General features: G+C 42.0%; 1 protein-coding gene and 1 pseudogene across 1 annotated transcript; both read right to left on the minus strand.

Moving 5' to 3' along the window:
* Positions 1–46187: 46187 nt before the first annotated feature.
* Positions 46188–120671, minus strand: MCCC2 (methylcrotonyl-CoA carboxylase subunit 2). Its single transcript, XM_068990502.1, has 17 exons — positions 120437–120671; positions 118591–118657; positions 111886–111970; positions 110132–110233; positions 106453–106580; positions 104896–105008; positions 82331–82444; positions 70822–70886; positions 66158–66257; positions 65951–66046; positions 62169–62241; positions 58975–59051; positions 56973–57039; positions 54424–54580; positions 53412–53526; positions 51629–51714; positions 46188–48762 (listed from the first exon to the last, which is right to left on the minus strand). Exons 1-17 carry the CDS (start codon positions 120563–120565, stop codon positions 48645–48647), a joined length of 1692 nt encoding a protein of 563 aa, XP_068846603.1. The 5' UTR covers positions 120566–120671; the 3' UTR covers positions 46188–48644.
* LOC138094639 (peptidyl-prolyl cis-trans isomerase FKBP2 pseudogene) lies at positions 116240–116662 on the minus strand (annotated as a pseudogene).
* Positions 120672–121896: the final 1225 nt, after the last annotated feature.

The following is a 121896-nucleotide window of genomic DNA, read 5'->3' on the forward strand; positions in this document are numbered from 1 at the left end:
TCAAATGCACACTGGAAAGCAATTCAAGAAGTAATACCTCAGGGCTTTCCTGGTGGTCCAGTGCTTAAGACTCCGCACACCCAAGGCAGGGGGCCCGAGTTTCATCCCTGGTCAGAGAACTAGATCCCACGTGCAGCAACTAAGCGTTCACATGCCACAACTAAAGATCCTGCATGCCACAACTAAAAAAGTCCCCGCATGCTCCAACCAAGACCTGATACAGCTAAGTAAATGATAAGTTTTTAAAAGTAAGATCTTCCTTAATAAGTAGCACACATATTAACAGCACCAAAATACTTCCCTTTGGGATAAACACAACTTGAAAATTAATCTAAAACCTCTCCTAGCTCTACCTTTCACACATACTTTGCAATTCTACACAATAAAACTTCAGTAGCGCCACATATTGCCGTTCATACCTTACAGACACATATTGACACTCATTGCAAAACCCATCTCCAGGGATAAAGCTATTCTAAGCTTTAGAAGAAAAATAATCCCAAATAAGATTTTAGCCCATCCTTCTGCAAAGATGGGATATTCCCAATGTAGCACTTTCTTACATGAAGAGGATAGCACCAACCCAATATCAGCGGGGCTTGAACTTGTGAGCTATCTTTCCAATAGGAGTGGCACAAAGGAAAAGCTACTGTTCGTGTCTGGATAGAGAGAAAGTACTACATAGGGAATATCCCCATTTTGCAGAGTGATGGGCTAAAATCTTATCTGGGACTATTTTTCCTCTAAAGCTTAGAGTACGTCATTTACATGCTACCTTAAATTCTTAAATATTTGTATTTAAGATTGTTTTTTTTACCTGAGTTTGCTGTGACTCTCCTCCCTCAAGTTAAACATCCCTCTGTTGTTTTCTGGACACATTTATAATCTCTCAGGGGTTTGGGGGCCACACTTGCTTCTCTATATTGTCTGCTGTCCACCCTCCTGCCCCCAGAAAGGAGATTTCTTTCCATTTTCATCTTCTGTTTACTGACTTTCAGTGCACAGCCTTTCTTCCAAAGGAGCTGATGTTCACTCTGTTCTGACTAAACATCTTTATCACTATCTGAAAGAAAATAATCTTTCAGAGAAGGACATTTGGTGTTGATGCCAAACTGGGAGGTGTAGTAAGGAAAAAGATGTGCCTAACAGACAGCCTCCAAAGGGATAAAGCAGAGGAAATGAGACAAAGCTTTCCATTAATTTTTTTATGATTTCAGTTAAAAGGCCTCCAATTTAAAGGTTTCCAATTTTTTAAAATATGAATGCCCAATATGTTCACAGCACTGCTAAGTCCTAGGAGGATAATCAAGATAATCGAGACAAAGTTCTTGCCCTTGATCTTTGGGTCTGGTCATGCCCACTGCTGCTGCTACTGCTAAGGTGCTTCAGTCGTGTCCAACTCTGTGCGACCCCATAGGCGGAAGCCCACTAGGCTCCTTTGTCTCTGGAATTCTCCAGGCAAGAATACTGGAGTGGGGTGCCATTGCCTTCTCCAGTCGTGCCCACAAATACCCATAATACAACATCTCAGTGAAGTCAGGGTCCTAACAGAGAAGGAGAAGCCCAGAGAAGTTGGAGATTAATTCCCTCTAAAGATAGGAAGTTTCGTGAAAAAAATGGCAAATGAACTGCTGGATCCTAGAGGGTGGGTAGAATTTCAGCAATAACAAACATCCCACTCTGAGGCCTTGGACGCAAGAGGACTGTGCAAATGAAGTCACAGAGGCGAGGACATCTTGGGGGACACTGGCCAATCTGCTTTGCTGGTGAGTAGGCTGCACAGAGAATGTGAGAGGTGGCAATGTGTGATGGGAAACAAGACTAAAAAGGAACAGTAGAGCAGAAAAAGAAAATCCAAGGCAGCAACAAACAGTTCCAGATTTGGATCCAGTGAACAGGAAGCAGGAGAATGGGTGGACTCAAATAATTCAAATTTTTAAAATGCTAACGCAAATGCAAGCTTCCTGACCTGAAAGGTCTAGCTTGTTAAGTAGGATACAGGAAGGAATCACTGATGAAGAGATACTTGTCGCAGGACAAACCCATCTTTCTCTGCCTCTTTTGCACAGCACACCTGGAATGCAACAGATGGAATGCCACACCCAGTCCACACTCCCTGGCCCACATCCATCCCAGCTTCTCCTCTAGCTCTTCTGGATCCAGACCTTCTAAGCTTACAGGAAATAGAGTTTGTTGTTGTTTGGTCACTAAGCCATGCCCGACTCTTTGCCACCCAAGGGACTGTATCCTGGCAAGTTCCTCTGTCCCTGGGATTTCCCAGGCAAGAATACTGGAGTGGGCTGCCATTTCCTTCTCCAGGCAATCTTCCTGACTCAGGGATCAAACCCATGTCCCCTGCATTGGCAGGTGGATTCTTTACCCACTGAGCCACCAAAGAAACTCCCAACAGGGAATATAGTGTTAGCACTAAAGCAGCAGACTCGGACTTACTGGAGCAATTTGAATGTAGTTAACTTCCCAGCAATAGTAACAGACTTTCTCATAATTTGGTCCTGCCCATATTTTCAATCTCATTTTCCTCCATTCCCAACAAGTCCATCAGATATCCTGTATTGTATATTTTAGGCACACCATATTTACGTCTTAATTTTGCACTGAATTAGAGAAATAGACTAGGCTATAGTAAGTAACAAGCAATCCAAAATCTCAGTGACTTGAAAAAAGCAGCTATATTTCTCACAACCTGTGTGCATCAAGGGGTGATGGAGTGCTCTGTTCCCCGTGGTCACTGAAGGACCAAGACGGACTGAACAGTCATCATTTCTGATGTTGCCAGTGTGTTCCAGAAGGACAAAAGAGCTTTGGACAGTCTCGAACAAGCTATTAAAAGCTTTGGCCCAGAAGTAATATATTTCACTTTTGTTTCCAACTGACTATCCTAAACTAGTCACGTGGCTCCACCAAAGTAAAAGGGACAAAATAAGATGTGCAATGTTCCCAGGCACCTAGAATGCATCAGTGACTACCGCACACTCTCTGCATGTTTATACCTCTGCCTCTGTCCATACCCTTCCTTATGGACCACACCTTGAGCATCTAAAAAGCTCATGCTTTGAGATATATCCTACCTGAAGCCTTCCTCATCCACTGCTCCATCACACCACCAGACTCGCCTTGCCTTTGTTTCCATGGAGTTCTCTACATATACTTATTAAAGCGCCTATCTTACTTGCTAGACAAGATCTTTGAAGGCAGGGAATTTATCTAATCACCTATGTGTTCTCAGTAATATAGCGTGGTGCCTGACACACAGATGAGGAGAGGAAATGCTATGAAATGAAAGATTTCCTTTAGACACTAACAAGATGACCATCCAATTAAGTATAATACACAATCTATTACAGAATAGGTTCATCCAAGCAGCATAAAAGTACTATCAATTTACTATCCGGGAACACCATTTTTACCCTTGTGTAAGGAGAAAAAAATGTGCCAGAGGAGGTAAAATTGTTTCATAGTAGTCAGTTTCAGAAATAGGATTTCTAAGGTTCAGAGGATGGCCTCTCTCAACATTTCCTCCCTGCAACTAAAGGTATTACAGTTGGAAAATGAAACTTTTTTTCCCAGATGCAAAACTGGCTGTGTCACTAGGGAAAAGGCTATCAACTCCATGCTCTTCTTATGGACTTTATTACTTCCCCCTCACACTCTCCATGGTGCAATACGGAAAGAGAACTGGGATAGGATCAATCCTAAAAAAAATTCTTGAGAAGTTTAAAACCTGCCCCTGATCATCAGTCTACAAATCATGGAGATGTGAATACGCAACTCCTGTGCTGGACAGGGGGTTGGCTTAGATGGCATCTAAGGTCACTTTTAAAACCACTCTTCTGGAACTCTTCTTTGCCTCCTTCAGAACTCATTGAAGTGAAGTCTATTTCTTTTGACATAAACTATAACCTCAGGAGAAATAGGATACCATCTGGCATGATCCAAAGAGGCAGGGCCTGAGGGCAAAAGTATATTTTATAAGAAGAAAGATCTTCAACAAGTCTCTCCTCTCCTTTTTAGAAGTTCTCTGGTCCTGACTTTTCTTTACAGTACATCAACAGAAGTTGGCTCTGCTTTGAAAAGTAGATAGATTCATCACGTTGGCTTGGCTTACCAACTAAGTCAGACCCCACCTCTCCTGCTCTGCAAGCTAGATGTATTGACCATCAGGCCTCTGTTTTTCTCCTCAAACTGCCTCTCTAAAGCCAGTCTGGCAGCCTCTGAGATGGATGGGCTAGCGATCATTCCTTAAGCTCCCCCATCACTTGCAGGATGTCCACGGAGATTGCGCGTATTACTCAGGAAGGGGAGATTAGAGTGGGTTTTGAGAAGACTGATATCCAGAGAACCGTGAGCTTGCCCAAGGTAACATGTCAAAGATTTCCTCTCCTGTTAATGATAGCTGGAAGATAGCTGCTTAAAAATCCAGATGAACAGGATTATAGACAAGGCAGGTTCTTCTATTTCTATACAAAGGAAGCTTAGGGACTTTAGGGAAGGCAATCCAATCAGAAGAGTTGTGCCAGAAGGGCATGTCTTAAAGTTGAACTTGCCAGAGAGTTCACTGTTTAGGAAGATGTTAGACAACAATGAAGATTATGGACTTGCTTTTAAAAATCCTCAATTTTTTTTCAGTGCCCTGTATTCCCCTGATTTTCCAACCTTCTCTGAGAAAGATAGCTGTTTAATAGTACTTTCCTCTCTTAGGCCCTGGGGCCTCTACTCCAGTTCATCCAAGGGTGCGAGCTGTTACTTCCCTTCTTTGTTTATCACAGCAGTCTGCGGCTACCCCTCCCTCCGATGGCGTATTATGCACTGGGCTTCAGTTCACGACTATTTCGCGCCCCACTGCGGGAAAGGGTTATACTTTGGGTCCTCTTGTGGGCCTCATGCATGGCCACATGACTCGCTTTTGGCCAGTAAAACCCTAAGCAGGAGTATGTTGGGTTGTTTTCATGGGAAAGTTTTAAAAGTCAGGGTATACTTGGCCTCATTTTCCTCTTCCACGCTGCTGCTGCTAAGTCGCTTCAGTCGTGTCCAACTCTCTGCGACCCCAGAGATGGCAGCTCACCAGACTCCCCCGTCCCTGGGATTCTCCAGGCAAGAACACTGGAGTGGGGTGCCATTTTCTTCTCCAATGCATGAAAGTGAAAAGTGAAAGTGAAGTCGCTCAGTTGTGTCTGACTCCTAGCAGACTCTCATGGACCGCACCCTACCAGGCCCCTCCATCCGTGAGATTTTCCAGGCAAGAGGACTGGAGTGGGGTGCCCTTGCCTTCTCCTTCCTCTTCCATGGTGATTAGCAATGTTCCAAAATGGAGTGGCTCTGTCAGCCTGGGTTATGGAGGGTTTTGGAAAGAGGGAAATGTTGAGTACAGCTATAATCAACCTTCCACGGACATGTAGTGTGTTTAAGGAAATACTTTTATAGATATGAGCCACTGAACTTTGGAGGTTATTTGTTATTACAGCATAATTTAGCTTAGTCTGATCAGTTCCGATAGACTACCATACCCATCAAAATATCTCATAGACAGTATTAGTTGTCTATCATTATAAGCAAATTATGCCAAAGCTTAGCAGCTTAAAAGAATCCATGTTTATTATGTCACCATGTCCATGGATCAGGAACACAGGTATGGCTTAGCAAGGTCCTTTAGGGTTTGCCACAGGGCCACAATCAAGGGGTCAGCCCAGGGTCTCTCAGAAGGCTGCAATCCCAAGAAGTTGACTGGGGCAGCAGTCATCTCAATGCTCAACTAAAGCAGGATCCACTTCCAAGATAACTCAGTGGATGCTGGCAAGATTCACGTCCTCACAGGCTGTTGCACTGAGATCTCAATTACTTGCTGGCTTTTGACCAGGGGCCACTCTCAATCCTCTCAAGGTAGCCCTCTCCATCAGAATGAGCGTGAGAGAAGAGCCTGGAGAGAGAGTGCCAACAAAAGAACAGGCTCAGTCTGTCCTAACCTAATCACAGATGTGACATGCCATCATTTTTCTGTTCTATCAAGTGTCAAATTCTATTCACTCAGTGCTGTCCACACTCAAGGGCAGGGGTTACATAAATGTGTGACTCTCAAGAGGCAGGGACCACTGGGAACCATGTTATAAACTGTCTACCACAATTATCTGTCCAAAAAAATTAACACAAATTGTGCACCTGGGTTCTGAAGCCCGAGAAGTCTAAATACCTTGTCTAGAATATGCAGTCAGAAGTCAAGCCAGGATTAAAATTCAGGTCGGGGACTTCCCTGGTAGTCCAGTGGTTATGAATCCACATTCTAATGGGATGCGAATTGGGTCTCTGGTTGGGGAAAATAAGATCCCACATGTCTCGGGACAACTAAGCTTGAGCACTGTAACCAGAGAAGCCTCTATATGCTACAACTAGAGAAAAAAACCACTTGCAGCCAAAAAACACACACCAAAAACAAAAACAATTGTTTCAGATTTCTAAAGCTAGTTTGGAAAATTCTATCTGAAATGATCATATTCATTCATGAGTTATAGTATCCTTTCATATCTAATGTTGTATACCAATAATTCCCAGAACATTTTAAAAATTAAAAAAGATTAAATTCAAATCCAGTACTATTTCCACTAGAGATAAGTGAAAAATTAAATAGCAATAAAAGACAAATTGCATTCAACTGAAAGAGAAGCTAGCCATCAATTGCTAATTGAATTGCCAAATAAATCATCTAGACAATGAGTGTCCAAGATGTGCAGAGAAAGCAAGCTCTTTAGGTTGGAGCAATTGGAAAGGTAGGTGATGATATGAGCTAGGCTTTGCAGGGTGTAATATGTGAGAAGAAAAGAAGGGGAAAGTGCTTTTAGGATTGGCCAAACTGAGGCTTCTTTGGGGAATGCTAGTGTCATTGGGGAAAGTTCCCCAAGTGACTCTAATATAACCTGTTATAACCCCCTGGTCTAGAAGCACTGCTCAGGGGATCTTTGCATCATCTAGTGAGGTGTCAGGGAGCATGCTTTGCCCTACGAAGATCTCCAAGGCCAAGGATTTCAGGATTCCAACACGCTTTCCTCATACAAGAATAGCTCAATAGCCATATCGACTCTCCCCAGTATTGATGGATAGAGTCAAGTTACCGCCAGTTCAGCAAAGATGTCCATGGTCCCCTTATCTAAAGAGTCACGGACACACCCAAAGGGCCTCCGAGACCACCTGATGTGCAGAGATAAGCCCCCAAGATATAATGTTATTAAACCTTGAAGAAAGACTTATTTATATTCACCTTGAGCTGATACTGTGTTCCCAATTCTGCAGGCAATATCATTGATAGTTTGAGCAACTGGATCCAAGTCCCCAGTCAAGTGGGAAGGAAGCTGGACCCAAATCATCTGGAAAAGCTAGTGTTTTCTTATTTACGCCTTCCTTCCTCTTGTTTTATCAACTTGATCATTTTTTTTTTAAGGAGATTGGGAAAAAAGAGAGAGCAAAAGAGAAGGAGAAAGTAAAATTTGAATTCTAAAATAATTTTTAAATTTGGTAAAAGATAGTCCCTAATGGTCAAAATCCCCTTTGCTCCATGAGAAACCAAGTCATTTTTCCATTGAAAGCTGCAAAGATAGCCGATTAAGTGTCCAAGGGCAAGCTTTGACTTTCCAAACATGAACTGGGACTGGCAGTGTTATGACAGAGACCTTAACGCTGGGTAGGAGGGAGAGGCCTTTAGGGCCTTTTAGCCGATGGAACAGTAAAGATCTCGGCCTATACAGACACAAACACCCCGCCCCCCTCCCCCCACCCCCCCACCCCCGCCCCACGCCTGACTAAGGAGGGACCCTGTGGAGCCACAGTGACGGGCATTTGAGATGCTTTGTACCCAGATGCAAATGTCATCTTCTGCCATTTGCTCTCTTGGCCCGGGTCGCCCTGGATGAATACATTGCTGATGGACATGGCCTTTGTCCAGCGCCCTGCAGTGGGGTTTGGAATGGACGAAAGCTGTAGCTTTGCCCACAGCAGCCACAAGATACACACAGAAACCTATGTCCTCCAGGGTTTGCTAACGAAATTTCTCCTCCGGGAATTAAAAGGACTTCAATGAAACCTGTCAAGTTTATTGTATTTTTTATTATGTTTTACTTCTGAAGCAAGGCTGAACATAAAAGAGCAAGTAGCTTCAAAATGTTTCCTGTTTCCTAGGAATCTTAATATTTGCCATAAGACAGTCTTGATGTTCAAGCATTTCAAAGGAAGACTGAAATAATTCTCTGTTCTTTCTCATCTCTCTTTCTCCAGAATTCTATAAAATCTAAGCTCTGGAGGTGCAAACATAAAAGTCAAAAGTGCCCAGTAGCCAAGGCTCTGTGGTCCCATCGCAGGGGGCCTGGGTTCGATCCCTGCAGGGGTCAGGCAGATCCCACATGCCGCAACTAAGACCCAGCCACAGACAAATAAATTTAAAAAAAATTTTTTTAAGTCTAAAGAGCCCAATTACACATCAGTACATCAGGATGAGGTGAACAGGGCTAGCCCAGAGGTGCTGGGAGACAGGTAAAAACACCAACTTTGATGCAAGATTTCATGAGCCCATTTGTCTGACATAGAGACCTAAGCCTGGAGTGCTGCTGCTGCTGCTAAGTCGCTTCAGTCATGTCCAACTCTGTGTCACCCCATAGACGGTAGCCCACCAGGCTCCCCCATCCCTGGGATTCTCCAGGCAAGAACACTGGAGTGGGTTGCCATTTCCTTCTCCGACGCATGAAAGTGAGAAGTGAAAGTGAAGTTACTCAGTCGTGTCCAACTCTTAGCAACCCCATGGACTGCAGCCCACCAGGTTCCTCCATCCATGGGATTTTCCAGGCAAGAGTACTGGAGTGGGGTGCCATTGCCTTCTCCGAGCCTGGAGTTGCTACTCACGGGCAAACCCAAAGTGGAGATTTTTAACCTGGCTGGGGATTAGAACCCTCTGGGGAGCTATTCAAGCAATACTTATCTATCCTCAGACTCTGATTCAATCAGCCTGGGATGGTGCCCAGGCAAGGGCCATTTAAAAGCTCCCAAACACCTGTCAATGGATATTTAGGTTGTTTCCGTGTTTTGGCTGTTGTGAAGAGTGCTGCTATGAACAGAGAGGTATATGTATCTTTCTGAATTATAGTTTTGTCTGGGTATGTGCCCAGGAATGAGATTGCTGGATCACATGGTAACTGTATTTTTAGTTTTCTGAGGAAGCTTCATACTGTTTTCCATAGTGGTTGCAAGAAATTACATTCCCACCAACAGTATAGGAGGGTTCCCTTTTCCCCATACCCTCTCCAGCATTTGTTACTTTTAATGGTGGACATCCTGACTGGTGTGAGACGGTACCTCACTGTAGTTCTGATTTGCATTTCTCTAATAAAATTGTAAATCAACTATACTTCAAGATAAATAAATAAATGCAAGCTCCTCAGGCGGAAACCGAACGTATCTCACTCTTCCAATGATCAAGTGGCCTACGCACTAAACCAGACTTGGGGTCAATTTGCTTTGTTCTAGCCTTGGGGTTACAAAGTCAGATATCTAAGATGGCCAGCAAGGTAAGGCATGAAGAGGGCCATATACAAGGCAACAGAGAGGTAGAACTTCTGGGTTTTCAATAGAGATGGAAATTGGATTTTTACAAGAAACTTACTGATTTTAAAGTGCTGACAATTTATTTAACATGAAACTCTTTGAAGGTACACAAGGCAGCAGTCTTGCTTCCCACTCACCATTTCCTACACTGGGTCCTCAGATGACCTGGTTATCTCTTTCTTTCACGGATAAACTAGCAAAATTAAGGAAAGAGCGAACAGGTCAACAGAGCTTGAGTGCATCACCTGGTTAACACAGGCCTGTGTCAATACGGGGAAGGGAGGTGAGTTCTCACGTATACGTTTGGGTCATTCATTCGTTCATTCATTGTGCTGGGTCTTGCTTGCGGCTCGGGCATTTCTCTAGCTGCAGTGAGTGGGAGCTACACTCTAGTTGCAGTACACAGGCTTCTCATCGCGATGGCTTCTCGTGTTGCCCAGGAGGGCACAGGCTCTGTGGCAGGCGGGCCTCAGGAATTGTGGCTCAAGGGCTCCAGAGCACGGGCTCAGTAATTATGGCACACGGGCTTAGTGGCTCTGAGGCACGTGGAATCTCCCCAGACCAGGGATCAAATCCATGTCCCCTGTCTTGGCAGGTGGATTCTTATCCACTGTACCACCAGGAAGTCCCTACCCATGAGTCTTTAATTGCATTTAATAAGACTGTGGTTACAGGGAAGGGTTGATGGGAATATCTCCATCACCAAAATGGGTAACACTGAGCCTGAGGCCAACCCTCGTGTAACTCTGAGCCCAGATCTTAGACAAGGATGTGCTACTGGGTCCAGGACTTCAGAAGAAACCCAACAAAAATAAGAAGGGGAATAACTGAGCCCCCAAAAGATCACTGTTGAGCCTGTTTATTAAGATCACCAATAAGAGCATGTGGTGTATAGGGGAAAGCACAGGAGCTAAAGCCAGACACGTACCTAGTGTCTAGGATGACACTAGACCATCTAGGCTGTCCCCAGACTCCACATCCATAAAATGGACATAAAAGCACCTCCCCTGAGAGTTACATGTACAGAGCACTTGCACAGTGGCTGGTACATACAAGGCACTCCATAAATTCCCAATCAGAAAAGGCAACCATTTGCATTCCTTTGTAACTGAATTAAATAATCTCAGAACACTTACAGCTGGAGAGCTCTTCCAAATATCTAACTTAATTCTACATCCTTTTTGTTTATCTGCAACTGGCAAATACATGTTCTTTCCACATATTGAGCACAGATTTAAAAAAAAACCCTCCTCCCATCATAGCCCTTTCCTCCAGCATTTTCCGAAGCTCCAGTGATTCCTGTTGCCTCTGAATTTGTCTCTCTTCCCACATACCTGAGGTATACCATGAATTACTGAATCTACTTTATCATCTGCCACTCAGCTCATAAGGCTGTGAAAACACCACACCTTAGCAGTCTCCATCGAGTCTCCAGACAGAATTACCCTTAGGGAAGAGACTGTGTGTCATTTATCTTTTCATCCTCTTCAGATACAAAACATCCCCCAAAAGCCCAAAAGTGTCACCCAAGGCACTTTCTCCCAGCCTTTCTCTACACAGCCCTAGCTTGCCTCCAGCACCCGTGGCCAATTCTGAAATTATATTTTCCATCTTGGTGGACTCTGCATTCCACAAAGCAGCCCCAGTCATGGCTCACCATTTTCCAGAACATCTATTTACATGCAGTTTAATTTGCAAACAGGTAGTGACTTCTGCCTCCAGCCACTCTATTTAAGGCCTTGAGGTTAGTGATAGTGTTAGTCGCTCGATCATGTCTGACTCTTTGCAGCCCTATCGACTATAGCCCACCAGGTTCCTCTGTCTATAGAATTCTCCAGGCAAGAATACTGGAGTGGGTTGCCATTCCGTTCTGGACAAGCTAAACAGTGCAGTGTCCTTAATCTGACTTCCCACATTATAGAACAAGTTTTCTTGAGGGAATGACATCCCACCTGTGGTTAGGCAACTTTTTATTAATACTTCTCTACTCTGTATGTCTTTACCAAGACACCCACCTCTGATTCAGATTCCCTGGCCCAGAAGTGGAGGGGTATGACTATTAACTAAGACAACTGATATTTTTGTTAATTTATTTTTATCAGGGTAGTACTGATTTACAACATTATATAAGTTTCATGGGTACAACATTATATTTCTACTTCTGTATACACTACAGCATGTTCACCACCAAAAATTTAGTTTCCATCCACCACTATACAGTTGAAAGCCTTTAGCTCTTTTGCCCTCCCAACCCTCCACCTTTTTCCCGTCTGATAACCACTACTCCATTCTTCATGTCTGCATTTGTTTTTGTTTGGTTTGGTTTCTTCATTTATTTTATTTGTTTGCTTTTATATCCCACATGTGAGTAAAATAATACAGTGTATGTCTTTCTCTGTCTGACTTATTTCACTTTAGCATAACACCCTCAGGGTCCATCCATGTTGTGGCAGATGGAAGATTTCATCTTTTTTATGGCTAAGTAATAGTCTATTTCTGAATATATCACCTCTTCTTTATCCATTCATCCATTGATGGTTATATAGCTTGTTTCCATATCTTGACTATTGTAAATAATGCTGCTATGATCATTGGGGTATATATGTCTTTTTGAGTTAGCTATAACTGTTTAAAATTAAAGCTTTTGTGTGCAAATACACCTGAAAGGAGATCAGAGTATCCTACCCCCAAAATAAGTACTTTAGCCTAAGGTTTATTTCAATAAGAATTTGAGCTGAAGAGAATCAACACACAGAGAAAGAATTCTCTGTCCTTCCCTTATCTGCCTATAAGCAGAAAATAAATTTTTCTGTACTAGAAGAGAAGCGTGACCCTTATCACTGAAGACTGAGAGACAGCACCAAGATGAGTCTGCAGAGACAAACTTACCAAAATGGCCCTCATCTTCTGTAAGTTTTCCCCACGTATTTCCTAGTCACTTTCTTAAAATTTATTGTCCCCTGAAGCCCAAACCCTCTTTCCTCTGTTAAAAAAGGGCATATAAGCTACCACATCTACCTGCTTCTCTGAGTTTCACTTCTTTTCTGTGAACTCCCGTGCATGTAAATATTAATAAAAATGTGTGTTTTAATCGTGTTGATATGTCTAACATCAGTCAGATTTGCAGACACCCAACCACTGAATCTAACAGGTAAAATCTTTTTCTCCCTAACAAGTTCCTTCAAAGCAGACATTCTTGGAGACAGTACGCATCCCCTTCTTGGAAGATTCATTGAAGTTTATTTAATTAGGAAACAATTATTGAGCCCTCATGCATGCAAGGCTGCTGGTGGAGAATTATAAACACTTATTTGCCCTGAAGCCATGGCTAAGCTACTGGAGATAAGAAGAGGATACATGAACAATTTCAGAACAGTGTGAGATGAGCTGTAAGAAAGAAAAGCACAGAATGCTGCAAACTGGACCTTGGTAGCTGCGTTTCTAGCTCAGATCCCATGCTCCAGCAGAGCAGCCATGGTGGTCCTTTTTAAACATAAACTGAGTCTTATTTTGTCCCTGCTCGGATCCCTTGAAGAATTTCTTTGCACTTAGAATGAATTCCTAATTCTTTTCACAGTCTACAAGACATGGAGTGTATAAATGATTTTATTTGCAAAGCAGAAATGGAGACACAGACATAGAGAACAAATATATGGATACCAAGGGGGAAAAGGGAGGAGGGTGGGAAGAACTGGGAGACTGGGATTGACACATACACACTATTATTGATGAAAAAGTGAAAGAGTTAGTCGCTCAGTTGTGTCCGACTCCTTGCAACCCCATGAACTGTAGCCTGCCAGGCTCCTCTGTCCATGGAATTCTCTGGGCAAGAATACTGGAGTGGGTAGGTGAATTCCCTTCTCCAAAGGATCTTTCCAATCCAGGTATCAAACCCAGGTCTCTCGCATTGCAGGAAGATTCTTTACCGCCTGAGCGCCAGAGAAGCTATGAAATAGACTAGCTGTTATAAAATAGACCACTGTTGGGAACATGCCGTACAGCACAGAGAACTCTACCTGATGTACTGTGGTGACCTGAATGGGGAGGAAGTCGGGAAGGGAGGGGATATATGTATATGTTGGAAGAGGAAATGGCAGCCCACTCCAGTATTCTTTCCTGGAGAATCCCAAGGACAGGGGAAACCGGCTGGCTACCGTCCATAGGGTTGCAAAGAGTCAAACATAACTGAGCAACTGAGCACACAGACACCCAAATATATGTGTATGGCTGATTTGTTTTGCCTGACACTAGACACTAACACAACTATACTCCAATAAAATTTCTAAAAAGTAAAATAAGGACAATGAGAAATTCAAATATGGAAGAAAAAAAAAAAAACGCAGAGTGATGGGCTCCTTGCTGCCCTCTCCACGCACATTTACTGGTCCTTTGAGCATCTGCAGGCTGCAGGCCTCCACTCATCTCACTTCAGGCCTCTCCCCTTGACCCTCACCTACTCCTGAGTGGCTTCTTCTCCTCCTCTATGTCTTTCGTTCTAATGTCCCCTCGATGGCCACTTAAAATAGCTGCCCTCTGTTACTCTCGACTACAGAATGCCATTTGCTTCAGAGCACTTATCACTGTCTGAAATCGACTAACTTGTCTCCTTGTCAAAGATCTGTCTTCCTCCTTAGATTGCAGACTCAATGAGGACCGGGTTCCGGTCTGAGTAGAAGAGCACTGCACACAGAGCCTCTCAAGAATCAGTGGTTCTGAATGATGAATGGAGTCAGAAGGTCAGCCTTCAGGACAGCAGCCCTCCTCCGTGCCCTCATCCATCACCCACTCCCCTGACGTCTGGGGCTTGTGCTGTCCGAAGCCAGTCACCCCTCACCGGGCCACAGCCGAGCAGGAGCGGGTTCTCCCATGTGCCTGATATGTCCACCAGCATCTCAGGGCCCCTTTGCAGTTGCATTCCTCTTCCTGAGTTCTTTCCCCACCCAGCCTCCAGGCAAGCCTTTGGAAAATGGACTGAATGCAAAGAGAAACCTGTGCCTTCCTCTCCCTCCTCATCGCACCTCCCTTTCAGGCACGTGCGCGCACACACACACACACACACACATGCATATCAGGGAAGCATGGCTGGGCTTCCACAAATGGAGACACAAACCACCCAACAGGTACAATTCTGGCTTTATTCTGAGATCTTCAACACCTGGTCCCTCACTCCCAAGCTGTTTCCCACGAGAGTCTGTGCTGGGCCCTTGCTCTGGAGCTCCTGCCAAAACTCTTCTGAGTCAGCCTCAGGGAAGGCCGGGCCACTGCCGCCCAGAACATCTGGTGTGACCAGAGCTTTCAGCGATGTCAGTGCGTGACCATGGGCACCGGGTGACATCATGCATGACCTAGCACTGGACTTTCAATGCGGCACAGCATGAACTTCGTCATAAGACCCAGAAAATATAGATTTGACGCCTCCAGAAAGAGACGGCTGATGTCTCGTTTCCTAGGGATCAGACAGATCGCGCTGAAATGGGTGTTGATAATACCCACTGATTGCATCTCAAGGGCCATTCCCCTGAACGAAGCCTGGGTCTTGTCATCAGAGAGCTTATTCCTTTAGAGCTACATCTACTGGGAACATTTTAGCTCTAAAATATACAGCATTAGAGAAATGGGAAAAACCTTTTAGGACTGTATAGTGAAGACAGTTTCATAATAACCTAATTAAATTTTAGGACACCATAGAGCTTATTGAAGGGCAGCTATGAAGAAAAGATGCATTAGTGTCTTAGGGGATATGCTCAATACACTCTGACATCAGAACCTTGCCAGGGACACTAACGGAGCCCTTACTCTGGGCCAGGCACTGAGCAAAGCAACAGACATTTCTCATTTAAACTGAGGGTCAGAAATTATTCCATTTTCACACGAGGAAACTAAGGCTCAGAGAGTTTAAGTAGTCACACAGCTTATAAGTGACTGAACCCTTTGCCACGTGGCTCCACCAGTTCTTCCTGCCATCATCTCTGTTGCTTGTGACCTTGGGAGTCAGCAAGAAAGCCAGGGAGGTAACCAGCTTAAAATCCGCCATCCACTGCCACACCGTCCGCTCCCCATTCCCCATCTAGGTGGTCGCATCACCAGCCGCCCCAGGCAGACAGCTCTCAAGGCTGCTGCTTGGAAATGGGACCTGCGGGAACAGTGAGGAGAACAGAGGACCAGAGGGCAAGACCCTCAAGATCCTCTCCTGCCACTGACTCACACAGCCCCCGGGAACCCACATCCAGGGTCCCCACCACAAAGAACACTGATGACACGGCTTTCAAACATAACAGTACTCAGCGTGAGTCACCACGATTCTACTGAACTTGAAAGCAATGTGCTCTCAATAAGCTGCTCTTTCAAAGCTCTAAGAGCTGAGTCTAATGGGTGCCCTTTAAACACAATCCAGGGTGTATTTCTTTCGTGATACATTTTACTATTATTATTGTATTATCATAGAATTATGTAATAATAGTAATAAATGGCTAGTGTTTACTGAATATCTACTATGTGTCATGAATTACATGGATATTTCTCTTAAATAGCTGTATCATGAATTATGCACACTGTACTAACATTTTAACAGGTATTAATGGCTATTAATAGTATCTTAGTATGAAGATATTATTAAAAGCATTTTGTTTATCTATTTCAAATCATTTGCAAGGTTAGTAATTTCACACTTTCAGATTAACAATTATAGTTTAGAATAGAGCCAGGCCCTATAAAGATGGGAGTAGGAAATGGCAACCCACTGCAGTATTCTTGCCTGGGAAATTCCATGGACAGAGCTCAGAGCTCATGGGACCACAAAGAGTAGGACATGATTGAACACTGGCACTATAAAGATTAATATTTCATTCTTCTTAACAACACATTATTTTTTCATAGTTATAGTCTTTTTTAATATAAATTTATTTACTTTAATTGGAGCCTAGTTACTTTACAATATTGTATTGGTTTTGCCATGCATTGACATGAATCAGCCATGGGTGTACATGTGTCCCCCATTCCGAAACCCCCTCCCACCTCCCTCCCCATCGCATCTCTCTGGGTCATCCCAGTGCACCAGCCCTGAGCACCCTGTCTCATGCGTTGAACCTGGACTGGCGATTCGTTTCACATATGATAATATACATGTTTCAATGCCATTCTCCCAAATCATCCCACCCTCTCCCTCTCCCACAGAGTCCAAAAGACTGTTGCATACATCTGTGTCTCTTTTGCTGTCTCACATATAGTGTTATTGTTACCATCTTTCCAAATTCCATATATATGCATTAATATACTGTATTGGTGTTTTTCTTTCTGGCTTACTTCACTCTGTATAATAGGCTCCAGTTTCATCCACCTCACTAGAACAGATTCAAATGTATTCTTTTTAATGGCTGAGTAATATTCCATTGTGTATATGTACCACAGCTTTCTTAACCATTTGTCTGCTGATGGACATCTAGGTTGCTTCCATGTCTTGGCTATTACAAACAGCGCCAAAAAAAAATAAAATAAAATAAACAGTGCTGTGATGAACATTGGGGTACACGACAACACTATATTATTATCCTTTTTTTTTTTTGCAGATAAGGAAACCAAGGCCCAGAGAAAGTAAGTAATTTGCCCAGGGTCACGCAGCAAATTGATAGCCTAATGGAGATTTGAACCCTACCAGTCTGATTTCAGAGTCCAAGCTTATGGCCTCTTTGCTTTGCTGCTACAAATGATTCCAACAGCTAACATCTTGAGAAGGCAAAGGATAATTACATAAAGCTAATATATATATAAAAAAAGACTAGCAGATTCAGACAAGTCCATCCTGTGACAGAGTCAGAATCACTTACATCTCATAGGAACACTTTTACACACTGAAAGTGAACATGTTAGTCGCTCAGTGTGTCCAACTCTGCAACCCCAAGGACGGTAGCCCACCAGGCTCCTCTGCCTATGGAATTCTCCAGGCAAGAATACTGGAATGGGTAGCCATTTCCTTTTCCAGGGATTGAACCCAGGTCTTCTGCATTGCAGGCGATTCTTTACCATCTGAGCCACCAGGGAAGTCCTTTACACACTAAGTTGAGATTTAAAAAAAAAAACAAAAACTTAGTGTTTAATGTTGCACACTATCGAGAGCCTAATCTTTTAAGATTAAGTAAATAAAGACTTAGAAGTGCTTACAATACTTATCAGCATTTCTAACTGTAATTTGTTAGTGTCTCCATTTATAAATGAACAGGAACCACATGCAATATACTCGCTGGATATTCACGCCCTCAGTGGATACTCAGCTACAACCCACATGCAGATGAATCTTGGAGAAACATACTTAATTAGTTGTGTGTGTTTGTGTGTACAACAGCCAGTAGCCTGCAAGGTTTATTGGTGGGAAATAGGGCACTCAGGTAGAATACATAACGTGTCCACTACTTACTCACTACACTACCTTTCTGAAAAAATGGAATGATAAGAGGTTTCAGCTATGTTTTTCTATAAAACCTTGAACTTATGTTAAAAGTTATTCATCAAGAGGAGATAAACAGACCTATACTCATAAAGTATGATTTATCTGCCATTCTTTGATCTATTTATTTTCTATCTTCTGTAAGTTTTGTATCCCCAAGGTCTTTCATAAGTCATACTGGTTGTCATTAAAAAGATTATCTATTTAATTGATTGTTTTTACTTAAAAATTCTGTGAAGTAGGTTTGCTAAATGCTGGAATTCATGTTTTACAGTATTTCTTTACAGTATTCTTTCTAGTGTACCATAAACTAAAATTGTCCGTTTCTTCCTTTTTCTAAATGACTAATTTTAACCCAAAAAATAGCAATGGAAACCAAAGGATTTTGTGGGAAACAAATCTGTGCATATTGTTATCATTTTGTCCTCTCTCTTGTTACTCATTGAAATCATGAATCCTTATCACAATGACAGACAAGATAATTCCATATAATATATTGTCTACAAAGCAGGTGAGAAAAAAAGGGAGGAAATGAGAAAAATGGTCAGACCTCATCACAGCTGGGTCAGGCGCACAGGACAAAATGCCTGTAAGCTGTTTTTTTCTTTCAACTGCTTCATTAAAAAAACACCATTTGATCTTTTTTCCCTTTAACGTCATCTCTGAGGCATGTTTCTACCCTTCACTTCGCTTCAATTAGCTAGCCAACCCTAAGGTCATGCAAGATGACTTCCTAAATGTCAGGGGCACACAGGAAAGGATCATGGCTGGAGGGTTTAAGACTCAGGCTGCTCCTATCAGAACGGCCTGGTGTGGGGGGGTCCAGCTACCTCAGCCCCGCCACCGACTCAAAGAAGTAAGTGGCCCACTTAAGGCCTGTTGCCTGTGTGTCTCTCAACCACTTGAGAGACTGGGTTAAGGTTCGAGCTGGGGACAGGCGTGAGCCAAAGCAAAGCCCTGAATGTTCACAGGCTGAGGCTCCTCCCCTCTTGCTCGGCAACCACACTGAAGGGCTCTTCCTGGGTCCTGAGCAACCATAAAGGCACAGCGTTTCCCAGACAATGTGCTGAGCCTGACCCCCATACACAGCAGCCCTGCGGAGTGAGTGCTACCATCCTCATCCTTGCCCAGAAGGGGAAAGCGAAGTGCCAGCTGGGACTACAAAACCCAGCAAGCTGGCTCCAGAGCCCACTACCAAGGACCACAACTCTGCCAGTGGGGCACCCCAGCACCCCTGCAGGTGTCTTGGGAAGAGAAGGGTAAGCCCAGAGCAGGCCTTTGAGCACCAGGGGAAAGCCTCACCATCTGCATCATGCCTCCACCCCCTGGACCTGGTGAGAGAGCACAAGCTTCCAGACCCACCTTAGGGCTGCCACCGCGGTCCTCAGAGGCCTGGAGGAGAGGAAATGAGGCAACACATGAACATTCAAAAAAGTTTTTTGACGCTGCAAAAAGCTAAGAGAGGTCTTTTTGAGGGAGACTGTAGAGTCTGTCCCTGAACTTTACAACGGAGGACGGACAGTCCCCTCGGCTGCATGCTGAAAGTCCTTCCACCAGACCAGCACATTTTGCTATTGTCCCACCCCCGCCCCAGTGAAACCCTCTTTTCTCTTCTATCTGCCCTTTTCTTTCTCCCTCTCTGTAAGTCTTCACTAATTTGACAGTCTGAAACACTTTACTTCTCGTCCAAAACTCCGTCACACCATCCAATAATTTCTTGATCTCCTTGATATATAGACAACTAAATAGTTTGGGGCTCAAAAAAGATGTCTTTTTCATCATAGGGGACTGGAATGCAAAAGTAGAAGTCAAGAAACACCTGGAGTAACAGGCAAATTTGGCCTTGGAATGCGGAATGAAGCAGGGCAAAGACTAATAGAGTTTTGCCAAGAAAATGCACTGGTCATAGCAAACACCCTCTTCCAACAACACAAGAGAAGACTCTACACATGGACATCACCAGATGGTCAACACCGAAATCAGATTGATTATATTTTTTGCAGCCAAAGATGGACAAGCTCTATACAGCCAGCAAAAACAAGACCAGGAGCTGACTGTGGCTCAGATCATGAACTTATTACCAAATTCAGACTCAAATTGAAGAAAGTAAGGAAAACTGCTAGACCACTCAGGTATGACCTCAATCAAATCCCTTATGATTATACAGTGGAAGTGAGAAATAGATTTAAGGGACTAGACCTGATAGATAGAGTGCCTGATGAACTATGGATGGAGGTTCATGACATTGTACAGGAGACAGGGATCAAGACCATCCCCATGGAAAAGAAATGCAAAAAAGCAAAATGGCTGTCTGGAGAGGCCTTACAAATAGCTGTGAAAAGAAGAGAGGCGAAAAGCAAAGGAGAAAATGAAAGATATAAGCATCTGAATGCAGAGTTCCAAAGAATAGCAAGAAGAGATAAGAAAGCCTTCCTTGGCAATCAGTGCAAAGAAATAGGGGAAAACAACAGAATGGGAAAGACTAGAGACCGCTTCAAGAAAATTAGAGATACCACGGGAACATTTCATGCAAAGATGGGCACAATAAAGGACAGAAATGGCATGGACCTCACAGAAGCAGAAGATATTAAGAAGAGGTGGCAAGAATACACAGAAGAACTGTACAAAAAAGATCTTCACGACCCGGATAATCACGATGGTGTGATCACTCATCTAGAGCCAGACATCCTGGAACGTGAAGTCAAGTGGGCCTTAGAAAGCATCACTACGAACAAAGCTCGTGGAGGTGATGGAATTCCAGTTGAGCTCTTTCAAATCCTGAAAGATGATGCTGTGAAAGTGCTGCACTCAATATGCCAGCAAATTTGGAAAACTCAGCAGTGGCCACGGGACTGGAAAAGGTCAGTTTTCATTCCAATCCCAAAGAAAGGCAATGCCAAAGAATGCTCAAACTACCGCACAATTGCACTCATCTCACATGCTAGTAAAGTAATGCTCAAAGTTCTCCAAGCCAGGCTTCAGCAATATGTGAACTGTGAACTTCCTGACGTTCAAGCTGGTTTTAGAAAAGGCAGAGGAACCAGAGATCAAATTGCCAACATCTGCTGGATCATGGAAAAAGCAAGAGAGTTCCAGAAAAACATCTACTTCTGCTTTATTGACTATGCCAAAGCTTTTGACTGTGTGGATCACAATACACTGTGGAAAATTCTGAAAGAGATGGGAATAGCAGACCACCTGACCTGCCTCTTGAGAAACCTGTCTGCAGGTCAGGAAGCAACAGTTAGAACTGGACATGGAACAACAGACTGGTTCCAAATAGGAAAAGGAGTACGTCAAGGCTGTATATTGTCACCCTGCTTATTTAACTTCTATGCAGAATACCTCATGAGAAACGCTGACTGGAAGAAACAAGCTGGAATCAAGATTGCGGGAAGAAATATCAATAACCTCAGATATGCAGATGACACCACCCTTATGGCAGAAAGTGAAGAGGAACTAAAAAGCCTCTTGATGAAAGTGAAAGAGGAGAGTGAAAAAGTTGGCTTAAAGCTCAACATTCAGAAAATGAAGATCATGGCATCCGGTCCCATCACTTCATGGGAAATAGATGGGGAAACAGTGGAAACAGTGTCAGACTTTATTTTGGGGGGCTCCAAAATCACTGCAGATGGTGATTGCAGCCATGAAATTAAAAGACGCTTACTCCTTGGAAGAAAAGTTATGAGCAACCTAGATAGCATATTCAAAAGCAGAGACATTACTTTGTTGACTAAGGTCCGTTAAGTCAAGGCTATGGTTTTTCCAGTAGTCATGTATGGATGTGAGAGTTGGACTGTGAAGAAGGCTGAGCGCCGAAGAATTGATGCTTTTGAACTGTGGTGCTGGAGAAACTCTTGAGAGTCCCTTGGACTGCAAGGAGATCCAACCAGTCCATTCTGAAGGAGATCAGCCCTGGGATTTCTTTGGAAGGAATGATGCTAAAGCTGAAACTCCAGTACTTTGGCCACCTCATGGGAAGAGTTGACTCATTGGAAAAAACTTTGATGCTGGGAGGGATTGGGGGCAGGAGGAGAAGGGGACGACAGAGGATGAGATGGCTGGATGGCATCTCTGACGTGATGGACGTGAATCTGAGTGAACTCCTGGAGTTGGTGATGGACAGGGAGGCCTGGCGTGCTGCGATTCATGGGGGTCGCAAAGAGTCAGACACGACTGAGCAACTGAACCAAACTGAACTGAATAAGACTTATTATGTCAGACTGAAAAGGAAAGAATATTTAAAACATCTTGGCCGCACAAGTCACTGTTCTTTCAAGTCTGCAACAGATACCTACAATTATCAAGTGAATAAAAAAAAATTAAAATGCTGTTTTCTAATAAACCCTAATTCTAGAACAATAAAAATGGTTTGTGCGACAATATCTCTGTAAACCTTTTTTTTTTTTCTATTGGTCTCATGTGTTCACATTCAGCTAAAGGCTCAACATGAATTCATTTACAGATCAAGGAGACTTTTAATAGCTCCCTAGCCAAAGGCTCTTCTGGATGACTGCTGCCACTGCCTCTCAGCGACAATGTTCACCTCTGGGGTATTTTTCCATTAGTCATGGGTCATCACCATTCTCAAAATGTAATAAGTTTGTGGCTACACATGACCCTGTAAGTGAGAGAAATGTAACTGAGAGCTTTGGCATTAAACATGCCTGGGTTAAAAGCTAGCCCAGCAATTCTATCCTCCCCTATGTGCATAACGAGTTATGGACGGACATAGGTGAATACTATAGCACTGTGTTTAGCAGAAAAACAAAGAAAGCAACCTAAACGTCCACCCTAAGGAGATGTACTGCTATGCTGGAATACTATGCAAGAGTTAGAAGAAGTGATCTAGATGTTTACAACAGCTTATGTTCATCAAGTGCTTACAGTGGGATAACTGGACAAATTTCTGTTCTAAGACCAATGATTCCAAATCCACCTCCCATGCAGTAATGTTGGTAATGCTTGGTAGTGCTTTGAGGACACAAGAGGGATTCGGAGGAAATCTATATCAGTGATAGAAATAAACAATTCAACAACTTTGCCTTAGTGATGGACAGCCAGGGGCGTCTTTAATAAACAGCAGCAAAAATGAACAGCAATTACTGAGCTCTTCCTGGGTCAGGCACTGCTGTGCACACTTTACATGGTTAAGTCAATTTCTGCTTCAACATCACGGTAAAGACTACAAGAACCTGCATGTCACAGACAAAGAAACTAAGGCAGAGAGAAAATAGGGAGTTTCCCAAGGTCACACACTAGTAATGGCAGGACTGGGATTCCATCCAGACCGTCTGACTTCAGGCCCTGTGGTTCTAACCACATTGCTATCTATATCTCTATTGGAATCAAAATGATAGATGTCAAAATAAAATGTGAATGGGGAAAAAAGGATGCAGAATTTTATATAAGACATAATTCATGGAAACTTTAAGAACACATATATATTATAATAATACCACATGTTAGCTACTAGCATATAAATGTATTATGTAAAAGTATTTCTATGTGGTTCATTAGGGAAAGAGGGGGTAAAAGACATCAGGATGGGGAGATGAGGAAAAAAACTGAACAGAGCTGTATCCCTAATATTTTCTCTCTTTAAAAAGATTTCTTCAGCTTCAATGAGTATGTGAAGTCAACGCATTGCTCTTTTAGTTTTCCCAGTACCCTTACAAAATGTCTCATTTCCCCCTAGCATTTGTGTTTGCAAAGCCCAGAATCCATAAACATGCTTTCAGTTTAATCCTGCCAATCAATATTTGTATTTTTACGAGACAGTTTAAATGACATTTACTTTTATTGAGTTATGCATTTTAGTAGCATGAAAAGATTTGAAAGAAAAACCAAATAGGTTAAACAAACTTTACTTTCTTATGATATAACTGTTGCAGATTCATTTTAGAAACTTAGAAAATTTCAATATGCAAAATGACCCTTCACCGAAATACCACTGTTTACAGTCCCATGTATATTGTCCCAAGGATATTCTGTGTTTCAACATACATACATAATTTTTATATAAAATGACATTATATTGTATATCCATTTCCATAAACTGTTATTGTCCACTAAAGACCCAGGAAATGTCTTTAAATGTATTTCTATATTAAGCAGCTATATATGTGATTATATGGATGTACATGTTTAACAACTGTTATTACCACCCCCCAAAAATAGGAAGGTTAAATAAAGACATTTTTGGAATAATGAAAGCTAAAAGAATTTGTGACTAGCAGATCTATGCTATGAACAAGTGTTAAAAGAAGTTTCTATGACTGAGGGAAAATCATTCCAGACAGAGACTTACACATACGCAAAGGAATATAAGTGCCTCAGATGGTAAATACGTGAGTAAACAACTTTTTGTTGGTTTTTTTACATGTCTATAAAATATAACTTAAAATTTAAAACAAAAAGGAATAATAGTGTATCCCAGGTTTTGTAACAGGAGTAAAATTGAGAGATATGACAATAACAGCAAAAAAGGTGGCAGAAAAAAATGGAAGCAAACTCGAGTAGGTTCTTACATGATTCAGGAAGTGGTATAATATTATTTGAAGTAAAATGTGATAAGATGTGCATTGTAGACCTGTCAGCAACCGTCATATAATTAAAACAAAAGTATGAAATAAGACAGCAATTATATGATTCCAATAACTGATATTTAAAGAGGGAGAGAACTTTCTTGAAATTAAAAGCTTTTACACAGCAAAAAAAAGAAAAGACAGCCTACTGAGTGGAATAAACTACTTGCAAATGACATGACCAATAATGAATTAATAGTCAATATATATAAACAGCTTATACAATTAAACATCAAAAAATCAAACAACCTGATTAAAAAATAGGCAGAAAACCTGAACAGATATTTTTCCAAAGCAGGCATGCAGGTGGCCAACAGGCACGTGAGAAGATGCTCAACATCTCTAATCATCAGGGAAATGCCAATCAAAACCACAATGAAAAAAGAATAAAAATTATAAGACCACATGGTTTATCACTGCACACCTGTGAGAATGGCTTGATAACCAATGAGAATTTGCTGTATGATTCAGGGAACTCAAGCAGGGGCTCTATGACAATCTAGAAGGGTGGAATGGGGATGGAGTTGGGAGGGAGGTTTGGGAGGGAGGGGACATGGGCATACCTAGGGCTGAACTTGATGATGTTTGACAGAAAGCCACAAAAATTCTCTGAAGCAATTATCCTTCAATAAAAAAATAAAGTAGAAAAAAACACACAAATACAAATGTTGACAAGGATATAGAGAAAAGAACCCTTGTACACTTGATGGGAAGGTAAACCGGTGTGGCACTATGGTAAACAGTATGGAGGTTTTTCAGAAAACTAAAAATAGAACTACCATGTGACCCAGCAATTCCACTCCTGGGTATGCATCTGAGAAAAAACAAAAACACTAATTCAAAAAGATATATACTCCCCAATGTTCGCAGCAGCATTATTTATAATTGCCAAGATACAGAAGCAACCTAAGTGGCCATCAGCAGATGAATGGACAAAGAAGATGCGGCGTGCACACACACGATGGAATCCTACTCAGTCATAAAAAGGAACAAAGTCTTGCCTTTTGCAGCAGTGTGGTTGGACTTAGAGGGCATTATACTTAGTGAAATAAGTCAGACATAGTAAGACACGTACTATATGTAATCGCTTACATGGGGAATCTTAAAAATACAACAAACTAGCGAATATAACAAAAAAAAAAGCAGCAGGCTCATAGAGGACAAATAGTAGTTACCAGTGTGGAGAAGGGGAAGAAGGGCATACAGGGGCTGGGAAGCAGAGGTACAAACTATTGAGAGTAAGATTAATCAGAGAAGGTGGGTCCTGAAGCTCTGACATTAATCACCTTTCTTTCTATTTTAACAGTTTATCACCACTGAAGACCTTTTAGATTCACTTTTTAATACAGTTTCATGTATGACAACCAAAGTGGAAGTCTGCTGGCATTTTTCAATATCCAGGGATCAATTTTTCTAAGATTCAGTTCCTTTTGGCATCCACAAAAGCATACAGAGACAAAACACAGCAACTTGGCCTTGAATGAGCCCTCCGGGAAAGCCAGCTGTTGTTGACAAATACATCGGAACTCAGGTGGTGGAAATCAAACAGACCTTTCTGAATCATCCCATTTGTTGCCTGGAACCAGGCACAGCTCTGCACGTCTCTGACAAGTCCTCTTGTTCAGTGAGGTGCAGCCGGTGCCTGCAGGCCTCTGGCAGCTGGGAATTTTTTCAATGGTTCATCAATCTCAAAATATAGTTATCACTCTAGACCCATCCCAGACTTCCTTTGTGGCTATGGGCAAAACACCTGACCTCCTAGAATCTTGCATTTGTCACTGGTAATTATCATATTAATTAAACTGAGCACTTGGGCCTTAATATATGCCCTGAATGGGCACTAAGTGACTATATTATACACATGTATAATATATGATACATATGTATAATTTAATAAATAATATATTATAAGTAAATAATATATATTCACTTAATCCTCACAATAGATGATGAAACTGGGACAGAGGAACCTTGAGTAACTTGCCCTCAAACTAAAAACCAAACAGTGGCAGAGCTGAGGCTTCAAAGCCAAGACTTGGCTCCAGCTCTTCACCTCCGTCCCACACAGCCTCTGGTCAAGGAAGGTGAAAAACTGAGTCAATACAAAATCAACTCATTTTTAGCCCCAGTTTCCAGGTGACAGTAGCCAAACACTGGGACAGAACGCAGTAACCTCGCTTCTTATCCATGTCCCTGCCACTAACTTGCTGCCCCCACAGCCTCCCCTTGACTGCACCAAACGTCCGTCATGTAAGCACCTCCCCCGGGAGTGAGAGCCAGCCCCCTGTTGTCACTGCAGAGGGTCCATCTATGTGCGGGTCTCTTCTAGTGCTGGCACCTCAAGCCAAGTTGGCTTTTTTACCCGTAAGGAATGCATTCATCTGTTCATCCCCCCAATATTTATCAAGCACCTATTATGTGGCAGCCTGGGCACTGTGCCAGGACCTGGGAATACAGAGCTAGATAAACAGGAATAACCCGTGCCTGTGAAGAATATACAACCGAGTAAAGAAGACAGATAGTGAACTCATAATTAACAGTTTGAAGAGGGAGAGAAAATAGGGAAATGTAAGAGAAGAGCTGACATTTGAGCAGAAATTGGAGGGTTTAGTGGGAGTTTGTCAGTCAAACAAGCAGAATAAAATTCCAAGTTGAGGGCAAGCACATGCAAAGGCATGAAAATACACTGTTGGTGGGAATGAAACTGGTAGAGCCACGGTGCACTTTGGAGAACAGTAGAGAGGTTCCTTAAAACCCCAAATTAGAGTTGCCATATGATCTAGCAGTTCCATCCCTGGGCATACACCCAGACAAAACTATAATTCAAAAAGATACATGCAGCCCACTGTCCACAGCAGCAGTATTTACAACAGCCAAGACATGGAAGCAACCTAAAAGTCTATCAACAGCTGAATGGATAAAGAAGATAATGTGATCCATATATATATGGAATATATATAATAAAATATTACACAGCCATTCAAAAGAATGAAATAATGCCATTTGCTGCAATATGGATGGACCAAGAGATTATCATAATAAGTGAAGTAAATCAGACAAACACCATGTGACATCACTTATATATGGAATCAAAAATATGACACAAATACATTGAATGAAGTCAGATAGAGAAGGAGAAATACCATATGACATCCGTATAGGAGGAACTACAAGGAAATGATATAAATGTTACAAGACAGACTCACAGACTTCAAGAAGGAGCTTATGGTTGCCAGGTGGTGGGGGGAAAGATGAGAGGAAGGAATAGTTAGGGAGTTTGGGATGGGCATGTACACATGGCTATATTTAAAATGGATAATCTTCTGTAGAGCACATGGAACTCTGCTCAATGTTATGTGGCAGACTGGATGGGAGGAGGGTTTCAGGGAGAATAGATATATGAATATGTATGACTGGGTCCCTTCTTGGTTCACCTGAAACTATCACAACATTGTTTATTAATTGGTTATACCCCAATTGATGCTTTTGAACTGTGGTGTTGCAGAAGACTCTTGTGAGTCCCTTGGACTGCAAGGAGGTCCAACCAGTCCATCCTAAAGGAGACAAGTCCTGGGTGTTCATTGGAAGGACTGATGCTAAAGCTGAAACTCCAATACTTTCACCACCTCATGAGAAGAGTTGACTCATTGGAAAAGATCCTGATGCTGGGAGGGATTGGGGGCAGGAGGAGAAGGGGATGACAGAGGATGAGATGGTTCGATGGCATCACCAACTCAATGGACATGAGTTTGAGTGAACTCTGGGAGTTGGTGATGGACAGGGAGGCCTGGCATGCTGCAATTCATGGGGTCGCAAAGAGCTGGACACGACTGAGCAACTGAACTGAACTGAATACCCCAATTCAAACTAAAATTTTAAAAAATATGACACAAAAGAACTAATCCACAAACAGAAACGGATTCACAGACTTGTGATTGCCAATGGAGTAGGGGGACAGGGAGGGATGGATTGGGAATTTGGGACTAGTAGAGACAAATTATTATATATAGGATGGATAAACAATAAGGCCCTACTGTGTAGCACAGGAAACTACATTCAATATCCCGTGATAAATCAAAATGGAAAAAAATATGAAAAAGAATATATATATGTATAACTGAGTCACTTAGCTGTACAACAGAAATTAACACAACATTGTAAATCAACAGTACCTCAATAAAATTTTTTAAAAGAGAAGGAAAGAGATTGGAAGCTTCCATGACTGTGGGATTATGGGCAAACGATGGCAGGACAGGAAGTCAGGTGAAAGAGATTAGGCAGCCTTTGACTGAAGAAGGTAAACTAAGCAATGATGTGGGTCTCCTCACCCCCTTTACACACCAGGAAAAATGACAGGAAGCAGCACAAGAGGGATAAGCTGACAACAACAAAGATATAGGAAGGGGCTCATCAGTGGATGTATCAAGGTGGAAAGCACAAGAAATGGTGATTCATAAAGCAGAGTAGATGACAGACATCCAAATCTGAGGTTTCCCAAAAGCAGATCCTGAGACAAAGACTTGTGTACAGTTAGTTTATTTGGGAGGTGATCCCTAAAAAGCGTAAGGAGGCAAACTGCAAAGAAAGGGTGAAAAATTCAATAAAGTGCATGTTAATTTGCAGGTTTGGTATGTGTCTGAACACTCAGTTGTGTTCCACTCTTTGCAACCCCGTGGCCTGCGGCCCGCCAGGCTCCTCTGTCCATGGAATTATGCAGGCAAGAATACTGGAGTGGGGTGCCATTTCCTTCTCCAGGGGATCGTCCCAACCCAGGGATCAAACCTGGGTCTTCTGCATTGCAGGCAGATTTTTTACCATCTGAACCACCAGAGAAGCCCAGTTTGAAGGTTATTAGTAGTCCATTCTGGTGGGGATGTAATGAACCTCAGAATTGGAGTATTTATCCAACAAATTCCATCCCTCACTGGTTAAAGTTTGCCCCTGGAGGCTTAAAACTCCAGCACTTCCAGATTGCCCTGTATGCTGAGGCAAGCACTCCTGGCCTAGGAGAAAGCTTCCATGCAGGGAGAGGCAGGTACCTGAAGTAGGAAGTTGGTGGTATCTACAGTGACAGACTTTATTTTCTTGAGCTCCAAAATCACTGCAGATGGTGATTACAGCCACAAAATTAAAAGACACTTGCTCCTTGGAAGAAAAGCTATGACAAACCTAGACAGCATATTAAAAAGCAAAGACATTACTTTGCTGACAAAGGTCTGTCTGGGCAAAGCTATGGTTTTTCCAGTAGTCATGTATGGATGTGAGAGTTGGACTGTAAAGAAAGCTGAGCACCGAAGAACTGATGCTTTTGAACTGTGGTGTTGGAGAAGACTCTTGAGAGTCCCTTGGACTGCAAGGAGAACAGATCAGTCAATCCTAAAGGAAATCAACCCTGAATAGGCATTGGAAGGACTGATGCTGAAGCTGACACTCCAATACTTTGGCCACCTGATGTGAAGAGCCAACTCACTGGAAAAGACCCAGATGCTGGGAAAGATTGAAGGCAGGAGAAGGGGATGACAGAGGACAAGATGGTTGGATGACATCACCGACTCAATGGAGATGAGTTTGAGCAAGCTCCGGAAGATGGTGAGGAATAGGGAAGCCTGGCATGCTGCAGTCCATGGGGTTGCAAAGAGTTGGGCACGACTGGACGACTGAAGAACAACAGGGACTAGGACTGCATGTAAATTCAGAGGTGATCTGCAGGGATGTAGTGTCAGGTGTCAGCAGCTTCCTCTAGGTACAATGGGCTCCAGACTCAGAATGAGTGAAGGACAGCAGGAATGGGGCAGGTATTAGCTGGAAACTAGCTGAAATTCAGCTCACCAAGCAAATGTTCTCTCACAACACCATGCGTGGCGGCTCTGCAGTCAGATCATTACCCTTCTCCTGCTCTATTAATCATCCAAAACTGAAAGGTAATGAAGAGTGGTGATACCAGACTCAAGTATGCTTCCTCCAAAATCCAAAAAGGCTTGCCAAGCTGTGGACCTCATCTTACTGTTGGACAATGAAAGAGCAACTTGCCTCTCCCCCGGCAGGCGCTATTTCAACTGGAGCCCAAGAAACTTCACTAGGGAGACAGACCCCTAAATGTTCACAGGCTTTATCTCCCACCCCAGGTTCACATATGTCTCATGAAGACATCTTAAGTGTCTGCTTCTTCCTGCTCACCAAATCTAATTAACTTGACATCAAAATAGTGGTGAATTATAATGCTGTGCGGAAAGTCAAAATAACCAAGGCTTTGGTGGACTGTGTTACAACAGAGGGCAGCACAGGTCGTGTAGACCTGCCTGAGGCAAGACTGGGGAAACACACCATTGGTTCTTTCCGGTAAAAGCAAAATTGCTTCTGGTGATACTCAGAAATTGGTAAGGATAAAAGGGCATTTTCTGGGTCAAAATCTGAATACCAGATGCCTGTGTGCTAAGTCATTTCAGTTCCATCTGACTCTGTGCGACCCTACACACTGTAACTTTCCAGGCTCCTCTCTCCATGGGATTCTTCAGGCAAGAATACTGGAGTGGGTTGCTATTTCCTTCTCCAGGGGATATTCCTGACCCAGGGATCGAACCTGGGTCTCCTGCATTGCAGGCAGACTCTTTACCATCTGAGCCACCAGAGAAGCCCCAAAAGGCAAAATAGGAAGGTTAAACGAGGATGCAGTGAGTGTCAGCAGCTCACATCTTTCCCGTATTTGACAGCAGCTCTGTAATCCTTCTGCATGCCAGCTATTTCCTCCCACATCAGACTTTGTGCTTGTTTCCCTAGTTATGGATCTCGTGACAACAAGGAGAGGCTGGGGTGGGTCTTGATGACAACAGGCATCCTCTTGTAAGGCAACTTCCTTAAGTAAAATTATTACAATCTTCAAGCTAGAGAATGCTTGTCTTCTCAGATGCAGGGTAGCCTGTTTTCTCCAACGAGAGAAGTTTGGGGATTTCAGATTCTCAACTCTAAGTCCATAAGATATCCCCGTTCCAAGTCTTTTTTTTTTTTTTTTTTTTTGGCTGTGCTGGGTCTTAATTGCAGCATTCAGGTTTTCCTTATTGCTGAGCATGGGCTCTAGAGTACACGGGCTCAGCCGTTGCAGTGCGTGGGGCTCTCGAGTACACGGGCTCAGCCGTTGTAGTGCGTGGGCTTTCCACTTGTGTTGCAGGCGCTTAGTTGTCCTGCGGCGTGTGGAATCTTAGTTCCCAGACCATGGATTGAACCCACATCCCCTGCATTGGAAGGTGGATTCTTAACCACTGGCCCACCAGGGATGTTCCCCATTCCAAGTCTAAATATTTCATTCCTTCTCAATGGTTTCACTCTCACAAGAAAGACAACTTTGTCGTGCAAAGCGGTGAATTCAATTAAATTTTGTATTTCACTTTCAACAAGATTGGCTCTGTGGCTATAAGAAACAAGAGATTATTTTAGGGCTGCTCTAGAAGCTCTCTGGTTCTCTATAACTAGAACTGAGAATTTAAACATCTAAGCTGGTCACTTTCTTTCTCCGAGTTCCCAGGAGACTCCATCCCAGGCTATGGTCCTCCGTAGCCATCATTGCTGCCACACTGGTCAAGGGCAACAGCCACTTGTTCCCACCGACATTTACTTCCATAGGTGCTTCATCACAATTAACCACACATGAGACAGTTCAGAGGTTGAATTTGCCAGCAAATGGGTTTCAACACCAAGATTTACCAAAAATATATATATATTTTCAATTTCATAGATTTTTGAGTTTTAAAACTGTAGACAAAAGATGACGAATCTGTGATAATATAACTATACTGGGAGGAGAAAAAAGAGATGGGGATGGCTGTGTAGGTGAGCTAAAAGTTTATTTTAGCGAGAATTAAACAGATTATTTCTAAAGCTAAAAAGCAAAGAAACTATTAATATAATCTTTTAAATAGGAATATCACCTAAAGAACAAAATAGAAATGTTTTAAAGTGATTACTCCTATGGATAAAGGATGGATGAGAAAGGTGGATCCAGGGGACTGTTAGTACCTGCTTGTTCTATTTATTTCAACTGTTTATATTGTTTGATTTTTTTTTTTTTAAGTTTAAAGAATTTAAGCCAAGCCCAGATCAGTCAGGGATGCCAAGGAAAGTCATGTTAAGTTTTATCCCTAAGTGATAGGGAATCAACAAAAGGATTTAAGCAAGAGAACAGCATGATGAAAAAATGTTTTAAGAAAGGGCAGGGGGTCTGCAGTGTAAGGAGTGTACCATATGAACTCACTTACATATGGACTCTAAGAAAGTCAAACTCGAAAAACCAGAAAGGATCAATAGAACAGTGGTGACCAGGGGCCGAATGGGGAAACGGGGAGGTGTTAGTGAAAGGGCCCACAATTTCACTAGCAATAACTACATTCTGGAGACCAAGTGTATGGCCTGTGACGACTGTTAATAATAATGTGCTGTATTCTTGAAATTTCCTAGGAGACTAGATCTTAAGTGTTCTCAACACGCACACACAGACACATGGACACATTTGCACAAACACAAATGGTAACTATGTGAGGTGATGGGTATGTTAGCTCCATTGTTGCAACTATTTCAACAATGTATATGTGTGTAGGAACATCATACTGTACAATGTAAATATATATAGTAGCAGCAGTGTCAGTTGCTCGCTTGTGTCTGACTCTGTGAGACCCCACGAACTGTAGCCCTCCAGGCTCCTCCATCCATGGGATTCTCCAGGCAAGAATACTGGAGAGGGTTGCCATTCCCTTCTCCAGAGGCTCTTCCTCACCCAGGGATCAAACCCAGGTCTCCTGCACTGCAGGCAGATTCTTTACCATTTGAGTATGGGGAAGCTCTTTAAATATATATAACTTTTGTCAGTTGTACACAATAAAACTAAAAATATATATATATTTAATGTAAGAAAAAAGATCATATCAGAGGCTTAAAGGAAGGTGGGGCACAGGAGTGTATCAAGACTAGTCAGAGGGGAACTTTCCGCACCCATAGTTCTCATAGCTGAATAGTTCAGAACCTATTTCACTTGTGATTCCTAGTTCCAGCAGTGAGAATATATAAACTCACCCCTCATACAGCTCTCACATGGTCAGACAGCACACCAATGAAGGCTGTTTTTTAATCTATTCTATTAGTTATCATTATTACGTTGGGGTATATTATTACTTTAGGGTATAAATAGTTAATCAACCCTGAATATTCATTGGAAGGACTCATGCTGAAGCTGAAGCTTCAATACTTTGGCCACCTGATGCAAAGAGCTGACTCATTAGAAAAGACCATGACGTTGGGAAAGATTGAGGGCAGGAGGAGAAGGGGATGACAGAGGATGAGACAGTTGGAAGGCATCACCGACTCGATGGAAATGAGTTTGAGCAAGCTCCAGGAGTTGGTGATGGACAGGGAGGCCTGGCTTGCTGGAGTCCATGGGGTCACAAAGAGTCGGACACGACTGAGCAACTGAATAACAACATGAAGAGCTATATACGGCCCCGTATTATACTGAGGCCCAATCTAGAGGACTAGCAGAAAAAGTCTTCCACTAAGAATCAAAGAGGCAAGGTGGATGCCTGGTATTTAATGGCCATGGGATAAAGGTGTGGACAGAACAAGGATCTGAATGGCATGCTTCAGATGCCCCATGTACTCCCATGCCCACTCAATTCCCTGCTGGCATGTGTGAGTGAGACTTGGAGAGGGAGATAACCAAGAGTTAATGTACTCAGTCTTTAAACTGATCCTGAATTTGCAAATATTTGAAAATACTACCCATCAAATTTTAACCCAAATATATATATATAGAATATTCTATATCCAAGACATAGAATATTCTATATATATAGAATATATATATATATAGTATGGAAGGATGAAGAGAGGAGGGAAGAGCTTCAGAATGGTGATTCTGTGGCTCAATGATGAGACCAAGGATCCTTTCAACCTGCTCTGCCACACTCAACATTAGCTTCATTCTCTGACGGGAAGCAAACAGTCTCCAATGCCAGAGCCACGTCCCCACAAGACAAGATCCAGAAGAAAGAGATCAAATTTCTGGCTTTTCTCTGGAGCAGAGAAACATTTCCTAGAACCACCCCTCTACAGACTTCCTCCCATACCAATTCCTGGGCCAATCACTGAGAAAGAGACTGGGAAACCTTTAAACCAGACAAGCCCACCTGGAGCCAAGGGTTGACAGGGCTTACCTGAGGCATGTGGATGCATTCATCGGTATGAATAATTGAAGAAAAAACAAATAGAGGAGGGAAGAGAGAAGCCTGGAGAGAAGAGAGTGGCCTGGACACTGGGCAGACATCCACTAGCATCCATTACAACATCTACATGGGAAAACTGGCTCATGGGGTCAGGAAATCAAACTATACTAACTGGTAATTTTGTTCAAAATCAGTAGAGAAAATATCCTGATTTCTGAAAGTTAAGCAAAGAAAATGCTAACAGTAAGGACATAAGACCCACAACAAAGTATTTCTAATAATCTCACAGAAGTCTGGGAGAACACTTGACCTCCGCAACCTCAGCTCTCAAGAAGCCTCCAAGAATACAGGCGGCACAGGAAGGTACCGATGCAGAACCCACGAATGTCTGAATGAAAATTACATGCCATATCATAGCATGTATCAAGCACTTGCTCTACGTTAAGCACTTTACGTGCATTAACACACAAAATGCTCATAAAAACTCAATTATGGAGTTCTCAAAGATGAAGAAAATGCAGCTCAGGTAGGTTGTTACTTGCTCAGCTTCATAATCCTAGTAATGAGAAAGACAAGAAACAGACTCAAATTTATTTGATTCTGAAGCTCGTGCTCTTAGTCATTCACCTACAATAGTTTCTAGAAAAATGGAGGAATTAAACTAGACAAGTTAAACCATGGTCTATACCAAAGGTTCTGAAGAATTCTAATGTGGTTTTGGCAGCATGCTTTATCTATTTGGAGAAGGAAATGGCAACCCACTCCAGTACTCTTGCCCGGAAAATCCCATGAATGGAGGATGGTGGTAGGCTACAGTCCATGGGATCACAAAGAGTCGGACACGACCGAGTCACTTTTTTTTTTAATCCATTTTCACTTCAGTAACCTTTCCTAAATACCCACTCTGCTCTTATACATCACCTAGGTCACCCAGCCAACCAGCACGAGCATTCCCTACTGTCTTCTACTAAAGTGTGGTCCACAAATCAGAAGTCTTGGCATCAGTAAAAGCTCGATAGAAACGCAGAGTCACAGACCCTACCCCTAACTTAGTAGACTAGAACTGTATTTTAATAAGATCCTCGGGCAATTCATGTGGGAGACCTGGGTTCCATCCCTGGGTTGGGAAGATCCCCTGGAGAAGGGAACAGCTACTCACTCTGGTATTCTGGCCTGGAGAATTCCATAGACTGTAGCCCATGGGGTCACAAAGAGTCGCACACGACTGAGCAACTTTCACTCACTCGGACAATTTACATGCACATTAAAGTTTGAATTACTGCTCTATAGCATCCCTGACATCTGGGCTCCTCTAATTTTTCCTGGGGACAGCTAATTCCATAACAACACAGCTCCCATTGTTATTAAATTCTTACTAAAGTTTCTCTGATCATTCTACTCCTTCCCCCAATCTGCCATCTCAACTTACACATGAGAACTCTTCAAATTTTAGAAATACATATTATATCCCACCATGGTCCTCCCTCTCTAAGTGCCTTCAATGTTTTCCAGGTCACACTGTTCATTTCCTTCATATCAGTGGTCCCTGATCTGATACATGTATTGAATCACCTGAAAATACCCAGAGGTAGATCCTAGGCATCTGTGCTTTTTACATACTCCCCAAGTTCAGCCAATAACTGCCTTGCATGCCCTCCAGTATCTTATTGATAATATTCTCCTTAGAATACAGCTTACAGAGCTGAAGACAATGACTTGTCTTAAATATAGGCATAATTATGTCCATAATGAGAGCAGCCTAAAATGTGACCAGCCTGAAGTGTGACTAGCTCTTGTAAGGGGTCTCATCACACTATTAACCCTTATCAAGTCTGTAAATAACCAAAACCTCCAGGCCTTTTTTCCTCCTATGAACTGCTACAAAGTCAGATTTCCCCAGTTCTACACATCAGCTTTTTATTCTCCTTTAGAATTAGATGTAGGGCTACGTACTTTTTACTCTTAGGAGTCCTAAATCTTTAGTCCACCCTTTATTGGATGGCAATGAATGGACTGTGAAGAGTTGGACTCTAGCATTAGACATGTTTGGATACAATCAGATTTATTTTATTGAGACAAATGACTCAAATAGCTCAGCACAAGTCCTGACAAGAAATGTTTGTGCGCTGTATTTGTTGAATGAATTAATGAGGTAATGACTGATGGCGGTGATAACCAGGGAGACTGGTTAGGAGGCTCTTGTGCTGATTTAAATATGAATGGATGGTCTGAATTGAGATTGGTGCAGTGATAAACAAGGAAGATTTAGGGAGCTATGGAGAGGTGTAATCAATAATATTTATTGGACAAGAATAAGAATGTCAGGGTAAGCGAGAGGGAAGAATCTCAACGACACCCATGCGTCTAAACTGAGCAACTAGGAAGAAGCTGGTGCCTGGCCCAAGACCAACCCATGTCCTGCCTTTGCCCATCCCACATGATTGCCTAAAGGCTCCAGGGAAACAGAAATGTTCTCTATCACCTGTGCGTGTGTTTAATTGAAATGGGGCTGATGACTTTATGGACCTAACTCAATTGTGACACAGACAGAATTGATTAAAAATAATCTCCGGATAACCTTGAAGACTTTATGCTAAGTGAAATAAACCAGACACAAAAGAACAGACACTGTGTGACTCCACTTACATAAGATACCTAAAACAGGCAAGTTCATAGAGACAGAAAATAGAAGGGCCTGGGGGAAAGGGAAGAATGGCAATTATTTTTTAATGAATACAGAGCCTCAGTTTGGGGTGATGAAAAAGTTCTGGCAATGCACAGTGGTGGTGGCGGCAGCACAACAATGTAAATTAACTAATTCCACTGAATTGGACACCTAAGAATAGTGACAATGGGAAATTTTTTGATGTATATTTTGCTGCAATGAAAAATGTTTTAAATGTACCTCAAGTTATCAACCACTGATGTTGATGAACATTCCACTTTTGTTCTAGTTACGGTTGGTTGGGAGTGAGGAACTGACAAAGTCCTGAGAGACTTAAACCTTCTGTTTAATTTACTGTGAAGTTACAGCAAAGGCACTAAGGCATAAAGGACCAACTCAGAAAACACTTCCGTGGAAGCAAACTGTCAGCTGCTGTGATGGCCCATGATGTAGAATACTTCTGTTCTTACTGGGTTTTGCTCTGATCTCACTTCTTTCCATCCCCTTGAATAAATCTCATAGCAACTTTTACCTACTGATAAACACTTTCAGCAAATAGCCTGAAATGAGGTACATATAGAAGCCAAGTAGGCCTCCTGAAGCATCACCATGAACAAAGACAGTGGAGGTGATGGGATTCCAGTTGAGCTATTTCAAATCCTGAAAGATGATGCTGTGAAAGCACTACACTCAATATGCCAGCGAATTTAGAAAACTCAACAGTGGCCACAGAACTGGAAAAGGTCAGTTTTCATTCCAATCTCAAAGAAAGGCAATGCCAAAGAATGCTCAAACTACCAATCCCAGGGACGGGGGAGCCTAGTGGACTGCCGTCTATGGGGTCGCACAGAGTCGGACACGAGTGAAGTGACTTAGCAGCAGCAGCAGCAGCACATATTAGCAAAGTAATGCTCAAAATTCTCCAGGCCAAGCCCCAACAGTACATGAACCATGAACTTCCAAAAGTTCAAGCTGGATTTAGAAAAGGCAGAGGAACCAGAGATCAAACTGCCAATATCCGTTGAATCATCAAAAAAGCGAGAGAGTTCCAAAAAAACATCTACTTCTGCTTCATTGACTATGCCAAAGCCTTTGACTGTGGGGATCACAACACACTGTGGAAAATTCTGAGAGAGATGGGAATACCAGACCACCTGACCTGCCTCCTGAGAAACCTGTATGCAGGTCAAGAAGCAACAGTTAGAAATGGATATGGAACACAGACTGGTTCCAAATAGGAAAAGGAATACGTCAAGGCTGTATATTGTCACCCCTGCTTATTTAAGTTATATGCAGAGTACATTATGAGAAACGCTGGGCTGGAAGAAGCACAAGCTGGAATCAAGATTGCCAGGAGAAATATCAACAACCTCAGATATGCAGATAACACCACCCTTATGGCAGAAAGTGAAGAAGAACTAAAGAGCCTCTTGAAAGTGAAAGAGGAGAGTGAAAAAATTGGCTTAAAACTCAACATTCAAAATACCAAGATGATGGGATCTGATCCCATCACTTCATGGGAAATAGATGGGGAAACAGTGGAAATAGTGAGAGACTTTATTTTGCAGGGCTCCAAAATCACTGCAGATGGTGACTGCAGCCATGAAATTAAAAGACGCTTGCTCCTTGGAAGAAAAGTTATGACCAACCTAGACAGCATATCAGAGCTGTTACTTTTCCAACAAAGGTCCATCTAGTCAAAGCTTTGGTTTTTCCAGTAGTCATGTATGGATGTGAGAGTTGGACTATAAAGAAAGCTGAGTGCCGAAGAATTGATGCTTTTGAACTATGGTGTTGGAGAAGACTCTTGAGAGTCCCCGGGACTGCAAGAAGATCCAACCAGTCAGTCCTAAAGGAAATCAGTCCTGAATACTCACTGGAAGGAGTGATGCTGAAGCTGAAACTCCAATATTTGGCCACCTGATATAAAGAACTGACTCATTTGAAAAGACCCTGATGCTGGGAATGATTGAGGGTGGGAGGAGAAGGGGACGACAGAGGATGAGATGGCTGGATGGCATCACCGACTCAATGGACATGAGTTTGGGTGGACTCCAGGATTTGGTAATGGACAGGGAGGCCTGGCGTGCTGCAGTCCAGCAGGTCCCAAAGAGTTGGACACGACTGAGTGACTGAACTGAACTGAAACACTTTCAGCAAATAGCCTGAAATGAGGTACATATGGAAGTCAAAATAAGGCAAGGTTTTATCTGGGTTGTAAGCAAATACCTAACAAAAAATGTATATACAATCTTAAATTTCAGGTTTTAAATTTATGAAAATGTCTTGAGATGAACAGTGGCTCATTTTGAAATCTCCTGATCTAGCCCTGTGAAGTGACTCTCAGCCTAGGTTACACACTGGAATCACTTGAGGGAGTTTTACAAATTGCCAATACCTGCATCTGAGCCTGAAAGATTTAGTTATCTGGAGTCCAGCCTGTGCATCAGAATTTTTATAACCTGAGCTCCTTGGGTGATTACGTTCAGCCACTGGCTTAGAAAGTAAGACAAATTCCCTGCATCCTGAAAATGAGAAATGTATCTAACTAAAAACCTGCGAGAGTGATCATATCATCAAAGCAGAAATTGATATAAGAATCCTAAAACTGTAGAAGGAACATCAAGATAGTCTTGGAGTAGGTAAAGGCAACATACTCCAGTATTCTTGCCTGGAGAATCCCATGGACAGAGGAGCCTGGCAAGCTACAGTCCATAGGGTCCCAAGGAGTCAGACACGACTGAGCGTGCATGCACTCAGGATAGTCTAGGTGGTCAGTGGGTCTCAAAACGGGACACCCAGACCAGCAACATCTGAAGCCACAGGAAATGTGTTAGAAAAAGCATATTACAGGGCCCACTCCAGACCTGTGGAATAAAAATCTAAGGTGGAGCCCAGCTACCTGAGTTTTAAGAGGCCCTCAAAGCCATTCCGGAGAGGGCAATGGCACCCCTCTCCAGTCCTCTTGCCTGGAAAATCCCAAGGACGGAGGAGCCTGGTAGGCTGCAGTCCATGAGGTCGCCAAGAGTTGGACACGACTGAGTGACTTCACTTTGACTTTTCACTTTCATGCATTGGAGAAGGAAACGGCAACCCACTCCAGTGTTCTTGCCTGGAGAATCCCAGGGATGGGGGAGCCTGGTGGGCTGCCGTCTGTGGGGTTGCACAGAGTCGGACACGACTGAAGCGACTTAGCAGCAGCGGCAGCAGCAAGGCCATTCAGCTATCAGCTGAAATTGAGAACCATTGTTCAAGAGCAGTTACCGGGAGTTTTAAACAATATCCCATCACACTTCAAAGATTCTGATACAGGGGTTTTTCTTTTTGAACCTCAACTGATTTCACTGTGAAAATGGGATGGAAAACCATTTATTTAGCCCCGCCCCTGAATTAAGAGATAAGGAAAAAATAACCCAAGCTCAGACTGCTAGTTAGTACCACCAGCCGGAAAAGAACACAAATCTTTTGATTCCAAATTGAGCTGTCTAGCAGCCAATTTATGTTCTTCTACTCAGGATGCTAGATTCAGTCTGGTATAGATTTAAACTGTGACTCAGTTTGAAGACTTCATTATCCCTCACAGGGCTCAGTTCTAGGAAACTATCTTCTGGTTACTGTTCCTATATCCCTCATGATGGAAAATGAAAGTTAGGCCATGTTAAAATCAACACAAAGTAGGGGAAAAATAAAATTTAAATACCAATGAGTGCGTGCATGTGTGCTAAGTTGCTTCAGTCCTGTCTGAGTCTTTGCGACCCTATGGACTGAAGGCTGCCAGGCTCCTCTGTCCATGGGATTCCCCAGGCAAGAATACTGGAGCGGGTTGCCATTTCCTGCTCCAGGGGATCTTCCTGACTCAGGGATTGACCAAAGGTCAAACCTTACATCTCCTGCATTGGCAGGTGAGTTCTTTATGAGCACTCCAAAATAAAAACAGGAACCTTACAAATACTTGCAAACAAGCATATAATAAATGAAAAGTGTTTACATTTCAAAATGGATTGTGGAAAATCTATTTACCATTCATATAAGACCAGCACTTTGATCTTCAGGCTACCAAAAGTCCACTGAAGCCTACCTAAGAAGTTTGTCTCTATGTGAAGTCAAAGTGTTACTCAGGCAGTCCTGCCAACTCTTTGCAACCCCAGGGAATGTAGCCTGGAGTTTCTGGCAAAAATTTCTAGCAAAAGTAAGTACAGCAAGGCCCCATTCTTGTGCAGCAGTGAGACTGTGACATGGGAGGGTCTTTCCACCTGCTCAGTACCCCTCCAGCTCCTCCTGCACCTTCCCAGACCTTCCCTCCCAGACCTTGCCTCCTCGGCCCACTTGCCCTAGTACTGGCAGAGATATGGGGCACCTGGGGAGGGGAAAAGAAAACGGGCCTCTGGAAAAGGAAGGAAAACAACTAGGACTAGGCCAGAGAGGCTGATTTTGGTCCCCTGTGATCTTCCCCAAGTTCCCACCATGTTTTAGTAGCAGAACCAGGACTGAACTGGTCTTCTCCCAGTCCTTTTCAGCCCAGCGTTCTTTCCACGAGCATGACACCTCCCATGCATTTATGCTGTCTTCACAACCTGTTGCTGATGTGACTCTGTCATCTACACACAACTTTTAAGAATTAAAGGAAACATTTGTTTTGTAAACTATTTGATTCTACTGGAAGCTATTTCAGCATCTGAAAGTCCCAGAGTCATCCTTATATCCAGCAATGCTTGTACCATAAATGTACATTTATAGAGCACAGTTTACTAACATGCCTTAAAAAGCTTGATCTAACGTATACCTTGATCTACAATTCCACTACTAGGAGTTTGCACTAATAATCATAGCCTTATAAAGAAACTACAAGATATTTGTTGCAGCATCGTCTATAATAGAGGGCATTCAGAAACAACCTAAGTGCCAACAGTACAGCAGTGGTTAAATCAAACAGGGCGTCTACACAAAGCAGTACCAGGAACCATCAAGATTATTGTAGCGGGGATAGTAAATGACATAAAAACATGTCAACAGGGTCACATTCCATTAAGTGAAAATGCAGATTGCAGAATACGTTTTTCTGTGAAAATAATTCCCACAGATAGAAAAAAAGACAACAGTATATGGGAAATTATGAATAGCAGTTATCTCTGGGTGGTGAAGTTACAGAGAACTTTCACTTCTTTTCTTCACTTGTCTTGAAGTTTTCTACAAATAACATTGTTCGGTTTTTAATTATAAATCATTTTACAAGAAAAGTTGTTTTTAATTATCATAGGAATGTGATGAGTAGAGATATGGCTGAAAATCTTATCTTCTATAGAAATCTCTATATTGGTCCAAGTTCTCCAAAATTCTACTTGTTCACATCTTATAGTTAATATCTACTCAATAACACATTTAAAAGAATTCATTTCCTCCAGTGTACTTCTGACAAGCAGTTCTGTTCACGTTTTCTCTTCAGCAAGTTTTCCACTAAATCCCCACCTTCTAAGACCTTGTTCTCCCTCAGACACTTCTCTCCCTTAACATAAGGAGCAGCTCAAACCTGTGATGTGGGTCACCTTTGTGAAAGAAAAAGCTTCCAGACATGCTGAAATGCTGGCTGCCACAGAAAACCAAATTGCCCTTCAGTTCAGTTGCTCAGTCGTGTCCGACTCTGCGATCCCATGAATTGCAGCACGCCTGGCCTCCCTGTCCATCACCAACTCCCAGAGTTCACTCAGATTCATGTCCATTGAGTTGGTGATGCCATCCAGCCATCTCCTCTGTTGTCCCCTTCTCCTCCTGCTCCCAATCCCTCCCAGCATCAGAGTCTTTTCCAGTGAGTCAACTCTTCGCATGAGGTGGCCAAAGTATTGGAGTTTCAGCTTCAGCATAATGATCTCTGTTTGTTTCCAAGGCAAACCATTCAATTTCACAGTAATCCAAGTCTATGCCCCAACCAGTAATGCTGAAGAAGCTGAAGTTGAATGGTTCTATGAAGACCTACAAGACCTTTTAGAACTAACACCCAAAAAAGATGTCCTTTTCATTATAGGGGACTGGAATGCAAAAGTAGGAAGTCAAGAAACACCTCGGGTAACAGGCAAATTTGGCCTTGGAATACGGAATGAAGCAGGGCAAAGGCTAATAGAGTTTTGCCAAGAGAACACACTGGTCATAGCAAACACCCTCTTCCAACAACACAAGAGAAGACTCTACATATGGACATCACCAGATGGTCAACACCAAAATCAGACTGATTATATTCTTTGCAGACAAAGATGGACAAGCTCTATACAGTCAGCAAAAACAAGACCAGGAGCTGACTGTGGCTCAGATCATGAACTCCTTATTGCCAAATTCAGACTTAAATTGAACAAAGTAGGGGAAACCACTAGACCATTCAGGTATGACCTAAATCAAATCCCTTATGATTATATAGTAGAAGTGAGAAATAGATTTAAGGGCCTAGATCTGATAGATAGAGTGCCTGATGAACTATGGACTGAGGTTTGTGACATTGTACAGGAGACAGGGATCAAGACCATCCCCATGGAAAAGAAAAGCAAAAAAAAAAAAATTGCCCTTGCCCTATGGTAAATTCTCCTCCTGAGTCAATTACACAGCTCTCTAGAATACTAACACGTCATGTGTTTGCTATCATACCTAAGTCTACATTAAAATTTACAGATTGGGCAGATGGCCTCTAGAAGCTGAAATCAGCAAGGAATTGGATTTCCCCTCAAAGCCTTAGAAGGAATACAGCCCTGCCATTTTGATTAGACTTCTGACCTCTAGAACTTTAAGAGAATAAGTCTGTGTTTTGTCAAGCCACTACAAAGCTACAAAGCAGCTATCTGGAATACTCGTTTGCAAGAACTATCAACACCTGACATGTAATACCAGCACTCAGTCCACGACAGTGAGTTAGAGAGAGAGAGCAACCACATGCCAAAGTCTGCCTGGTCGATCCTGTTTCTCATGGAATTATTAGCAGTAGGGCTCAGAGTGGCTGACCAATTATACAGTCACCTTGATTATAAGCCTCCTCACCTGGAACGCACCCTTGTTTACAAAGGTCAAAGGCAGACAGAAATTTCATTTAGCTCCAAAAATAACTTAATCCTTAGCATCCTGACTCCAGATACAAGAGAATTCAAGGCACATTAAATAAAAAGTTATTTTAGTATTTTGTGAAAATGATGAAAACCAACATCATCATTAAATATTAGTTGTATTTAGTTGTACCATTTACACAGAAATGTTATAAGTGACAGGAGATCGTAAGTATAAATAGTTCATTTCTTTCATTTCTAAATACTGAATTTCAGAGCCAATCATTAAAAGATCCAGCTGTGGCCAGAGCACTCAACAATCATCCTTCCGGAACACCATCATCAATACACTTTACAACTAATAAGAACTATGTGACCCTCTCTCACCATCCTAAAAGTCTTATTAATGGTATCATTCAAACACCTGTTCTTGCCCCTGCAAAGGTTACACGCTCTCTCTAGTCATGCCTTGCCTGCAGCCATGCACGTTTGGTAAATGATCAATTTTTCACGTGCACATTCACCACTGCCTTCCGCTAGCATGACAAATCCTCACTTGAAAACATTTCCCTTGAAAACTGAAAAAGTAATTTTGTTTCTTTCTCATTCTAGAAGTGCCCAGAAAGCCAACTTGAGAGCTGTGTATTTAAGATTCGAAGAAACACTCAAAATTCTAAGACACTCATATTATCCTAGCTGAAATTCATATTTGAATTACCAAAATGTTTAAATTCTCATTACAAAAAAGTAGTCTTTATGTATGTTGATGGATGTGCTAAGTAACCACATTGTGGTAACCATTTCACAATATGCAAGTGCATCAAACCATCACATTGTATACCTTACATTTACATAATGTATATCAATTATACCTAAATAATTGAAGGGCAGGCAAAAACCGCTGCTATTTTGGCAAAGCATTATAAATGCTTTATCTGATAAAATGAACAAAATAATTAAATGTGGTGTTAGTGGGGACCAAGATCGTCCTAAAGAAAGGTAAAAACACTTCTAAAATAGCATGAATCTTTCTTTGCCTTATTGATGGGTCCTACAATGAAATACCAACTAGTCTTGATTAAAAAAAAAAAAAAATCACTGTTTTCTCATAAGGATGTAAATTTCAACCAAAAATTTAATATAATTTACTATTTAAAAACACTCACTGTGTTCCTTTGCTGGTTTCCTTTCCTTTAGAGGGCAAGGAGAGAGGAGGAGACGCAGCCACTCCAGCCTGGGAAGAGGCAGGTTTATTAAGGCAGGGAACTCACAGACCAGCGTGGTGGCGGGGCCGTACCAGGAGAGTCTCCCACCGGCTCTCTCACCAGAATCTTAGAAGTTACTATATAGAGTGCTTATCTGAGTTCAGTTCATGTATTTAGGCCAGATGGCCTCGGCAACACCTTACTTTCTCCACGCTGCTTTCGGCAAACTATGGGAATGGTGGGCAGTCGGGGGAGTGGGAAGGAGCCAATGATTGTCCCGTTTGAGGTCAGGGGTCAGCTGGCGGTCTCCTCCTTCACAGGACCTCCTCAAAACATTCATCTGAAAATGCAACTTACCTCTGAATTGTGATCTTCTATCTGTACACATCTCAAAGAACTAAACTGACTTCAGATACCCAATGCAGCCTAAACTGAACATCACGTACAAATGTTTGAAATATTAACTTTATTAGGAAAGCATTTCATAGTAGTATCAGATCATATAATCAGTCACTTCATTTTAAATACAATTAAAATACGAACTTTTCATCCATTTGACACATATCTGGGCACCTACTAGTGCCAGGCATTGGGGACACAGGTCAAGCAGGAAGATCCCTGCTCTCACAGAGCTTACATTCTAACGGGAGGGCAATATATTTTTTTCTAATGCTTATATTTCTTATAAACACGTAAGTCAGAGGAAGAAAATGGTGTTCTACAAGACCACATAACAGGTGTCTAACCCAGCCCAGGGAAACCACAGAGATAAAAAGATAAGTGTTTAAGTAGAAGGGAGAAGAGTTCAGGCAGAGAGAACCTCATAGACTCTAAGAGGGGAAGGACTTTTTAGGTTCAAGGAATTAGAAGAAGTCTAGAATGGGAGGCGTACCCAATGTGAAAAGAGGAGTCCAGGAGATGAGCCTTAAGAAGTGATGATCAAGACCCACGGAGGGCCTTAGGGGTTTGGCACGTCTAAGGGAACCAGTGAAAGATGTGAAGCAACGGGACAGATGTGCGCCTTAGCATGGCCATTCTAATTCCAGAGTGAGGCAGAGACAGGTAAGACTGGGTGCAGGTAGACTCCTTTTAAGCTCTGCACTAAAGGACAAAAGTAGTGGAAGAATTCAAGAGATGGCCAGGAGGCAAAATCAATTGAACACGAGGATCGAGTTCTGAGGCTCCCTAAACCTGTCTGACACAGAGGTCTGGAGCTCAGGGGAGAGCTGTGTTAAGAACTGTCAACATAGGAATCATCCCCATTTAGACAGTAACTAAAGCCATAAGAAGGGCTGAAATGGCCAGACAGCATAAATGAAGCCATGAAAAGCACACACATTTAAGAATGAGGAAGAATAATATTCAGCCATAAAAAGAATAAAATCTTGCCATCTGCAACAAGATGAGTGGACTCTGAGGTCCACTATGCTAAGTGAAATAAATCAGAGAAAGAGGAACCATATCTAACTGATATGTGGAATCTAAACAACAAAACAAGCTTATACAGAACTGATCAGTGTTTATGAGAAGGGAGAGGGGTGAGGGTGGACAAAATGACTGAAGAGGGTCAAAAGGCAGCACAGGTCCAGCTAGAAAATACATAAGTCCTGGGGATGCAATGTACAGCATGGGGACTACCGTTAATAATGCTGTACTGCATATTTGAAATTTGCTAAACAAGTAAATCTTAAAAGTCCTCATCACAAGAAAAAAAACAGAAAAAATTTTGTAACCATTCATGATGATGGATGATGATTAGACTTATTTTGGTGATCATTTTGTAGTGTACAGAAATATCCCATCATTATGTTGTACACCTGAAATTAATATAATGTTCCATTCAATTATATCTCAGTTTAAAAAAAGAAAAAGGAAATGTGCCAGAGGCAGGGAGAAGAGGGAATGGGAGTTATTATTTAATAACAGAGCTTCAATTTGGGATGATGAAAAGTACTGGAGATGGATGGTGGTGATGATTACCAACAATGCGATATGCTTAACATCACAGAACTGCACACTTAAAAATGGTTAAAAAGGTAAACTTTATGTTAGGTATATTTCGCCACAATTAAAAGAAAAAAAGAGACACTTTTGTGCTATTTGTATCTTTTAGAGTAAGAATGTATTCACATATTGCTAATGAAAAATCAAGACAAACGGTGAAGGGAAGGAGGAAGGAGCAGAGCGGGGCCTGCAAAGGAAACTGAACGAGGACCGGCAAGGAGGCTGGTAGGTTACAGCGTGGAAGCTCGGAACAGCGCTGCTGGAAGGAAGTGTCTGACCGATGTGAATGCCCCAGGGAACTGAATCAGGTAAAGCTGGAAAAAGACCCACTGGTTTCGGGAACATGGCAGTCAGTGGTGACCTTGGAGAGGAGGGCTGCTGACAGCAGAAACCAGAAAGTGAGAGGGTGAGGCGAGAATGGGTGGGAAAACAGAACCTAGGGTGCAGACGACGAGAAGTCCGATGCTGTGGAGAGGAGGAGGACGGTGGCTGGAGGGGAAAGTAATAGATGCTTTTTTAAAAAAAGTACATTAACATATCACCATGCATAATTGGCAAAGCAATCACTTCAGTGGAAATACAATTTTCTGTTTAAAATATCTCAATAATACCTGGAATTTACAGGTAACAGAACTTCTCATACTTCTTAGGGCTTAGAAAGGATAACGCTAAATTATTTCCTTCCTTCTAAGCATGGCAGAGTTGAGCCATAGAAAGCTTTTTCTAAGAGAATTTACAAGGAATGGCATTTCATCAGATAAATATCTTCACTGATTTTTTTTAAAGGTAGAAAAGTACAATGCACTGTGTTAAGAAAACACTTTTACTATTAATAGCGACATGTTGAAAAAGTCTAAAATTTTAAGGCTACAAATATATTAAATTTCAGTACACGTCCAATAGAAGATGCTTTATATTCCAATCACATCCTCAAGATGCCGAAGTTAGTTTTCTGGATGGGTGCGTTGAGGGCAGCACTAAGGCTGAGACCCAGGACCAGCCTGGTGTCCACTGGATCGATAATCCCATCATCCCACAGCCTGAAAAAAGACCAAAAAATGAATGATTGTGAATCCTGCACCAAACACCCAGTTATACTCACAATGCCTAAAAGTGCCAAGGAGGTCTTTCTGCAGGTAATATATGGATCCCCTGATGAGCTTCTGTGTATTATAATCTCACAATAGAAACCATGATCAAGAACAGGAGAGAGGAAGGAAAGAAAAATGACTTGTCTCAGTCCCCATAGAATGTCAAGCTGAACTTGAGGCTTTAGGAGCAGCTTACTACAAGGAACCTCAGAATAAACCCTGGTTTTAAAATACTTTATTTCATGAAAAGCTTTCTCATCCCTCCTCTGCCCACACAAGCATGCAAACCAAAATGATATATTACTGCTATTATTATGGAGATCCATATAAACCAAGGTAAGAGTCTCCAACCAAAGTCCCCACTGAAAAAGGTATAGTCCCCCAAACTCCTAAGAAACTATGAAAATTATTAATAGACTTCAGTCCATTTTATTAATAAAGTAAATATCTTTGTATGTAGTTCTTTATTTTTTGCTACAATAGGAAAAGCAAGTAATGGTTTTAAATTGATTTCAGAAAAAATTTACAAGTAGATATCCTAGTTTGCTATTCATGGACAACCAACCTCATATTTATACAGAAAAATGAATAAGAAATAATATTTTTTAAAGGTCATTAGTGGGTGTCAGTTTTGCTTTTTGTAAACAAACTGCCTTCAGTATCTAGACATAGCATCAACTATTAAACCATGCTTACATTGACAGACCATGAGTCAAATCTTTGCTCATAAAACATTCATAAATACCCTAAAGTATCAACAAGCAATAAGAAAATTATTTTTGTAACCTGTTCAATTGACTATACACTCCCTCTGAAGCCTGCATGCCTGTGTGCCCAGTCATGTCCAACTCTTAGCAACAACATGGAATGTAGCCCCTCACCGGGCTCCTCTGTCCATGGAATTCTCCAGGCAAGAATACTGGAGTGGGTTGCCATTTCCTTCTCCAGGGGATCTTCCCGAACCAGGGATTGAACCTGCATCTCCTGCATCAGCAGGCGGATTCTTTACCACTCCACCACCTGGGAAGCCGCTTTTGGAACCTACAGCTGAGTAATATAGCAAGCACAATGCCTGGATAAGTTTGGATATAAAAACAACTGAGAAGAAGAAAATTGGCATGCTGTACAGGTAACATGTAAGGATAAGAAAAACACAGGAGGTTACAGCGCAGATGATGACAGAGCTCTCTGAAAAGACACACCTAGCCACATTAAAGCCTAAACAGACGAGGAAATTTATTAGTAAACTGAGATTTATCCAACTGAAGGAAGGTGCCATAAACTGGCTTGAAAATCCTTTCATCTTTGAAACAAAGGTGGTATATCCATGCCACCAACTATTTTAACAGATCAAACATCTATAAATTAACAGAAAAACTTGTCTTCAATATTAAATCCCAGAGATAAGTCTAACTGGGCCATATGCTCTCCTGTCTTGAATATAATCCATTAATAATAATAATAATGTTAAGTATGAAAATAATAAGGGATTCAGCCTAGCTAGGGCTGGAAAACAAATTAATGGCTCACACAAAATATGCTATTTTTCAAAATTTAATATTCCAACTGTCCTTGTAAATTTCAAAGTCTTATGTAAAAACAAAGTTATAGGTGAGCTTATAATGTATATTTTCTCTTTAACTTTTTATATGATTTTCTTTTTCCTCTTTGTTTCTACTGGCTACTACGTAAGCCTGTTTCAGTGAGGGTAAAAAAGAACATACAATTTCTCAAACCAAAGACTATATAAAATATCCTGTTCTTAATTAAGTGAGTCAATGACCTGCCATAACAAAACACACTTGGACATTTCCTTTCAGAAATACATATTAACAAGGAGAGAAAAAGGTTTTTCAAAAATCCCAAATGGTATTAATTTAAAATTTGAAACTAATGATGCTCTGGGAGATAAGTATGTTCAGCCTTTGCAGCCCTCCAACATCAGGAGCAGAGTCTGCCACAAAAGATGCATTCAAGTGACTGACATGGATTCTACCTTTCGATTTTCCTTTCTCCAGTAAATGACACAAATCACAGCATAATCTAATTTTAAAAGACACAAATAGTTATTTTCTTTTTCCCATATGCCCAAAGGATAAAAGGAAGACATGAAGCTTAAATTATTGTTCAGAATGCAGAACATTAAAGTTGTTGAAAAAGAGGTCTGAAAGCACACACGTATCTCCAATGGGGACAGCTGGGATAATTTATTACCTCATTTAGTGGTGTAAGAAACAAACAGAATAAGAACCACAGTGGTATGTGAGGTAATTGCTTAATGTCAACACGTGGACCCTGGCTGTGAATAATCACCTTCTGATGCAGCAGGCTCACTTGTTAAGAAGTGTCACTAAGTGTCTGACCATTTTCATGTTTAAATGGGGTAAAAGCAAAATAATCGGAGAGGGGAATGACTGGGATTCATGTGTCTAAGCTAAAATTATTGCAGAACTAATTCCTGAAAGTGACACAGCCAAGATTTTAACTCAACTTCCTAGCCCCAGTGTGGTCCACTTCTGGCCCCAGTGTGGTCCAGGCCTCGGACTACTCAATTAGGAGTGGACTAAGGGAAGAGGCGGGGGGGAGTGGCAGGGTCAGACCAATAGGGATGGATCCAAAGTCCATCCTGGAAGAAGAGCCAGCATTTCAGCACCAGGCATTCCCATTAGAGAAACAACAGTACAAAATTGTGTCCAAAAATTATTTTTTGCTTCCCATGAGGGCTGGATGATGCCAACTGCTCAGATCTTGTAAAGCTATTGCTCTGACTGTCAAGATCTGTCCATCAAAGAGTTAGTTATTCTCTGGCTCCCACCTTGCACTGGAATAGTAAGGGTTTCCTTCCTCTTCAAACCTCTTAATGATGGGCTCTTTTAAAGCTGCTTCATCAGCACTGGAGAACTGAAAGAAAAGGGACCATGAGTAAGTCCTCCTGCAGGGGAACACGGATCCACTCAAGAGCATCTCAAGGGAAAATGGGGCAACAGATTTCATGAATGACAATGTTACAACCAACATCTGAACAGTGAGGTGTAGATTACATGTGATACTTTAACGTATATGATCTCACCTGAGATGTGAGTATCTAATAAATTAGTGCACTGTTACATCTCCTTCATCAGAGCCAACATCCTGAAGTTGCTTAACATAAGGTCAACACCAAGGCTATCACATATTTCAGCAGGGTAGAGCAACTGGATGTGAATTATACAACGTAACAAAAGGGCTATATTACATTTAACAGCTACATTTAAACCACATTTTAAATAACCTCTGCAACTTCCCAGATAGCTGAGATTTTTCTCTAACACTTACGGGATGGCCCATCCATATTGCCAGAAACAAGTGATAATTGACTGCAAACTCTATGCAAATTCATTTTGAAATCCTGAAAAGTATTTTCAACTTAAAGATTATTTTTTCAAATAAATCCAAGCTTTCTTATGTACTTTCATTGGCTAATGTCATTTATAACTCAAGAATTGAAAGGGAAAACCACTAAAATCCTACACTTTCCTTTAACACATAAAAATAGATGAATTCATATATCTGTATACCAAATTAATCAAATAACTATTTAATAAGGTATCACTGTGCTGGGCTAGCATTTAAGACATGTCTTCAAAACATCAGGTAGAATTTCATAGACCCCACTGCACACACATGCCCCTCTGCACACACAAACATGAGTCTTTCCTTTTGCTTGGATACTAGTCAGCACTAAAGTGAATCTGAAACTTCAGTTTCACAGAATTCCTGTCACTTGGGATGAGAGGCATGGATGAGATGCATTCAGGGAGACAGAAACCACCTCTGGCTTTATACTATCCTCACGCTACATACTAGGCAGTTGACCAGATGATCAATCTCTAAATGACAGAAATGAGAGCTTAAAAAGGCAGGGCCTCCTCTATCCTATGCATAGTAATGCATATGCTATGCTTACTATGACGAAACAGTGCATCCAAGCAACTTCAGGAGCATTCACCAATCATGAAATAGTTGTAAGTAATAAATTACAATGTAAAATTTCAGATGAATCTCTAACAGACACAAACAGAAGACTCCATCTCAAACAGTCATTTGCTGATCTGCCTTTTGTTAAGCTTCCGGGGCCCTTTCCAGCCTTCTTTGATACTTTCACAGTGTAATAACGGTATTCAATTCTCATTATATGACAGGGCCTCCCACTCAAGGTATCCTTAACAACAATCTACAAGTAAAATAGGAAACAAAATTCTGCGGCTTTAGATCATAAAACCAAAGACGTAAGTCAGGTTTATTTAAATCTCTTTCACTGCAAATAACTAAGAATCAAACATCTTTATGCCTCAGGCACTCACAGACAAGAGTTTCTGAAGTGTTTTCTTAGACATTCTTAAAAATGTATAAATTACTACAAGAAGTTACTTCAAATGAAAGGGCTTTAAAAAGAGAGATGGAGAATGTGGAGGTCTCAGCTGCTAAAGCAACTTCCAGGCCAGCGTCTTCTAGATAGAGCCAGGCCCTGCATGTTGGAACCGTGCCCGTGAACCTGGAGGGTTCTGGGTGTGCTGCTCCCGGCTCCAGTGCCTGGTGAGCCTCAGGCCGCACTTTACCTGCTTCCCTTCCCGGGCTCTTTGGTCCTTTGCTACGGTCGCCAACACGTTAGCTGCCTGCTCTCCTCCCATCACTGAGATGCGAGCATTTGGCCACAAGTAGAGAAATCTTGGGCTATGCAAGGAGAAATGAAAGAATGATCAAATGAACTCACTGTACGACACAGAGATTTTCAGAGGCTCACGTTCACCTTTTAAATTAGCGGTTCTTCATTCTGGTTGCATGCTATGATTATCTGAAGATTAAGAAAAACAAAAATAATGCCCAGAACCTACCGCAGATTAATCTCCAGCAGTGGGGCTTCAGCATGGTAGAACTTCTAAGTTCTCCAGGTGATTCTAATGTCTGTTTTGATGAATTATATTTTTCCATTTTATCCAAATTTACTGGGCAAAAATGTATTCAAAAGATCTTCTTATTATGTATGGTTATATGCTATTCTCCATTCCTAAAATTGGCGATACATCGCCTTCTCCCTTTATTTTTTAGTTTTAACTGGGGACTCTCAAGTTTGTAACCCTTTTAAACATAGCAACTTGGGGCTTTCCTGATTCTTCTATCTTTACAATGTTTGTGCTTTATTATGTTCTGTCTCTATTTTTCTTGTTTTAATATCCTGCTCTTCTTTGAACTTCTTGGGCTAGCTGCTTGGCTCAGTGATTTTCAGCCTGACCTCTTTTCCAGTATATATATATATATATATATATAAAGTCTACACACCTTCTTCAAAACAAGCCTTTAGCTGCATCACACAGGTTATGATACGATATATAGTATTTTCATTATCAGCCATCTCAAAATATTTCCTAATTCCCTTTTGGCTTTCTTTAAAGCGGTACTTTTAGCATTAAGCTTCATTTCACCCCTCCAGAGGATGCAAATTATGGCCTAATTGAATGGGATTTGTGAATACCATTCTATGTTTCAAATAAACTTGAAATAAACCTACCATTCATAATTATACCTGAAGTATGACTCATTCCTTCAGAGGAAGTCATGGCAACCACCTACCTATAGGCCCTGCCACACATGCCGTAGTTTCCAGCCCCGTAAGATCCCCCAATGATGACAGTTATCTTCGGCACACTGGCACAGGCTACGGCAGTCACCATCTTGGCACCATCCTTGGCAATTCCTTCAGCTTCATAGTCTCGACCAACCATAAATCCTACAGGAAAGAACAGAAAGAGAGCCTCAGGGTGATGAGATTAATGTGCAGTCATCTTCACCAAGGTACTGGAAGGACATCTTGTCAAGCTATATATATTTTACCAGAGGTCTCTCACCCTAATAAAATATTTATATGTGAAATACGCCCCCCAAAAATTTACTTTTAAGGGTAAAATAAAATTTTCTCTAATCATTTTAAAAATTACTGACATGTTTCATCTGGATACACACAGAGATCTTCAGACAAGATAACAATGCCACATATCTTCAAGAAATTAATCTCAAAACTACAGCTTGGTGAGGAAAGAACAGGATGAGGCAAGTTAAGGGAAAAGTACTGGGGCAAGTCCAGCTGTGAAACTGTGGGTTTCAGGGCTCACGGAGCTGGTTCACAATATAGATTATTCCTTCTGAACTTTGAGGAAATAAAATTAATGTTTCAGAGAGATGCTCAGAGTCCCTGTCAGTGACTCAATAGCAAGATAAAAGAATTCTCATCATTACGGGATCCTTCTACTTCTCCAAGCTCCCAGCTCTGTTGAACTGATCTGCAGCCTCACTGGGCCTTCCAGGCCTTGGGATCCTTTTCCTCTTCACCTTACAGACACCAAGTCAGGCTTCATCTGTCTCCCTCCCCATAAAGCAGATTCACATGCCTGCTTGATAGTTGCTGTTCTTGCTTTGCACATCTGCACTGGATAATTCAATTCAACCACTTTTTCTGGATCACCTGTACTTGCTGTGGCTACAATAACCCTTGCCCTCACCAGGCACCATCTGCTTCCTCTGGTTACCCACCCCACCCCTCTGAACTGGGCCCTCAGAACAGCTCAGAAACTCCTTTATCCATTTTATCTTGACTCCCTGTAACATTTCCAGAATAGCTATCTCAAATACCAACTCTTTAAAAGTTCTTACCCCCTACCCACCACTCCACTGCCCTGCTAGTCCCTGTGAATGATTTTACCTTGAAAAAGAAGACAAGCCATTTCACCTGGCTTTCTCTGACCCTTCTTTCTTTCACCATAAAGAACAGCATAATCATGCTGCCTTCTTTACTCTTATCTCTTGGAAGACTCAAAGACTGTCCCTTTCTCTTCTCCCTGGGTGTTTTCTATTCCCACAGCTTTAAGTCCCATCTCCATGGACGTCTCCATGTTCCCCTCCAGCTAATACAGCTTCTGTGCTCAAGACCGTTCAACTGCCCACCACGTATCTCCAGATGGATGTCCCACAGGCCCCTCAAATACAGTGTTGTAAACCAAACTCCACTCTCTGTCCCCAACACACCTAAAAATAAAATACAACAAAAATGTAGGAATCTTCCAAGCACACAGTTTAACTTACTGGTGGTTAATAAACCATGAATCTTTATTAGAAACAAGGTCTCTGGCCTAGCAAAGCTTCAGAAGACTTTTACATGAGCTCTTAGAAGGTCTGCCACACAAGATCCTCTCCGGCCGCAGCTGGATACAACTTCTCTCAAGAGTCATCTAACCAAGAATCTTCAACAAGAACAGCACCAGATGAAGATGTTTTAGTACCAGTACTGTGTAAAGCCCTGCTAACTGTCAAAGGCCAAACTCCTTCTCACAAAGGCATGCCTGATCCCAGCAACTAATTCAGGGGCCTCTCCTTCCTTTGAACCTGAGATAACCATGCATGACTTAGAGGTAGAAAAAGTTGTCAGCTCAGCTGCATATTAGAGTGCTTCCTATATGTCAAACACCAGGCAACACACAAAAAGTATAAATAGGAAAGTCAGAAAATTCCAGGAAAAAGAACTCTAGAATCATAAGAGCCCTTAAAAAATCATTTTATCCATCACCTTAGGATGATCCATGGATCATGAAATTGGACAGGGGACATCGGTCATGTTGTTCTTTGGAGTCAAAACTCCAATTCCAGACTTTGGTTCAGGATGTACGTGTCCATTTAAAGAAGATGTTGCTTCAGGGAGAATAACACAATGAAAGATGCGGAAAAGGAGGACCAGAGCATTGCTTGAAATCTTTTAAGGGCAACAAAGTACGGGAAAGGGACCAGGGGTCAGACAACATCCTCTGCCACTGATGACAGTGGAACTGGCCCAGAATACTGCTGCTTTCTGGGTGGGTGGGTGGGTGCAGATACGCAGGAGTAAAAGGAGGTCACTCGAACGTGGTGCATGAAACTCAAAAACTGCCTGGCTAGAAAATATGCATTAACTCCTCCAAATCTTTAAGATTCATGAAACAGTAACCTTTGAAGATAATCTAGAGAGCGCAAGTCCAATCAAGTTTTCTGTTATGATGGAAGCGTTCTATGTTGGCACTGCCCAATACATGAGACATATTGGACAGTGCAGCTCTGAAATAAATGCAACCAAACTGGTGAAACTATTTTCTTACCAGTAATATTTTGAAGGAAGAGCAGAGGAATATTCCTTTGGCAGCATAACTGGATAAAATGAGCCCCCTATAACCAAATAAAAAAATCTTTTCAGAGGAGGTTAACAAATCTGTAATCACCATGCGTCCTGCAAACACCACACTGGGGTCAAAGCAAGAGTACCCTCTGCTTGGCTAGCCTGACCTTACGGTAACAGTAACGGTAATACCACAGTGCAGACCCACTGTCAATGGAACACTTGACTGTGGTTTGCACGGAACCTGTGCTGCCCAGGCACCTGTCTGATCACTGGCATACGGCCATAGCACAACTCCTGTGTCAAAGATGACACCAATCACTAACATGCCAACAACAAGGAAAATTTAAGGAACAGGGAAGAAAGAACTGCTTGTCAATGAGAATTTCTGAGTCTCACCATAAGGCATTCTCTGGTTCTCCACTTTTAAAAGGATAGAATATAAATCCTTCTGGGATATCTATGTTTTGATGATCATCTGAAATTCTTCATGGACCAAGATTATAGTAAAATATATCTTTCCTACCAACGTGTTTCAAATAAATGGGATTTTAGATAAGTGTTAGAGACCCTTTAACCTTAAGCTATGGAAATTAGTTAATGACACAAAAATATTCCTTTCCCTATTTTTATAAAGATTATATGAGTAAAAGAACAATTAAACCATTTGTTTCATATTTTACTCTCTATTCACAGATGCCCTTAACTTAGCTGAAAATGCCTTGGCAAGTACAAGATGGCAAAGCAATTGCTCAACCTCAAATACGAGGATGAAGAAATCACCAGACTTGTGTGGCTTAACTTCAACAAATGAAATGTCAGACTGGGGCCAAACACAGCTCTTCTCCTGGGCTTATCTGTGACAAGCCAGCAAATAAAACGAGGTGGAGTTTGCTGACCCTGGTCTGACATATCCTCTATTGAAATATGCATATTATACAGTCATTTAAAGTCAGTGTATTAGGAATATTTAGTATTTTAGGAAATACTCACTATACGTATTATTAAGTGAAAGCAAGCAAAATCTCTCTATACATGGCAGTACCCATTCTGGGTTTTGTTTTTTGTTTTTTAAAGAGAGGGAATTAAAAAAACTAAGGAATATAATCACATGCTACCCAAGGTTGTTTCTGGTAAAGAGTGTAGCTGACTTTTCTGTTCTTTATTTTTACTTTACTTTCATCTTATAATCACAGTGGGGAAATGACAATGAATACAGAATCCAGAAACCAACTTTACTGGTAAAACATTCCACCAAAGACAAACTCTTCCTAACTGAGGTATGAAAGTGCTTAACTGCCTACTACCTGCCTCAGTAAGAGATGCTTCACCTTATTATTCACCTACCTTATGAAGAGGAAAAACAAAACACGAAACATTTTTATTTTCTTAAGAAAACATTTTATCAAGTAAGTACATGAATTACACTTATCCAAGCTTAGGTAAATCCGAAACAATGACATATGAAAATGAATACTAAATCAAAAAGGTATTCATTAATTTCCTCTCTTAAAACCAGGGCTTCAGTAACACTTCTCACTATCTTCCTGTTTCCAAAAAGTGAAAATATAGTCAGGTTAAAATGATGACAGGATAGAATAAAGCAGATGATGTCTCAGAACTATAAGAATAGTATTAATATCGTTGAATCCCTCAAGTGCATGAAATACTATCAAGAGAAGTATTTCCATATTCTTCAAATAAATACACATAGCATTTATAATTCAAGTATTAGAACTTTCCTAAAACAATCATTTGTATCTTAATAGTGCTCAAGACAGTTCATCATGTTTATGTAAGCCTCCATTAAGCTGTTTCAAACCAACACGCATGCACACACATGGTCACACGCTCACACACAGTGTTCTGTTTGCTAAGGCATCTGGTTAAATATTTGAAAGCTTTCATGCAGGAAATTTTCACTCATTACTTGATATGTCTAAATTAAAATAGGAAAACCTTGGAACAGTTTTAACAGTACTTGCCTTTTTTGCTGATTCAGAAAAGAGAACTCCATTGTTTCCAATGATACCTACTGGATATCCAAATATTCTAGCAAATCCTCAAAAGAAAATTGAAAAAAGAAAAAAAAGATGTATGTATTTGAGAGGGCTTTTAATTGACCACAAGCAGACATATTTATACATTGTTTAATTTCAAATCAATGTTTAAAATGTAGAGATTTCATCTATGGTACAAAACAGCTCAGGGCGCGATTTATTTCTAAAGCACTAAAGTCTGGGATTTATGCTTTCTTGAAAGGGGTGTGTCACATGTAAAGGACATTATCCACTTGTCTGATCGACTGGTTTGGTTAGATGATCAGGTCAGTGTGTCATCCATTCACTCACGTAACACGTACGTAAGAGCATCTATGTCCCACACACAGAGAGTATTCTGCACTAGACAAGTCAGAGACATGGACCCCTTAAAAGGTCAGTGTCCAGAGTCATCAGCCAGTTTCAAGTGACCAGCTTGCCTGAAACTGCCTGTGTTAATGATATCCCCTTTGAAATAAAGGGGATAAACTCAGCAAAGACAAATCTTTTTAAAAAGCAGGAATGATCAAGCCTGGTGGTAACCGAGCTGAAGGTAAGAAATACAGGTAAACTTAGAAGAATGTATCACCCCACCTTCCTTTTCTCTGTGCTTGCATCTTTTTCTTCCTCCCTTTCCCATTTGGGTTTTGTCTCACCACGACTTCCACTACCACTCCAAACACCCACTACACACACATGCGCACACACACACACACCAGAAGTAAGGGAGAAGGAAAATGGTGAAGAGAACCCTGTTATTTTGTGAAGTAGATACTTTGGGTGATTCTAGGATGCTATTTTGTAAATATGAAGGAGGTGACTAGAGACATTTCCAAACCTACTGGATTATAAACAGGTGTCAAGTACTTGAAAGCCAAGTATCAACAAACTGCTTGTTAGAGTGAGTTACAGGAAGCATGCTACCAGTTCCTGGACCAGGCTCCATCTCCAAGCTCAAGCTGGACAGGCTCCCGCTAAGACCCCCAGTGCAGGGGGGGCCAACAAAAATCAGGTGTTCAAAAAGTGAATGGATAAGAGAGAACATCAACCTTAAGACTTATTTTTGTTCTTTTCTCTGGCTTTGTCTTGATTTATTTTAAAAATTCTAATGGTTATTTAAGAATAACCAACAGAGAATAAGATAGTTGGATGGCATCACCTGCTCAATGGACATGAGTTTGAGCAAGCTCCAGGAGTTGGTGATGGACAGGGAGGCCTGGCATGCTGCAGTCCATGGGGCTGCAAAGAGCCGGACACAACAGAGTGACTGAAGCGAACAGATAGGTCTTTAATGTGATAAAATGAAACACTGATTTGATGGTCACCTATATTGCTTCTGGTCTTTCAGACCTAAAATCTCAGCCAAAACCCTATGCTGCACACCCTAAAAGGCACTGCCTCTTACAGAGGCAGTTCAGGGAGGGGCAAACTTGCCCAGAGCTCTGGCAATCCACTCTGAGTCCTTGCCTGTCCCACAAAAAGAGCTGGGAATCTGGCCCCTGTCTCAGCAGTAAGGTGCTAATCCTGAAGGTGTTCTGCCCTGTTAACTATTTAGACTTTCCATCCATCCTTAGTTCTGCAGAGTAGGGTGCATCTCTCACGACACTAGGGTCACCCACCCATGAAGGGAACATCTTCCCCAACTTCCTGTGGGTCAAACAAAACAGTGAAATGTCTACAAAACCCCTATGGTTAAGTGCAGGGGCAAGAGGAAAGCTATAAGAACCGCCAACAGCACCAGCTCCTCGGAGAAGTCTGTCCTCGTCCCTCCTTGCTCCCACTCAGGGCCCCGACCCTCTCACACCCCCGACCATCACCCTCCCTCCTGCCCCTCTCATTTCCCCTCCCCATCTCGTCCTGCCCCACTTCCTCTCAAGCCACCCTCCCCTCAGGCCCCCTGCCTCCCATTCCCTGCCTCATCCTCTCTCCCTCCTCCCTCGCTCGCTCCCTCCCTCCTCCCCCCACCTCTCTTTCCTCTCTTCTTCCTCACTCCCCTCCCCTCCCCTCAACCTTATCTGAATTCCAATACAGACTAAAAGAAATGGAGGAAAGTGGATAGAACCCTGGTATTTTAGGAGGCAAAGGAACCGTAAGTCTTTTAGCAAGTCCAGGGCAAATACATAAAAAAAGATGACAAAGACAGCCCATCCATCTTCAAGAAAGAAGCTGAAACAGTTCTGACTTGTTTTAAATTGCTGCACAATGCGGGTTACATGCTGAACTATTTGGTGACAAATCCTGTCTATATATCAAACAAAAGGCTCTTAATCACTTAAACACCTACATACAAACACATAAATTCCACTCCCAGTATGAACCTCTCTCTTGCTCATAAATCAGACCAGAAGAAAGTGCTGTGACTTATCCTTAAACCTCAATGTATATTTGCAATTTGGATTTTTGCAGCTAGTTGTTTTCTCTACTCTGGTATGTTACCTTCAGATTAACAACTACATTTTGGAGTTTCTGCAAGACCAAATAAAATGCCCAAATTTGTTTTGCTGTTTGTCCAAGACAGATTGTTATGGATCTGGTATCTATGTTTCAAATATTTTTTTTTCAAAGGCCTACAAACAACACTTTAGGTAAATGAATTAACTTTTATAAGTATTCTTATTTTGCTTTTTCAGACTTGATATTCTGTCCTGTATTCTCAGTCTAGTATTTGTGTGGGTCAACATAAGATCTACACAGAGACAGTGAGGTTTAACTCAGTCTACAGTTTTCTGGGAAACTAAAACATCACATGAAACTTCACAGTTGAATTGAAGACTAAAGAGTGAAGAAGACCGTGCTGAAATTTTCAAAACAATTATAGCTATCCAGAGAAATAAAAAGAACTACAAATATTTCTGTTAATTTTATGATGATAAGAATCTTTTTATACAGCTAAAGCCACACAGTCACAGAATAAGGGCCTGGACCATAGCATTTTGCCCTCGTGATTTTAAACTCTGGATCCATAAAGCCATTCAGCTACAAATGATCCTTACAAAACACTTCCTCTTGAAAACTGACTCACATTTGTACTGCTCTAAATAACAAAGCTCATGCCAAGCACATCAGAGGCGTGAGACAAGAGATCATTTGTTTTCAAAGCATCATAAAATGTTCATATTTTCAATTCTTCATCTTTATACCTGTAACTAATGTGTCTCCATACAAGGCTTTGAACTCATTGAATCTGCTTCCATCCACAATTCTAGCAATGACCTAAGAGGAAAAAATAGCAATGTCCCTGAGAAATTATATTACAAAAGGCTTTGTGCATTCAAGTTATTCATAAGGAAAACAAATTCTTAATGAAGCTGTCACTTTTGCAAAATTTCACCCTGTTCAGAAAATCTCAGTAAAATTTCACTCAACTTGTATGGTTAATGCCCTGAAGTCATTCTGAGTCCTGATATTACACTTCACTATAAAAGCAACAGTACCACATGGCCAACCTAGACCAACCTAGACAGCATATTAAAAAGCAGAGACATTGCTTTGCTGATAAAGGTCCATCTAGTCAAAGTTATGGTTTTTCCAGTAGTCATGTATGGATGTGAGAGTTGGACTATAAGGAAAGCTAAGTGCCGAAGAACTGATGCTTTTGAACTGTGGTGTTGGAGAAGACTGTTGAGAGTCCCTTGGACTGCAAGGAGATCCAATCAGTCAATCCTAAAGGAAGTCAGTCCTCAATATTCATTGGAAGGACTGATGCTGAGGCTGAAACTCAATACTTTGGCCATCTGATGGGAAGAACTGACTCACTGGAAAAGACCCTGATGCTGGGAAAGATTGAAGGCAGGAGAAGGGGACGACAGAGGATGTGATGGTTGGATGGCATCACCAGACCCGAGCTCACGGATGTGAGCTTGAAGAAGCTCCAGGAGCTGGTGATGGACAGGGAAGGCTGGCACGCTGCAGTCCATGGGGTCACAAAGAGTCAGACACAAATGAGCGACTGAACTGAACTGAACCACATGGCATCCTACAAGGGCTAAGAAGCAGAGAAGCAGAGACTACAAGGGCTGGTTACTGGACTCAGAGCTTCAAGGGCTGTCAAATGTATTAGCTGAGGGTCAGGGATTCAATCAGAAAGCAGGGACCCACTGTATAGAACAGGGAAGCATACTCAATATTTTGTAATAACCTAAAGGGCACAACAGAGGATGAGATGGCTGGATGGCATCACTGACTCGATGGACGTGAGTCTGAGTGAACTCCGGGAGTTGGTGATGGACAGGGAGGCCTGGTGTGCTACAATTCATGGGGTCGCAAAGAGTCGGACACGACTGAGCGACTGAAGTGAACTGAACTGAAAGGGCAAAGAATCTGAAAAAGAATATATGTGTGTGCATATATATATATATATATACATACACACACATATATATGTATATTTTATATATATGTAAAACTGAATCACTGTACTGTACACCTGAAACTAACACAACATTGTAAATCAACTATACTTCAATTAAGAGAATATATTAAAACAAGAAAAAGAAGAAAGAAAGAAAGGTCTAGCCTTAGAGTCAGAAGACTTAGGCTCCAACCTAAGGTATCACATATAATTTGTGGGCCATTTGTGGGTCCTTTAGTAAGTCAATTAGCCCCTCTGAGTCTCAGTTCTCACTTCTGCAAAAACGGAACAAAGTTGTGAAGATGTGATGAACTAGTAACAAAGGAACCTAAGAAAATAATGCTGAGATGAAGAACCAGCTCTGACTCCCAGCTCCACCACTGAGAAACTGGAGTCATAGGCTGGTTACCTAAAATCCTCAAAACCTCAGTTTCCTCATCTGTTTAATAATAATAATACTTAAGTGCTAATAACAAAGCACACTGCCTGGCACTCACTGAAAGGCAGCTGTTATTAAGTCTTCAATAAAGGTTCACTGATTCTGAATCTGACAGATGTTTCTACATACACACATGTATATATACATGTCATTAATCTATAAGAGATCAAAGTTACCAGATAATCCTCAGTGCTCAGCATTAAACATCAGGACTATTTCAAAGTGTTCTAAACATGAAGCATATTCCAAATTTTTTCAGAAACCATTTTAGATGCTATGCATCATTTTTTCAGTCCAGTTCAAACTTCCTTTTCCCTGCTTACCATGTCAATCAAAGACGTATTTTACAAGATGCAAAGGCTGAAAAACGAGTGAATAACTTACTTTGACCATTCTTTCATACAAAAATAAAATCACTCAAGGTCAGAGAAACCTGGGGCCACTTAACATGAAACTCCCTTCTATTTGCTTTATGATGAAGCTCATTTAACCACATAAAATATACTAACTCATCTTCCCAAAGAAGTAAACTTTAGGAAGCACACATATCACATGATATTATTCCTATTTGTAGGAGTGGAAATCAATGCTCAGAGGTTCAATCCCAATACCACTGACTAGGGAAGCAAGGACCAGAACTGGGTTTTTCAGTTAATATCCTAATGCTGTCCCACAGCTCCATATACTAATATCTCCAAACAAGGCTTATTTGCTATTACAGAAAAATATAATAAATTATCATCACAGTGATGAACATGAAGAAGCTAGGATACAATTTAAGAAGACAGAGGTCTATTTATAAAGATACCAATTAAGATGAAATTGAAATACTGTTTAAAAAAAAAAAGATGAACTACCATGAAGGCATGGATTTGCATCTGTTTTGCTTATTTCTCTACCCCTGGTTCCTGAAATAATATCTTCACAGATAAAGCATGCAATAAATACTGTCAAATATATGAAAAAAGTGATTATGCTTGAAAGAATGAATCCTTAACCATCTAGAAAACTTGACTGTTAGAACAACTCATTTTTCAGGGACAGCATCCCTATAAGTACCATTTTTTTCTCTATGCCTGTAATTAACTGAGAAATCAAACCAAAAACCTAATTTTAAAATGTATAGTTAACTAAGTTACCTTGCCAAAGTGAAGTACCATAAAATCCAGGATTTAAGACTCTCTAACAATAATAGGGTATTTCCTAAATAAATAATTACTCACGTCCATAAGTTGGATGTTACACTCATCAATTCTTCCAAAAAGATATTTACTGAGTGCCTGTCATGTCACCAAGTACTAGTATAAGAATGAGGACCTAGCTACAAAAAAATGTTTCATGAAGAACTTTTAAATAATGGGGAAATGTTTATAATTTAAGCATTGATTTCCACTCCTAGTATATATGTATATACTATCTGAACGACATAAAAATGTATACACACACATTAAGCCAAAATACCAAAATATTGGCTGCTTTCTCTAGATGGTGGAATTACAAGCAATTTTTGTTTTTCTGTATTTTCTATATTTTTCACAATTAGTACATAATAGTTTTACAGTCAAGGGGAAACAACAAAATATTAAAGGCACAGAATCTGATATTAGGACAATTTCCTAATTTAAAAAGTATTCTGCCAGAAAAGATTACATGCTGTATGCAAGCACTAAAAACTGTTGACCTAGACCATGGAAGACAATCTGTAACCATAGCAACATCCTCAGCTGTAATCAAAAGTCTAATCCTTTGTTCATGTCCTATTGATCTAAAAGGGTATGTTTTTTCTTTCAACAACTTACTGACATTCCATCCATTTCCCGAAATAAGAACCCAAAAAAGAAATAGCTGGAAATTATAACGTTGCCCTACATCTTTCCTCAAGTCCACAGGAACAGAGAACACTAAATATGAACAAAGCAAGCTTAGGCATCGTGCAGGGAAAACTGGCTGAAAATTAAGAGGTGTTCCCCCTTTTTTCTTTTAGAAGAGATCTTTCCCTTTTATGTCCCATATATAAAACAGACTTGGGCTTTGAAAATGGATACATACAGCTTACTAGTTCACACGAAGTTTAAACACATGCCTTGAACTATGACAGCATAGCTTATAGCTCACAGTTCCACTTTACACACCTCTCGGACATCAAAGTTCCTCTTAAGGTTGGCACCAACTATTCCATACAATTCATCAGCAGGAAATAAAGGATCTTCAGAAGGTTCAATGGTAACCTGCAGAAATACAGAACAACAACATTAGCCTGTTTAAAGATATTATTTCAAGGTGACATAAGCCAAAATGCATTGGAAAAATAAAAAAATATAACAACAAATTCAACTCACATCCATTTTCTTCTGATAATTTAGACTCCTCACAATCTTCCTAGCTAAGTGAAGAGCATGCTTATCATCCAAAGCGTAGTAGTCACCTACTCCAGACTTTCTACAGAGTAAAGCACACTAAAACAATCAGAACAGGGGAAAGGAAAATAATTAAATATCTTAAACCCCAAGAAGCTTCTCTCATCTAAGGATGACATCTTTTTGCTTCTAAAACACTTTAATAACTGTCATCTAATTTGATCTTCATAACGTCCATGGCAAACTATATTATTAATCTTGATTTACAAACAGGGAAAACTGAGGTACCCAGAAGTTATATACCTGCTCTAGGACCGCCAGTAGCTGCATAAGAACCCTCACCTTCTATTTCTCAATCCTGACTTTCTTCTAGTGGACCACAGGGCCTTACTGGCAAGAACTTCTATTTAATGCTCATCCCGTACACCACAGATAAAACTGCATATGATATATTTCAACCTCAGCTGGCCCACTTTTGTGATGTAGCTGGTAACAACGACAACTGTTTGTACCTCACTGAGGTACAAACTGTGTACCTTTATCAACTGTAAAGATGATCACAACTCCATTATCTTCATCAACTGTGAAGACACCAACTGTGACTTCTCATTTCTGAGAGACTGCTGAGCCCTCCCTTGTCAAGGTACACCCCCAGAGTAAGCTGTCGCAGGTAGCACACACAAAGGCTTGAAGACACTGTCCCTCGGATCAATGGTGAAAATAACTGATAGCGTGGCACTGTGTTAAGGCATGGAAGTCCTTCTCCACTTCAAGTTCAATGTGAATGAGATATGGACATGCTCTGGTTCTTAGATGGCTTGTTATTGCACTTGTGGATGGATGGCTACAACTTTCTAATGAATTATTTTAGGAAGAACTATAAAGTCAGGCAAAAATATATACCTGAAAAGAATAGAATTTTAGTTTATTTTATGAGCAAAGATTTGGAGAAGGAAACGGCAACCCACTCCAGTATTCTTGCCTGGAGAACTCCATGGACTGAGGGGACTGGTGGGCTACTCCACGGGGTGGCAAAGAGTCAGACACGACCAAGTGGCTAAATAACAAAAATAAGCGAAGACTAAGCTGTCATGGTCTACATTTTGATGTCTTGTCCAAGGAAAACACCAAATCCTTGGGAGATATGTCCAGATGGGACTCTCACGGTGGTTTCACCGTCCACTTTGGGCTTGGGTGTTCCTCAGTAAGAGCAGGGACCATGTGTCCTCCAATACCTTTGCAAATGGTAGATCCTTCAGTTTCTTCAACTTAATAAGGCATTTTACAACTGACCGTATCTTTCGAACACTTCACACATAATACCAACTGCAACTGCTGACTTCTTTCTACACTATAGTAACTCAGTAAGGAAAGAGAAATAGAAGAGATTGCTTCCCAATCAGTAAATATTTAAAATAAAATGTCTTCTTTTAAAAACTGCCTAGTATTTACCAAAATAGTAGGAAAGAGAAACTTTTGATGAGACACTCTACTATGTAAAGCTTTGTGTCAAATTAACTAGAAGGATGACAAATCTGAGATGTACAAGTAAGTATTTATTTATAATAACAGAGAGAACCAAAGCAACTTGTGACTAGTAAATTTTATGACACTGTTCCCAAAAAAGCCATCACCACCTAATCCACATGACTTTAAACAAGCTATTATTAACGATAATAGCTGGCAGTAATAGAGTGCTTAGTATGCCACAGACAGTGTGCTGCGAGGCAGAAGCAATTCACATCTCCATTTCACACATGAGGAAATGAGGCTCCGGGAAGTTTAGTAGTTTGTCTAGTCACAAGGGTAACAAGTGAGGCAAATGGAAGATGAATCCTAGAATCTACACCCCTAACTTTTTCACCTTTTGATTTTATATTGGAGTAGAAGGCAATGGCGCCCCACTCCAGTACCCTTGCCTGGAAAATCCCATGGGCGAAGGAGCCTGGTGGGCTGCAGTCCATGGGGTCGCTAAGAGTCGGACACGACTAAGCGACGTCACTTTCACTTTTCCCTTTCATGCATTGGAGAAGGAAATGGCAACCCACTCCAGTGTTCTTGCCTGGAGACTCCCAGGGACGGGGGAGCCTGGTGGGCTGCCGTCTATGGGGTCGCACAGAGTCAGACACGACTGAAGTGACTTAGCAGTAGCAGCAGCAGCTGATTAACAGGTTGTGTAAGTTTCAGGTATACAACAAAGTGACTCAGTTATACATATGTATGTATCAATTCTTTTTCAAATTCTTTTCCCGTTTAGGTTGTTACATAACACTGAGCTGAGTTCCCTGTGCTACATAGTAGGTCCTCACTGGTTATCTTTTTTAAATATAAAGCAGTGCGTTCACGTCAATCCCAAACTCCCTAACTGGACGCAAGCTAGCATATTCGCTCTGTAATTGTTTTTTAGTTCATTCATTTACCCGCCTAATTAAATTATAAATCCTTAAGGGCAAGGACTAGGCCTGAAATTCTTCTGCATTGCTCATAACACTTAGTATAATCCATCTATCCACAATAAGTGCTCAGTGAGAAAGGAGTGAATGGAAAACTGAGGCAGAAAACTTAGCCAGCTCTTCAAAAGGCATAGCAGTGTTCTTTGATAGGAGAGTGGAAACATTGTGCATATTTCCCTGCTCCCATGACTGTTCCTACAGCCACCTGCTGGTTTGTGATATGGCAGAGCAAAGAAAGGATTACTGCATCTCCCAGGCCACTGAGCTCAATGATTAAATCTACCTGCCATTTATGTCTGGGTTCTTTAAAGTCTAGTCCTGGGCCCTCTTCCTTGTCTACACTCAGCTCGAGATGGACTCATCTAGTCCGGTGGTTTAAATTCCACCTCTGTGCTGATGGTTCTCGAGCACTGATCTGGGCTCCAGACACTTATAGTTAACTGCCTACTCAGCATCTCTACTTGGATGCCTGGAGCATCTCTAACTTGGCAACGCTTGATCCCTCTGTTGCATCCCAAACTCTGCCCCTTCTCCAGTCCTCCCAGACTCAGGGAATAAAACCATTTCACGTCATCATCTTCATTACCTCACTTTTCTGTGCCCCATATATGAAATCCATCAACAAATCCCTCAATTCTACCTCTAAAATAGAGCACAATGTGATTACTCCCTTCCTACCTTCACCACCACCATAACCATCTAAGCCAGCAGCGCCTATGCTATTGCTACAACCATCCAACTGGTCCCTCATACACTCTTGCCAACCTACTAAGTATCTTCCATCTAGGATTTTACTAATGAAAGATTTGATAACAATACATCTCTCCTTAATACTCTTCAATGATTTCCTAATTGCTCATAAGAATACTGAATATTATGATGATCAACATGATAATAATGGCAGTTAACATTTATCGGTACTTAGTTTAAAGTAGGTATTGTTTCAAGCAATTTACACATAATATCTCAGTTAATCCTCATGAAATTCTAGGAGCTAGATGGTGGTATTCTTACTCCTGAACTTTAATCTGTAATGGGCCAACCGGTGATGTAATGGAGCTGGCTCACGCCTGCCTCACAAGAGCCAATTGTATGTATCTCTTCCTGATGCCATGATCAGTGTTGTCCCATTGGTAGCTTAAAATCAGGCCTAGCGGGATAATTTATACCACAAATATGGATTGGCAGATGCCACAAAGCAGGATATTTTCCCTTCTCAGAGAACAAGCTAAGTGTTTACCTCTTACTGAGCATTTAGCCAAGCTATTCCTCAGCATTCCATGCAGCCTGCAGGGACGTTGAATGGACACAGGCTCCTCAAACAAGACCTAGGTAGCAGCTCAGTCACGAGCAAATGTAAGTTCTCAATGACTTCCCCAACAGCCCTTATGGTCAACAGTCTCCACTGCCTCTCACAGCCTGCATGCTTATATACAGTCTCTAAGGAACTTAACACTACCCCCAGTCTTCTGGTTTGATTAACAATCCGGCCCTAGTCAGGGGACCCCAAAGCACTCCAATCATCGACCCTAATAAAAACATGTACCCCAAGTCCTGTCTCATCTCTGGGCACTCTGGCTTGACCACCTCATGTGGTCCCTCAAGGTGTGCTGTGTAATTTCTCCAGGACCTATGACTAATAAACTTCTCTATTTCAGATTCTCTTATGGTCTATTGTTGAATCATGACTCACCATCCAGCACCCTGTCCTCCACTTATCAAGTGTTAATTAAGCAATGTCATAATGCCTGCACACCACTGGGTTAGCTCTACCTTCTATATGCCTTCCCTATACTTCTTTTTTTGTGGCCCTCATCATGTATACACATTTATGTTCTATTTTGAAGGAGGTGAAACAAACTTCCCTGACTAGACTATAAGCCTGAGATCAAAGACAAAGTCTATCTTATTACCTTGAATATCTAAACAGTGCCTGATACATAACAGGTGTTCAATGAGTATTTGTTAAATAAATGATAAATCTGTCTCTCCAGTCTTTCTAGGCTATAATAAAAAGCTGATGTTCTTGCTTAGAAATGGAACACTAAAGAACTGAACCCCAAAACTGCAGATCTAGAATAAGTAAACTGGTTTGATCAGGCAAGTTTAACACTTGGAAAAAATAATTTAAAATTTCTTTTAAACAGATAAACAACAATCAATCCTGGGGAGAAACAACTGCTTCTGTTTCACCTGCAGTGAATATCAGCCCCGCCAAGATCCTCAGCTGACACCTCTTCTCCAGTGGCTGCTTTAACCTACAACAAAGATAAAAGTCAAAGGTGAGTTTTGTCCATCAGAGTTATTAAAATGCCTTCCCATACATTCCCTAACCTGGCTCTATCTACCCTTTTTTCTTTCACAGAACTACATATTTTATTTGTCATTTAACCCACCTGGATAATATTGTCTCTAGTCTACAGACAAGAAATGCGAACCCAGAGTCACTAAGGAACTTGCCCACAGCCCCCAAGCAAGGGACAGAAACTGACTTGGACCCAGACATTCCTGGCTTGAAAGCACGCTCTTTCCCCTGCATTATTCTGCCTCCTTAAAGCCTTTGAATCTGTGCAAACGTTGTTCCTACTACCTGGGCTCCCTTCTTCCTCTCATCCACCCAATGAACCCCCACTTCTCTTTCAAGCCCGACCTGCTCTGTGTGGCTTTCCCTGATCTGCCCAGGCCTTTAAACCATTAACGACACTCCACGGTATTGAGCAGATTCCACTTACACCTCCAGTGGCGCTTGCCGGACTGTATTTCACTAATTTGTGTGTGTCTCTCTCATCTTTTCTATACTGTGAGTTCCTGGATGGCAGAAATTGTGATTTATTCATCACTGGACACCCAATAAATGTACTTGAGTAATGCTATTTTTTTTTCACCTTTGCTGAATAATTCCAGTGACTATCAAAAATAAACTCTCAAAGGCATAGTATGTTTAAGATGGGGGGAAAAAGTCTCCATGATTACCCACATCTAAGATTCATGAGAATATGACCAAAAAGAAAGAAACGTTAAGTAATAAATTAAGAATGTCTTAATTATAGTCTGAGAAGTTTTAACAAGAAAAATGATTTAAGGCTAAACGCCAACCTGGTCCCTTAGGAATCATTTATTGATTCTTCTTTGGGTTAGTTGATTTGTTTCTTTTTCTCCAAGTAATTTTTTTAAAAGCTTTTGTTAGAATAATGAACATTAACCTAAAATACAGCATAGGAATGACTTATTCACTACATCAAAAGCTCTGTCTTAAATATTATACAGGGAGAAGTAATTACATTTTTACCTCCAATTATTCCACCCCCAGAACTAAATTCTTGGTTCTCTTCTTCCCAAAAAATTCAGTGTAAAATAACATTCAGTCCAGACAATAACTAGTTACAAAGGTGTCTGGATATTTAAAATTGTAAAAACTAATAAATAACTGATAAAGGATATTCATTTTCAGGGAACTAATATCAGCTGAAAAAAGAAAATTTGTCATCAGTTAATATTTACTGAAACACTCACACATGTCCGAAACTGACATATAAAAATTTGATAAAAGCTTAAGAGAAAAAGAAAATGGCTCATTCTAGTAAATAACAAGCTTGGACAATAAAAGATAAGACAACAAAACAGCTCCTTCGAAACCTTGCCTTATTACTGTGCATTTTTTTCCAACCACTTTAAGCTATGGAAAGCGATGGCAACTCAACCTCACATTATGTGTGAAACCTGCAAAGCCTTTTCTCAATTTTCGGTAAAACAAGCATCAAAATTTAGAATTCTCCAACAGCTGAGGCTGCTGCTGCTTTTTTTCTACCTATAAACATGGCCTTTTGATTGCAGACTACTGAACAGGGTTCAGTTCTCTAACAGAACTGCAGACTTCAGTGGCCAGGTTGCTTCTTTCTAAGGTATAAGTTAAATCTGAATCCAGTGAACAGACACTATGATGTTGACCTTTATCTTCCTTATCCTGATGCTAACAAAATCCTCTCTCAAAAACAGCATTATATCCATATTATGATAATGCCTTATTCCCAAAAAGATGTTTTAAATTCTAGTTATATCTATACTCATTCTCTAATAAAAAATAAACAAGAACTACCCAGGAAAATTTACTATACATAGTAAATTAACCAACAATCACTATGAATATAGCTAGAGAGATATTAAAGAACAATATTTAGTATTATTCTGCAGGGTTTTGGAATGAAGCCTTGAGACTTTTACTACATCCGAAATGGTAGTTTTTCAGACTTACCTACCTGATCCTCAGTAAAAAAGTTATTGAAAATTAACACAAAGCATAAGATCTTTTAACATTCTCTTTTTAATAAACTTGTGTTAGTATTCCAAAACCAAAGATAAACTTTTGAAACAATAAACTTCCTTTGTAAGATATAATTGATGTACCAGAAAATTTGCCATTTAAAAGAATACAATTCAGTGTTCTTTATTATATTAACAAGGTTGTGTAATCATCACCACCACCTAATCCCAGAACATTCCATCACTCTCAAAAGAAGCATCCCTACCCGTACACTCCCACCCTAGACCTGGGCAACCACTAACCTACCTTCTATCTCTATGAATCTGCCTATTCTCCATATTTCATAGAAGTGGAACCAGGCAGTATTTGTCCTTTTGTGTCTGGCTCAGTGTTTTCAAGGTTTATCCATGTTGTAGGATGTGTCAGAACTTCATTCCTTTTTATGGCTGAATAATACTCCACTTTAGGTTTACTGTACCTGTAGAATTTCCTTGGCATTATTCTGTTTACCTCTTTAATATTCTTGGATTATACATACACAGTGGGATGTTTCCTTGTAATCTGTACTAACTACCTGTGTCTTTACCCACCCTCTGTTTATCCCTCTGAAATCTAGGATCAAGTTGTGGCATAAACTGCAGGGTGACCGCTGCTTTCCTGAAACTCGCTGTTGCAGCCTGGTTCAGCACAGACCAGAAACTGCCCCATGACTCGAGGGTGCGGCAAACTGTGCCCTCGTGATTGTCCTAGTAAGCATACCAAGTGCACATACTTGGGGCAGGACGTGCTCACTGCTCCACTTCACTGCCTGCCCCTGCGTCCGTCCCCATGGAAACAAAACAAGATGTTCCTGATCAACAGCAGAGCCTCAACTTGACTCCCTCGTTATGGGGCGCTGATCAAACTCCCCAGTATAGCTATTCCCTAATGATCTCATGTGACTTCTACCAATAAAAGTGCGAGCTGAAAGGAGCCATTTTGTCTTCCTGCCACGGAGAGCAGCAGGACCCCCTGATTCCCTGCTTGCCCAAGTATGTGTCTGACTTTTCACTACGCGCCCGCCCCCATTTCAGGCCTTTCTCACCCGCTGTGCTGGACATGGCAGGTGGCGCCCAAACAGGGACCTGAAATTGGGAAGAATTCCGCCGAGGGAAAAAACTGTAAGTGAAGACAGCAAGCGGTAAGTGAGACGCCTGGATCACGACCAGGCCCTCAGGCTCCAAGGGTGGAAAGTCCCTTGTTGTCTTACAAAGTCAGGGTAACAATGGGGAATGATTTGAGTAAAGCTGAGAAACAGCATCTCCAGCTTTTGAGGCACCTCCTCCAGACTGCTAGTGCGCAGGTGAAAGAGGAGCAATAGAGGCAATTGCTCAGTTAAAGTGAAAGCGAAGCCACTCAGTCGTGTCCGACTCTTCGCGACCCCATGGACTGTAGCCCACCAGGCTCCTCCATCCATGGGATTTTCCAGGCAAGAGGACTGGAGTGGGTTGCCATTTCCTTCTCCAGGGGATCTCCCCAACCCAGGGATCGAACCCTGGTCTCCCGCATCGTAGGCAGACGCTTGACCGTCTGAGCCACCAGGGAAATCAGAGGTGGTTAAATATAATCCTTGGTTTCTGGAAGAAGGCACTTTAGATATTGACAGTTGGGATTGAGTGGGAGACAATTTGAAACCAGCACACAGGAGAGGGGATCGCACACTCGTGATGGTATTTGCGACCTGGGGCTAGTGGGATCGGTCCTATACCCTTTACAGACTGAGAAATCACTCCAGAAGGCGGTGTCCCCAGAAGCAGCTCTTGTTTACCCTTCCGCCCCTCTGCCACCTAAACCTGAGGGTGATTTTCCACCACCGCCACCTCTACTGGATCCAGAAATGTCTTGGGAGGATAAGCCGCTGACTCAATTTCAGCCTGCCACGGCCTCCACCCTTCCTCTGTGTGCTTTAAACACTGAGGACCATCTTGCTTTCCCTATTGATTACAGACCCGACGCCAATAATCCCACTCAGGTTATTACAACCCATGAAACTTTTGACATCAATGTTTTAAAGGAACTAAAATCTAGTGTTAGGTTGAAAGGGGCCAATTCCCCTTAACACAGGAACTGTTGGAAATTTGTTTCCGTGGAAGAAGTTCTTCTTACAATGTTAAAATGTTAGCCAAAGCAGCTTTAAGTGGTCCCCAATAGTTACAGTTTTTTGCCTCTTATACTGAGTTGTGCCAAGAGCAAGCCCATACTAATCTGGCCACTGGACATAATCTTACCTTTGAAATGCTCACAGGCACAGGGCAATATACCAGGCCAACAGCCCCACTGACTTATGAAGGTACACTGGTGGGAGCGTACGAACAGGTCACCAAATGTTGCCGAAGGGTGTGGCAGACAGTATCAGACCCTGACAAACCTACCGGTTCATTTGTTAAAATATTACAGAGACCTGGAGAAGACTCACTGGATTTGTAGACTGGCTCTCATCTGCTCTCCACTGTCAAATTAATAGTCCTACAGTGGAGGACATTTTGTTAAAACAATTAGCCTATGAAAATGCCAATGAAGATTGCAAGGCTGCCCTTAACCCTATTCGTCAAAACGGCAGCCCTGCAGATTTTGTTTGAGCATGTCAGAATATCGGTACACAGGCTTACAAACAAACCACGTTAGCTCAAGCAATTTGTGCTGCCTTTAAAAATAATTTTAGCTCTTCCCCGGCCAAATGTTTTCAATGTGAAAAGCCTGGGCATATGAAAAAGGATTGCCATTCTCGATCTAGAACAGGTATTACAATATCTCCACCCACTTGTAACAATAAAACACTAGGACTGTGTCCTCAATGCCAGAAAGGCAATCACTGGGCTAATAATACAGATCAAAATTTCCTAAGAACGGTTCCCCTTTACAGCCAGGAAACTGCCAACGGGGCCAGCCCCAGGCCCCATAAACAATGGGACATAGCTGGTGAGGGTCTCCAGCACACCCTTCAGCCTATCTCCAGCCTCCCAGCCACTACCAGCAGAAGTGCTGCGTTGGACCTCCCAACCAGAGTAACTGTTCAGATTAATGAATTGGACCCCCTGTGGCAATCCCTACTGAGACCCAAGGCCCCATTCCACCGGGGACTATAGGACTCATTCTGGGCAGAAGTGGCCTTACTCTCAAGGACCTCCAAATTCTTCCTGGCCTTATTGACCTAGACTATTCGGGAGAAATTAAAGTAATGGCTCTTTCTCGCTCATCCCATGTCATTCTTCAAGGTCAACGAACTGCTCAGCTCCTTCTCTTGCCTTACCATGCCCCTAACAACTATAATCCTATCACCAGAGGAAAACAAGAATTTGGGAGCACAGGTGATCAAGTAGTGTGCTTTACTCAACAAATACTCTCAGATCGGCCCACTTGTAAGGTTAAAATTCAAGGAAAAACCTTCTCTGGTCTCTTAGATACTAGAGCTGACTTTTCCATCATTACTTCTCATCAATGGCCAGATGACTGGCCCTTGACTGAACCCCAGGAAAAAAATCTCAGGCTTGGAAGAATCCCAACAACTTGCTCAGAGTTCAGCAATTCTTCCTTGCCTCAGTTCAGTTCAGTTCAGTCGCTCAGTCGTGTCCGACTCTTTGCGACCCCATGAATCGCAGCACGCCAGGCCTCCCTGTTCATCACCATCTCCTGGAGTTCATTCAGACTCATGTCCATCAAGTCCGTGATGCCATCCAGCCATCTCATCCTCGGTCGTCCCTTTCTCCTACTGCCCCCAATCCCTCCCAGCATCAGAGTCTTTTCCAATGAGTCAACTCTTCACATCCAGTGGCCAAAGTACTGGAGCTTCAGCTTCAGCATCATTCCTTCCAGAGAAATCCCAGGGTTGATCTCCTTGAGAATGGACTGGTTGGATCTCCTTGCAGTCCAAGGGACTCTCAGGAGTCTTCTCCAACACCACAGTTCAAAAGCATCAATTCTTCGGCGCTCAGTCTTCTTCACAGTCCAACTCTCACATCCATACATGACCACAGGAAAAATCATAGCCTTGACTAGACGGACCTTAGTCGGCAATGTCTCTGCTTTTGAATATGCTATCTAGGTTGGTCATAACTTTTCTTCCAAGGAGTATGCGTCTTTTAATTTCATGGCTGCAGTCACCATCTGCAGTGATTTTGGAGCCCCAAAAAATAAAGTCTGACACTGTTGCCACTGTTTCCCCATCTATTTCCCATGAAGTGATGGGACTGGATGCCATGATCTTCATTTTCTGAATGTTGAGCTTTAAGCCAACTTTTTCACTCTCCTCTTTCACTTTCATCAAGAGGCTTTTTAGCTCCTCTTCACTTTCTGCCATAACGGTGGTGTCATCTGCATCTCTGAGGTTATTGATATTTCTCCCGGCAATCTTGATTCCAGCTTGTGTTTCTTCCAGTCCAGTGCTTCTCATGATGTGCTCTGCGTATAAGTTAAATAAGCAGGGTGACAATATACAGCCTTGACATACACCTTTTCCTATTTGGCCCGACAAACAACTTGCCCACTTCCAACCTTTTATTGCAGACATTCCCTGCAATTTATGGGGCAGAGATCTGCTTACCCAATGGCACCTAGTTCTCTCCAACAAGGGAAAGGCAGATTATATGATGGTGAGAATGGGGTAACAACTGGGGAAAGGGCTAGGAAAAAATTTACAGGGAGATCCTTCTCCTTTACCCAAACTGGAAAGAAAAGAGCTACTACATAAAAATTTCCAATGAAGGTCATTGACATTTCTCCACCACTACACACCACACCTCTAACATGGCTTAAATCTAAACCTGTTTGGGTGGATCAATGGCCTCTAGCAAAGGAGAAACTTACGCATTTACAAGCCTTGGTAGAACAGTTTTAAGCAGGACACAGAAGTACTAGTCCTTGGAATACTCCAGTTTTCACAGTCCCTAAAAACATCAGGCAAATGGAGGCTGCTTCATGATCTTCGAGCTATTAATGCAGTAAGGCAACCCATGGAGGCCTTGCAGCCTGGACTCCCATCCCCTTCGGCCATACCTCAAGACTGGCCAGTTGTAGTTCTGGATCTTAAAGACTGTTTTTATACAATCCCCTTAGCTCCACAAGACAAAGAAAAATTTCCCTTTTCGGTACCCAGTACTAACCAACAGGCCCCCATGAAATGGTACCAATAGAAAATGTTGCCTCAGGGGATGATGATGCTATGGCAACAATACGTGGCTAGCACTCTGGAGGGAGCTCGAGCCCTCTGTCCTCAAGTCTCCATCATTCACTGTGGAGGACATACTCTTAGCTGCCCCAGAAGTCTCTCCTAAACCCACTTTTTCACCAAGTTCAACACGATCTTATACGATGGGGACTACATTTTAGGAGATATTCATTGGTTGTACCCTGCTTTGTGCGTTCCTACCAGTTCACTTACACACCTCTTTGAGACCCTTAAAGGGGACTCAGCCCTTCTCCTCAGACTCTGACGCCACAAGCTAAAAAGGAACTTGATATAGTAAGTATTGCCATTCAAAATGCTCAACTTAATCATATTCATTATGATCATCCTATTCTCTTCATTGTCGTAGCTTCTTCAGAAGCCCCTATGGGAGTTCTATTTCAAGAACAGCCCACCTTTGGCATCATAGAATGGCTGTTGGCACATTCTCAGGAGGGCAAAACTCTGATGACGTACGTTACCCTTGTGTCTAATTTAATTATACAAGAAAGAAGCATACTTGCCAGTTAACTGGCTTTGATCCTCAAACTATTCATGGTCCATTTGACAAAACTCAGCAATAGCATCTTTGACAGATTTGCTTATCATGGCAGGTTGCCCTCACTGCTTTTGTGAGCATTTTAGACAATCACCCTCCTGCACATAAATTATTACAATTTATTTCTCTAACCCCCTTTGTGTGGCCCAGAGTCACCAAGGCGGTGCCTAACCCAGGCGCTCCTACTTATTTTACAGATGGTTCTAACAATGGCAAAGCAGGCATTACTGATCCTGAGGAGTGAGAAACTCTAGTAACTCCCCATGCCTCGGCTCAGCGAGTGGAACTAGTACAGAAATTACAGTACTTGTTTCTAAAGACCTTTATTAATATTGTTAGTGACTCTGCCTATGTTGTTGGAATGACCAAGTCTACTGAGACTGCAAAAATAAAACATGTTGATTCTGACGACTTATTCCTCCTGTTTCTCCAACTTCAAAAAACTGTTTGCTCCCATTCCTTTCTTCATCACACATATTCAAGCTCACTCCCCTCTCCTGGGGCCTCTCACCCTTGGCAGTTCTCAGGCTGACCTTCTAACGATGCCCATTTTTAAGCAGGCTTACCAGTTTCATCAACTTCTTCATCAATCGGCCATTCTCTTAGACATCAGTTTAACATTACTAAATCCCAAGCAACACAAATTATTCAAGCCTGTCCCTCCTATTAACAAGTCAGTGCTTACCAACCTCCATCACCTGGAGTTAACCCTTGAGGGGTTACTCCAAATAAAATTTGCCAGATGGATGTAACCCATTTTCCTGAGTTTGGACACCTTAGCTACCTTCCTGTTTCTATTGATACTTATTCTCGTATGCTTTGGGCTTCTGCTCATCCCGGTGAAACCACCATTCACACCCAATGCCATTTATTAGCTGCTTCCGCTCATATGGGCATCCCAAAGAAACTTAAAACTGACAATGGGCCAACTTACACTCGTAAATCTTTTACAAGCTTTTACAACCTAACATGCTCTCTCTGGTCTATTCGTCATTCTACAGGCATCCCATATAAACTGGCCAAGTTATTGTTGAATGAGCACATTATGCTCTTAAAAGTCAACTTTTAAAACAAAAAGGGGGAATAGCAGGGGAATAGCAGGGTAATCTCCACCTGCACATCTGCATCCAGCTCTCCTAACCTTAAATTTTTTGCACAACAGATGACCAAAAATCAACGCCATATGAGAAACACCATTCACATACTCCTTCAGTGCAACGCCCAGAGGTCTGGTGGAAGGCTCCAGAAGGTGGTCCATGGAAAGGACCAACCCCCTTATAACATGGGGAGGAGGATGTGGTTGTGTCTCAACAGGTCAAGGCCCTGGTTAGACACCAAGCAGGTGCATCAAGCTTTACCATGGATCCCCCATTTGCACCACGGGAGATGTGGGGTTCCACAATGAGCAGGGCAACGGTGACACAGAAGGTCCAGAGGCTGCCCCTGGTGGACTGCCCCCTGCACCCCCACCCCCACCACCACCGCCCCAAGCAAGGAGGACAACCACACACTCATCAGGCACCTCCTATGACTTGCAGACAACTGAAGAGCCTCAGTCAAAAGAGCGAACAGGTGCTCTTGCGCACTCGAACACCTAAGGCCCCCGAGACCATGTTGCTGGCTATGGTGGCATTGGTCTCCTGTGCTGTACCTGGGGCAGATGCTGATTGGTACTGGACTTATGTTCCATTAGCTAGACCCTTAACCTGGACTGACACTTCCCCTACAGTTTGGACCAACAATTCCCATTGGTTCCCAGATCCTAACGAAGAGCCCTATATTACTATTCTGGACTGACTATGATAGTCCTGCAATCAAAACAAAAAGGGGGAGATGTTGCAGCCTGGCAGAGCTGAGACCAGAACCTGACCCACGACTCGAGGGTGCGGCAAACTGTGCCCTCGTGATTGTCCTAGTAAGCATACCAAATGCACATACTTGGGGCAGGACGTGCTCGCTGCTCCGCTTCACTGCCTGCCCCTGCGTCCGTCCCCATGGAAACAAAACAAGATGTTCCTGATCAACAGCAGAGTCTCAACTTGACTCCCTCGTTATGGGGCGCTGATCAAACTCCCCAGTATAGCTATTCCCTAATGATCTCATGTGACTTCTACCAATTAAAGTGCGGGCTGAAAGGAGCCATTTTGTCTTCCTGCCACGGAGAGCAGCAGGACCCCCAATTCCCCACTTGCCAAATGATATGTGTCTGTCTTTTCATTACGTGCTAGCCCATCTCAGCTCTTTCTCACCTGCCGTGCTGGACGCGGCACTCACGGTAGTGGAGATGGTCACATGGGAAGTGAGGAAAAACAAGGGATAACATAATCCAGTCCCCAGTGCCTACTTCACAGGCAGGTGGCCAGTGAGGGTGCACAGGGTCCCACTCTCAGAAGAGTCCTGTGCTCGGAGTTTAATGCTCACTGGTTACCCTGGTGCAAGTCTAAACAATTTTATCTCTGAAGCTGTTTCCTGTAATGAAGTCTGGCGGGACAATGGAGCATATGTGTTAAGGTTTACAGCCTCTGCTCTTGTGCAGTCCTCCCCCCCTCTGCTCCCTGCTTCCTGGCTGACTGGTGCTACACCCTGCGTCTTGCCCTACCTTCTTTTCCCTGCCCCTGACCAGCGACTGTTCCATCTGTCCCCAGTGGGGCTCTGGCTCAGGAGCAGGGTCATAGGTCAGGCGTGTACCCCATGGTGTCTCCGGGAGGATCATGGCAGCCCATCACAGACCTGGGCTAGGCAGTGCTGAGATGGGCTCGCCAACAGGCCACTTGGCGGGGGGCGGTTAGGGCTAGCCTTTTACCCATCCCCATCCGGGTACCAAGCACATTTTCACATGGAGATGGCACAACTTTGGGGTCATAGTGGGCCCATGGGAAGCAGAGATGCCTGGGGCAGAGGTGGGGGGGTGCCATGTCATGAAACAGCGAATAAAAACACAACTGCTAGACAGATCACAGAAGAAAGGAAAATGTTTTATATTTTAGTACTTTTGACAGTGGAAACAACTCAAATGTCTATCAACCAATAAATGGATAAACAAAATACAGCCTATCCGTACAATGAAATATTACTTAGCTATAAAGAGGAATGAAGTGATCCCTCAAAAATTTAGATACAGAGTTACCACATGGCTCAGCAATTCCACTTCTGAAGATACACCCAGAAGAAATGAAAGCAGGGACTCACACAGATATTTGCACACACACGGTCATAGCAGCATTATTCCAAATAGCCCCAAAGTGGAAGCAACCCAAAAGTATATTGAAGGATAAATAGACAAAATGTGGTATATACATGTACACTGGAATATTATTCAGTGTTAAAAAGGAAAGAAATTCTGACACATAACATGGACAAATCTTGAGGACATTTTCCTAAGTGAAATATGGCAAACACAGGAGGACAGATATTATAGGATCCATTTACATGAGGTTCCGAAAGTAGTCAAATTCATAGACAAAGTAGAATCATGGTTTCCAGGGTAGAGAAGAAGGCAGGAAATAGGGAGTTAGTGTTTAATAGGTACAGAGCTTCAGCTGGGGAAGGTGAGAACGTTCCGGAGATGGATGTGTACTTAAAAATGGTCAGAATGGTATATTTTACATTATGTATATTTTACTTCAAGCAAGCAAGCAAGACTATGTTCTTACCAAAAAGAAACGAACAAGCAGGTTCTTACCAAGGGAGGTCCAGCCAAGAAAATGGTACCCTGCTTGCGAACGATGATGTTTTCATCAGCCATTGCAGGCACGTAAGCTCCTCCTGCTGTGCAGGAGCCCATGACCACTGCTATCTGGAATCCAAGCACACAGGAAACTCATGCAGGACAGCTCGAACAGTGAATTACACAGTCTCTGGATCTACAGTTCCACAGACAGTACCAGGGCATGTTACTAGCTTGTCCTTCTGCTGTCTTTGTTTTTCTTTTCTGGTTTTTGGGGGATTTTTTGTCTGCGCTGTGTGGCTTGCAGGATCTCAGTTCCTGACCAGGGATTAAACCCGGGTCATGGCAGAAAAGCTTGGAATCTTAACCACTAGGCAACCAGGGAACTCCCTGTGTTTCATTTTTAAAATGGAATTCTTTTAGAACTGTTTCCTAACTTTTGTATCAAAACATTTTGAAGGGCTTAGGTCACACTTTTACAAAGGTTGTGGACAACCTCCCTGTCAAATGAAAGACTGGCCAAACAGACCATTACACTGAGCAACTAATGGAGAGAAGAAACTCACAATCAACCCATAAACTAGCAAAATTATATTAAAAAGACAACAGTATATCTAATAATAATAGCAATAATAAGTTCTCTAAACAACTGCCACTTACCTCATAAGAATACTGAAATAATTCTCCAAATGAGCAATGTTAATTTTGTGTTACCCTAAATATAAGACTTTCTAAATATAAAACTAATGTTAGCATCACAATTGAAAATCTTGCTGAAAAGAAAGTCAATTGTGTTGAAGCTGGGTGATGCATACTTGAGGGTTCACAGTACTATTTTTCTACTTTTGTGGGTGCTTGAAATTTTCCATGATAAAAGTTTTTTAAAAATTCTTGCTTAGAGATTGCTGCTGCTGCTGCTGCTAAGTCGCTTCAGTCATGTCCGACTCTGTGCGACCCCACAGACGGCAGCCCACCAGGCTCCTCTGTCCCTGGGATTCATATGATACAAATAATAAATATAGATTTTGCTGATTAGTCCTAGATAGGAATAAATACTACCACGAAGAAAAATAAGAGAAGGATGTAGTGAATATTTTCTTAAATTACCATATGAAAGTAGTTTCACTAATTCCAATATTCCATCTGTTTTCCTTCTAGTCATATCAATACCTACTTTGGAAAAGAAAAAAGCCATGCTACTATTAATCCAAAAGCAAGAAGCGGCATGAGTTACCATTATTTTACGTAGATGGCTGTCATGTTAACTCACGCGCCGCCTTCTATTTAGATGGCTGTCGCGAAAGGCATTTTCTATTTCACGTCATGTTATTAAAAACAGCTGTAACATTTCTTTGTCAATATATAACAGAAATGTTTATCACTTACTGTTTTGCTTGTTTGCTTATCAATCACTGAGAAGTTTTTTTCTTTCGGTTTTATTGGAATATAATTGATATACAGTGCTGCTTAAGGTGTACAGCATAATGATTTGACTTACATGTATCATGAAATGATTATCTTAGTAGGTTTAGAAAATATCCACCATCTCATTTAGATATAATTTTTTTTTTTTTTTTTTGCTGCACCATGCAATGTATGGGATTCTTAGTTCCCTGACCAGGGATCAAACCCATACCCCCTGCAATGCAAGCATGGAGTCTGAGCCATGGACTGCCAGGGAAATCCCTAAAATTTTTAAAATGGAAGAAAATGTTTTTCTTATGATGAAAAACCTCTTAGGATTTACTCTGAACAGCTTTCACACATAACATAGAATAGCATTAATTATATTTTTCATATTGCACATTATATCACATTACTTATTTATAAGTTTGTACTTTTTGACCACTGTCATCCAATTCCCTTTCTGCCCAATCCCTCGTCTCTGGTAACTATAAATCTGATCTCTTTTTCTATGGGTTTGCTTGTTTGGTTGGTTGGATCTGAAGTATAATCAACCTAAACACTATGTTAGTTACTGTAATATGACAGAGGGATTTGATAACACTATACATGTCAAAATGATCACCACAATAAGTCCAGCCACAGTCTGTCACCATATACAGATAGTACATAATTCCTGACTGTATTCTCCACACTGTACATTTCACACTAATGACTCATTTTACAACTAGAAGTTTGTACCTCTTAATCGCCCTCACCTATTTCTCCCCCTGCCCCTGCCCCACCTCCCTGCAGAAGTTTACTTTAAAATATCTATGGCTAGAGAAAGTCTTGCCCATGAGTACAAAGAAATATTCATCATAGCAATGTTTATAATAGCAAAAACATGCAAATAACCAACAAGTCTATCAATACAGTATTTTAAAAGAGATATTGTGGACAAATAAATTCTTTAAAAATCTGAGGCAAATGGTACTAATGAACCTATTTGCAGGGAAGGAATAGAAATGCAGATAAAACAGACATGGGGTGGAGGAGAGGGGAGGGCGGGACGAACTGATGGAGTAGCATCGACACACATACACTCCCGTGTGTAACATGGCATAAAAAAAGCTAGCGGGAAGCTGCTGCAGAGCACAGGGAGCCCAGCTTGGAGCTCTGTGATGACCCAGAGGAGTGGGATGGGAGGCGTGGGAGGGAGGCTAAGGAGGAGGAGATATATACATATAACTGATTCACTTTGTTGTACAGCAGAAACTAACACAACAATTGTAAAGTAATTATGCGCCAATAAAAGAATATGGGGGAAAAAATAACAAAGGAAAGGTCAGTACTTCATAAATCCAAGTGGAGTTTGTGTCATCAGTGTTCTGTCCTATTAGTCCCTCTTTCAAGTTTGAAATGTTTTATGGGCTTTTAAGTTTATACCAGAAACAAAGGACACAGTTTCACCTTATCACCCTGTTCTCTGCACTAGAACACTAGAATCCACTCAAACTACTTCACTATCAAAAAAGTCAAGGAACCAGAAGAGAGTCACAATGATGGGAAAATATAAAACAGGGCGATTTGCAAAAGGTCCAGAGGGGCACAGCGGGGCTCCATGAAAACAACATGGAGCAAAAGGACAGCAAAGAGGAGCAACGGCCAGTGAGTAGTGTTCTGAGACCAAGAATCGGCGGGGCGGGGGGTGGGGTGAAGGAGACAAAGAAAGACGAGTTATTTTGTCAAATATTCCTTTTCTTGGGCTCTAAAATCACTGCAGACGGTGACTGCAGCCATGAAATGAAAAGATATTCGCTCCTTGGAAGAAAAGCTATGGCAAACCTAGATGGCGTATTAAAAAGCAGAGACATCACTGTGCCAACAAAGGTCAGTATAACCAAAGCTATGCTTTTTCCAGTAGTCATGTAAGGATGTGAGAGCTGGACCATAAAGAAGGCTGAGCACCAAAGAACTGATTCTTTCCCTGGTAAAGAATTCACCTGCAGTGCGGGAGACGTGGATTCGATCCCTGGGTTGGGAAGATCCCCCGGAGAAGGGAACAGCTACCCACTCCAGAATTCTGACCTGGAGAAGTCCATGGACTGTATAGTCCATGGGGTCGCAAAGAATCGGACACAGCTGCGCGACTTTCACTTTCGAACTGTGGTGCTGGAGAAGGCTCTTCAGAGTCCCTTGGACAGCAAGGTGATCAAACCAGTCAAACCTAAAGGAAATCAACCCTGACTATTCATTGGAAGGACTGATATGGAAGCTGAAGCTCCAATATTTTGACCATCTGATGCAAAGAGCCAACTTGTTGGAAAACACCTTGATGCTGGGAAAGATTGAGGGCAGGAAGAGAAGGGGGCGAAAGAAGATAAGATGGTTAGATGGCATCAACGACTCAATGGACATGAGTTTGAGCAAAGTGAAAGATAGGAAGGACAGGGAAGCCTGGCATGCTGTGGTCCATGGGGTCACAAAGAGTCAGACATGACTGAGAGACTGAAAAATGACAAAGAACACTTCAGATGCCTTTTCTCTGCAGAAGCTCTATAATCAAGGAAATCAACAATCCACTTCTCCAAAGCCACAGAAGATATCACAAACGTATAGAGAAGACCTTTGCTAAGGAATGGGTAGGAGACTGTGGCAGGCGGCTTCTAAAACACCCCCCACCCCGCTTCATCATCCTAGACTCTTGGTATTCACGTCCTGTATGACCGCATTGCCTTGAGTGTGTGGTGGATCTGGTGATATGCCTCTGACAAATGGAATATGGCGAGTGATGGGACATCACTGCTGTGCCCAGGGTATGAAAGACCATGTCTTCTGAATTGCTGGCCCTCTCTCTTGCCCACCTGCTTGCACACTCTAATGCAGCAGCTGACATGCTGTGATGTGCTGTATGGAGAGGCCCACAATAGGAAAGAACCTACAACAGCTCAAAAGGAGCTAAGAAAGGCCTGCAGAGGACTGAATCCTGTTATCAGCCAGTGATACGGGGTGGAGCCTTGAGAGGATGCAGTCAGTCACGTGATCCAGCTAAGCGCAGAGCTCCAAGATCCAGCTAAGCTGTGCTCAGACCCTGAGTCCATAGAAACTGCAAGACAATAAGCATTGTTGTTTTAAACTGCTATGTTTGGGGATAATTTGTTCTGCAGTAATGGAGAACTAACACAGAGATCAAAAACCATCTCCCTCATGTGACTGCACCTGAGGCACATCTGAAGACCTGGGATAATCCGTGCTTGAAGTGCTTTGCTGCTGTTGCTCTTTAAGTGTCTGTGAACTGTTCCTCTGGTCCAGGTGGGACACAGACCAGCACTAGCACTCTGTACCACCCTGGAGAGTGATGAGAAACCAAGGGAAAGAGAGGGATAAACTGAAGCCGTTATGCTAAGTGAAAGAAACCAGTCACAGAGGACCACTTACTGTGCAATTCCATCTCTACACAATGTCCAGAAGAGGACATAGGCTACCTGGAGGGACTGAGTTAAAAAATGAGATTAACTGCCAATGCATGTGGCATTTCCTTCTGGAGTCATAAAGTTGTCTAAAGCTGATTCAAGCCTGTAAATATCCTAAAAGCCACTGAATTTACAAATTAAATGAGTAATTGTATAGTATGTGAAATATATCTCAATAAATTACTTTTCTATTAAACTTATAAAATTAAAACAAAACACAAGAGTTAGAGTTACTAAGTACATCAGTTCAGTTTAGTCGCTCAGTCGTGTCTGACTCTGCGACCCCATGAGTCACAGCACGCCAGGCCTCCCTGTCCATCACCAACTCCCGGAGTTCACTCAGACTCATGTCCATCAAGTCAGTGATGCCATCCAGCCATCTCATCCTCTGTCGTCCCCTTCTCCTCCTGCCCCCAATCCCTCCCAGCATCAGGGTCTTTTCCAATGAGTCAACTCTTCACATGAGGTGGCCAAAGTACTGGAGTTTCAGCTTTAGCATCATTCCTTCCAAAGAAATCCCAGGGCTGATCTCCTTGAGAATGGACTGGTTGGATCTCCTTGCAGTCCAAGGGACTCTCAGGAGTCTTCTCCAACACCACAGTTCAAAAGCATCAATTCTTCGGTGCTCAGCCTTCTTCACAGTCCAACTCTCACATCCATACATGACCACAGGAAAAACCATAGCCTTGACTAGACGGATCTTAGTCAGCAAAGTAATGTCCCTGCTTTTGAATATGCTATCGAGGTTGGTCATAACTTTTCTTCCAAGGAGTAAGCGTCTTTTAATTTCATGGCTGCAATCACCATCTACAGTGATTTTGGAGCCCCCCAAAAAAAAGTCTGACACTACAGAAGAACTGTACAAAAAAGATCTTCAAGACCCAGATAATCACGATGGTGTGATCACTCATCTAGAGCCAGACATCCTGGAACGTGAAGTCAAGTGGGCCTTAGAAAGCATCACTACGAACAAAGCTCGTGGAGGTGATGGAATCCCAGTTGAGCTGTTTCAAATCCTGAAAGATGATGCTGTGAAAGTGCTGCACTCAATATGCCAGCACATTTGGAAAACTCAGCAGTAGCCACGGGACTGGAAAAGGTCAGTTTTCATTCCAATCCCAAAGAAAGGCAATGCCAAAGAATGCTCAAACTACTGCACAATTGCACTCATCTCACATGCTAGTAAAGTAATGCTCAAAATTCTCCAAGCCAGGCTTCAGCAATACTTAAACCGTGAACTTCCTGATGTTCAAGCTGGATTTAGAAAAGGCAGAGGAACCAGAGATCAAATTGCCAACATCCGCTGGATCATGGAAAAAGCAAGAGAGTTCCAGAAAAACATCTATTTCTGCTTTATTGACTATGCCAAAGCCTTTGACTGTGTGGATCACAATAAACTGTGGAAAATTCTGAAAGAGATGGCAATACCAGACCACCTGACCTGCCTCTTGAGAAACCTATATGCAGGTCAGGAAGCAACAGTTAGAACTGGACATGGAACAGCAGACTGGTTCCAAATAGGAAAAGGAGGACGTCAAGGCTGTATACTGTCACCCTGCTTATTTAACTTCTATGCAGAGTACATCATGAGAAACGCTGGACTGGAAGAAACACAAGCGGGAATGAAGATTGCTGGGAGAAATATCAATAACCTCAGATATGCAGATGACACCACCCTTATGGCAGAAAGTGAAGAGGAACTAAAAAGCATCTTGATGAAAGTGAGAGTGAAAAAGTTGGCTTAAAGCTCAACATTCAGAAAATGAAGATCATGGCATCCGGTCCCATCACTTCATGGGAAATAGATATAAGAATCAATATTCTCACATCTTTCATCAATAACAAAGAGAGGCTATTCTAGTCCTAAGCATCCAACACAAAACTTAATATCCCTAAAGCAAATTCTGAAAATAGAAATAAAAGAACACAGCGAAGGCACCACTGTCACACAACCTCCTCTTCAGTATTTAATTCTGAGTCCTTCACTCACTCACAAAATAAGAGTCAGCGTGCACCGAGAGCTCTGCCTCTGTGCCTACCGCTGTTTCTCACAGACTTTGGGGACCCCAGGGCCCAAACAGCACCGAGGACTTTCCAGGCCCCAAAGCATTTGTCCAGAGTACAGTGAAGACCTTACACGGGGCCACACTGAACAAATGATCCAGAACCCCAGAAAGGAGATTCTGCTGCCTTCTCTACTAAGAGGACACTAAAAGGACATAAGGAAGCTCTGTGGCCATAAACCGCTCGGGCCACACTCAGCACAGGTTTGGCTGTGTGGGTGTCAGCAGAGACATCACAGCACCCTCATCTGCATCAGAACGCCAGGCCTCCCGCCACTCCACTGCGAGGCCACTGTCCACTCCTTCACCTTTGAGCTGGGCCTGATCTGTGAGACAGACAAACCAAGAGATCCCTCTTGCAGGGTTGGCAGGGCCATGGCGACTCACAAACTTGAATCCAGAGCAAGAGAACAGCAAGGGGCTAAGGATGACGTGTAACTGACAGTAACAGTCCTCGTCATCACCGCCACAGGCAGCACAGCAAAAGCTGTCAGTGAAAGGAAACGAGAGGCTAAAGAACAGAGGGAAGAGGCTGGAAAAACTTTAGACAAACTTTCATTACCCTCCAGGCCTTGCCTGCACAAACAGAGACCGGTTGTCATTGCACCAAAAACAAATTACATATTGTAGGTCAGCAGCCTGCCCTGTGGACAGGGTCTCTGAGATGAAGTCAAGAGGTTTTACATCTAATTCTGAGAAGCTGTGTGAACCCTAGACCTCCATCTTTCCACTGAAAAATTGCAGAAGACCATGCAGTTCAAAGGCTCTCTCTGATAAATGTAACAGAACCTGGGGACAGAGATTTTCAGCTGCTTGATGGAAAAGCCATTAAACTATCATTTTTTTTTTTAATCTCTCATCTTATTTCTTTTTCCTTTCAAAGTAATGTAGAAAGCAAATACTGCCAGTATCACATTATTTGCTTCTATCCTTGGGTGGGGAAGATCCCCTAGAGAAGGAAATGGCAACACACTCCAGTATTTTTGTCTGGAAAATCCCATGGACAGAGGAGCCTGGCAGGCTACAGTCCATGGAGTCACAAAGAGTAGGACATGACTGAGCACAAGGCACCTAAAGAGTTACCATGAAAAAAATAAAAGCCATAATACACACATATCAAGTCAATAGCTATCTAGAATATAAGAATATTATCAACTAAACCATCTGATCACACTGTTGATCCTAGAACATGCATGCTTATCTGTGCCTAGTGGATAGGATGAAATCTACACAGAAAACAAAAAATCCACCTTACCCAAAACATTCTGCTTCTTCCCAAGCTTTTTATCAGAGAACTTCAAAACAATCAGAGTGGTTACTTCTACCCCTGACCCTGTCTGGTTTCATGAGCAGGTTCAAGTGCATTTAAAAAATAATACTCAGTGTTTATCCTAACTAAGACCCTCAAAACATTTACCAAGGTCTGAAGTAAAGAAAATAAGTTACAAAAATAATACGCTAAGCCAAAAGGGATAAGAAGGAAATGGTAAGAAAAAGAGGAAAGTAAGGACATTTGAGAATAACTTCAGGTACATCTCCAAAAAGAAGAAGGGGCAGAAATACAAAGAAGAAAAAAGGAAGAAAGGCCTGAGGAGCTGCAACTAGCATGGCTAGGTGAATAATGCCTGTATCAGAAGAAAAAACTGTTAATAAATACAGAAATACTTGTTGCTGGTGTAGTAAGGATCACAGTAAAACAAGGAAGAGAATTAATGCATCAGAGCTAAGATCAGTCCAGACTAGACTCTCACTAGACTATAAAAATTAATGGTAATGTAAGATCTGAAGAAAATAAACACCAAGATCCCACTTCTGAAGAGAACTCTAAGTCTCACACTTAAAAAGTTAGCAAAGCGGGAGCCACAAAAGAAAGTAAAGATTAATGGACACCAATATGCTAAGTCTTTAAACTTCAAAAACAAATCAGGGGTCGTAAAACCTATGAGAAATTAAGGAAAAATGAAACAGCAGGCAATACAGAGTGTATCTAGTTAACTGTTTTTTCTCGAGTGCAAAACCAAAATTATTGGACCTGGAAGATCTGTAGGAATCTAGTCACATCTTTACAGCTGCAAAATATAGGACATAACAGAGATATTGTTGTACAGAGACATACTTCTTAGAAACGGATAAATGGATTTAAAATGGTCAAGGTTAATACGACTAAACAAAAACCAATCTTGGGGAGGAAAACAAGAATTGCACCAACACAGAAAGTTAGTGCTCACTGGGCTTCCCAGGTGGCTCAGGGGTAAAGAATCCACCTGCCAGTACAGGAGACACAGCAGATGAGGGTCGATCCCTCTGTTGGGAAGAGCCCCTGGAGAAGGCAATGGCAACCAACTCCAGTGTTCTTGCCTGGAGAATCCCATGGGAGAGGAGCCTGGTGGGCTTCAGTCCACAGGGTTGCAAAGAGTCAGACACAGCAGATCACATAGTGCTCACTATCAAAATGCATGTATATAACATTACTGCATGGAGAAGGCAATGGCAGCCCACTCCAGTGTTCTTGCCTGGAGAATCCCAGGGACGGCGGAACCTGGTGGGCTGCCGTCTACAGGGTCGCACAGAGTCGGCCACGACTGAAGCGACTTAGCAGCAGCAGCAGCAACATAACTGCAATTACAACAGTGACTTCTTTATGCAGTAAAATAAAAAAAATAAAATACAATAAATAATGAAACATGGGATTTTCCAGATGGTGCAGTGGTAGAAGAATCTGCCTGCCAATGATTAAAACACAGGAAACAGAACCACTTTATAGCCATAAAGAGTTTCACTCTTTCAATAAATTATTCAGTTCAGTTCAGTCGCTCAGTTGTGTCCGACTCTTTGCGATCCCATGAATTGCAGCACATCAGGCCTCCCTGTCCATCACCAACTCCTGGAGTTCACTCAGACTCACGTCCATCGAGTCAGTGATGCCATCCAGCCATCTCATCCTTTCTCGTCCCCTTCTCCTCCTGCCCACAATCCCTCCCAGCATCAAAGTCTTTTCCAATGAGTCACCTCTTTGCATGAGGTGGCCAAAGTATTAGAGTTTCAGCTTCAGCATCATTCCCTCCAAAGAAGTCCCAGGGCTGATCTCCTTGAGAATGGACTGGTTGGATCTCCTTGCAGTCCAAGGGACTCTCAAGAGTCTTCTCCAACACCACAGTTCAAAAGCACCAATTCTTCAGCGCTCAGCTTTCTTCACAGTCCAACTCTCACATCCATACATGACCACAGGAAAAACCATAGCCCTGACTAGATGGACCTTTGCTGGAAAAGTAATGTCTCTGCTTTTAAATATGCTATCTATTAGGTAGACAAATAAATGTGTTGGGATGTAAATAATCCAATATTGTCTCTAGTCCCAAATGGCATAGAGTTTAGTAAGGGAAATTAGTCAGGATATGTCTAAATAAAAGGAATAAATGCCACTAGTAAGGCAAAGTGCAAGAATTATAGGAGTTGGGTGAAAAGATTACTTCCAGTAAGGGATTCTTGGAAGTTTTCCTGGAAAAGGTAGCATCTAAGATGGACTTTGTAAAAATGGGTTAGAGACAGATCAATCCATTTGGATTAGGGCAAAGAGGGCTCAGTGGATCTGAGCAGAAACTCATAAAGACCATGGTACATATGAAAAACAGCGAGCGGTTCAGACTCATGGGAGTTTACAGCGCATGAGCCATAAAGCTAGCAAGTTAGGCTGGAACCAGATCACACGAGGTTTTAAGTGTCAGGCTACAAAGTTTGGTCTGAAAAAGGGGAACAAGATAAAGAATAACCCTGTAGTCATGTGTAATTTCACTGTGTAATCACAAGGTATTTGATTTAGGTCATACCTAAATGGCCTAATGGCTTTGCCTACTTTCTTCAATTTAAGTCTGAATTTGGCAACAAGGAGTTCATGATCTGAGCCATAGTCAGCTCCCAGTCTTGTTTTGTTGACCGTACAGAGTTTCTCCATCTTCAGCTGCAAAGAATATAATCAATCTGATTTCAGTGTTGACCATCTGGTGATGTCCATGTGCAGAGTTATCTCTTGTGTTGTTCGCAGAGGGTGTTTGCTATGACCAGTGCGTTCTCTTGGCAAAACTCTGTGGGCCTTTGTCCTGCTTCATTTTGTACTCCAAGACCAAACTCACTTGTTATGCCAGGTATCTCTTGATTTCCTACTTTTGCATTCCAGTCCCATATGATGAAAACGACATTTTGTGTGTGTGTGTGTGTTAATTCTAGAGAGTCTTGTAGGTCTTCAAAGAACTGTTCAGCTTCTTTGCATTAGTGGCTGGGGCTGAATGGTTTGCCTTGGAAACAAACAGAGATCACTCAGTTGTTTTTGAGACTGCACCCAAGTACTGCATTTTGGACTCCTCTGTCGACTATGAGGGCTATTCCACTTCTTGTAAGGGATTCTTGTCCACAGTAGTAGATGTAATGGTTATCTGAATTAAATTCTCCCATTCCAGTCCATTTTAGTTCACTGATTCCTAAAATGTAGATGTTCATTCTTGCCACCTCTTGTTTGACCACTTCCAATTTACCTTGATTCATGGACCTAACATTCCAGGTTCCTATGCAATAGTGTTCTTTATACTATCGGCCTTTACTTTCACCATCAGACACATCCACAACTGGGCACTGTTTCCACTTTGGCAGAGGCAGAAGATATTAAGAAGAGGTGGTAAGAATACACAGAAGAACTATACAAAACAGATCTTCACGTTCCAGATAACCACAATGGTGTGATCACTAACCTAGAGCCAGACATCCTGGAATGTGAAGTCAAGTGGTCCTTATGAAGCATCATTACAAACAAAGCTAATAGAGGTGATGAAATTTCAGTTGAGCTATTTCAAATCCTGAAAGATGATGCTGTGAAAGTGCTGCACTCAATATGCCAGCAAATTTGGAAAACTCAACAGTGGCCACAGGACTGGAAATGGTCAGCTTTCATCCCATGCCAAAGAAGGGCGATGCCAAAGAATGCTCAAACTACTGCACAATTGCACTCATCTCACATGCTAGCAAAGTAATGCTCAAAATTCTCCAAACCAGGCTTCAACAGTATGTGAACTAAGAACTTCCAGATGTTCAAAGTGGTTTTAGAAAAGGCAAAGGAACCAGAGATCAAACTGTCAACATCCACTGGATCATAGAAAAAGGGAAAGAATTCCAGAAAAACATCTACATTTGCTTCACTGACTACACCAAAGCCTTTGACTATTTGGATCACAACAAACTGGAAAATTCTTAAAGAGATGGGAATACCAGACAACCTTACCTGCATCCTGAGAAACCTGTATGCAGGTCAAGAAGCAACAGTTAGAACTGGACATGGGACAGTGGACTGGTTCCAAATTGGAAAAGGAGTATGTCAAGGCTGTGTACTGTCATTCTGCTTATTTAACCTATATGCAGAGTATATCATGCAAAATGCAGGGCTGGATGAAGCACAAGCTGGAATCAAGATTGCCAGGAGAAATATCAATAACCTCAGATATGCAGATGACACCACCCTCATGGTAGAAAATGAAAAGTAACTAAAGAGCCTCTTGATGAAAGTGAAAGAGGAGAGTGAAAAAGTTGGCTTAAAGCTCAACATTCAGAAAATGAAGATCATGGCATGTGGTCCCATCACTTCATGGCAAATAGATGGGGAAACAATGGAAACAGTGACAGTTTAATTTCTTGGGCTCTAAAATTACTGCAGATGGTGACTGCAGCCATGAAATTAAAAGACATTTGCTCCTTGGAAGAAAAGCTATGACAAGCCTATACAGTATGTTAAAAAGCAGAAACATTTATTTGTCAACAAAAGTCTGTGTAGTCAAAGCTATGGTTTTTCCAGTAGTCATGTATGGATGTGAGAGTTGGACCATAAGAAAGGCTGAGCACCAAAGGATTGATGCTTTTGAACTGGATGCTGAGGAAAACTCTTGAGTGTCCGTTGGACAGCAAGAAGATCAAACTAGTCAATCCTAAAGGAAATCAGTTCTGAATATTCATTGGCAGGATGGATGCTGAAGCTAAAGCTCCAGTACTTTGGCCACCTGATGCCAAGAGCTGACTCATTAGAAAAGACCTTGATTCTGGGAAAGACTGAAGCCATGAGGAGAAGGGGATGGCAGAGTACAAGATAGTTGTATGGCATCACCAACTCAATGGACATGAGTTTGAGCAAGCTCCAGATGCTGAAGGACAAGGAAGCCTGGCGTGCTGCAGTCCATGGGGTCACAAATAGTCTGACACAACTGAGCGACTGAACAACAACATTTGTATACAGACAGAAAAGACCTGAACTATCTATGGTAAAGACAGAACGCACTGGTCACAGCAAACACCCTCTTCCAACAACACAAGAGAAGACACATGGACATCACCAGATGGTCAACACCGAAATCAGATTGATTATATTCTTTGCAGCCAAAGATGGACAAGCTCTATACAGTCAGCAAAAACAAGACCAGGGGCTGACTGTGTCTCAGATCATGAACTCTTTATTGCCAAATTCAGACTTAAATTGAAGAAAGTACAGAAAACCACTAGACCATTCAGGTATGACCTAAATCAAATCCCTTATGATTATACAGTGGAAGTGAGAAATAGATTTAAGGGACTAGATCTGACAGATAGAGTGCCTGATGAACTATGGACGGAGGTTCGTGACATTGTACTGGAGACAGGGATCAAGACCATCCCCATGGAAAAGAAATGCAAAACAGCAAAATGGCTGTCTGGAGAGGCCTTACAAATAGCTGTGAAAAGAAGAGAGGCGAAAAGCAAAGGAGAAAAGGAAAGATATAAGCATCTGAATGCAGAGTTCCAAAGAATAGCAAGAAGAGATAAGAAAGCCTTCCTCAGCAATCAATGCAAAGAAATAGAGGACAACAACAGAATGGGAAAGACTAGAGATCTCTTCAAGAAAATTAGAGATACCAAGAGAACATTTCACTCAAAGATGGGCTTGATAAAGGACAGAAATGGTATGGACCTAACAGAAGCAGAAGATATTAAGAAGAGGTGGCAAGAATACACGGAAGAACTGTACAAAAAAGATCTTCACGACCAAGATAATCATGATGGTGTGATCACTCACCTAGAGCCAGACATCCTGGAATGTGAAGTCAAGTGGGCCTTAGAAAGCATCACTACGAACAAAGCTAGTGGAGGTGATGGAATTCCAGTTGAGCTCTTTCAAATCCTGAAAGATGATGCTGTGAAAGTGCTGCACTCAATCTGCCAGCAAATTCTGGAAAACTAGCAGTAGCCACAGGACTGAAAAAGGTCAGTTTTCATTCCAATCCCAAAAAAAGGCAGTTCCAAAGAATGCTCAAACTACCACACAATTGCATTCATCTCACATGCTAGTAAAGTAATGCTCAAAATTCTCCAAGCCAGGCTTCAGCAATATGTGAACCGTGAACTTCCAGATGTTCAAGCTGGTTTTAGAAAAGGCAGAGGAACCAGATTTCAAATTGCCAACATCCTCTGGATCATCGAAAAAGCAAAAGGGTTCCAGAAAGAAAGAAAGTGAAGTCGCTCAGTTGCGCCCGACTCTTTGTGACCACATGGACAGTAGCCTGCACCAAGCTCCTCCATCCATGAGATTTTCAAGGCAAGAGTACTGAAATGGGTTGCCATTTCCTTCTCTAGGGAATCTTCCCAACCCAGGGATTGAACCCAGGTCTCTCGCATTGTAGACAGACAATTTACCTCCAGAGAGTTCCAGAAAAACATCTATTTCTGCTTTATTGACTATGCCAAAGCCTTTGACTGTGTGGATCACAACACACTGTGGAAAATTCTGAAAGAGATGGGAATACCAGAGCACCTGACCTGCCTCTTGAGAAACCTGTATGCAGGTCAGGAAGCAATAGATAGAACTGGACATGGAACAACAGACTGGCTCCAAATAGGAAAAGGAGTACATCAAGGCTGTATATTGCCACCCTGCTTAATTTATATGCAGAGTACATCATGAGAAACACTGGGCTGGAAGAAGCACAAGCTGGAATCAAGATTGCCAAGAGAAATCTCAATAACCTCAGAGATGCAGATGACACCACCCTTATGGCAAAAAGTGAAGAGGAACTAAAAAGCCTCTTGATGAAAGTGAATGAGGAGAGTGAAAAAGTTGGCTTAAAGTTCAACATTCAGAAAATGAAGATCATGGCATCCGGTCCCATCACTTCACGGGAAATAGATGGGGAAACAGTGGAAAGAGTGTCAGACTTTATTTTGGGGGGCTCCAAAATCACTGCAGATGGTGATTGCAGCCATGAAATTAAAAGACGCTTACTCCTTGGAAGGAAAGTTATGACCAACCTAGATAGCATATTTAAAAGCAGAGACATTACTTTGCCAACAAAGGTCCGTCTAGTCAAGGCTATGGTTTTTCCAGTGGTCATGTATGGATGTGAGAGTTGGACTGTGAAGAAAGCTGAGTGCCAAAGAATTGATGCTTTTGAAGTGTGGTGCTGGAGAAGACTCTTGAGAGTCCCTTGGACTGCAAGGAGATCCAACCAGTCCATCCTAAAGGAGATCAGCCCTGGGTGTTCATTGGAAGGACTGACGCTGAAGCTGAAACTCCAATACTTTGGCCACCTGATGCAAAGAGTTGACTCACTGGAAAAGACCCCGATGCTGGGAGGGATTGGGGGCAGGAGGAAAAGGGGACGATAGAGGATGAGATGGCTGGATGCCATCACTGACTCGATGGACATGAATCTTAGTGAACTCCGGGAGTTGGTGATGGACACAGAAGCCTGGCGTGCTGCAATTCATAGGGTCGCAAAGAGATGGACACGACTGAGCAACTGAACTGAATTGAACTGAATGTATTATCTGCTCACCATCAAAGGAGTACCTAGTGGTACAAGAGTAAGAAAGATTTACCTAAATGGATTAAGCAGGGGAAAAAGCAAAGAAGAGTCAAAGCTGACATCAACGTTTCAATTGTAGGGAAAAGAGCAGGAAGAAAGCACCATCAACAGCACACAGAACACCGGTGAAGGGACATGAATCAGCAGAGAGAGCTAAGTGCACAGTGTCTAGTTGGAGCCTAGGGTACCAGCAGGAAATCCATCCAAACAACACAATCTTAAGGGTAAATAAGTAGAGGTGGAGGGCAGGCATGTCATAAAATTTTATACACCACTAAGGACAAGCTCTTAGGTGGGGTGGGAGGGTTAAATGAAGAGAGGGGGAGGAGGAAACCAGTGGCCTAAAGAGAGAGAACTTCTTCACTGGTGGCCCAGCCAGTAAAGAATCTGCCTGCAATGAGGGAGACCCATGTTCAATCCCTGGTCCAGCGGAGATCCCCTGGATAAGGAAATGGCAACCCACTCCAGCATTCTTTCCTGCAGAATCCCATGGGCAGAGCAGCCTGGTGGTTCACATGGGGACCCACAGTCCACATGGTCATAAAGAGTTGGACACAACTGAGCAACTAACACACACACACACACACACACACACACACACACACACACACAAGAACTTCAGGAAAGGGAAACATGACAAAACCAACAGTCTGTGTGGTCTCAGGAATGAAGATACTGGGCCAAACCATAAGAAGTCTGGTAACCCAGGGAGGAAGAAAAGCTTCATGGAACAGCAGAAGTGAAAAGATCCTTTTCTTTGGGCCTCATTTCTGGGGGTACTTGTTCTTTAAAAAAAAAAAAAATGGAGGGGAAGTCAACAAGATAGAACAGTGCTCACAAATATCTTGAGTTTTTCAGTAAAGCTTCAGTGCAGATAACCAGTTTAGCATTCATATATTGGGGAAAAGACTAGAAGAGGCACCATAGATGCTAGTGTATGATAACAATTAGATTTTTTTAAATTTGACAAGGTTCACAGAATGTAGGGGTACTTCCCTGGTGGTCCATTGGCTAAGACTCCATGCTCCTAATACAGGGGGCCTGAATTAGATCCCTGGTCAGGGAACCAGATCCCATACACCACAACTAAAAGATCCTGTATGCTGCAACTAAGACCCATGCAGTCAAATAAATAAATATTTATTAAAAAAAAAAAAAAGAATACAGGAAGGCAAACCATAACCACAAACAATCCTACTGGCATGAAATACAAAAAAAAAACAAACGTTAAAAGAAGGAACTCAATTAATGAAATACTGATGTTAAAATTTTTAGGAAATATGGACTTTCCTCTTGGTCCAGCGGTTAAGAATCCACCCGCCAACAGAGGGAACGTGGGTTTGATCCCTGGTCGGAAAGATTTCATATGCCGGGGATCAGCTAAGCCCATGCGCCACAACTACTGAGCCCACTCTCTAGAGCCTGTGCTCCACAACAAGAGAAGCTACGGCAACGAGAAGTCCTGGCATGGCACAGCCCAGCTGGAGAAGAGTCCTCGCCTGCTGCAACTAGAGAACGCCCACACAGCAATGAAGACCCAGTGCAGGCAAAAATAAACAAATGAATAAAATTTTTAAAACGTTTTAAGAAATAAAAATTAAATATGCAAACTGAAGGCATTCAGTCAAATGCCTCAGACATACTATTTTATGATAAGCAGAAAATTGCTTATTAAAAATATAGGACACTTTTAATTGTAAAAAGACTCGGTTTTTAAAATACTCTTTAGGCTTCAGGTTCCACAGGAGCAGAGACTCTACCTAGTTTTACTCACCAGTGCAGGGCCTGGCTTAGAGTAGCTTCTCCATAAATATTTGCTGGATGTTGGTTGACGTATTATGTGGTTTCTACAGAAGCTACATGAACCAAAAGCCATAGCACAGAAGAAGCATGCAAGGCGGCAGAAGCCTACAGTGGGTTCAGTGTCCACACTCTGGAGCCTGTGAATGTGATCTTACTGGGGGGTGAAAGGGGTAGGCTGGGAGGGGTGTGGGGGGAGGTCTTTGCAGATGTAATTAAGTTAAGGATCTTGAGATAAGATCATTCTGGATTACCCAGGAGTAATCCAGTGATAAGAGGAGGAGATAGGACTCAGAGCAGAAGGCCATGTGAAGATTGAGACAGAGACTGGAGTCATGCGGCCACATGCCAAGGGAACGCCTGGAGCCATCGGAAACCCAAGGAGATGAGCCTTGCGAAGTAGCGTGGCCCTGGTGCTACCTTGATTTCAGACATCTAGCCTCAGAAATTTCTCCTAAAAGACAAAAGATCACAATAAGGATTTCTTACCAGACAATGGATGGAAGGGCTGACTGCGCAAAAGTGAACAAAGTTGAAGTTTCTGTTTAGATAAACAAAGCATAGAGGTAGGCAAGGTCATCACATAACAGTAACCTGCTAAGTCACTTAGCCGTGTCTGACTCTTTGTGACCCCACGGACTGTAGCCCACCAGGCTCCTCTGTCCATGGAGTTTTCTAAGCAAGAATACTGGAGTGGATTGCCATTTCCTTCTCCAGGGGACCTTTCTGGCCCCAGGGATCGAACTTGCATTTCTTAGGTCTCCTGCATTGGCAAGAGGGTTCTTTACCACCAGCGCCACCTGGGAAGCTCACATAACAGTAACAGTAAAATACAGAATAAAAATAACAATACATTGTATTGGGAGAATATAAAGAAGAGATATAATAATTGCAGGTGATGACTAATTAGAGTATTAATAAAAATACTAAAAACTTAAGAAATTCAATGACAACAAAAGACCCAAAGGAATGGCATACATTTCAAACATACAAGAAAGATTAGAGTAAAATAAATATTCTTTACCTAATACCCAGTCTCAATAAATCTTGACATTTAGCTAACTTTACTTCTGAATTTTTTTAAAAGAATGAAATATTTCAGATACAGTTGAAGGCTCTACGGACCTCCTACTGGCCTTTTTCTCCTCCCTCCCACCTCAAAAGTAACCACTGTTCTAGAGTTGAGTGTATCTTTCCCATGTACCTATTTAGACACAAATAATAGATTATTTGATATATTTAACATTTGCATACAGAGCAACTGGTCATACATTTACTTTTTTTTAACCCAACATATTCTTTGAGACTTCTTTCTATTGATGCATACAATTCTAGTTTGTTCATTTTTTAAAAAATTATTTTTAGTTGGAGGACACTTGCTTTACAATATTGTGATGGTTTCTGCAATACATCAACATGAATCAGGCATAGGTATACACATGTTCTCTCCTTTTTGAACCTCCCTCCTACCTCCCACCCCATCCCACCCCTCTAGGTTGTCACAGAGCACTGGATTGAGCTCCCTGCATCATACAGCAAATTTTCAGAGGCTATCTAATTTTACATGGTATGCACATGTTTCAATGCTACTCTCTCAATTTGTCCTGCCCTCTCCTTTCCACTGTGTCCACAAGTATGTTCTCTATGTCTGCATCTCCAGTGCCGTCTTGCTGATAGGGTCATCAGTACCACCTGTCTAGATTCCGTATCTATATGTTAACATACAATATTTGTCTTTCTCTTTCTGACTTACCTCTCTCTGTATAATAGGCTCTAGGTTCATCCACCTCATTAAAACTGACTCAAATGCATTCCTTTTTATGGCAGAGTAATATTTCACTGTATATATGCACAACAACTTCTTTATATATTCATCTGTCGATGAACATCTAGGTTGCTTCCATTTTCTAGCTATTGTAAATAGTGCTGCGATGAACATTGGAGTACATGTGCCTTTTTGAATTATGGTTTTCAGGGTATATATGCCCAGTAGTGGGATTGCTGGTAGTTTTATTCCTGATTTTTTTAAGAAATTTCCATACTGTTCACCATAGCAGCTACATTAATTTGCATTCCCACCAATAGTGCAAGAGGGTTCCCTTTTCTCCACATCTTCTCCAGCATTTATTGTTTGTAGATCTTTTGATAATGCCCATTCTAAGTGGTGTGAGGTGATATCTTATTGTAGTTTTGATTTGCATTTCTTTAATAATGAGTGATATTGAGTATCTCTTCATGTGTTTATTAGCCATCTGTATGTCTTCTTTGGAGAAATATCTGTTTAGGTCCTCTGTCCACTTTTTGATTAGGTTGTTTTTCTGGTATTGAGTTGAATGAGCTGCTCATATATTTTAGAAATTAATCCTTTGTCAGCTCTTTCATTTGCTATTATTTTCTCCTATTGAGGGTTTTATTTTTACTTTGTTTATAGTCTCCTTCACTGTGCAAAAGCTTTCAAGTTTAATTAGCTCCTACTTGTTTATTTTTGTTTTTATCTCCATTACTTTGGGAGGTGGGTCATAGAGGGTCTTGACGTGATTTATGTCAAAGAGTGTTCTGCCTATGCTTTCCTCTAAGAGTTTTATAGTTTCTGGTCTTACATTTAGGTCTTTAATCCATAGTTCATTCATTTTAACAGCTGAAGATTATAACTCTCCCATGAACGGTCATTTACTGTGTTCTTCAATCTTTGTTATAAAAAATAATGCTACAAGTAACATTCTTATGCATGTCTCCTCATACATATTCTAGAATTGCTCCAGAGTATCACCCTAAAATAGCAATTACTCAGTGTCCTTCCTTTTTAAAAACTCATTTCCTTTGGAACTAACCATTACTACAGCATAACAATATTCCCATATTTAGTAGATTAATCTGACTAGGCTTTCTGTGGAAAAAGACTAAATTGTGTATTGATCATCCTTTGTCTCTTTATCCAGTTCTGTTTTTCTTTATAAAACTTATCAGTTTGAAATTATCATGTACTTGAGATCGGTTCAAGATGGCAGAGTTCAAAGACTGTGCTCATCTTCTGCCAGAGCAGCAAAATTGCAACTAGCTGTTGAATAACCATCAACAGGAAGACATTCCTCCACCAAAAAGAGATACCCCACATCCAAGGACAAAGGAGAAGCTGCAATGAAATGGTAGGAAGGGCACAATCACCATAAAATCAAATGCTAATCTTGCGGGGTGGGTGAACCACAAACTGGAGAAAATAATACCAAAGACGTTCTCGCACAATTGTGAAGGTTCTAGACCCCACATCAGGCTCTCCAGCCTGGGGATCTTGCCAAGGGACTGGGAATCACCAGGGGATCTGACTTTGAAGGCCAGCGGGACCTGATTACAGGACCTCCACAGGACTGGGGGAAACAGAAACAAATCGATGTGTGCACCAGGTCCCAGAGGAAAGAACACTGACCCTACAGGAAACTGAGTCAGACCTACCCGTGAGTGTGTGAGGGTCTCCTGCAGAGGCGTGGGTGGGCAGTGGCCTGCCATAGGGAGAAGGGCACTGGTAGCAGCAGCCCTGGGCGATGGGTCTCAGCATAAGTTCTCTTGAAGGATGCCAACAGCCCTATCACAGAGCCTCAAGGGGCTTCCCAGGTGGCTAGTGGTAAAAGCCCATCTGTCTATGCAGGAGATAAAAGAGACATGGGTTTGATCTCTGGATAGAAGATCTCCTGGAGGAGGAAATGGCAACCCACTCCAGTACTCTTGCCTGGAGAATCCCACAGACAGAGGAGCCTGGCGGACGACAGTCCATAGGCTCGCGAAGAGTCAGATATGACTAAAGTGACTTAGCACACATAGCACAGAGCCTCTAGACTCTAGGACTTGGTCAGTTCCAAGCCAAACAACTAACAGGGAGGGAGCACAGCCCCACCCATCAGCAGACAACTGTATTAAAGTTTTATCGAGCATGGCCCTGCCCACCAGAGTAAGAGACAGTTTTGCCCACAGCCAGTCCCTCCCATCAGGAAGCTTGTATAAGCCTCTTATCCTCATCCACCAGAGGGCAGACAGAAGAAATAAGAACTACAATCCTAGCAGCCTCAGAACTAATACCACAATCACAGAAGGCTAACTAAAATGAAAAGAATAGGATTATGTCCCAGATGAAGGAACAAGATAAATCCCCAGAAAAACAACTAAACAAAGCAGAAATAGGCAACCTCCCAGAAAAAGAATTCAGAATAATGATAGTGAAGATGATAATGTTTCAGGATCTTGAAACAATGGAGAAGATGCAAGAAATGTTTCCAAAGACCTAGAAGAACTAAAGAACAGAAATGAACAATATACTAGAAGGAATCAATAGCAGAATAACTGAGACAGAAGAATGGATAAATGACCTGAAGACAGAATGGTAGAAATCAATGCTGCAAAACAGAACATAGGAAAGAGAATGAAAAGAAATGAAGACAACCTAAGAGACCTCTGGGACAACATTAAATGCACCAACATTCGTATTATATGGGTCCCAGAGGAGAAAGAGAAAGGACCTGAGACAATATTTGAAGAGATAATAGCTGAAAACTTCCCCAACATGGAAAAGGAAAGAGTCAACCACGTACAAGAAGCACAGAGAGTCCCAGGCAGGATAAACCAAAGGAGAAACACACCAAGACACACAGTAATCAAATGGACAAAAATTAAAGACTAAGATAAAATATTAAAAGCAACAAGGGAAAAAGACAGACAACATACAAGGGAAACCTCATAAGGTTATCAGCTGATTTCTTGAAAACTAAATTGTGTATTAAATTCTCTTTGGGAACTTCCCTGGCATTCCAGTGGTTTGGATTCCATGCTCTCAATGCCAAGGGCCTGGGTTCAATCCCCAGTCAGGGAACTAAGACCCCATAAGCTGCATGGCATAGCCAAAAAAAAAAAGTAAAATTCTCTTTTAAGTCATCTCAGAATACCTGGTTAGCAAAAACATTTGATGCAAAAAGCAACATATCTCATTAATAAGAAATTACCTGTGTAATGCTTTTAGAAGACATAACTGCCTGATTGTAGAATATGCGGCCAAAGTGATCTCGATCTGGAAATACCTCTGCTTGTCGAGGTAAGTTTGCCCCTCCTGAATCAACTGAAGGCAGGGGAAATAACAGATATAAGTACATCTCAATGAACAAAACATCCTATACACAGGAAGACTTGTCTCAATGATAATAGCACCAGTTCTTAATTACATTCACACACAAAAATTTGCTCTATCTTTCTACCAATCCTCCCACACAGCCCCCTAAATTGTATTGCTTTCTTCAAACATATTAGGCTCTCCTACCCCTATGCAAAATTCCACGTGAAATATTTAGGACATTCTCTGCTTTGAGGATTAGCCCCAGAAATCGCAAAAAAATCCTTAACCAGTTCAGCTGAAAATGAATCTCTCTCTCTCTCTTTTAAAACAATCCAAAAATCATCTACCGAATTCATGGGATAATTTTATCACACATCGCCCTCTGTTTCTCTTTTTACTGTAGATAGCAGTGGTGGATAAGAATGTCAGCTGAATTCAAAACAGAATTTCATTACTTCACAGCTGTGTGACCACAGAAGCATTTCTGAGCCATTCTATGCCTCAGTTTCCCCACCTGTGAAATGAAGGTAACAGCAGTGTACCACAGGGTCGTTATCAGGATGGCATGAAATAGTGCATGCAAAGCCCTTGGTTCAGCGCGTACTGTGAGTACAGAGTCAATGTTACAGAAAGCTAGCTAGTCTTATACCTATCAGTGTGAGTCTTCTATTGATGTTTAATACATTATATCCTGTCTCCAATTCACTATGAGGAAGACAGACAACACAGCACCCTTAACTGCATTCCCTACAGCATTGGGAACAGCAGTTGCAAGCTGTAGGGTCCCATCTGTTGTTTTCTATATGTGCAAAGCAGCTCACACTCTAAGTCAGTCAGGTAAATTCACTTTCATAGGAAAAAGAAATCTCATCTGAAATGAACAACAGATACTGGTGTTTTTACAAACTAAGCTAATATCCAGGAAGTGCCAATTTTAAACTGCTTTGCTTTTATGTTCTTTTAAAAATATCCTTAAATTTAATTATTAATGTATTTTAATTCCAAATATAAATTTACTTTCACTGAAAATTAAATTCCTTTAAATTATGTTTGCCCAAATTATGTACATACTCAAGCATTTAACCTAGTACCTGACTCTCAAGAGACTCATAAATATTAGCTATTATTTTTTCTTAGTTTGAATCCATTATGATGAATAGAAAAACAAAAATATATAGAAGAAAAAAACACCACTCATGTAGAGGAAAAAATAGCACACCCCAAAATAGTGTCAGGGATTCCTCCTCAGTGATGTTACAATGGGTAGTCCTTATTTACTTTTCCTCCCAGGGGTTTTAACAAAGAATAAGTATTTCTTTTGAAATTATGAGAGAAACCAATAGCTATTCTTGAAATGCCCACTGATAATGTTATATATATATATATACATCTTTCTAAACAATCTTTTACTTCTCTAGCTGAATAACAGTTTACAATTCTTATAACTTGCCCAAGTAAATGCAGGGGAGCCTGTTTTGCATTGCAATTTCTTGTGCTCGTAAGTGTTTCTTCACAGTCACTGGATAGTAGGTACCTCCTTTGACCGTGGCATCATTGGCAACAATCATGCATTCTACTCTGAAAGGCAGAAATTTCATTGGAGAGAGAATATAAGATATTTTTTTAAAGTAAAGACCAACTGCATCTCATTATAAGATACTCCCAATACAACCTGGCAATTTCCAGTATTAACACATATCACTAATGATAGCCATTAGTAGGCAATCTTATGGTATAGGAGCTTTAATCACTGTTCATATATTCATTTATATAAAATGAATCACTTTTAATTAGTTTACAAACTCATATCTGATTTTTTTAAAGAATTATCACCCCACATTAGCAGAGAAAAACTAACAACCTAAGCCACATTTTGCAATGTTCTTTCAATGAAACAGTCCTAACATGATAAGACGACGACAACAAATCCAAGTCTCAAGATGAGAAAATCCCTCATGATAAACTTCAGAATTTCCTTTTAGGAAGGTAATTTTCAAAAAGGAAAACCGAGCCATCGAAAGTACTTATGTTTCATATTTTCAAAAGTTCTTCATGTTACTGCCATATGCTTTTCTATAAAACTAAAAGAAGTTAAAAATACAACATTTATCCTGCGTAAAGTAACAATAGGTGCAAATTTTAAAATAGTATTTTTGAAAGCATATACTATAATGAGTCATTAGTGGCACCCTTTCTCACCAAAACCAGTCTGTCAGGTACCATGGCCCCCTAGCAACTAGCAAGAAGCGGGAAAGTGAATGAAGAGGGCTAGCAGAGAGCCTGCTGAGTGCTGCCAGGAAAACCGAGGACTGGAGGCTCACTCGAAAATTAAGAGGAGTGTGGTCTTCACAAAATTTAATCTGTATATTTATGATGTTTTCGTTACCTCACTTTATATTCTCTAGAATTCTAAAAAATAACTTCTTGAGTTCTTGTTGAACATGAACTAGAGAACAGCAACTGAGCCCACGACCTCAGGTAATGTTAAATTTCTTTCATTAGGGTATGTGGTTCCTCTCCTCTGAGTATCAATTTTATTCACTAGGTTATAGCAAGCACTTTCCCACATTAAAATTAACATTTTATAGAGTGGGAAGTACATTTTTAATGACTTTAATATTAAATAAATCACTTCAAAAGGAACTGAGGCTCTTGGCAGGTTGCTGGGCCATAACCCCACACCTCCAGAGTATGGTCACTCTTCCCTTTCCTGGGGGTGCTGCATTAGAAAAGCTTAAGAAGTTCTGGTGCAGGAGAGAGCCCAGGCTATGAAGTCAGGCAAAGGGAGGCTGAAGTTCTGACTCTGTCACTTGCCCCATCAACCTTGGACAAGAGACATTACTATTAACTTTTACTTGTTTTATGGAAACATCACAGGACTTCCCTTGTGGTCCAGTGGTTTAAAAACCATCTTCCAATGCAGGGGACATTGGTTTGATCCCTGGTCTGGGAGGATTCCACATGCCCCAGGATAACTAAATTCATGTGCCACAACTACTAAACCCGTGCTCTAGGGCATGCGAACCACAACCACTGAGCCCCAGTGCCACAACTACTGAAGCCTGCACATCCTAGAGACTGTGTTCTGCAACAGAGAATCCATCGCAGTAAGAAACCTGTGCATCACAACTGGAGAAAATAACCCCCGCTCACTGCAACTAGAGAAAGAGCACGTGCAGCAATGAAGACCTAGTGCAGCCCCCCGCCAAAAAAAAAACAAAACAAAAGCACAGACATAGTACAGGATGAGAAGCAAAATAAGTCCACAAAATATTCTATTAGAGACTTCTCTGGTGGTCCAGTGGTCAAGAAGCCACGCCTCCACTGCATGGGGCATGGATTCGATCCCTGGTTGGGGAAGTAAGATCTCGCATGCCGCAAGGCACGGCTAAAACGAAAATACATACATTGTATTAGACACCTATTGATTTTGCCTATCCAGCATCTATTATATTGGCAACAAAACTAAACTTTCTTTCAGAAACTGCTTCTTCTCTGTTTTTAATCCATGTGGTTCTAGCAGGACTGACCCCAAAGACCATCCATCTTCAGAGGTGAGCACAAGGACCACGCCCTTCTACTCAGGGTCCATGTGGCGGGTTCAGCGATGGGCCCTGGCCCTAGGTCTGTGCCCTCAGGAACTCTCCTCTTACTGCAGCTGCTAAGTTTATGGAGCAGAAGCTGGGGAAGCCTACGGCCAGCTCTGGCTCAAGGCTTGAACAGACTGCCTGAGAACAAAACCAAAAACCAGCCTGGTGGCCTGATGATGCTGTTTGAACTCCTAGATCTGGCTTGGCCCCAAATCAGTTAAGAGTCAACAAATCTTTTTTTATTTAAACTAGTTTAAACACGTATCATCTGCTAGAGAAAGGGTGCTAACCATATTCAACCGTATGATTATGTAAGAAAGGTCACTTTAATTATAGCGAAGTACTACTTTAGATGTTTTGAATAAGTGAATTCTTTTCCAGTCATACTATCCAACACCAGAGCAGCTTCAGGAAAAAGACAAAATCTGTCTGGTCTTGGCCCCTGCCTCCATGGAATCTTGTGAGCTAAAGTGCACACTCAATATTGAGCCCTGGCTACTGATCTTCATAGAGAGCCTTAGAGAATGGGTGTCTGAGAAGAGCACTGATACAAAGTTTAAAATCTTCAGTGGAATGAAGCAAGGCTGTGTTCTGGTCCCTACCCCTCTGTTTCTTCGATTTATCACTGGGGCGTAACATTTAGGAGTTAAAGAAGGAAGCGAGAAAGAAGCAACAATGGTGAACGACTATAGTCACACCTCCCACTAAGGCACAAATCATGGGGTGAAGGTGGAGGGACACACACGTAAATCAGAATCCGAGTCCAGGGCAATTGTATCAGGCTGCCTGATCTCGAAGTCAAGTTTTGCCAATGGCTTGATCTTTGGCAAGTTATTTTAACACTCCAAGGTAGTTTCCTTACCTGCAGAATGGTGATGATTGTAATAGCACCCCTTCTCACAGGACTGTGGTGAAGATTAAGACAACTAGGCAGTGGGAAGTGTTTATTGCAGTACAAGTATGGTCAGTGTGAGAGCATACAAAAATACACACAAACAAATGTAATATCTAGCAATCAAGATGTCCTAAGTCTATGGTGGTTCTCAAAGGATAGCACTGGAGAATCTGAAGAGCTTGTTTAAATGCTGATTTCGGGGCTCAACTCCCTGAATATGACTTAGTACTTTTTGGGAAAACCTGACCATTGACACTTCTAACAAGCTCTCACATGAGGCTGATGTTCCCTGGGGACCACACTCCAAGAACTACTCCTCTAAGACAGCGGTTTTTTGCTCTAGATGTGCAAGAGATCACCTGCAGAGCCTTGGAAAACTACCCAGGTCAAGTCCAAACCCTGGAGATTCTGATTAAGTATGAAGATTTGGATTGGGTCCCCAGGATCACGGCTTGGGGTTTTTCCCTTCAGTTTCCATCCCTGAAGTTTCACAGATGAATCTAACACATCTGGGTAGGAAGCCTCAGATCTAAACAGTACCACTAGCATGACACTCACACACTCACATGCGACGCGGTGAGTGCTGGCTGCCCTGCCCTGCCTGCTTCCTGACCCACAGGGCTGAGCACGGTCAGCATACTCACCCTGACACTCTCCCAATGCCTGTAATAACGCCACCTGCGGGGACCTCCTCATCACCATACAACTGGTAACCTGCAAACTGTGATAATTCCAGGAATGGAGACCTGAACAGAAGAAAGAATGCTGCTTGAATGAATGTTTTCTTTTTTAAAAATCATATTTGAGTAGTTACACGTGGAAAACGAAAAGATTTTTTTTTAAATGGGTCAACGTTTCAAATACGTGTGTTGGATATAAAGTCTACAAAACAGTCTAGTGTGAACACTTTGGAGATTGACACAATACAGCCACACAAAGGAACACATTTATCTTTGAAGATATTGTACAGATGTACTTATTGACATAGAAAGAGAACAGCAGCTGACACTCACGTAGCACTTAACCACGTGCCAGCCTCTCCTAGGAGCTTCGGGAATGCTAACTCATTCAGTCCTCAGGACTACCTTCTACTATAGATCCTACTAGGATCCCCGCTGACTGATGAGGAAACTGAAACGCAGTGATGAGGTCAGTTGTCTGAGGTCACACAACTACCAGTACATAGCAGAGCTGTTTTAATAAGCTCTTTAATAGGGGACCAAGCTCTTAACCACTGTTATTCTTCTCTCACTTAAATGTTCAAGATACATTAAGGGCGGTGGGGGAGGGGGAGAAGGGGGTTATAAAACACAAGATTCCATTTTTCTAAAACAAACAAACAGAAAAGTGTGTCTGATCCATATTTGCATGAAAATAGTGTCGGTGTTAATGGTATATACACTAGTGTGTTAATGCACACTAGGTGTTAACGCTGTTTGTCTCCAGGCTGGGCACGTGTGTGCATGTCCGCAGAAACGATACTACTGAATCTTCATTTATCTATCTGGTCCTGGCCCTTCCGCCCTCGAGCCCCAGAGTCTACTTACACCCGTGGCCAGAATACCTTTTTAAAATATAAGTCAGGTAAGTCCTACCAAGTCTTCCCATTTCTTTCAGAGTAAAAGTCCAAACTCTGACACTGACCCGCAAATGCGTTATGAATTTGACCCCATCTTCTGCTACTCCCCACTTCACCGAACCTCCACTCCCACGAGACGGCCTCCCGGGCCCTGTGGCATATTGGCATCTGTGACCCACTCCCAGCTCCCACCACAGAAACTTCGCACTGGCCACTCCGTCCACCTGTAACCCTCTCTCCCCAGATATATACAGCCCATCTCTCTCTGCTCCTTCCAGCCTTTGCTCAAATGTCACCACCTCAGCGAGGCCGATCCTAACCACCTCATTTGAAACTGCAACTTGCTCTTCATCTTTCTCTCTTGTAACGCTGGTCTACCTTTTCTTTTTTTCCCATAACTATCACCTTCTGACATACTATGTAATTTGTGACATTTATCAATTATTTTCTCTCCTCCTACTCCCCTGTAAGCTCCAGCAGGGCAAGGAACTTGGTCTGCTCTGTTCAGTGAGGCATCGCTAGCACCTAGAATAGCACCTGACGTTAAGCAGCCTCACAACAAACACTTGTTGCTGAAGCTTAGGTAAGAACCAGAACTTAAAACCACTTATTTCACAAAACTTTCTAAGATGGGAATTTCCTGGCGGTCCAATGGTTAGGACTCTGCACCTCACTGCCAAGGGCCTGGGTTCAATCCCTGGTTGGGGAACCAAGATCCCGAGAGCTGCACAGCACAGCCAAAAAAGAAAAAAAAAAAAAAACTAAGAAAGCACCATAGAACAGAGGACACCCTGAGCCAACACCTGGGTATGTACCAACCCTGGGTCTAGAAGATTGTCAATTCTTTCTCTGGGTAACAGTTTTCCTCTTGATATGTGACGTGCTCTGGCTTTCTCACCACCTCCTGTGATTAAAAAAAAACATGGTAGATGAGATGAATTCAATATAAGGTCTCCATTCAACTGAATACCAGAAAAACATATAACACTAAATGCAAAAAATAAAAATAAAAAATTAACATACCCTATGAAAAACAGATAATTTTTCAGATCATTCAAACTGGAATTTTTTTAAAAATCAGTATATTATAAGCCCACAGTATATTATACATTTTCTAAATTCCGCAGTAGTTACTTAAGGGAATAATGCAATACGTTTCTCTGCATCTCACATACTGCAAATACTGTCTCATCTCCACCACACTTCATCCATTATAAATATCTAGCACTGTACTATATGCTCTATGAAATCTAAAATGTTTCTAACATCATCTGTACCAGGTAAAAAGCATTTTCTGACTTCCATAATATACACAACAAATCTTAGCTACAGGTGCCACTCTGTGTGCATGCTAAATCGCTTCAGTCGTGTCCGACTCTGCGACGCCATGGACTGTAGCCCTCCAGGCTCCACTGTCCATGGGATTCTCCAGGCAAGAACACTGGAGTGGGTTGCCATTTCCTCCTCCAGGGGATCTTCTTGATCCAGGGATCGAAACTGGGTCTCTTATGTCTCCTGCGTTGGTAGATGGGTGCTTTACCACTAGCGCCACCTGGGAAGCCAGGGTGCCACTAGTGACCCGTCACTTTTAAGGCCCTCAAACAGGAGAGAGTTGAACACATCATATAATAATTGAACAGTCCCTCTGGGGATTTCCCTGCGGTGCCGGGGTTCAGACTTTGTGCTTTCACTGCAGGCGGCGTAGGCTGGATTCCTGGTTGGGGGAACTAAGACTGTGCATGCCACAGTCTGGGCCCAAAGAGAAAAAAACAGGCCCCTCTTGTTACTATCCTGACTCAGATGGTCTTCAGTGTTTCCCGACTTTGCCCCAGACAAAACGAAATCACAGTGACTGAAGTGCTCGCTGGGGTAACCAACCAGAGGAGGCTGTTTGAGGTGAGGGGTGCACCGAGCCTAACCCAGCCTGAGAGCAGCCAGGCTCAGTACCTGGGAAATAGCCACACCCTACCCTCAGCAAACCACAGCAACCGAGCAGAACAGACCATCGTATTGCACCTTAATATCTTTACTTTCACTGCTGCCTAAGAATTCCATCTTAATAAACTCCTTGTCCACTGAAATGTTTAGCTATTTTTAAAAATGATTTGTTTTCTTAGGTGAGAAAATACATTCATACAGATTTCAAAGAAGCCTCCAGGTAGCACAACTTTATTTTCAAATCAAGACTTTGCTGTATCTAAGGGGATGTTTTATTTTTTTCTGAAGAGGTAGAGGGCTTATTTCTAAGACTAAGCCTGCCTTAAGGTAACCAAGAAGAACATATCATACATCTAATCTTTTTAAAAGAGAATAATTTGGGGAGGGAAAGACTTACGAGATAGTATGAATTAAATCAAAGAAACTCCTCCTTTCTCCCAGCCCCAGGGAATTCAGAGTTCCTAAGCAAGGTGTGCGTGGGGGTAGGAGAGAGTGGGGAACAGGAGGGTAACAAAGGGCAGAGGAAACTTCTGAGAGTGACATTTTCATCATCTTGATGGCAGGGACAGTTTCACAGGTATATACATATGTCAAAACGCATCAAACTGCACACTTAAAATAATGCAGTTTATCACATGCCAATTATACCTCAATACAGTGCTTAAAAACAAATATTAAAGAAAAGTGAACCTAAGGCACTACAAAGAAGACCAGGCTTGGGTGAGGGTCTTTGGAGAGCTGAGGGACGTATGGGTCCACTAACTGGCTAACAGTAAAAAGGGCAGCAGGGGAGGGTGAGATGAAAAAGAGGTAAGAAAATAGACATGTGGCTTTTTTTTGTTTTAATACTTCAGTTCAGTTCAGTCGCTCAGTCGTGTCCCACTCCTTGCAACCCCATGAGCTGCAAAACGCCAGGCCTCCCTGTCCATCACCAACTCCCGGAGTTCACTCAGACTCACATCCATCGAGTCAGTGATGCCATCCAGCCATCTCATCCTCTGTCATTCCCTTCTCCTCCTGCCCCCAATCCCTCCCAGCATCAGGGTCTTTTCCAATGAGTCAACTCTTCACATGAGGTGGCCAAAGGACTGGAGTTTCAGCTTTAGCATCATTCCTTCCAAAGAACACCCAGGACTGATCTCCTTGAGAATGGACTGGTTGGATCTCCTTGCAGTCCAAGGGACTCTCAAGAGTCTTCTCCAACACCACAGTCCAAAAGCATCAATTCTTTGGCACTCAGCTTTCTTCCCAGTCCAACTCTCACATCCATACATGACTACTGGAAAAACCATAGCTTTGACTAGATGGACCTTTGTTGGCAAAGTAATGTCTGCTTTTTAATATGTTGTCTAGGTTGGTCATAACTTTTCTTTCAAGGAATAAGTGTCTTTTAACTTCATGGCTGCAGTCACCATCTGCAGTGATTTTGGAGCCCCCAAAAATAAAGTCTGACACTGTTTCCACTGTTTCCCCATCTATTTCCCATGAAGTGATGGGATCAGATGCCATGATCTTAGTTTTCTGAATGTTGAGCCTTAAGCCAACTTTTTCACTCTCCTCTTTCACTTTCATCAAGAGGCTTTTTAGTTCTTCTTCACTTTCTGCCATAAAGGTGGTGTCATCTGCATATCTGAGGTTGATATTTCTCCCAGCAATCTTGATTCTAGCTTGTGCTTCTTCCAGCCCAGCATTTCTCATGATGTACTCTGCATATAAGTTAAATAAGCAGGGTGACAATATACAGCCTTGATGTACTCCTTTCCCAATTTGGAATCAGTCTGTTGTTCGATGTCCAGTTCTAACTGTTGCTTCCTGACCTGCATACAGATTTCTCAAGAGGCAGGTCAGGTGGTCTGGTATTCCCATCTCTTGAAGAATTTTCCATAGTTTATTGTGATCCACACAGTCAAAGGCTTTGGCATAGTCAATAAAGCAGAAATAGATGTTTTTCTGGAACTCTCTTGCTTTTTCGATGATCCAGAGGATGTTGGCAATTTGATCTCTGGTTCCTCTGCCTTTTCTAAAACCAGTTTCAACATCTGGAAGTTCATGGTTCACGTATTGCTGAAGCCTGGCTTGGAGAATTTTGAGCATTACTTTTCTAGCGTATGAGATGAGTGCAACTGTGTGGTAGTTTGAGCATTCTTTGGCATTGCCTTTCTTTGGGATTGGAATGAAAACTGACCTTTTCCAGTCCTGTGGCTACTGCTGAGTTTTCCAAATTTGCTGGCATATTGAGTGCAGTACTTTCACAGCATTATCTTTCAGGATTTGAAAGAGCTCAACTGGAATTCCATCACCTCCACTAGCTTTGTTCGTAGTGATGCTTTCTAAGGCCCACTTGATTTCACATTCCAGGATGTCTGGCTCTAGGTGAGTGATCACACTATCGTGATTATCTTGGTCGTGAACATCTTTTTTGAAGTCACTCAGTCGTGTCTGACTCTCAGTGACCCCATGGTTGCAGCCCACCAGGCTCCTCCGTCCATGGGATTTTCCAGGCAAGAGTACTGGAGTGCGGTGCCATTGCCTTCTCTGTTAACACAAAACTACTACAGTACAAAAGGCAGAGACCAATGTATTCCAAATGGAATTCTTTTATGGTTTTCCTCAATTAACTTTGATTAATCTATTAAGTCAAAAGAAGAGAGAAATGTGTGCTTGGAGTAAATAATGCCTGTAATTCACAGACCCACTCTTGAGTCTCAAGTTACAAATGAAGTACTGAAAATGTTCAAGAGGGATTAAATAACTGGACCAAAGTGGCTTACTTATTACAGTAACTACCAGCCTCAAAATTCTACAGAGGATGAAAATACTGAGCTTATTTCTTCCCTAATACTTACACAAATGAATACACAATTTTAGATGATTTTTCTGTCCATCTGCCATTAATCAATTACCTTGTCTCCATCCTTAAAGTGCTCAGAAGAAAAAAACATATAAAAAATATTTTAATTTAAACAGAAATTGATCAAGATTTTGCCAAATTATTTCACAAATGACTCCTACTCAAAGTCTGTCCTCTGAATGTGATAAGATCATATCCAGGAATGCAACACCCTTAAACTACAGGTTGATAGACCAAACAGATCCCACCTATGAGGATATTGAAGAGAATCCTTTTTTTTTTTTTTTTTTTTGGCTTTTTTGGGGGGGTCTTAAGGGTTTTTTTCCTTTCTTTAAACAGCCTGGTCCCTGATGGGGACCTCTCCACCACCCTTCTCCAGTTTGGCTACAGTTCTGAATGTCGCTCGATTTTGAGCAGCTCCACCTCAAACCCCAAGGTTGCACCACCTGAAATCTTTGGGGGAGCTCCCCGATCTCCATATCCCAGCTCTGATGGACTCACCAGCTTCCGCTTTTCCCCCTCACACATCCCTAGCAGCCCCTGGTCCCAGCCCCGGATGACCTGGCCTGTGGCCAAGGAGAAGACAAAGGGCTGGTTCTGGGGCAGGCTGCTGTCAAACTCTGTGCCGTCTTCTAGCCTCCCCACTCAGTGTGTGCGCAGGACGTCCCCTTTGCGCGATTTGATGGGACAGGGGTCTACCCGCTTCTTGACTCTGATCTGCAGCTTCCGTTTGCCCTCGGCCCCTGTGGCTGTGACCAGGGCCCTCAGGCAGACAGACAGTACTGTCAAGACCCAGCTCAGCCTCATTTCTTCTCCTCTGTGCCCCCGGAGTCAGAGAATTCTTTTTAAATGAAGGCCATAAAATTCAAATAGCTCCTTCTCATGTACTTTAATATGAGGACTCTTACTTCGGAAATGGCTGTTATTTCAAGTCACAGAGCCTTCTAAAGTAAATTATCATATATACCAATAAAGGCACAACAGAAGTTGATGTAGTACTTATTTAAACATTAGCATTTTATATTCCTATGATGCAATTTCTTCCAAGAAAAAGAATGTCTATTATGTCCACAATTTAAAAATAAAAAATGACAATTTACAAAGTTTTTAGGAAATCTCATTTAATTAGCAATAAACCCACACAGAAATTATTTCCAAATTACACAACACAGCAGAAAAAGCACAATTATGCAAAATACAGTATATAGTATGAATATGACTAATGAATAGAGAATGTTTTTAGTTGCTTCAAGTAAAACAAAAAGTTCAGTGTGATCCTGTGACTGAAATGAAAAGCTTAAGAAGGAATAATTTAAAATACTGATGAGGAAGTTCTCTGGCGCTCTAGTGGCTAGGATTTGGTGCTTTCACTGCCATGGCCCAGGTTCAATCCCTGGTTGAGAAACTGAGGTCCCACAAGCCACAAAGTGTGGACAAAAAAAAAAAAAAAAATTAATGAATCTGAATTTCTACTTCCCCCCAAATAATGGTAGTGCTACATGAGCAGAAAAACTGACCAAATACTAGGAAAAAATAAAATGTCTACATGCCAACAAATGCAGGCTTTTTTTAATTGAAATATAGTTAAATAACAATATTGTTAGTTTCAGGTGTGCAGCAGAATGATTCATTTATATATACTTTTTCAGTTTATTTTCCATTATCAGTTATCACAACATAGTAAATACTGTTCTCCATGTTTAGTAAATCCATGTTGCCTATCTATTTTGTGTATATTAACTTTTTATCTGTTAATCACATACTCCTAATTTATCTCTCCCCCTTTCCTTTTCCTGAAGTCTGTTTCTTATGTCTTTCTGCCTGTTCCTGCAGTCAAATGCTCTACCACTGAGCTCTATCTGCATGTCTGTTTCTGCTTTGTATATAGATTCATTTGCATTATTTTTTAGATTCCATATATAAATGATAGTATATTTGTCTTTCTCTTCCTGACTTACTTCACTTAGTATGATATTCTCCAGGTCCATCCACGTTGCTAGAAATGGCAATATTCCATTCTTTTTATGACTGAGTATATATCCACATGGATATATATATACACACCACATCTTAAACCAATCACCTGTTGATGGGTTGTTTCCATGTCTTTAGCTCTGGTAAACCATGCTGCTATGAACACTGGGGAATTAAGACTTTTCGTCTTTTCCAGATATAAGCCTAGGAGTGGGATTTCTGGATCATATGGTAACTCTATTTTTACTTTTTAAGGACCTCCACACTGTGTTACATGGTTTCCCTGATGGCTCAGGGAAGAATCCACCTGCCAATGCAGGAGACATGGCTTCAATCCCTAGATGGAGAAGATTCCCTGGAGAAGCAAATGGCAACCCACTCCAGTATTTTTGCCTGGGAAACCCTATGGACAGGGGAGCCTGGTGGGCTACAGTCCTGCTGCTGCTAAGTCGCTTCAGTAGTGTCCGACTCTGTGCGACCCCACAGACGGCAGCTCACCAGGCTCCCCCGTCCCTGGGATTCTCCAGGCAAGAACACTGGAGTGGGTTGCCATTTCCTTCTCCAGTCCATGGGGTCGTAAAAGAGTCGGACACGAGTTAGCAACACCGACAACATACTGTCTCGCATAGTGGCTGCCCCAATTTACATTCCCACCAACAGCAAATGCACAGTCTTGAAGAGTCAAAGCGTTGATGCTACTAGTTTTTCTAAAACAAATAAAGGGACATCTTAATTAAGAGCATAAACTGAAGAGCGCTTACCTAGTCTGATGTTCTGTGCTCGCTCATGGAGTTGATTTACTAGTGCTTTCATCTGTTCATAGTTTTCCTAAAACAGAAGCAAGGAAAAAGAGGGAGAGTATTATAGGAAACCAATGAAGGTTTTTTGTTTTTTTTTTTATCATAACGAGGGTTAAGGAGCACAGCATTAGATGCCAACCGTATGTGGCCTCCACACTGGGCCACTTCTGTACTGAGCCAACTCCAACATATAAAAAAGATTAGTTCCTGCCTCTCTGTCTTTGCTCAATGTCTTCTGCACTGCCACAACCCCTCTCTAGTCCATCTATATAAATCTCACCTTCTATTTATCTATTTATCTATTTATTTATTGGCCACCCCTCAAGGCATGTGGAAGCTTAGTTCCCTGATCACAGATGAAATGCATGCCTCTGGCATGCGTGGAAACACTGAGTCTTAACCACTGGACTGCCAAAGAAGTCCCTCACCATCCCCTTTTAAAGCCTAATTCACATTCCATTTCATCTCCAACTTCATTTTTGGCTACTCCCACTCATTTTAACCACTTCCTTCCTTACATGTCTACTGAGCTTACCTCTATTTGTTTTACTTTGTTTGGGAATATAAGCTCTTTGAGGGTAAGAATGCCATCTTCTTTTTCTGTCCTATCAAACACTATTGTGAGGAGGCACCAACCAATTCAGAAATACTTGCTTTTACACTTACTGACAATTTACACTTAAAACAAAGCCCAGGGGAAAGCAGATCCTATTTTATGTTTTAAAAGGATCAGAGGGAAATTCCCTAGTAGTCCAGTAGTTAGGATTCCAGGCTTTCACTGCCCTGCCAAGGGCATGGATTCAATCCCTGGTTAAGGAGCTAGGATCCCACAAACCATGAGACACCGCCAAAAACCAGAAAAATAAAAACAGGATAAAATAATCCCAGCCTGCTTTTCCAGACAAGTGTGGCCATGTGACTAAAGTCTAACCAATGAGTTAGAAGCCACAGCGACTGAAGCCACGGGCCCAGAGCCTGTGCTCCACAAAAAGAGAAGCCACGGCAAGAAGCCCACACACTCCAACTAAAGGAAACAACAATGCCACCAAAAATAAACAATCTTTAAAAAAATAAATTAAATAAAATGTATCTCCTGAAAGTTATCTGCACAACTTAAACGTTATCTGTATAGGCTTAGAAACCATGGGATAGACTGAAAATTTCCAGCTGATATTTCATAAACCAGGAGTTAGTTGATTGTGTGACCTGTGGCACCTCCAAATTCCAAGAAAAGCTACTTAAATACAAGTATTTTCCATTAACATACCCAACTATCTCAAATCTAGTTTCCACAGACCAGGGTATCTGTGTGGTTCCCAAAGCTAGTTGCCTCCAAGGCCTTTGCCCCTCCTCACCCCCAACCTAATTAACCATGCAAACACCAGGACCCCGCCCTGGAAGACCAAAACGGCCCAGGGTGAGGCTTCAGTTCAGTTCAGTTCAGTCGCTCAGTCGTGTCCGACTCTGCGACCCCATGAATCACAGCACACCAGGCCTCCCTGTCCATCACCAACCTTAAGGCGGCTGTAACTGGAACAAGCTCCCGGAGAACCACTGGCTTTGAGAACCACTGATTTTAAAGATACAAAGGACCGTGCCAGGGTTAAAAGTGAACTAAAATGTATCTGATTTGTTTTCTTTTTCAAACTTCACGACCTCCTAGTGCGTCCCAGAATCACGACTGCGGACCCAGAGAAAGCAGGAGCTACAGTTAAAAGTAGCCTACCTTCTACGCTTCCCAGTCCGGCCAACACCTTGTCCCTTCCGTGAAGAGGAATCACTGACCCGGGCCGCTCACCCACCCTACCTGGTAGATGGCAGAGGTCGAGTCCGGTGGGGTGCCCAGGGTAGCCACGGAGTCCCCATGATAGGAACGCAGCGCTGGGGCAGCGGCGCGGGCGCACGGCCGCAGGGCTAATCTCAGAGCGGCCCACATGGCAGCAGGCACAGAGGCAGGAAGCTGCGTGAGAGAGCGGCCTGCACCGATTCGGACCCGAAGCTTTCCCCGCCAACTCCCCGGCTTCGGGATACACCTCGGCCCAGATTCTTGCTGTCCCAACTCGCCTGAAACCTCCGGGATTCTCCGGTCAGCCTAGACACGTGTCGGCGAACGCGGCCCCTAATTGGTCGATGTTGAGCACCACGCCCCCCCGAACTCAGCCAATGAGGGGCAGAGATGCAGCATCGCGAGGCCGGTCCTCTCCCGAGCCCTTTGAGCATTGCGAATCCCAGGACGGAGCTGCGGAGCTGCGGCTCAATTTCTTTGCTTGTCTGGGTGTTTCTTCTACGTGCTGTTTCCTTCTTCCCCTACTGCTAGAAAGGGTATTCCGGAACTTGAAAAAGCTTATTCTTATATGAGAGCTGGAAACCGAACAGGCTTATAAAACTGTCCTAAGAAATTAAACTCTTTAAAGGAGATAACCATCCATTCAACAACTATTTCTTCAGTGTCCCCTATCAGGTGCTCTTTTGGAGCTGGGGATACACTGGAGAACAGGCCAAACGTACTCTTTTATAAAGCGGAGAGAACATAAACAGTAAATTAAAAATTCTAGTAGTGATAAAGTACATCTTAGATGTACGATTATAACGTACTTCTAAAACCTAGCCTATAACAAGTCAGTTCGGTTCAGTCGCTCAGTGTGTCCGACTCTTTGCGACCCCATGAACAAAAGCACGCCAAGCTTCCCTGTCCATCACCAATTACCAGAGCTTGTTCAAATTCATGTTCAGCGAGTCGGTGATGCCATCCAACCATCTCATCCTCTGTCCTCCCCTTCTCCTCCTGCCTTCAATCTTTCCCAGCATCAGGGTCTTTTCCAATGAGTCAATTCTTCGCATCAGGTGGCCAAAGTATTGGAGCTTCAGCTTCAGCATCAGTCTTTCTAATGAATATTCAGGACTGATTTCCTTTAGGATTGACTGATTGGATTTCCTTCCAGTCCAAGGGACTCTCAAGAGTCTTCTCCAACACCACAATTCAAAAGCATCAATTCTTCAGCACTCAGCTTTCTTTAAGGGCCAACTTTCACATCCACACATGACTACTGGAAAAACCATAGCTTTGACTGGACGGACCTTTGTTGGCAAAGTTGCCTATAACAGATCTGAGTGAAAAAGTGAAAAAGCTAGCTTAAAACACGATAGGAACTACATGGGATCTCATTGTTAAAAATGGCTCACAAACAAAATATAAAGTCACAGTGACCCATGAAACTGACTGCATTGCTCAAGTGACATCCTGTTTTATCCGTTGGCACTCTTTGC

The sequence above is a fragment of the Capricornis sumatraensis genome, chromosome 18, assembly GCF_032405125.1.
Source record: "Capricornis sumatraensis isolate serow.1 chromosome 18, serow.2, whole genome shotgun sequence".
NCBI lineage: Eukaryota > Metazoa > Chordata > Mammalia > Artiodactyla > Bovidae > Capricornis > Capricornis sumatraensis.

Bases quoted from the DNA above. Each gene is read 5' to 3' on its own strand.
- MCCC2 (XM_068990502.1), bottom strand. From the start codon at position 120,565: ATGTGGGCCGCTCTGAGATTAGCCCTGCGGCCGTGCGCCCGCGCCGCT. The intron at 66,258-70,821 runs GTGAAACAGAAG...TTTACTCTGTAG, and splicing joins GGGGCTGATATTCACTGCAG to AAAGTCTGGAGTAGGTGACT. The intron at 51,715-53,411 runs GTAAAGTGCGGC...CTTTTCTTTCAG, and splicing joins GAGCCCGGGAAGGGAAGCAG to TTCTCCAGTGCTGATGAAGC.